The sequence below is a fragment of the Seriola dumerili genome, unplaced genomic scaffold (genome assembly GCF_002260705.1).
Source record: "Seriola dumerili isolate Sdu_G_001 unplaced genomic scaffold, Sdu_1.0 BDQW01000609.1, whole genome shotgun sequence".
NCBI lineage: Eukaryota > Metazoa > Chordata > Actinopteri > Carangiformes > Carangidae > Seriola > Seriola dumerili.
Genome location: NW_019174864.1, coordinates 884,380 through 1,022,198, shown reverse-complemented (window position 1 = coordinate 1,022,198; position 137,819 = coordinate 884,380). Strand labels below are relative to the sequence as shown.

At 40.8% G+C, this 137,819-nt stretch overlaps 2 protein-coding genes and 1 long non-coding RNA gene across 3 annotated transcripts; 2 read left to right on the top strand and 1 right to left on the bottom strand.

Moving 5' to 3' along the window:
• Positions 1-26,437: 26,437 nt before the first annotated feature.
• On the top strand, positions 26,438-107,196 carry LOC111236272 (syntaxin-binding protein 4-like). The gene is made up of 21 exons (XM_022764948.1): positions 26,438-26,484; positions 34,839-34,912; positions 42,430-42,525; positions 54,817-54,886; positions 54,995-55,069; positions 62,111-62,190; positions 65,318-65,441; positions 69,200-69,341; positions 81,777-81,883; positions 82,053-82,194; positions 82,986-83,058; positions 89,192-89,280; positions 91,965-92,061; positions 95,797-95,924; positions 98,278-98,370; positions 100,434-100,499; positions 100,616-100,810; positions 103,243-103,359; positions 105,796-105,845; positions 105,949-106,079; positions 107,138-107,196. Exons 1-21 carry the CDS (start codon positions 26,438-26,440, stop codon positions 107,194-107,196), a joined length of 2,055 nt encoding a protein of 684 aa, XP_022620669.1.
• Positions 107,197-109,143: 1,947 nt separating this feature from the next.
• On the top strand, positions 109,144-121,564 carry LOC111236282. The gene is made up of 3 exons (XR_002665717.1): positions 109,144-110,063; positions 118,740-118,743; positions 121,554-121,564. It is a non-coding gene; the product is annotated as an uncharacterized LOC111236282 (long non-coding RNA).
• On the bottom strand, positions 110,443-126,047 carry rrn3 (RRN3 homolog, RNA polymerase I transcription factor). Its single transcript, XM_022764954.1, has 17 exons — positions 125,725-126,047; positions 125,481-125,537; positions 124,802-124,891; positions 121,523-121,652; positions 121,262-121,321; positions 120,981-121,044; positions 119,983-120,052; positions 119,538-119,636; positions 118,400-118,489; positions 116,744-116,864; positions 116,467-116,597; positions 114,787-114,917; positions 114,495-114,682; positions 114,191-114,299; positions 113,198-113,350; positions 111,388-111,472; positions 110,443-111,076 (listed from the first exon to the last, which is right to left on the bottom strand). Exons 1-17 carry the CDS (start codon positions 125,833-125,835, stop codon positions 110,927-110,929), a joined length of 1,839 nt encoding a protein of 612 aa, XP_022620675.1. The 5' UTR covers positions 125,836-126,047; the 3' UTR covers positions 110,443-110,926.
• Positions 126,048-137,819: the final 11,772 nt, after the last annotated feature.

The window sequence follows — 137,819 nt, the reverse complement described above, 5'->3', positions numbered from 1 at the left end:
CCGAGAGAGAGAGAGTTAGCATTAGCACAACCACTAAAACGTGTCAGCCACTGCCAGCTACAAGCTAACAAACATAAACAAAAAGATGCTAACTACGCTAACCGTTCTGTACAGCTGCTAGTCTCTGTTTCTGGTCTCAACAGACTCCTCATCTGACTGAGGCTCAAACATGTGGCTGAGTCTCTCTGATGTTTCCTCCTCTAACCATCTTGATACTCTCTGCTCTTTCACCTGGAGCAAGCAGGTGGTGGGCGGGGCACAAAGGCTGATCCAGATTCCTCAATCAGGAAGTAAGAGTAGATGAGCTTCAGCCCCAGTTTTCTGCGTGAAAACCATGTGAAACAAAATATGAATCATAGCAGAGGATTTTTACAGAGTTTAGAACATGTCATGAGAGGAACATGAAAGGAACTTTAATTCAGCTAAAATGTTCATTAGTGAATTCATCAGAAAAGTCCTGTGCACTTTGCTTCTTGAACCTCTATTCCCATGAAAACATCTTGCTTAAATAATCTTGAATATGTTCATCCTTTCTCTGAAACACCTGAAACCTCACAGAGAGCACATTGTTTTACTTGGTGTCCTTGTGAGACTGACCACAGGCGGTGACAGCTGTGGCAGGTGTGACTGGATGCACTCTGACAGGTTATTTACTCAACTCCTGTCCTGTGGAATTCAGGCCTCTGGTGGCAACAAACATCACTTTGGTTCTGCTGTGACAGAGGAAAACAACATGCTCTCATTGAGTCACCTAACCTCAGCATCTCTCACCTCCTCATCTGTGACACACTGTTATGAAATTCCTCTCCTTTGTTCCTTTCCTGTTAATTCAAGGTCAGTAGTGAGTAAATGTAATAATATACTGTAGGGCTGCTCGATTATGGCAAAAATCATAATCACAAATTATTTAACATGATTCTTCATTGACTTTGGAAACACCACACATTTATTGATTTTTTTTTTAATTGTCTTTTTAACAGTGGACTTTCTTCAATTTTAAACACAATTCAATAGAAAAATAAATTAAAAAATACATTAAAAAAGTTAGCTAACTAGACAGACAGACAGACAGACAGACAGACAGATAGATAGATACTCAAGCCAGTATTTTGTGTGACACCCAGTCATAATCATAACTTCACAAAGCATTTTTTTGTTTGTTTTAGAAAGCCTAGTCTGCAAGCAATACAACACATCAACCCTTACAGCAGCTTGTTGACAATGAATCTGATATCAAGCACTGACAAAAAAGAAAAAAGAAATAAAAAAATATTTCAAAACAAAAAGCAACTATGCAGTTTTTCCGGTTATACATGATATTTCAGAGGACATGACATTGTAGACACACCTGTCACCTGTTCAGCACAGTGCTGTTCAGCCAGAAACACCACAGCTACCACTACTACTGTGCATGGGGATGAAAGAGTGAGCACAGTTTCAAATAAGTTTTAAAAACATGCAATCAGTGATCAAAGTGTCTCACACGGAGGCCAACCCAACCCAACCCACCAACCCAAGGATGAGACATGACAGATCTATTTTACACGGGTTCTCCTGTATTTAAAAAACCCACTTATACCTGATAATTTTGGTGGAAAAAGGATATAGGTTAAAGATATGAGTGTGGGATAGCAGCCAAACAGGACGTGCTCTTTCCAGACTATACAAGTATATAGAAAGTGCTCAAGATGTTGCGAAACAGAAAGCGGCACAATAATCATTTTATCTCGATTATCTGGTTTTCATAATCGTTGTTAATTGCCCAGCCCTACTATACTGTGAAAACTGCTATTTTATTTAAGAAATCCATCCCCTGCTGCTTTCACTGCTGCTGGACAAGTTGCACAAAGTGTCTTCTAACTGCATGTCTGCTTAAGTTTCCCACTTCTGATAAAGAATAGTTCACAGCCACTTCCCAAATCTTTGCTTTAGAAGCATTAGGGAATGTCTCCCACACCTTTGATGAGACAGTCCCAAACCAAACTTCTCCACCTAATGTGTGTGGACATGTTGAGGGAAACAGTCAGTTACAAGACCTCAGAACAGAGGAAGTTGGGAAAACTATCTGAGAAATCTGTTGGGTCAAACCTGATTCAAAACACACCTGTGCAAAAACTGTCTGATATGTGCATAACCAAATGTTCAGTTTTTTTTTTAAAGATACTTGGTCTGAAATGGACACAAAGATAATTACATGAATTACATGATCTAAAGTGTGGTCGACCCAATCATTTCAAAATGAAGACACCAACACTGGGAGCATGATACTCCTCCAGTTAATGAGTCACTGGAGTGGAGGAGAGCTGTGGTACATGTCAGTTTTCCCACACTTCACAGTTCATGATGTCAGTTCCCACTCTTCTTTTAGACTGAATGTAATCTGGACCTGGCTCAGCTCAGGTCCTGGGTCAGGTTTCCATAACTAGTAACCAACAACCCACATGCACTTCAGCTTGGACCTGGACTTGCCCTGAATGATCTAGTTTAAGGAGTCCACTCTTCCCACTGTGGCAAAGAGTAAACATGTTAACCTGTCCTACAAATTATTTTTTTATTGAATCTAAACAAAATATTGGATCGCTGAATGTGTAAATAATTACAGCTTCACTTCTTGACCTCTACCAGTGGTGCACACCTGGAAACACAGTCTCTCTATTTCCGATCCTCTTATCCTCTGTCACACTGGATTAGGATCAATGGTGAACTGTTATTTTTAGGTCTCTCATGATTCTCAGTGGGGTTCAAGTCTAGGCTGTGGCCCAGGCCACTCAGGGACATTTAGAAGCCAGTCCCAAAGCCACTTGGCTGGGTGTGTTTTAGATCACCGTGCTGAAAGGTGAAGCTTTGTTCCAGTTTTAAGTGGTGTACTTGGGAGTGCTTTTATTCTTCAGAAATGTCTCTGTGCTTGAATTCAGTCATTCGTTGATCCTGACCAGTGTTGCTGCTAGAAATAAACATATGTCATGATGCTTCAACTACTAAAACAGTACCATAAGTACTAAAGGATCAGTGGTATCTGGGGTCGGTTGGATGTTGCCTGGCCAAGAACATTTGAGATAAACTAAATCCAGATGTTGAACTTGAAGTGATTGCCATTCTTCTAACAGATCCTCCTGAGCTCTGTCAGACTGGATGTGAAGTGTCGCACTGTCGTCTTCAGGTCTCTCCACAGATCTTTTATGGGGTTTAGGTCTTTGAGTTTTGACTGGACAACTGAACAACAGTCAGAGACTTGTCCTGAAAACACTCTGCCGTTGTCTTGGCTTTTTGCTTTGGGTCATTGTCTCGCTAAAAGGTGAACCATTACCCCATTGCATGGACTCTGGTGTAGGTTTTCATCAAGGACCTCTGTATTGGCTACATTCATCCTTTCCTCAGTTCTGATCTGTCTCCCTGTCCCTGCTGCTGAGAAACACCCCCCATAGCCTGATGCTGGCACCACCATGCTTCACTGTAGGGACGGTGTTACCCAGGTGATGAGCAGTACCTGGTGGTCAGCAGATAGGGATGGGAATTGAGAACCGGTTCCAAATGGTTTGATCCATTGACATTATTTGCCTTTATGCTTAACAATTACCTTATTGATGTCTTCCACTTAGTTCCACATGCCGTGCAAAACAATGATGTCATGCTTTCATGAGAGGCAGTCAACGCGAATGACAACGAAGGAGTCGAGGAAGTGTGGCTTAATTTCACACATAATTACGCTAACAGCGCAACGTGCAAAGTCTGTGGCACTAAGATTTCAAGCAAGGGTGTAAAAGGTCATTTGACGTCTGCAGTGAAATTTTATCAGTCAGTGGTGGCCAGTGCACTTTTTTATGCTGCAGTCTGTTGGGGCAGCAGCATGTCTGACATGAACATAAGGAGACTGGATAAGCTGGTCAAAAAAACTGGGTCTGTGCTTGGCAGAAGTCTGGACTCACTCAGGACTGTTGTGGAAAGACGCATGCTATGTAAGATGGAGAAGATTGGACAATACCAACCATCCTCTCCACAACATTCTGGCAGGACAGAGAAGCAGTTACAGCTGCAGCAAATGTCTCACCTCACTGCGCTGCAGAACAGAGAGGTTCAGGAGATCCTTTGATCCCACTGCCATCAGGCTATACAACACCTCAGCCAAAGAAAGTGGACTAACCTAATTATTATTGTTTATTTATTATTAAATGTTTTTATCATTATTATTATTATTATTATTATTATTATTATTATTATTATCAACAATGAGCTAATGGAGACATGACTTTCCCCTAGGGGATAAATATAGTATCTATATGTCTATCCATCTATCTAAACACCAGCAACATGCTGAAACATTTGTCGATACAGCACAGCATTAGATATCGGTGTCATGTTTTTGACACTTTACGCTGCCGGTCAATGAGTGCTTTCCAGTCTCAGCAGAGCAGTGAAGGGACATATTAGTGATGTGTCGGTCGCGAACGAGCCGGCTCCCGTCTGAGAGCCTTGTATTCATTTACAATTTTTTGTAAATGAATACAAGGTAGACCTCAAAAGGCAGACAGCATCCCCTCATTGAGGGATTGAACAACTACAGAGCAGTTATCTATCTTGTTCAGTGTTCAAATAAAATTTGTGCTGCTGACACTGAAAACCTGTATAGACCTACTATTTTCCCACAGAAAATCCACAGGAAATGACAAGGGAATCGATGAAGAATCGGATTGATAAACAGAATCGATAATGGCATTGGCATTAATAAAATCTTATCAATTCTCATCCCTCAGCAGATATAGTGCTTAGAGTTCTTGGTCACCTCCCTGACCAAAGTTCTTCTTGTGTGGTTATTCAGTAAGAGTCCTGGTGGTTCCAGACTTCTTACATTTCACAGTTATTGAGGCCACCATTCTCCTGGGAACACTAAAAGCTTAAGAAATGGTTTTATAACGCTGCCATGATCAATGAAAAATTTTTTATTGCGGAGGTCAACAGAGAGTTCCTGACATGCAGTGTGAACTGTGGGACCTTGTTAACACTGGTGTGTGTCTTTCCATACTAGGTCCAATCAATTCAGTTTGCCACAGGTGGACTCTAATTGAGTTCTAGACATATTTCAAGGATAATTAAAGTAAACAGGAAGCAGCTGAGTCTGAACACGTGTGTAAATGAGAGATTTCAGTTTTTGGTGTTCAGATTCAGTTTTTAATTTTGCAAATTATTGAGATGATTATTGAGTGTAGCTTGATGGGCACAAATGACACTTGTATCCATATAAAATGAAATCTACAGCACAGTAAAGTGAAGGTGTTTGCATACTTTATGGAGCCAGGGTAAATGCTCATTTAACAGCATATTACCATAAAGGGAGCAGTGGGAATATGCTGCTGATACTGCAGTACCAGAGGATCTGTTACAGCAATCTGATTGGTCCATAAGTTAAAGATGGATGGAACTGTGAGTAGATGGATCACAGTACAGCTATGGGAAAGCACAACATCAGGTCAAACTGTATGATGGTCGATGAGTATCAAATCATGAAGGCAACAGAGGATGTTAGCAGTATCGGGGGTGTTTGAACATTCACGTCCTTCAACTTGAACAACCATAGAGGTTGTTTGTTCCAACCCTCTGATATGACCCATTGGAGTGTCTCTTGAAATAGTGCCCCTACGGTGACAGGTGTAACAGACCTTGGTTGTCATTGTTACAATAATAAACACATGGAGTCAGGTTTAGGCACAAAAACTTCTTGGTTAGGTTTAGGAAAGATTGTGGTTTGGGTTAAAAGAAGTACTTCCTTAAGATCAGACAATCTTTGTTGTTGTTTTTAAGTTTGGGTTTGGTACCTTCACATGGGAACCAAACACCAGTCTCCTATGTTTTATTGACCCATCCATCCACCCCAACCTTCTCCTAATAAAAAAGACGACCGATAGGCTTGTTTTGTACAGGTGGACCGTCTCAGCTTGTATGATTGATGGTTCTAGGAATGATGTGTAAGGTGCTCTGCAGAAGATGTTGATCACCTTCCAGACAAAGGCCAGTTCAGCTCAGTGATTGGACAGTCAGCTCATGGGAAGGTCCTTTGGGTTTCAAACCTCTTTCTGGTCTTTCACAGCAATAAAGTCCCAGGGAACCTTCAATGCTTTGCCACTTTTTTCATTTTCCTAGAGATATGCTTCAATACAGGTCTGTTACATATGGTGGCCCTGAGAGCTCAAGGCACTGCAACTTAAGAAGTGACCTGGGTTCAAGTCCAACTCGTGGCCCTTTGCTGCATATTATCCCCTTTCTCCCTCTCTCTCTCTCTCCCCCCTTTCTCCCTGGTGTCCCCTGGAAACAGCTGTGTTGTGAGTATTTGCAGCACGTGTTGTCAAATTGATGAAGAGGTTTTCTGAATTTGTTTGTGTTTTGAATGTTTGCATGTGTTTTCTGAAGTTGCAGTGTGGTGAGCTCTCAGAGTCACCGTCGTTTCAAAGTCCAGAGTCCGTTGGACATCATGGCTTGGTTTTTGCTCTGACATGGTGTTGTGAGCTGATAATCACACTGATGTAATTATCAGTCCACACAGTAATTTTTCTCTACGATCAAAGAAATATGTTGTGTGTTATTATTTCTGTAAGTCAATATACAACAACCTTTACAGCTTTGTCCATCCATCTCATCCAGACTAGTTGTGATAAATGTGGTTTTTCATTATCATTTTTAATGGAAAAATGCCAGCTAGCTAGCTAGTTATGTAATGACTCTTCCTGTGCCAATCAAAGCATTGGTCAATTGTTTCTCTAAACAAAACATCAGTGTCTTCACTTAGGGCTGGTTATCAAACTTTTCCTTATCATAAATAAATCACATCCATGTCAGTGAACCAATCAGCATGCAGCAGGCTTGGACAATGATCTAATAATGCTGTTTATTGGCTGTTTATTTACATGAAAACTGAGTGTGTAAAGAGACTGAGCTTAAAAATAAAACTAAAGTAAAACTAAAATTTGTAATGTAGCGTGTTTTGTAATTTTCTTTTTGTTAAAATGGATTTGATGAAACTGGTATCTCTGAGAATCTGTAATGAAGTCAAGGTATCGGTATCAGCACTGATATCAACCCAGTTCTAGTCTCCACACTGGAATAATATGGAGTTGTGTGGCCACCTCAAATACTTCCTCACTAACTGAATTTAAAATGCTTTTCATGCTCAGGCGTGTTTTTAGATCCACACTGAATGGAAATGTTTGACTATGTTCCTCAGCTCTGAACACCTGCATTCTCCTTCTGTAGTTGTCTCTTAAATGTAATAGACACTTAGAGAATCAGCTCCATTCTTCCGTGTCAGGTAAAATCAATGATCAGTAATGGGATTTCAATTCACCCACTATCGACTACTTTTGTTCCCATTCCCTGTGGTGATGATCGATTCTGTGGAAATGACTTCATTGGGTTTGATTTTCTCTCCACGGAGGACTTGGATCCTGGAGGAGAATGCTGACTGGTTTTGCCTCCAGGGAAGTCTTCTAGTTGCTGAATTCTCCATCTCAAACGATTGATGTTTCTTTACTTAGCTGACTGGTCTGTTGTGTCTGTTTAGACGTGTCAAAGGGGAAAGACACTATTCTGTTTCTTCTTTACAGGAGCAGATAAGCGGGCTGCTGTTGTGTGCCCTAACGGCTGTAATTAGCTGAAACAAGCTCAATGCCTTTCATGCAGCTGAAGGCTAATTAAGTGATGTCGAGATTTTTCTTCATCAGTGTTACCCTTATTCAAGAAAAAAAATCTCTCTCAACGTAGGCACAAGCTCTTCCTTACTCAGGCTACGTCCACATTCCTACTACATACTACTCAAATGAAAACGATCTCCGTTCAGACGAGTGTTTTAGCTCAGTATCAGAAATAATCTCCATCCAGAAAACACATACATACATGACTGTTCACGTACACTGGGCATGTGCGAGCCGGTGTAAACAGGGAGCAGATTGTCTACTCTGCCGTTTATTTGTTACAGTAAATCCTCTGAACGAGGAACAGCAAAGACAGTTGTAGCATTAAAAGAGAAAATGTAAGTGAACAACAGCTGCTAGCAAAGACAACAAGCTCAGTAACACTGTAATTCATTATTATGTTGTATTCACCACTGGTAGTCCAGGCTGATGAGAGCCAATCAGGAGAGACTGGGGGTTTTTATGTCATCGTTTATGACAACACAACCCCAGAATTTTCAAAATAAAATGCAACCCCAGAATTTTCAAAATGAAACCGATCCAGCAGCGTTTCCAAAAGTCTCAGTTTTCAGTGCTAGAAAACTACACAGTAGTGTGGGGGAGATGCGAAAATGTAGCAAAAGATATTGTTTTTAAAAAAAACGTAGTAGTGTGGACATAGCCTCACCAGTTGATCTGTGGCTTAATACAGTGTGCGGCTTAGGTCCACAGGTGCACAGTAATACAGTAGTTCAACATTTGAGAATATGTAGTTATAAAGTAAAGGCCTGTTTGACAGCAGAAAAAGTTTTGAAAATATTCAAAATAAAGCAAACACTTGAACTAATATTAAGTTTTTTCTTTTTTCTTTATCCTTGAGGTCTCTCATTCCTCCGCACCGGTATCAGTCAGAGCTGGAGACATATTGCTTTCAGGTTGTCTGTCCGTCCCATTCTCCATTGCTGTTTTTCTTGGTGCATTGTCACTGTGTGTATATCAGTGGAAGAGTGTGACACTATCTTGAATGATGCATCACCCACGTTTTTTGTGCATCCTCATCCACAGAACAAGCAAATTCATTGTTTCATAGTGCTGCTAGCAGGGCTGGACTGGGACATAAAATCGGCCCTGGCAATTTTGGCCCAGACCAGCCCCCTCTCATCCGGCTGAACACCACCCACCACACCTCCTTTGCAGTCCCCTTAAATATGCGTATTGTACTACAGCTGTTTTTTTTGTGCCATGGACAAGTGTACCAGTGCAAGTGTACCAGTATACTCACTTGCTGTTGACTGACTAGTGCCTGGTGATCAGAAAGGACCAGTGTACTCACTCACTCTTGACTGACTCCCTGGCAATCATGTGGCTGTGGAGTACACAATATGCATACTCAAGTAGAAGTACCAGGAACTGGCAAAGAAAAAGCTCTGCTAGAAGTATCAATCATGTCAAATTATTTGATGTGCAAAACCCTGTACAAATTAAACAGTATAATGGTAATGACCAAATAGTTGTTCATTCATGCAGTTATGCATGCATAGAGCTGTTCCATCCTACTTCCATCCTACCCTGTACTAGGTCAGTTAATTATAAGGCATACAACAGCTTATGCTATACTATTTGGCATTGATTGCCTGAGTGAGCATCAGCAGTAACGTTAGCTGATGATGATCTCTTTATGATACCATTATCTTATTATTATCATCCACTTTAATAGAATTAACATTACTCAGCATCATCATCAACATCTCAGCACACACAGCCTAACATTACTCCCTGAGTGTCCCTTTCTACCTGCGTGCTACCTTCTGCTCCCACTTCGACTATACTCTCCTCCTGCTCACTGTGTTCCTCGGCTTCCCTGTCACACTCCTGCATCTCCTCCTGCTCCTCTCTCTGCTCTGATGAAAGATGCCGTAGAAGTTCAGACTGTTGCAGCCCCTGAAGCAAACATATGTGGTATTTTGGCACACTCGGCGGCCCCTGCATGTAAATTCTTTATTTTTCATGCTTCTCCGCACCTCCCTTCCTCTGTTTTTGATGTTGCTGTCTGTCCATTTTGAGCGTCTCGCTCCTTCGTCCACAGGTGTGTCGCTCTGAGCGGCGTTTGACATGGGACACAGAGAGGACAGAGAGGGAGGGGTGGGGCCAGCACAGTAGGAGATGTGAATGGGCCAGTCTGGTGTCATAAGAAAAAATGAATCAATGGGCCACTGCCCCAGTTACATGGGCATTTGTTTGTGTATGTGTGTGTTTGTGTAGAGGGTGTTTTTTTTAAATATTAAAAATTGAAATCATATTGGCCCCAGGGTGAGTCGGCCCATCAGTCCAGCTCTGGCTGCTACTGATCAAGAACATCACAGTACCTTCATACTTACTTAAAAAAAAGAAATGTTGAACATTTTAAGACAAGTTTAAAAAATGTGACCAACTTTTCTCAAATATTCTGATTAACCATGAGTGTCGTTCAACAGCAGATGAGTCATTTAAAACTATATCTGAACATTGCACTGGATCACAGGTAGACCATACTGAACTGTGTGAGAGGACTTGATTGACTCTTGTTTGTGTCCACCTTGTGCAAACATACTTGGGCAACTACAGAGTCAATCTGTGTGTGCTTATCTGAAAAGGTTGTCTAAGCATTAAATCTCAATCCAACTCTTCAGTGTAGCTTCCCTGTTTATCACATCACTTGCCCCTCTGATCCGCTTATGTGGTAGTTTAAAAAACGTGCAGGTACTCACAGGAAATTAAATGGAGCAGACAGAATCTCTAATGCATGTTACCTTCTCATCCTGTATCTGTCCAGCTGGCTGTTTAATTTTTGTCATTATTACTTCTTCATTCTTCTAAACATCCTTTGGAGAGAAACTACGTCTTTTAGTTCTTAGAGTGTAAATATTTAAATATTATATAATCCCTTCCATTATTAGACGCAAAGCTTTCAACTACAAAGGAACCACGGTGTGGTTGGTTATCTTTTTCTTCAGTCAGTGCAATGTCTCTGTTGTCCTCTGATATCACAGATAACATATGGAATAATCCTTTTAGTAGAAGACTTAAATTCATACTAGAAAGGTCTAGAGAATATGAAATTCAAAACTGTTAATGTTAATACATGTTCTCATCCTTCCTGACATGAACGAATGAACACTGGCAGGGAGAGCACTGGTAAAGTCTGGTAGTCCCAGGTGAACCTCCTTTAATCAGCTGTGTAGCCACACAGCAGTGGTGCATTTTAATATTTGAAAGATGAAATATGCAAAAGCTAAAAGAGACTCCTTAGTACTTTTTTAAATTAATATTTTATAGAAGGGAGCAGCCTTTGATATGTTTTTATCCAGTTTTTTACACAGGTTTGATTATTATTTTTTTCTCCAGATCACAGAATAGCTATTTTAGGATGTCGTCATCATTATTATAGCAAACTGCAAGAAAAAATTTACAAGAATAAAGTCATAATATAATGAGAATAAATGAAGCTTTAAAATGAGGAACATGGAGCATCATGTGAAGTTCTACTTTAGCAGAGGTTTCACAAATAAGGAGAAATTTCATCTTTTGGCTCATCATCATCATCATCATCATCATCATCAGGAGATTGAAAAGATTGTGAAGAAACTGAATTAGACAGAAACAGCAGCTGCCAGAAGTTTACAATATGGCCTAACAGACCAAGTAAGGCTCTGTACTATCACTATGAGAATGATGAGATGTCTTCCCATCTATAGAGGGCAGCCTTGTAACTGGAAACCCTTGAATGTGATCACCCGACTCTTTAGTTTGTGTCTTCTCTTTGTATTGCTCTCCATCACACAGATACGTGTGTGTCTGTGTGTGTGGGTGCGTGCGAGTGGGATTGAGCAAGAGACGGAGAGAGAGGGAGCATGCGTGCGTGTGTCTCTGTGATTGAGTCCGGGCCTGTTTGATTTCTCCGTGTGGATTGGATAATCCCATAATCTGATAACGACCCACTGTGCAGATTTAGTGATTAAAGTTCTGAGGCAAATGGTCGTTGCCATGGCTGCCAAAAAGAAGAGAATAAATCTGTGTGTGTGTGTGTGTGTGTGTGTGTGTGTGTGTGTGTGTGTGTGATGAGAAATTGTGTGTGGTTGGGGGGAATGTCATGCTGCCAATGCTCAGAGTTGTGCATATGCCATTGTATTTAGAGTACACACACATCTGTGGTAAAGGGATATTATTAAGACATTTGTCATGAATTATTTCAGTGTTTATTGATCTAAGCTGGTTTGTTCAAAGACACTTAGACATGCCAGATTTAATCATTGCTTTAATGCAGAAAAACATCATCCTTCTCATTACGTTGTGTTAATCATTAAGATTTTCATTATATCAAACCTGGTTCTTGCTTACATTTATGGTCAACATGTTTTCAGGTAGTATTGTTCTGTACAAGGCTGTGGGAAGGGAGGGAGGGAGTGGGGGTGCAGCAGGAACTTGCATGTCCACAATTCAATAAAAAAAAACAAAAAAAAACGTTGATATAAATTCTTATATTCATTTTATGTCTAGCGACAGCTAGAGCAAGAAGCATTTTGTTTGGCACAAACATTCACTAGGACTCAAGGATGAACTGATTAAATTTTGGGGGTCATAGGTCAAAGGTCTAGGTCACAGTGACCCCACAAAATGTGGTTTTGGCCTTGTGAACGCAATATCGCTGTAACGCCTTGAGGGAATATCTTACAATCTGGTACAAACATTCAGCTAGACTCAAGGACAAACTGACTAGATTTTGGTGACTAAAAGTCAAAGATCAAGGTCACAGTGACCTCACAAAACATGATTTTGACCTTATGAGTGCAATATCTCGAGGACTCCTCAAGGGAATCCCTTCACATTTGGTACAAACCTTCACTTGGACTCAAGAATGAACTGATTAGATTTGGTGGTCAAAGGTCAAGGTCACGGTGACCTCAGAAAACACTTTTTAGCCATTACTCAAGACTTCACACAGCAATTGTGACAACATTTCACACAAATGGTTCATATTTTCTGTGATTCTGGATAAACAGGGATGTGACCTGAAACTATTCTGAGCGGAGGAGGGAGACAACCACGAGGAGGTCATTTTGGTCTAATATAATTTTAATTTCACTAAGTGGTTAATAGTGGATCCGAGGTTTCTTTGGCGTGCGACAGCACAAGAGAATGGGATGTCGACACATAGCCTCACATCCAACCTCTGATGACGAAATTTACATCACATGGACCTTCAACCCTGCTGCTGGGTTGATTTCCCTCTATGGCCCTACCGTTTGTCTGGTGTTCAGGCCCGACACTCATTGTATGTACAACTGTTACCATCATCCTCTGCAACTCGTATGTCAGCAGAAGGACTGAACTTTGTGCAGGGTGTCGCTTTGCTTATCAAAGAATCATCTAAAGGAAAGAAGCTGTTTCAATCACAATTTGGCTGTGAAGACATTATCATCAACATTTCAGGCTCGTGCTCGTGCTCATGCTCGTGACAAAGGGCAGTTTGTTTATCTTGTTTGAGTAAATTCTAAGGCTCTTGTCATACAGACACAGCTCCTCAATCAAAAATCTCCATCCAAAACTCTGCCATTATGTAACTGACTAGACTTTGCTACGAGCCGATTGGCTGTTGAAACAGATGACGTGCCTTCTATTCTAACAAATATACAATAAGCATTAGGCTCTATAAATGTCCCATCTAATGGGAATAAATCTGTAAGGGACAATTAGCTAAAAAGCACTATGTCTGAATCACAAAAGTCACTTCAATAGCTTCATGAAAGCAGCACTGTTATGTGTTTCATGTCTTGAAAGGCTACAGACGCCACGTTAAAATGACAATCGTCCCCAGTTCTCTTAAGTTTTAGATGATTTTGACATTGCTCATTAGGCGTCTGAGTTGGTTTTTGGTACGGTATGGCGGCTGCACACAACACTAGCATTTCTGTTAAAGGTTTCAATGAATCATTCTAGCCTTAAAAAGTGTGTGATTATCCTCTTCATCACTGTCCTCACAGAGATTTGTCATCAATTCTACATTCCCTTCAGCTCTACACACTTTCTTATCTCCTTTTAGCTTATTGTTTTGACTTTCCATCCCACAAACACCACTGTCATCAACCTTGTTTGCAGCAGCAGCAGACAGCCGATTTCAGTAAGAAACTGTCCACTTCACGCTCAGGACCAAACAACAGGCCGACTGAATTAGAGAAAAGCTGGTGAACACAGAGAAACATTTAACAACTAAAGGGCCTGAATTTTTTCTCAGTGTTTGGTGGAGACCAAAACAGTGCTAAAAGGAGAATGAATATTGGACTTAACATTTATCAAGTGGAAATAAGCACCATTTTAACTGAATGATAATGTTTCTCTGCAGCACCCAAGTGGCCAAAAAATCAAATAATGCAGCTTTAAATCTTTACTTTTCATTTGATTTGAATTGAATCACTTATTGTGTGCATCAGCCTCAAAATAAAAAGGCAGCCTGAAGCACACCACCAAAAAACTAAATGCTTGACCTCCACAGTGAAGTCAGTGAATATACGGCAACACTATGCAGCCTTTTTGGTTCAGGTCTAAAGCACCCTTCACTTCTTCAAAGCATCTTTGCAAGATGCTTTAAAGAACTGCTAAGCTTCTTGAGGTATTAGAGTTTAAAAAAATGCAGGATTTCATATATTATGTAATCCAGCGGCTGATCAAAGTAAACACAAGTCACCCAAATCAAATGCTCATTGAATGAATTTACATGGCTTACCCCAAATGTTGGATTGCCATTGGAAAACCACACAAACAAACCAGACTATTTAAACATGAATAGCAGATGTAGGAAAATGCTGATGAATGTAAGGCTTAAGGTCCTGAGCGAGCAGGTCACGTCCGTCTGAGAGTCTGTCAGCATGATGAAAGAACAACTAACTGCCCTGGATACAGCTGCAATTCTTTCTAGACAGTGAACATGAATGTGTTTTTGTTCTACTGTTCATGTTTAGATCGCGTGGGGTAGCAGTTTTCCCCTAATCACAGCTGCAGAAAACCCATGTGAAAGCTTTGTTACCTCCACCAAGAGGGTTGTGTTTTCACCTGTGTCTGTTTTTTAATGGACTTGCACTTATATAGTGCTTTTCTAGTCTTAATAACCACTCAAAGCGCTTTACAATACTTGCCACATTCACCCATTCATACATCACAATCACACACTGATGGAACAGCCATCAGAGGCAATCTGGGGTTCTTGCCCAAAGACATTTCGACACGCTGACTGGAGGAGTTGGGGATCAAACCACCAACCTTCTAATTAGTGGACAACCCGCTCTACCGATCTGCCCTGAGCCACAGCCGTCCCGTTTGTTGGTTGGTCGGTTTGTTTGTCAGAAGGATTAGGCAGATTTTCTATGACTTTGTACAATTATTATCTGGTATTATTATTCTCTGGATCAGGCATGTGTAGGATTGTTAGGCCTTGGCGCAGGTATGTGCCATTGCAGGATTTTTTTTATGCTCTGACAGATGTGTAGGATGCTTGGCCTTGGCGGAGATATGTGCTGTACTGAGTGCCATTCTTATTTAATCAATGACGATCTTAATAGCCCACGTCCTATTGCTGACAGTATTCCACAAAGCTGGATCAAGAAACAACAAAATGATTGGTGACCTATATTTAATGACGTTTGCTAGCTTTCTCCAATTATCTAGATTATTTGATTAACTTAACCATAATCTTTTCAAGTACCTGTAAATAATACATTGGATTAGAAGACAGTGGTTGGGATCATTCCCTAATATACCATATACAATAGCCTTATTGTATTGATTCATTATAACATGTTAAACACAACATATAATCCTAAACAAGCGTAATGGTGGGGTGTCTGCCATGTGTCAGAGATACAGAATGTTGACCAGGACTCTCCTTCACATGCTCTGGAGCTGTCCTTTTTGGAAATTTGTTGTAGCAAAAATTTCTGAAATCTCAAAATCTCTCGTTGATTTTGATCTTAAAATTTGGATAGTGGGTGATGTCAGCTCACATAATATGACTCATTGTGACAAGTATTATATCCCCTTCCCCTTCTGTGAGAGGATGCTGTCATGTATGTCACTTCTCATTCTGTGGCAAAACCTTGTTTTCTGTGCTAATCCGTTCCTATTTTCACTGCATATAGGAACTAGTCATCTTGTCTCTACACTTTCCCAGTCTGGTGGGACAGTTTGTAGATTGTCATATCTGGCTCTGTGTACTCACCTTCTCCGCCTGTCAGCTGTTTGCCCCACCAAACAGCTGCTAGCCTAGTCCTGCTAGCAAGTGATTCTTCGGCTCTACCATCCAATTGTGGATTTTACACTGTCACTCCAGTTCCCCTGTTTGGACATCTCCACACCACGACACTAGGAGTATCCACAACTTCTCTCCTGGTCCTGTCTCTCTGTTCTGGTTACACTGCTCGCTGCTGCTTCGGTCCAAGGCTGGGTGCCTCCACCACAGCTTGCAGCTCCAGCAGCTAGCCGGCGTTCCTCTGTTGCAAACATGGTGTTCCTAAAATACTCAACACCGCAACTCCTCAACTTCTTCTGCCACTTCACTCCAAACTGCATCGCTGTCTCCATCTACACTCCTGCTCGGTGACTTAAATATCCATGTAGACACTAGCTGCTCGTTTGCCACTGAATTCTTGTCACTGCTGGACTGTTTTAACGTCACACAGCATGTCAAAGGTCCCACTAACGTCAAAGGTCACATGCTGGATCTTCAGTGTTCCACCGGCACACTCTGGAGTGCCTGGACCTAGCTGTTTCTGAACACCATGCTGTCCTTTTCACTGTTCCTGTCCCCCTGCCTAGGCTGCACACAAAATGTACCATCACGTACAGGAACATCAAGACATTGAATGCACCAGCCCTGACCAACCTGATAGCCACTCATTTGGCCTCAGATCCCCCCAACACCTTGGTAGATGGGATAGTTGCTCACTACAATGCTGCCATATCCAGCAGCCTCGACTCCCTTGCCTCCCTCAAAACCTGGACTGTCTCTTATAAACACCCTACCCCCTGGTTCACCACTGAACTCCATACCGTGAAGACCACTGCAAACTGGAGAGGCTCTACAAGAGATCTAGCCTCACTGTCCACCTTCAGGCCTATAAAGACCATGTGAGGTCCTATAAAGCAGCTCTCTCCCAGGCCTAAACACACTACTACTCCACCCCGACTGGAAACCAGCAAAACCACCCCAGATTGCTGTTCTCCACCATAAACTGGCTACTTCACCCCCTAGAGCCCACCCCACACCCGTCAGGTGCCCCTGACCTCTGCAATAAGTTCCTGGACTTCTTCCAGTAAAAAGTTGACTCCATCCATCTGCAGCTTCTGGCACCTGCCCCCGTCCCTCCACACACACGTCAGCTTCAGGGCATTGCTCCCCACGCTGTTCGTCTACCCCAGTGCTCCTTCTCCTCCTTCTCCCTTGTGGATACTCCTCAGGTCACCAAGTTGGTCTCTAAGGCCAAAGCTTTCACCAGCTCTCTGGACCCCATGCCCACATCTTTGGTTAAGGCATGTATACCTGCTCTGTGCCCCTCAATGTTAGACATCATCACCTCCTCTTTGGAATCTAGTTTGGTACCCTCCAGCTTCAAAATGGCCTCAGTGACTCCCATCCTCAAGAAGCCAGGTCTGGACCCCAATGACCTCAACAGCTAGTGACCGATCTCCAACCAGCACGCCACAGCACAGAGACCGCTCTCATCAAAATTACTAATGACCCTCTCATTGTTGCTTACTCTGGCCAGCATCCTCATCCTGCTAGACCTCTCAGGAGCCTTTAACACACCATCCTCCTCACCCGCCTATCCGACTACCTTGGCCTCACCAGTTTAGCACTCTCCTGGTTTCAGTTTTACCTCACTAACCGAAAAGAGTTTGTCACCATTGGAGGCTCCAGCTCCACCCCTGCCCCAGTCAACCATGGTGGGCCTCAAGGCTCTGTGCTTGGACCCCTCCTCTTCCCCATCTACACCCCCCCCCCCCCCCCCCCCCCCCATGGTCAGATGTTCCACCACTGGGGTCTAAGCTTCCATTCATATGCTGATGACACACAGCTTTATCTCAGCACTTAACCTTCCACCCAGCTCCCCCACAGTCACCTGTTAACTGCCTGCATGAAATCAAAATCTAGATGTTATCTAACCTACTCAGACTCAACGGCAAAAAATCAGGGCTCATAGTTGTGGCTCCCCAGGCCCTGCTCTGGAAGGTTGGAGATCTACTTCTGGAGATCAAAGGCTGCTCCATCTCCCCATCCCTGGAAGTCCGCAACCTGGGTGTCATCCTAGACTCAACTGTACCATTCCAGGCACATATCAAGTCCATCACCGGATCTGCTTTCTTCCACCTCAAAAACATCTCTCGACTCCTGTCCATCACTCTCTGACTCTGTAGCCGAGACCCTCATCCACGCTTTTGTCACCAGCCATCTGGATTAATGCAACAGAGTCCTGTTCGGGGTTCCCAGCAAAGCCCTGGATAGGCTCCAGTATGTCCAGAACTCAGCTGCCATGGTTCTCACCCGCACCAAGCCCTCACAGCACATTATCCCCACCCTCATCCAACTTCACTGGCTTACGGTCAAATCCCGCGTCCAGTACAAAATCTTCTCCCTCACCTACAAATCCCTCCATGATCTCACCCCCAGGTACTTGTCTGACCTCCCTATACCCCATCCTGGAACCTACGGTCCTCGGACACGGGTCTGCTCTCCACCCCCCACACCAGCCTGCGATCTTTCAGTGAAAGAGCATTCAGTGTGGCAGCCCCCACCCTCTGGATCTCTCTCTCGGCAGAGATCTGCATAGCCTCATCTCTGGACATCTACAAATACTGCTGAAAACCTTGTTCACCAAGGCCTATGGCCTCTAGCTCACTCATCTCCTCCAATCATTGCCATCCTTTTTCTGTTTCATCTTGTTTTCATTTATATGTTTTATTTATTTACTTTTTGTTTTCTTACTCTGAAAGGCGCTAAAAAAATCTAAGTTATTATTATTATTATTATTATTATTATTATTATTATTGTTGTTGTTGTTATTGTTATTGTTATTATTATCCTACTTGCAAACACTGCAGTGCAAAAATGTATACATAAGAACTGGACATCTGAAAAATCCCCAGCCTGGAAACACTGGATCAATGAACATGTATCCTCTAGTACTCCAGAGAAAATACTGTGTTCGTTATTTTTTTGATATCTTACCACTGTAAGACCCTAATGATGGACTATAACACAAGGAGATTATTATTGTAACCATGATGATGAAAGTCCTCTAACCTCAACAAAGTACATATTTTGATCCAAACCATGATCTTCCCCTTAAACTAACCAGTTTGCTTTTGTTCCTAAACCTAACCAAACCTTTATTATAGCACTGTCACATCATAAAAGAGGTTAGTTATTGATTCTGTGACAGTGATTTTGAACTGCGTATGTGTTGCATATACAGGAAACACTTCTATGGGTCGCATCAGAGGGTACAGCCAGCCCCAGCACGATGTCAGGGTTTATGTGTCAATGAGCTGCTGTGGGACTTCACTGTTTTCTATCATTCATTCTGTCCTGTGTTCTTATTTCACTGAAGGATTGACATGGTGTGTAAGTGTTACATCACCAATATGATGAAAACTGAATGAAAGGATATGATGATTCTCAGACTTTCATTCCATATTTCAGGTTTCCATCCAATTTTCACAAATAATTTCCATGTTGGGGAACATCTAAGGACATTTTTACATACTGTATGCATCACCAAATGAGATGACAGCAGTGACAACAAGTTGGCTACCAGAGCAGTCAAGTGTTAGCCAAGCTTACATCTATTTTCTCAAAGCCTGTCTCTGGATTCAGTACAAGACTATGTTAGGTAAGAGGCTGGACAGGCTCCAGCTTCTTCTAATCTCAACAACTGGGTAAACATATCAAACCTTGGCCTGGCTCATCATAAATCACTTGCATGTAGGTGGAAACTTAAAATGGCTTCAGTAGCCTTGCTGTTTCACATGGGAATCGAGCACCTCCCTCCTTTGTCACATTCCTGTGTTTTGGAGATCCATCCATCCATCCATCCACCACCACTTCCTCCTGACTTTGTCTCTTTTTATACTACGTCTACACACTTTTCCCTTTCATCCTATCATAATTACTACGACCACTAGCTGTCGCCTAGCAACAAAACGTAACTATGAGTCATAATAACCTGCTGCACAGACAATCTATGGGCTTTTTCTTTATTCTTTCTTCTTTTCTTATTGTTGTCTGTCCATCCGTCATGATATCTTTGTAACACCTTGACAGAACTTCTTCAAATTTGACACAAATGTCCATGTTCATATTGTCTATGACTCTGGATGAACAAGGGTGTAACCTGAAACTAGTCTGAGTGGAGGAAGCAGACAACCACCAGGAGGTGATTCTAGTTTACAGAAGAAAAGTCTCCAGAAACATGAATGTTAATGTTGCCTACTGCATGTATAAAAGCAGTGGCTAACACTCTCAACATTATAACTCTGAAAGGGGATTTCAGTGTTGAGTTTAAAGGTTGATGTCCAGTACCTAAATGAAATTAAACAACCACAACCAAGAAATAAGCAAGCAAAACAATTAATGCAGCTTTCATGTCATGGATTAAATGGAGCTTCTAAAAATACAGAGCAAGTAAGAATATAGTGTAAAACATTAAATAATATAGTAGTAATATAACACTATAATGTGTGTCTACAGTATGCAGAATTGTATAATAATCTGTGCTTAGTGTTTGCAGTAATTGAGTAGCCCTCTTTTAAAGCCCTATATTTAGCACATTGTTGTGCCATATGGATTTGTGTGTATTATCCTTTCGCCATAAGCTTATCATCTCTTCATCAATTGGCACTCTTCACATGTGCTCGCTGCAGTGCATCATGACAGGGAATATGCAGAGCCACTGTTAACAGCGACAATCAGGCATCCAAGCTTTTCCACAAAAACAGAGACATGTTCCAAAGGTTGAAAGTGCCTCTAGGTTTTGCAAGGTATGTTCTCACCTGTTTCACAGTCAGTTCATGGGTGTTTCATGTGCCTTGATGCCAGGGATTATGAGTCCACACTGAGTTTACATCGGCTGGTATTCTAGTAAATTTTCACATGCATTACGCTTGGTAGTAAAAATATTGTTTGTACTAATTTAATATTGTTGTGCTTGCATCTACACATGTATCCAGATATATTGTATTTTGAATTAAAGCTACCAGTTGCTGATATTTTATGACAAGTTTCAGTAACCTTGAAATTCTTTATTTTTTAGTGTTTCTCACATTTACTAAAAACTGAGTGCAGCCTTTTTGTGTGAAGTTAGACTGATGAATAAGAATGTGTTTGTTTCCTGATTGGAAAAGCTTCTGAAGTAGCATCCACACATAAAACTGCACTTTAACAGCTATGTAAGGCTTTTACTAGCTGATATGTTTGTGTGTGTGTGTGTGTGCGTGCGTGCGTGCATTGGTGCGTGCGTGTGTGCTGGCCTGTGATGGGTTGGATGTGTCGGTGCTGCCTTTTGACCAGTGCTTGCTTGGAAAAGCTTGTGGTTCCCTATACAAATAAGTGACTATAGAAAGAAGGACATGCTTAAAATTAGGTGAAAAGGTAAGGTTAAAAGGTTACAGGTGAACAACAGAAACTGCCTGATATATGACATTACGGATTACAAGATTTCTCGAAACTGCTCCCATCCGTTTTGGCTTGTAACTCCTTGAAGCTTTATGATATATATATATATATATATATATATATATATATTTTTTTCTTCTCGTGTGTTTTTATTTGCGTGTTTGATCATAAGAAAATGTTTTTGTGGTTTTAAGAACCAAAAAACCATCTCAGTGTAGTTAACATCTCTGAGCCTCTCTTCTGATTGCTCTAGTGATTCTATAAAAAAATAGCAAATTTCAGGTAAACACTCAGAGAAACCAAATCCCTGCAACATTGGATGTGGGTCCTTTGTTGTGACATCACAAAGTTCCAGAAGTCCTGATGGCTGGTTTTAAATGGCACGTATTATACTCTGTTTCAACAAGTTTAAATAAGTCTCAGACGTCCCCAAAACATGTCTTTTAAAGTTTCTTGCTAGAAATCCACTCCAATCCTTTATTTCAGCACGCCTGAACCCCTCTGTTTCAGCCCTGTTCAGAACAGGCTGTTTCTGTGTCTGTAGCTCTAAATGCAAATGAGCTGTGCCTGACCACGCCCCTCTTTGGAAGGGGATGCGGCTTGGGCTTCTGGCACCATGCTCTAATGTTTACGGTGACCGTGACCGGCGATATGGCTGGCATCAGAAGCGCTTTGGTTCAACCATACGAATTTGTTCCAGAATCTAACCCAGAGGGAGAGGCTGCTGAAGAAGTTCAAACTGTACAACTGCAGCAGGACGTTTCTGAATGGTTGGTAACTAATTTTGTGTATTTTGACTTTACATTTTCAGTTTGTTGATGTGTGCTGGCACACAATTACTAACATGTAGCTAGGTAGCTAATGCTAACTGTTACTGTCTCGTCATTACTGGGAGCTCTTTTGGTAAATAAGCACTATTGTGAATTGTGTAATGTAGTTATCTGTCATGCCTCCTTAGATATACTTTTACAGTCTATGAAAATGTTTGTTGTATGTGGACTGCTACAGGTGTTCAATGTCAATACTAGACAGATATTTTAATAGATGCTGACAAAGTAAATCATTTTTATTTTGTTACTTTTTCTCCATGTTTTGAGCAGCGATGCTCATCATAACATCTTCCTTTATGTAGTAATTTATTGTGTATTACAATGAACTTACACCGCTGTAATTCAGCATAAACATGTCTGTCAGCAACATTAATCTTTAGTTAAAGACGAGGCTGTGTGCAGTGTTTTCTACACTACACTGTTCTCAAGCTCCACATTACATGCAACAAGTGAAATGTTATAAATTGCCTGTTATATGCGCTTGATATTTTGCCAAGCTTACTTCTTGTCTACCTCAGCTTGTCCACTGTCTTGTCAGTTTTTGAATTTCTTAAGCTTTATATTTTGGTGAATGTTATCATTTTCTCTTTTTTTTTGGATAGGTGCTCCTGTGGAAACTGTGCAACCATGCCCACAGAAGCTGAGAATATCTGCTGCTAGGAGACACCACAGGTAGCATTCTCACTAGATAAATTGGTGTAACTGTTCTTTGATTAGTAAAGTTTTTCTATCAGCAGATAGTGTGCATATAATATATGAATTCAGAGGAGACATTTCTTTAGAAACGATTAAGCATTTATTTACATCAAATGAGGCACTTATAATCAGTGATAATAAAAAAGCTGTAGGATTCACTGGGTCCATATGAAAAATTGTGAGACACAACATAGATATATTTGCAAGACTAAATGCCCTGTCCAGTTGTTTTAGTCGGTACAGGTATCTAGCCTATAGGAGCTTTACGGGCTGGTGCTGGGGCTTCCTTGGTCGCAGAATCTGGGTCGTCATTCCAGCCTGCGTGGTCGCAAGTGGTAGACTGCCCCATGATAGAACTGGGACACATAGCTGGATATGACCTCCTCCTTCTCAGGCCACTCGAACTGTGCAGTGAGGTCCTCTGGGATGGGGATGGCCAAAACAGCTTCCGCGTACGGTGCCGGGTCAACAAAGACTTTTTCAAATATGAGGTCCACCACATTCCCTGATATTGTTTACATTTTTAATCTTTTTGTTGTTTTTTACAAAACCATGACAACTACCTCATGACATTAGTCACTTTATCTAATTTATTATTTTTATAATGTTGATTTTTCTTTACTGTATTTTGTTGTTGGTGGAACTGTCATAACATTATACGTGCAATACTTAATACAATGTGTACAAAACATTTTTTGGTTGAAAAATAAAATAATATAACACTTATAGAATGTCGGCTCAGTCTTAACTGGTGTAGCTCTGCATTCTCCCTTCATAGCCTTTGGAAATTGGACCTTGAACAGTGGTTCACCTTCTTTTGTTTGGGCTTGTGGTCGGTCAGCATTTTCATTGTAGTACATGGCAGCCAGGTAGAGTCTGGAGGTACAGTAAAGAGAAAATCAAAGATGTTAATGTTGACAGAAACCTTAGCCTCCACACTCTCACAAGTTCTAAGTAACCACAGCTTCATTTACCTGCACAGCATTCCAAGAAATGGAAAGACAGTGGTGGGGGCTCAGTCTCGCGACATCCTTCAGAGTCCTTTGTTCGTCAGCACCTTCTCCAGCTTGTAGAAGGCAGGAGATGCTAAAAACAACAATATATTTTAAAATACAATACAGTAATAATTAATAATGACAGTTACTAAAAGTTCACTAGATGGGGTTACCTTTTTACAATATTTCTGATCACTAACTATAATAACAGGAGTCATGTGGTGAGGTTTTAGTCTGTTTATTAGTAACACACCTGCTGAAAGCCATTTATTTTTGTCCTTGTCTCGTGTAATGGATGTTGACACTGGGGGAAAAGAGGATCCTCATATGTATGAATGTCTTAGACATGGTTGAGGATCGAGGTCCACTCTGCCACTCACTCTGGCCCGGCCACAGTTTTTCATCTGGCTGATCTTCTCCAGTTTCTTTGAAATTCCTACAGTGCATACAAAATACATTTCTTTTAATTAAAAAAGCCTTCAATTGAGTGGTATCAAGTGCAGCATTTCAAAATCAGTAAGTATGAGGTACCGATAGTCTCACAGCTATACACTGTAACTGTAAGCACACCAAGCATCTTTCATATGTTACTCACACTATGTGCAATCATACAGGATACTGCTTTGTGCCTAATTAGCTACCATACTAGCAACACATGCAACAGGCTCTCGTGTACATACAGTAAGAACATAAAATGGTAAAACTTACAGCTCCCAAGTTTGAAGTTGGGTCTTGGACAGTCGGTGCTGATCCAAGCTTTATCTTCAGACTTGTAGCAAATCCTTCATTGTACTGGCCCTTGTTGAAAAAGCAGTCCGATGTGAAATGGTTAGCACACACATACAACACTTTAGGAGTTGAAGTGGGTACATTTCCATCAAAAATAAAATGAATCCACTGGGTCTTCAGATCCTCAGATGAAGGGGGGTAAAAAGGACTTCTGTGTTGGTTTGTACAGTCAATAACAGAGCAACTAGCGTGCTTCGCTCGTACCTTCGACATAGTTTTACTGGACCCATGATGCAGGGAATTAACGATAGCGGCTGCAAAACAGACTCAGAGGGCGGAACACACACCTAGCTCGGTGAATGACACCCACCTGGGGGAGGTGTTATTTCCCTACATGAAGACTTGGAGATTTCAGACATGAAATCTCCAATTGGCCTGTGCGAGCACACATTTTCTGAAAGGTGGAGCAAGCAAAAGACGGAGAGGATGGATTTTTCTTATGTTTGGGGGGTTTGTAGACAGGCCAGGGACACATATTACTGATAGAAAATCATGGTAAAGTGCATTTTGCATAATATGTGACCTTTAATGCTCAGTTTCTGAATACAGGCTGTGTGCATTTCTCTGTGGAGCGCTTTGATACTTTCACAGTATTAATATAGAACCTAGACCTGCTTTATAATCAAACAACACATGGACATCTACCTTTAGACTGTATGGACCTTTAAAATAAAGCAAAGTCTACTGGTGAGGCCTCATCACTGCATTCTGTATGTTTATAGATTTATATTTGTTTTTCTTTTGAGGCCTGAAGACGTCAATAAATTAAAAGAAAAAAAATCAGACTGGAGATCTGAAAAATAAAGATAGTTTTGTCTGAGAAAAATTTAGCACCATAAATAATCATCAGTGTTTACCTCTATGGGAAGTGTTCTATCTTTTTTTAAAAAAATTATAGAATAATAATATTGATTCATTTATCAAAAATAATCAATATTGTTTGACAGAACAATAAATCACAAGTTGTAGCCTGAACTGGCAGCAATAAAACAGATGCTCACGGACTTGAATGACAAATGACAATTCTACGTAATGGATGACAACTGAGGATTAAATTGCTGTTTCTAAATGGAGAGTGGGGCACTTATGCATTAATGTGTTTAAAGGCATCTAAGCCCCTCCTGCTGTTTCAATTCTCTTTGGCACAATAAGCAGTTGTAGCAGTGCTGTGGCAGAGGAAATATTTCATCCCAAATGTTTCCTTTTGTGTAGCCTATAGATGCATTTATCCTCAATGACTGTGTTGTTATTTTTAAACGCTTTAGATGATAATACTAAAAGATTTAAGTTTAGATAAAATGGTATGCAACAATGTCAAATAAACCCAGGCAGATACATTTTTTCAAGCTTGTAAAATATTGCACACACTTAATGTAACTGAATGATAAGAACAATAATCTTGTAAGATGAAAAGGTTTTGCTGCTCATGCAACTTCAGCGCTTGTTTGCAGCAAAAAATACACACTTGTGGTGCAGCAGCAGAGACAGGTGTCAGGTGGCGTCTGAAACGTGATGATGATGATAAACCTGTTACTATCAGTTACAGTCTCGCTGCTTTCTGCGCCTTTTTTTAAATGTTTCGGCGGCTGTGGTTATATAAGAGATTAACCGTGCGGTTGAAGGTGGAGATGTTTGGAGCGGACAGCGCGCTTCATTGGAATTAGAGGCTGACTGTAGACAGACCATCATGTGGCTGAGGGCTGAGGGCTGAAGGCTGGGGAAGCTCCGACCGACCGACCGTCCGAACGGAGAAGCGGGCTCCATGTCAAGATGCCAACCTTCTCAGTCATGTATAAAGGAGCTGTCATCATTAGCAGGTAATAAAACAGACGGAGAACTGCCGGGTAAAGGTGTGTGTGTGGTGAGACCCGGGTCGACGCTGCTGTCTGGATACTTGTTGTGTTGTGTGTTGTGGCGGAGGTGGCCTGATGATCTGATGTTCACGGCTTCTGTTTGTAGAAGAACAGGTGAAATGGAAAGGTGACTGCACGCGGTAAAAACGGGGGAATTGAAGAAGGGCTCGCGCGCCAAACTGTTTCGGTGAAGCGGGAAACACGGTGCTGCAGGTCATGCCTTTTCTCAATGGAAGTGCTTTGTCGGAATGTGTTTGTGTGTGTGAGGAGGAACTAATTATTTATCAACACAAAGACTGTGTGTTTGTGTGTATGTTCGTGCATGTGCGTGTGCGTGCGTGTGTGTGTGTGTTATAGTGGAGACCCATTCACCGGCAGAACAGACCCGCTCCATCTGTCGTCTCGCGCAAGGAGAGCTGGTAGTCTTTGGTTTTTACATTCATTTCCATCCTGTGGATGATCTGTGACTCATTTGTAATTTAAAAACGAAAAAAATATAACTTAACCCTGTTATTGATTGTATGTTCACTTTCATGTGCTTGGCTTTTTTTTTCTTTTTTTTTGGCCTCTTCCTGTCTGTCCACGGATCTACGGTCTCTGCCAGATGGGAAATGAAAAAATGAATTTGCCAAAATCAAAACTGTTTTTTTTTTTTTTAAATATATTTCCTGGCTTTTTTTGGAAACAAAAAACGAACAGACCATCTTATTTAGAATTAAAAATCAAATACAAGCATATGAATTAGGTTTTTGATTTCAAACTAAATGATGATAAAAAGATTTGCCAAAAACGGAACATTTTGATTTGCTTTTTTTTTTTTTTTTTTATTCTGACACCAAAAATGTTTTTTTCCGTTTTGGATTATAAAACTAATTGCAGATTTAGATGTTTTTGGTTTTTGAATTACAAATGAATTAGAGATTACCTTGTCTCTCCTGCTGTTGTCAGTTCAGTTTACTGTCTTAAACTGATGGAAAATACTGCTGTTTCCTCTCAGTGGAGACAGTGTGAGGCTTCTGAACAGGTCAGAACATGGGCTGGTTTCACAGACAGCTCAGCTCCATTTACCCCAGAAGAAAATGCTTGTCTTTTTGAAGAAATCTGTAGTTACAAGGACGTTTTACTTTGGAAATTCAGTGAAGAGTGAAACAATTAAGAAAAAACTGATTTGCAAAAAGAAATCTCTTCACTCTCTAAAAACTCTTGTTTTTTTGTGATTGCTCTCTCCATAACAATGTTATCACCACACATTATGAGCCATGTTTTCCTGTTTTTTTGTTGTTGGGTGCTACTGGTCAGCACAGGTGTTACTGATTGTTACCATGGTAACATTGGTTTTAGGCCTGAGTTAGCCTGGAGGTAACGTGTCTAATATTTTTGGCTTAAAATGAGTCAGTCTTTATTTTTTGTCAGTCCGACTAACATCAGACTAAAGATATAATACAAATACTAAATGCCAAATGCTTTTACTCACTGAAAATGAAGTCTTCTTAATTATTTTGACCTCATGACCCTGCATCACTCAACACATTGAATGTTGAAATGATGCCTGGGAACAGGATGAGTTTACCTCATGGTGTCTGTATTTAATGGCCAACTTTTCCCATTGGAGGCATCTGGAGTCTTGACATGACAATATTCTTGGTCAACATAGCAACATAGTGGTGGGCACCTGAAACTCAGGATTTTTGCCAGAACACAAAGGTTTAATAAAGAAAATTAAGGAGGAAGCCTTGGCTCATGTTTGTGTTTACAGCTCTGGTGCCAAATCCTCCTGATTAAAGGGAGTGGATATACAGGATCATCCCATCAGACAGGACTAGAACCACTGGATGAGGGTCAAAGAGTCTCTGTTTTAACTAAAGAAAATACTATTTCTCATTAAAATGCAGCCCCTAACAGTTGTGAGAATCAACAATATTAGATTTTAACAGTTTTACTCGGTCATCAGGTGCCTGCTTCTTTGAAATATAGAAAAACACAAGATGAACTCAGGGGATTTAGACTCCTGACGTTGGAGAGCTGCTATGTTGTTTGTACCTCGTGCTCTGCAAGACGACAGCTGTAACAGAGGAGAGAGGTGATACATGTTTCTAATTTTTCATTGGCAGCAGGTGTCGATATTAATGGACTGTAATAAGGAGAAGAAGATGACAACAGTGTGTGTGTGTGTGTGAGAGAGAGAGAGAGAGAAAGCTTGTTTACAATTAAAATTTTTGATTGTATCTTTAATTAAGATTCACATATACTGGGGGACTATCAAGATTTAACATGCATATATATCAAAGACTAGCTAGAAAGTGAAGAAAAATAATGCTTGACTCTTCTCTCTGTCTTCACATTTTGCTGCTTTAATTCACAAGGACAATGTTTTCATTCGAATTTCATTGCGTCCTCAATTTGCCTCATTGTTTCAGTGACAGGAGGGAATGTCAGCTTGCTGCTGGTGAACCCTCTGCAAATGAAATATTGATAACCCGTCTTGTCATTCGGGCGGCAAGCAAACAGGGACCTGTTAGTGTCATTGCAGGGAAGAGATTGTTCCAGATTCCCAAAATGCACACAACAGTCTCTTAAATTTACTAACTAATTGTTGCTAATAATAATTAGCTATTACCTGTAAGTCTGCGCTGCTTCCTCTTGTTAATCTCCAGTATACATTATATATTGTAGTGCACCATCTGAGCAAATGTTCTTTAATTGCTACTTGAGCCAATGTCTGATGGATTAGGAAAACTGGGCAAAACCAGAGAGGTTGGTTCTTGTGCAGTACTGTTACATAAGACTACAATAATTTCTGCCAACTTCATCTACTGGAGATTACTGTACAGTGTGTGAACTCTGACCAAGATGCTTTTTTTTTTTTTTTCATATTGTCTCATTTAAAGGTGTTTGTGTATGTAAAGCAATTTATTGACATTTTCAGGCCTAATAAAAATAGGATGATGAATCTATAAACATACAGAATGCACTGATGAAGCCTCACTAGTAGACTTTGCTTTATTTTAAAGGTCTTATATATCTATATATCTATATCTATAGATATATAGATATATATCTATAGATAACCTGCCAACTGGACCCACCATCCAGCCTTGCAGGATTTGGATCCTCTAAGTGTTTACCTGAAATCTCCTACATTTTTATATTGGACCACTCACAAAAAAGTCAGGAGAGCGTTCAAATCTAAATATCTTAAAATGTGCAAATCAGTAAAAGATCATTTCCAAGTAAGTGGTTAGTTGCATCTGTGAAAAGTGTAAAGAAGGTAAATGGACATATCAATCAATCAGAGTTTAGTCCTGGAGGGATGTGACTTGAGTCAGTGTCGGATGGGTCTGAAGACTACAAGTTTGAAACAAGAATCACCTCCTTGTGGTTGTCTGCTTCCTTCACTCAGACTACTTCAGGTTACATCCCTGTTTATCCAGTGTCATATGAAATATGAGCTATTTGTGTGAAATTATATTGAAACTGTATTTTGTGAGGTCACCATGACCTTGACCTTTGACCACTAAGATCTAATCAGTTCATCCTTGAGTCCTAGTGGATGTTTGTGCCAAATTGTGCCCAGTTTTGTGCCAAGGCGTTATGGAGATACCATGTCAATGCCAACACAAATAGTTCCGCAACTGGACAAGTACTTGACTGTTGCTAAGCAACACAAAAATATTTTCCTGATATGCACAGTGCACACTAGCTTGCTACTTTGTCTACATCTACCTCAGGTGTGTGCCGAAGTATTCTTCCCTTCCCTTCATCCTCTTCTGATGACCAAATATCATCAACGACCATTAATGTAACGCTGATTAATGGTCAATCAAACACGTGAAGCAGAGTGATACATGTCGTTAAAAGTCCCAGTGCTGTTATACTCTATATCCGCACTCATGGAATGACTCGTCCAATCAAACTACTCGGTCAGAACTAACTATAAGTTGTAGTAACACTGCATAGAAGCAATGTTTAATTTATTAATTCATTTATTTTTATTTACCTTGTGCACATGGTGTTGTCTGTGCTGTGTGTTAAATGTGTGTGTACATGACCTATGGCTCTCTTTACTGCAAACCAAATTTACCTACAGGTACAAATAAAGCAATCTAACCTTACTTAATCTATTTGGCAGGGTTGGGGCACCTGTTAGCCAAAAAGCTTTGTAGTCTCATCCATCTCCGCTGGCGTGGTCATGTCAGATAAACAAATGACAAATGCTGTTTAATTCTTTTTTATTAGAGGAGCATCTTCATTATATCTTTGTACAGAACTATGATATAGCTCTCTTGCTCTTTGTTGCTAATTGTATAGCAGGTTGTTTTGCTTTCTTCTTTTCAACTTGAATACTGTGATTTGGTCTTGTGATGTTGTTCTGTTCACCTATTATCTGGAAGCTTTGCAGGAGATAGCTGCAAAGTTGGGTTTTTTTTCATATTTTCTCTGTTTGGGGTCAATGGAGGCAGAGGGGTATTAGTATGACCAACTTAAAAAACTCTGAAAATCCTCTGCTATGATTCATATTTTGTTTAACATGATTTTCCAACATAAAAAGTGTTGGAAACAACTCAAACAAATACAAAACTGGGTATGAAGCCCATCTACTCTTATGTCCTGATTGAGAAATCTGGATCAGGCTTTGAGCCCCGCCCACCTCCTGCTTGCTCCAGGTGAAAGAGCAGAGAGTAGCAAGATGGTTAGAGGAGGAAACATCAGAGAGACTCAGCCACATGTTTGAGCCTCAGTCAGACTCAGACTCAGATGAGGATCCTGTTGAGACCAGAACCAGAGACTAGCAGATGGATCAGAACGGTTAGTGAAGTTAACATCTGTTATTTTAAGTTGTCACAAACTGACTCAGTGAATGTGACAATAACAAAGTTATACTAAAAAACAAACAATTTATTACTAAACTAAAAAATGAGACAAATAACCAATGAGGTGTGGAAATCAGCAAGATTAGCCATGAAAGCAGTGCATGGATGAGTGCTACATGTGCTGTGGAGGTGTTGTATGTGCAAAAGCAAAAAGCAAAAGATGATATCAACAGATCAGATGGAAGGGGCCCAGCTTTTATAGTCTGGAAGACCCAGGTGAACAGCATCAGCTGACGACCCTCCCATGTCATCAAAGTTCCTGCCAATGTGGGCAAGGACAACCTCCAAAACAATGGGAGGGACGCCACAATGTTGTTTGTTAGCTTGTAGCTGACAGTGGCTAACACAGTGTTAGTGGTTGTGCTAATGCTAAATCTCACTCTCTGTACTGACAAGGTTTCAGGTTATTTAGCCCCGCCTCCCATCCCCACAAGTTGACAGGATTGGTTCCCTAGGTTTGGGATGTATGAAACCTTTGATGTCTGAATCTGTTTTTGGTTAGTATAATACAGTGTCAGAGGCTAAATCCTTCAAAACGATCAGACAGTTGAATCAACATGTTGGGTCTGAGCTCGGCCTCATGAGGTGAAAATATTAATGTTAAAAATATTGATACTAAATAATAACAATAATGAATAATGAATTAAAGTCTTCAGGGGCACCAACCTAAACTAATAAGCAAAATAGCCAATATTGGTTCAGTCTCAAATTATTACTATTAATCTGGAACTCTTATTAATAATTTACTTAATAACTATAATCAAATTACAATATCAACAGTAAGTAAAGTTAAGGAATTCTACTGAGTAAAGGTGTGTGTGTTTGTGTGTGTGTGGAAGGGTCGGGGGGGGGGGGGCGGGGGGGGGGGGTGGGGGGGGGGGGGGGGGGGGTCTACGGGGACAGAAAAAGGCAAAATGGCTGATTCAAAATGTCTTGCTGGCAAGGCAGACTAAACAAGATGGTGATAAACAAGAAACTACTCAAAATGGCCGCTGAGACCACCTGGTGTGTGGGGGAGGGAAGGTGTGAGTTTCTTTGTCAGCCTAGCTCATGTAATCTAAAGGTACCAGGTTAGAGGGAGGAGGTTAGCTTCATGCAGGTTCTAGAACTGAGACGTACCACAGGTATGTGTGTGAACATACAAGTACCCGATTAACTGTATGACTGACCACAACCTAAGCAAACATAACCACAAAACATTAACCAACATGTACATGTACAAAGGTTTAGACTTCGGCTGCTTAGCTGTGCTGTGCTACGCTGTGTTAGTTAGTTAGGCCCAGTCAGTTAACGTCACCCAGTCCTTGGATCAAAAACAAAGAGGTCCTTTCCAGTGTTGTTGTTAAGTCCAGTGGGTTGAGAGGCTTCCTGGTGGAGTAAAGTCCTGTCTGGCTGTGTTGCTTTGCTGTTATCTCCTTTGCTCTCCTCACAGAGTTAGCTGTTCCATGCTAACTCTGCTGTGGCTCCTGTCCCAACAAACACGTCTTTTTTTTTTTAAAGTATATTTTTTGGGCTTTTTATGCCTTTATTTGATAGTACAGTAGAGAAACAGGAAATGGGGAGGCAGAGAGAGGGGGAATGACATGCAGCAAAGGCCGTCCGACGCAGGACTTGAACCGGGGCCAACTGCAGCGAGGACTGTAGCCTCTACACATGGGGTCCCTGCTTAGAACCGCTACGCCACACGACACCCCACAAACATGTCTTTGAATCATTTTCAACACAAACTGAAAATTATCACCTTCATGCAGGACTTTTGGATCAGATTGCTTTACTTTTAGCCAGGTGTTCCTGATAAACTGATATACATATTTTTGCAATCGTTCTGTACCATACATTAGTGAATATGAGTAAAACACCAAAGACAGTATGTGAACAAAAGCTTTATTTGCCTTTATTGGTGCACCATATTTATAATAAGTAAGAAATAAGCTGTGTCTCAATTCTGTGATTCACGCTTCAGAGGACATTGTCCTCAAAGGTGTGGCCCTTTGTGGCCACTGTGGACCGCGGAGGCCAAATTGAAATGAGATGTTCTGGTCTATGGGGGATTTTTGCTTTGCGTCACCAGCTGTACCTAGCAACCTTGACAATATGTATTATTTACAAGAACTTTTTTTAAGGCCCTTGGTTTTCACAGTTGTACTCTTCTGTGCTGTTTTAACAGAGCTGAAACCCAAAGGGTAATCTTCACCATATGAATCTTGGGATAGGTTGGCCATGAAGGATCACGAGACGGGCACATTTCTCAGCCGCATCTGAAGGACACAGCTACAGTGTGTCTATTCCATAGACTGGATTAACTTTTATATAAAAATATTGTTTGTATAATATATTTTACAGTTATAGGTCACATTTCACACACACTCTGCATCACTATGAGGTAAATAAAACTAAGAATAATACAAAACATTCCAGCAGAGATGCTGCGTCTCCAGATTTGGCTCAGGTAGATCTGATGATGAGCGTGTTAGATATGAGACATGTCAGCAGGAAGATTGGCATTGCCTCTGCTGTTGACACTGTTTTAACTATATATGGTTGTTTTTATTATTATTGTTGTGGATGGTGACTGTTGTCTGAGGTGGCAGCTGCACACACAGACCAGCACTGAAATTCCTTTTCAACACGGCTACAAACTGAATATTTTTCCTCAATTCAGAGCTCAGTGCTGAGTAGCTCCTGTGTTAAAAATGTATATGGAAGAGTCACATGTTGTGAATCTTTCTTCTTCAGATGTACATCCAGAGGTGTGTACAACATTTCCAGTTCCCAGGAAATGATTGCAGACATGTCAACAGAACAGTAGTCTCACCAGAGAGATTTACTGTATTTGTCCAGGGATTACACCATTTACTCTACACGGGCGAAACAGAAACTGTCAAGAGGATTGTATCTTGTCACTTATTATGTTGTGTTATCTGTGTTTTGAACCAATCTTTGCCAGTTGCACAAAAATAAATGAATAAAGACCAAATATATTAAAAACTGAAATGCTGCACATCTACTACCCCCAGACTTTCACTGTCAGCTGTTTACACAAAAAGAGGAAACAAACCTGCTTCAGCATATTTCTGTACCGGACATGACACAGTGATGAATGTGAAAATACCATTCAGTCACATGTTTTCATCCAGTCACTGATTTGTACAAGGAAATGTCAGCAGCGGACACGAAGGCACACTGCCTGTTTTCAATGGCTGACAATGCTCTGTTAAGTGCCATCAATCCCCAACCTGCAGGAGAAACTGTGTGAGACCGACACAAGGCTCAATATTCATCATCAGGTCAAACTCCAGTGAAGTGAGCAGTGTGTAGCTTAACAACCAAAGAGCCCAGTCTGAAAAAAACAAGAAAAGCACATTTATCTCTCAAGATTAAGTTTGTGTTGTACTTATTTTTTGTCTTTGTCTCTCCCTCTCTTCTTCATCCCTCCATCTCTAACAGGACACTAATGGGTCCATATGGAGTAGACCGAGCTGTTCATTCCATGGAGTTTACAGACTGTGAGAATGGCCTGGGTAAGTCACTTCTTTCTCCTCAGCGACCGAGAATAGAGGGTAAACATGTAGAAACTTTTGTTCCTGAAAGTACTGTGTCCTCTCTGTCCCTTTCACTATCTGTGGTCTATACATGCCTGTACAGGTCATGGTTATCAGGGGCTGGGGTACATGCAGCATTCATTAGGTGAAAGAAAGTGTACTCTCATACACTGTCAATAAAGATGGAGGTAGCCTCTGTGACGTCACCCACAGATTTCTGAAGTGCAGTTTTGAAGTGAGTGAGCTGCTCACCGTCGCCATCATGGCAGTGTCTGACTCCACCTCTAAATCCAAGCTAACCCAAAAATAGTCAAAGAGGAGGGGCGTGTGTTGAGCTGAGACCTCGGTACATGCCGGCTTGTGGCAAGCATACGGTCATCCACCTGTCACTCAAAGAGGCCACGCCCTCAATTATACAGGACTTAATAGTCTTAATAAAATGTAAACATGTGAGTTATATAAACAGTTGTCATGAAGGACGAAATTAGCTCTAGAGACCAAACCTGTTTTTGGACCCAGCTGTAAACATGTTCAAACATCTGCTGTAAAGTTGGACATTTTAACATGGGAGTCTATAGGGATTGACCCTAGTGGTCATTAGAGGAACTGCAGCTGGGTATGCGTGGGTACTCCCTGAACCAGTTGCTAGTCTATAAGCTAAAGACTAGTTCATTGTTGCTGTGAGTGTCTGTGCAGATGTCCACTCAGGGATCTGCGTAGACCCTTGTCCCCAAAACCTGTGACTATGCAGACTTATTTTCTCTAAGCAGTCGCACAAAGGATTTTCTTTTTTTGACTTTTTCTTGCTGTTCAGCTAAAATCAACAAACAAAGAAGCTAAGGAGTAGTATGTACAGAGGCGTGTGCGCTGTCCAGGTGCAAGTCTGCAGCTCTTGGCATCCACATCCGTACTGAAGTATGATCAAAGCTGAACATACACATAGACAAAACTTACTCCAACTCCCCTGCATGCATTTGGACTGTGGATGAAAACTGGAGCACCCAGAGGATACTCTCACAGATGCAGGGAGAACAAGTAAATGCCACACAGAAGATAAAACACTGAACTCACCGAACAGATTGTATGACAAAATGCTGGCCTGTTTGTCATCCTCACTTTAAAAGTGGTCTGTAGTGGTTTCAGACAGTGGGAGAAGCTAGTTAGATACTGCATATCTATAATAGCTTTATAGAAATATTGATTAACAATAATACATTTTGGCCACTTGAGAGAAGCAGAACAAGCTGTTGTGAAGTTGTTACAGTGATCGTGTTAGCAATCCGTTGAAACACAGACACAGCAGAGTTATCATTGATGTCCAATAGTGACGCTCCTTTTATCTCTGTTGTTGGTCTCCACCAGCTCTGGCTCTTTAGCAGCTGAATGCTGCTCTGTGCTCACCAGCTGGTCCCTGTGTCTGCCTACTGTCTGCTGCTGAAGTGTACGCTGGGTTTATCTGATCTGCCTGCAGAGATGCTAATGAGACCTCTGAGACTAAATCATCAAAATAAAACTGTGGGCCTTAAAACCAAAACAATGAAAGATGCTAAACAGCTCTGTGACACCACAAGTGACACCTTTAACATTACACAGCCAAATGATCCATTGTTATTGCAAAAATATTATTTAGTGCAGCTTGCGTAACTCGGTTTACTCCAGACCACATCCAATGCTGATCCTATAAATTATATGCTTTTATTCTGAAGGGCAGAGGCATGTAACAGAGGTGTTATTCCTGCTAGAGCAAAGAATCTAAAGAGGTGTAGTTACTTTCCTATTGTCAGCTATTAATCAGTCTTGAAAGTAAATTTCTGTCCACATTTACAATTCCACATACCACTGTGGACAAATATATCATTGTTTGAAAAGATGATTCCTCGTAACCGAATGATGGAAATGTGTACAGATCAGACCAACAAGTCAACACTTCAGTTTGGCTGGTTTATTTGTGCACAAAGGACAGATCTAATGTAGGGTACACCAAGTCTCTCACTGAAACACCCAGAACAACATACAATATTCTAACATCTGTTAACCTTGAGACCTTTACATCTGTGTTTTACTTTTATTGCTTATTTCCTCCTAAAAGGGGGTGCATTACTAAATCTCTGACCTCTGGATGTAGATAAACCTATAAACAACAATATAACCATAAAATCCAGATATGTAATGGATCCCTTGACATCCAGCTCACCCAAAAGGTCAGCAGCTTACCTGACGTTCACATTCTTAACATCCTTATACCAAAGTTGCCAACATGCAAAAACAAATTCAGCCTTACATTGTTGTTCCAGGATATTCTTTGCTTTCTTCCTGGTATTGTAACTTACCAATTTACTGAGTAAGTTTGTTCTACCACTTGTTGGATATAAGGGCTGTGGCATCATGGCATATCCTTTCTAGGTAAAAATTAACTATTTTAAGTGATTCAGCAAAACAGTTCATTTATATTATTGCCCAGTTAAATAAACATAATGCATAGCCTTACAACATCATCCTCCACTATCTGGCAGCTGAGTGTGATCTGAATAGCTGAAATAATGTAAGTCCTACTTTTAAAGGGATTTTCTCTGCAGAGTAGGTATCCTTACTGTGTTTTTGCCCGGGAGGGGAAGTAGGTCATGTGGCAAAGCCCTAACCCACTTAACTCAGCTGGGTTAAGAATGCAGGAGCTGCTGTTGTTTTTATCCTTACTTCACTCCCACACCACCGCTCTGGTGAAGCTTGTGCCTACGCAAGAACAAAATGCTCATATGTATGAATGTTATTACAGTCAAACTGTAAAATATCCTGCTGAAGTGGATGTGCTGTGTCTTTTATAATCCTAAAACTCTGCTCAGAACTAATCTGTAGCTTCTTGTGAATATATCCTGAATGATGTTAAAATAACTGATGTACATGAGCTGAATAATTTCATAGATGTTTTTGCCCCTGATTCAGAGGCACATTAAACAATGAATTGAAAGCTGACACATACTAATAAACAAGTGTCTGAAAATACAGACACCCTCTATATACGGACATCAGCAAAAGTCTTCACTATAATTAAACCCACATTTCATAGATTTAGAACATAAACAGAATCATTTTATAGATGTAGTGTATTATACTGTCAATGGACAGTATATTTAACACATTTAAATACATTCCTGCTGAAAAATGTGTTGTGTGCTGTGAGTTATAGTGACTGCCATTATTTTTGAATGACATTATAATCATAAGACCAATGTACTGTATACAAGTGCATCATCATAATGAACGTGATAACTGTAGCACTGAGCACATTGACATTAGAATGGGATCTATACTAACTGCAACGACAGAATAAACTGTAAAATGATGAAATAACTGTGATAAAATGACAGAAAATGACAGAAATAACTGTAAATATAATGTAGGTCAACTCGGCCCTACAGATATTAATACATTATGTAACTTAAAGATACATCTATTATTTTGAAATGAGTTTTTCCTGACAGGTGCTGTGGTCCAGTGTAAAAGAGTGTGACTGGACCTTCAGAACTTGATAGTGGTACTTTGTCTGCAGGCTTAGAAACCACATCTGCATCACAGATACAAGAACGCCTGAGGTGTGATGATAAAGACTGAGTGTAATGTCATAAAGACAGCAGTGAAGGGTAGAGCAGGTGAGGAGCGGGCTGGAGGACAGGTTGAAGGTGTGTGTGTGTGTGTGTGTGTGTGTGTGTGTGTGTGAGTGTGTGTGTTTACTAAAAGCAGCACACAGGTGAGAAACAAATCAGCTTATTGTCGTCCAACTTGAGCACGTTCAAGTGTACACACTGTTCTGATACATAAAGCCTAAGCATAAGACCCCCATCTGTACAGCTGAAGCCTCCACAGCATGAGGGGGAGCATATACACTGTAACACTCCTGCTATCCTACACTGAGGACAGCACATGCTAATCTCTTTGTTAATGCAGCTGAGAGCTGCACCACCTCAGCACATAGGCAGGATAAAGTTTTCATAGAGAAACTTTAAAATCGTCTCCGTCACAGTTAATTGTGTGGACATGTTGAATCTGTAGAGTGTGTTTTAAAGAAGCAGTTTCGGTCCTCAGGTGTCCAGATATGACTCTGTGTTGTTCAGTAAACATGGTAGGACGGGTTTGTCCTTCTCATTCTCATAAATGTGATGCATCTATAACTGAAAAATACCATAATTAGTCAATAATCAATAATCAATATTTCAATGTTCACTTTTTTGCTGATGACACAATTGTATATGCTCCCGGCTCCACCCCAGCCAAGGCCCTGACTTGTCTTCAGTCTGCTTTTGATGACTTCCAACTGATTAGTCTTAAATATACATGGTTTTCTCCACCTCCACCACTGATTTTGACCATCCTGCCATTAAAACTTTAAATGTCACTCATATTACTCTCACTGATTAATACAATATACTGAGCATTTTGGCTTGACAAAAGACTGTCATTCAAGGTTCATATTCAACACTTCACTCAAAAATTCAAAATCAAACTTGGCTCCTTGTATAGAAATAAAGGATGTCTGTCTTCCTCCAGCTGTACTATTGTGCATCCTATGCATGTAACTATAGCTATGCACCATTTAAATGGAATGAACTGCAACATTTCCCTTGGAGACTTTTACTGCTATTGTAAATGTTTTTGCTAATTCTCAGTTTCTTGTATTGTGTAGTTGTGTTCTCTTTGTTGTTGATTGTCTCTTGTGACCACTTCTTGTTCTTTGGATTTTAATGTCATTGAGACTGCCTGATTAAATAAAAAATACACTAATTATGATAAAAAACCAGCATTATAACTTTTATTAAATTCAAAATCTCCACTACATATATTATATGAGTCTGGACAAACATGGATGTAAACTGCAACATGACTGGTTGGTGGAGGCAAACAACCATGAGGTGGTGATTCTAGTTTATCATGTTCTTCTATCATCTGGGGTATTAAACCATTTTTAGATAAGACTGCTGTTTTTCATCACTTTGAATTTTACCATCTTTGCAAGGTCTGGTGGAACATTTAATCTTTGGGTGACGAAAATGGCCTTGATACATGGAAATGATTTGGAAAACAGAATGTGAAGCTGAAGAAGAGGGAGAGAGGCTTGTCTTTAATATTAGCTGCTGCTGCTGCTTGTGCATTAGAATGATGTTTTTCTTATCTGATGATAGGCGCAGGGAGGAGAACGCTTTGAGGATGAACAAAAGAACAAGACACTGTTTTCCTCAGAGAAGAGTCAGAAGGGAGGAAGGGCTGAGATGAGGAACTTTATAACCCCGTTCTTCCAACAGGCAATAATTAACATGCGCCCCTTCGCTCCAGACCCAATTAGTGTTACCATTTTGTCTCTGTGGTTACAGCAGCCTTAAGCTAAAGAAGTCTGATCTAATAGTTAAATAAGGTCGAGTGTAGCTGCTTCAGTGATTTCACTGTACAGTACAGTGAGGGAAGGTGAATGTGGAGGACCTTGGAGATGCAGAGGCTCTCTGGTTTGTTCAGTGTGAGGAGGGACATTTCAGAATGAATAGAAACATTTTGTCCAGTGGTGAATCTGATCATTTATACCCAAAGTCCATCAGCAATATGGTGCAGTTGCCACCTAGATTTTTATTGACAGTTTGGAAGACAAAACTGGAATTCTTTTGGTCGGTCCCCAAGATAAAAGAGATCTACTGTCTCTAAACTTGGGCATCTGGCCCCTGTAGTCAAATCAGAGGTAACATGCCTGGGCATTATTTTAGACTGAATTCAATTTTACTTCAAACATAAAGAAGGTGACCATTTAAGAAATATTGCTAAAGTACAGCCGTTCCTAATCCATAAAGATGCTGAAAAAAACGTATTCATGCTTTTATTTAAAGCATATTAGATTATTGCAGTGATCCTTTTACTGCTCTTCAGTAGAAAGACTGCAGTTTATTCAGAGCTGTGCTGCTGGACTTTTAACTAAAACAAAGAAGACAGCTCATATTACCATGGCTTGGCTTCACTCCACTGGCTCCCAGTATCTTTTAGAAGAGATGTTAAGGTCCCTTTACTTTTTTTTTAAAGCTCTTCATGGTTTGGGACCAGCTCACACTGCAGATTCTATGTGGTTTTATAATCCTTCATGAGCACACAGACCTTTTACTGCAGGGCTTTTAAAGAAAACAGGCAGTGCAGCTTTTTTTAAACTTTGCTCCAAAACTCTGGAAAACCTGCCAAGAGCTATAAGAGATGCTCTGTGAACATTTTTAAACCACAGCTGAACCTTGTTTAACTTTGCTTTTAGTTCAGTCTCTCATATTTTACTATTCTTACTGTTTTCTGTTTTTATTTTCATTTACATATTTATCATCTACTGTCTTTATATTGTCTAATTGAATTCTCCCTCACTTTATTGTACTATCAGATTTTTTATTGTAAAACACTTTGAGCTACATCTCTTGTATGAAAAGTGCTCTATATATAAAGTTTATTATAATTATTACTATGCTGAAACTTCTGATGCACAGTGATGAATCTCCCTCATGTGAGCACTGTACTTTACGGTTTACTGTATTATTAGTAGTATATTATTCTAATAAATACAGCACATCCCTGTGAAGTGATTTCTGTGATATCTGTAACCAAGAAGAAACCTAACATGACGTGGAGCAGAAGTTCAGGGAAGTTGAATCAAACCAAAATATTGTTAATTTATTTTTCTATGAGAAGATCAAAGTCGTCACCCTGATACTAATGACCTGGGAGCAGTCATTTCAATCATTTAGATATCAGGTGTGACAGGAAGTGAGAGAGGTGCAGTGTAACTACATCCTGTGGCTGTGACGACCACAAACACCTTCTGACATTTCCAACAGTACAGCTGTAAATAGAATTAGTGTCAGGACTCCTGTTCATACTGTAGTTAAACACGTAGGTGAAACACTGTGTCAACAGAAAATCTAGCACTTCTTTCACTTGAACCAGTAGCTTTTGCTTTGAGTTATTAGCTACCTGAGCTACAGAATTGAAGTGAGGTTTTTTTCAGACTTGGCTTTAGAGCAAAATGCAGGCTACTAATAATAATCTACCGCATACAGTAAATAAACATTTTGACCATGGAAGTATTTTTAATCCCATTCATACAAATCTAGTCTTTTAACTTGAACTCTTTTAACTTTAACCACCTTGTTCTGGTGAATGACAATGACTGCAGAGCTGACCCCCCCGCACCCACCAAAAAAAAAGTCCTCCCCTGTCAGCATTACACAGATATGGTGGCAGCTGCCGACAGAAGACCTTCCCCTCTCTTTGCTGAGATCACAATATTCAAAATCCCATCTGTACCAAGTAATTATTATTCATTTATGTACAATGATTAGCATTTGTTCCATTTGGAGTTAACCAGCTACTGTGTGAAACTGTAACACAGACATGTAGCAGTGTGATGGTAGCTTCACTGAGCTCTGAGTTAATGTTATCATCATGTTTTCAACCCGTTCAGAAAGTGATTTTTCTCTTCCCAACAGGAATCAAAGTGATCGGAGGAGTGAAGGAGCTAACTGGAGAGGAGTTTGGAGTCTACGTCAAACGCATTTTACCAGGAGGCCTTGCTTCAAGTGATGGTAAGTGCTGTGCCCTCTGAGGGTACATTCTCTTCTCACAGTGTCCCAGGATTCATTTTATTACTTCAAATTCAAATTTTACTGTTTTACTATCCAAAGAAGAAAATTCATTTGGTCAGAGTGAAAACACAGAGGCAGTAGAACAACAGAGAAGGTACTGAAGAAAAGAGAGGTGTCCATCATCACCTCAGAGCACTGTGTCCCAGGAGTTATCCCTCACCAACTGCTAACTTAACCGTCCTCCCCAGATGAAGATAACCGTCTGACCCGCTCAAGGTGAAATGTCTGACAATAAAACTAGAGACAAATTACTATGCTGCTGCTGCTGGTGAACAATAAAAAACAGATTGTTGAAATCTTGATCTTCTGTTGCAATATTCTGGTGGAGGGAGTGAGTTTGGATCATTTAAGATGTGGCGTATTGTTATTGTACTATCATTCTCATTTAGAAAAATAGAAATGAATTATTTAAATTATTTTTATGAAGCTGCCCTACCAAAGTATCTTTGATTCCTGTGATCATTCTCGCTGTTGTTACAGTGAAGATGATGTTGATGATGATGACGATTATTAATTAATTCAAATTCAGGCTAGGTGGTGAAGCAGGTGAGGGTCTATAGAGACCTGGACATTGACACAGACAGAACTATGTCCTTGTCTCAGCATAGAGACTGTGTACAGGAAGGTCCAGCAGCAGAGGAAACATGTGAGGAAAAACTCTTTTTAACATTACAGTCAACAAGTCAATGAATTAGTGCTCACGTTCAACATCTTGGTACAACTACGTATATTTACATATATATCCTACACAACCTGATGTCATGAGCTCAGCAAAAAGATTGAAATGAAGTATAAAAAATCACTTGGAAAACTGATGAGAGTATTTCCTTAAACAGATATAACAGTCTACTCAGGTAAGTATTATTGGCTGCTTGAGTCATATTAGACTGGACTGCAGCTGTTAAACATTAAAAGTCAGGAAAAATAGGCAGGAGGGAACTGTGGGAAACAGAGAGGTAAAATCATGTGAAAAGTGACAGGATGATCTCAGCAGAAATCTTCAGTAATGCAAAGTTTTAATGAATAACTCTTTTCATGTAATCCGTCAGCAGTAATATACCAGGATAGCAGCTGTTTGTATCAATTTCTATTCCCTCCTTCCGTTCTTTACAGAAATGTAATCCAACATGATTTCAGCTGCTGCTTCTCTTTCATTTTACCCGTTTTGGTTTTTGGTTCTTAAAACCACAAATATATCTTCTTATGGATCAACACTTCAAATAAAACACAGAAGAAGAGGAAAATATGAAGCTTTGAATATCCTTCCATGTGTATTTTGAATGAGAACATCTTGAGTAGCGATGGGTATCGAGAACCGGTTCCAGTTGAGAACCGGTTCCAACTGGTTCAATCCATCGACATCATTTGCCTTCATGCTTAACGATTCCCTTATTGATGCCTTCAACTTCCTTTTTTTTTTCTTTATTGAATAGTGTATAGTTACAAAATGTATCAACATGACCCATATAATGAACAAAGACAAACAGGCATCACAACAATACAACTTGCAAACACATAAAAAAAAAACAAAAAAGTAAATAAAACAAACAAAAAACACAAAAATTTTAAGGACGACACATAGTAATCAAATTTCTTTGTAGAACTCTTTTAAAGCACTTACTGTATCAGCACATTTCTTATCATTATAATTTGGATACACTCAGAGTATTTCTTAATTTCCATCCTGAAGGGCTCAAACGATGGGCAAGACCTTGAGAACTTGGCCGCATGAATGTGAAACTTCTCTAGAAAGATCATTAAGTTAACAACTCACTGCACCTTCTTTATTTTATTAACATAATATAATAATAATATAGCTTTGGCATCTAATCTTATAGAATAGTTGGTTTGAGTGTCAAAATAATCTTCCATTTTCCTCCAGAATCCTGACGTGTCCTGACATTCAAAGAATAGATTATTTGACTCGTCTTCCCCCTTACAAATCTCACATTTTTTATCAATATTAACACATCTTGAAACATATTTGTTAGTGGGGGAGTATGTATAATTTTGTATTGAACTTCTTTTAGTTTATTTGGAATAACATATTTGTAAGGTAGAAGCCATACTTTGTCCCACTGAATATTGGAGAAATTTTCCTCCTGGAGAAATTTTCCTTTTGCTATAAAAGTAATTTCAGTCAATTTAAAGTCAACTAGTACTTCCCAGTTTCAGCAGAGCAGTGAAGGGCCGTATTAGTGATGTGTCCATTGCGAACAAGCCGGCTCTTTCAAGTGAACGTGAAGTGATGTTTTGGTTTTTTTTCTTCTTTTTTTGTCAATTAATACAAGGCAGACAGCAGCCCCTCATCGAGGGATTGAACAACTACAGAGCACTTATCTATATTGTTCAGTGTTCAGAGACTCATAATAAAATTTGTCTCGTGTTGACTAAACCTGTATAGGCCTACTTTTTTCCAGACAGAAAATCCACAGGAAGCGATAAGGGAATCGATAAAGAATCGCATCGATAAGCAAAATTGATAATGGCATTGGTATCAATAAAATCTTATCATTTCCCATCCCTAATCTTGAGGATGACTTAAATGAAACAATAACAAGCAGAAGAGAAGTTAACGATATACACAGTGGACAGTGTCAGAGCGCCGGCCGCTGCAGTGGCAGAAAAATATTTCTGGGGCTTCTCTCATGTGACCATGAAAACATGACTACAAAACACACAGCGTTGTCGTGGCCTACTTTCTCTGTGCCGTAGATGATGGATATGTTGCACTCTTAAATAGACAGGACTCCATCTCTGTTTGGCAACTGTGTTCTCCCCGGTGCTGTTTTTTTTCTAATAGTCTTTTAAGAAGCAACTGGAGCTCGCATCACAACGTCACAAGAACGAAACACGGCACACCTTGGCACCCACTGATGACATAAAGTGTTGCGAATACTGTGATACCCTGAAATCGAGCAAAACAATAATCAGAATAGAATGAGTGTGAGTGTGAATAAGTGGATAAATACATAAATAATAAATAAGTAAAGAAATAAATAAAATGGGAAAATAGGGGAAATAATACAAAGATAAATAAATACAGAGGCAAATTAAAACTGAAACATCACTTTATGTCATATTTTATTACTTAATTAATGTATATATTTATTTTAACATTATTTTTGGCACATTTAATGGCATATTAATTTATTAATTGAGTCATTTATTTACTTTTGATTTTCGTAGTTTCAGTCCTCCATACAGAACACAACAGATTCTTGACTTCAAAGTCCCTTGATCTTCCATTATATCACTTTCTCATTTAGCTGCCTGTATAAGGATCAAAGAGCTTTGCCGTCTCTTTCCTGTGTTCACCTGCTCCTGACTCATCACAGTGAATCTATTGCAGTATGAACAGTAGAGCAAAATATCTGCTGCAGACTGAAAACTCATCACCACTCACTGACTGGGATAAATTCCCAATGACTGCACGTAAAATAGCTGCAATATTCAGCTATTAATCTACACCAACATCACTTGAACACTTTCTCATAACGGGAAATAGCGTGGGATCATGGGAGTTGTTGTCTTCACCACCATTAACATAAAATTCTCCCTGTTTGGATTCCTTCAGTGTCAGTGGTTCAGGAAATCAAACAGACCCAGTGATTCTAACCGTTAAAAACACTGAATAAAACAGTTTGACATTAAAAGTCAGTGTTTGAGCGACGCTGTACGGAGGACAGAGACTCAGGGAAGAGCTGGAGCTGAGATTGATGCTAACCTTTGTTCTGATTGTTTCTCTGATAACTTATGAACCAGACGTTCAGCAGGTTTTTACCAGCAGCTGAATTCTCCACAGAGGTGTCCTCCTCTCCATAACAAACACACCAGGGGATTAAAACCAGTAGAAACACTGAATAAACCAGTTTGACTTTAAAAATCAGAGATTCAGCGCCGCTCTTCAGTGACACAGGACAGGACGTCTCCAGCAGCTGGGAGCTGAGCTGTCTAACATTTCCTCAGCTTGTTTCTCTGATAACTTCAGATCCTGAATGAATCCGTCCTGGGCCACATTGAAGAACCGCATACTCCATTGACGTCTTGTGTCTCAGTCTGATTAGTCCCAAAACAGTTTATAATGAATGGAAAATATTTTGCTATTTCAAATGGATAAAACCTGATTTCATTATAAGACCTGTGTGCAACCCCTCCATGCCCCTCTCGCTCTCGCTCTCGCTCTCTCTCTCTCGCCCACTCTCTCTCCCTCTCTCTCTCACTCACACACACACACACACACAAGCAGATTGACGATGGACCTGTCTACAGATTGGCTAAAAACAACAACACATACCTGCTTATTTGTATATAAAGCAGGGAAGTGAGATCCAATCAAAAGTGGTCACTGGAGACATATTTTAAAGCAGGTGTGATTGGACGTTTTTGTTATCAGATCACTGAAGATGCATGTTAATACCAGGTCTGAACCAGGCCTATTATTTTTTCTACCTCATTCAAATCAATGAGGGGAGGCTAAATAACAGAAACACCAGCAGCAGCACAGAGAACATCCTCCACAAAGGTGAATCAACACCTCTCTGTGACACCTCACAGTGTCAATAAAAACTCAACCTTACAACTGAAAACTGAGTGTATATTGTGAACATATAAACTGATATTGAAAGATCAACACTTAAAGGTGCTATATGTTAGAATTGCCAATGTTAGAATTAACTCTTTGAGTTCAGCATCAAACTTCATCCCTTTACTCACCAAAAGCTGTGTGTGTATTGTTGTTTCAACTAAACCAGACTCTTGTAGCCATGAACTAGCTTACCTTACAGCTAACAGCTAAAAAATTAGCACTGAGAACTAGCATGAAAAATATCTTTATAGACTCCATAAACATGATTTAAGTTTGAAGAGTTTAACTACAGAGCAGACAGCACTGATACAAAAATATATGAAGTAAAAAAACTTGTTCCCTCTAAAACAGTCTGTGTCTGTCACAGGGAGCTACTTCCTCACATGAGGAATAAGGACTAAACTGAGCAGGTATAGACTGAATCAGATGATTCCTAACTTGCTCCTGATTGGAGAAATTGGAAGGATGGTAAAAAAAGAAACACACAGAGATGTGAGTGAGTAAACCATGGAGTTCCAAAATCCAGCTGCAGAGTAGTTTCTATTAATCTGACAGCAGCAGAAAACAATGAAAGCACAAAAATAACTAAAACAATGAAACAAATTAAAGGCTAATGTAGCGTTAACACCATAATTTAGAATTTGCTCTTGCTGAAAGGGGGCACCAATGAATGAATGAATGACTTCATTGATAAATTTATCAATCTCATATCGGAAGCCATGACTTCTTGATTCAATGGATCTCCAGTCTCGACGTCAAAAGAACACAACAGGACAACAACTGGGTGTAAATAAAGGAGTTTATTAACTAAACTACTGTCTACAGAGTAAATGCAAGGTGTAATAATCATAAAGATGAAAATAATAATGAAATGAGCTGTTTGATGATTTGGCAATGGCAGGAGAGGATATGTTATGGCTATACACTATGGCTATACAGCTAATGATGCTACAACTATGATGAGATTTGATGATTAAATATTGATATATTTTGACATCAACCCAGTCATGAGCAGAGTGTTAAGACCGACCTACTGCGAGTTGCGCTGTAGCTGAAGACCCTCGGCTGGAACCCAGGTGGCTGTGGTTGCCTTGGTAACCCTGGAGATGCGCAATCTAGGCGGGTTCTCCTGGAGGCCGTGTCCCGTTGATTTCTGGTCGGCGTCTCTGCAGGCGGTCTTGCAGATGTGTTATCTGCCAGCATCTCTTGCGGGTTGATGCGAAATAAACTCTAAGGCACTTTTTTGACTTGGTCTTGACTTGGCTTATAAAATTAAAAGATTGTGCGTATAGACAAAAAGAATGTTTCTTGAAGCATGTGGCAAAGAAAGAATGGACGCGGACAAAATGATAAAGTGCAAAACCCGTCTTCTCCTGTGTTTCCACTTGGAGAAGAGAGTAATTTTCCACTGAACTTTTGAATAGTTTAATTCTATAGTTTCCCTATAAACTCACACATCCGTCTTCCACCATGATCATAAAACATTAACTGAAACAACATATAAACCTAATGGCACTAATAATGACAGACAGGAGTAATACAAGTGTGGATTTCATATTACATCCTTCAAACCTGGAATTAATCATGATACAAGTGGTTAACTGATCAAACTAAAGCTAAAAGCTAATAGTCTATAAATGTGGATTACACAGCAGTTCTTTGACTGTAATAATAATAATATGGACATGCTGGATGTCATGTAGTGTGTGTTACCTCGTGTGAAGGATGCTGACAGTATGGTCACATGAAGGACATTGTCTTAAAATCTACATGTTACATTTCAAACATTCTATGGGATAGAAGTTTGGGATTAAACTATTGCATAGGAACATCTCATGAGTTACAGAACAGCTAGATATTTAATTTTACATTCTTCCTCAGATCTGTGTCTGTGAAGAGAGTTCTGCTGGTCGATTCACCTGAATGTGGGTTGTAGTTTATGACTCTTATCTATGTGTGTGTGTGTGTGTGTGTGTGTGTGTGTGTGTGTGTGTATTCATGCATTGTACAGAGAGGCCAGGATTCACACTTTAGTGTTAATCAGTCCTTTTGTTGTTACTTGTCTTATATAAAAAACAATCAAATATCATTAGACAGAGTCTTATTGTTACAAACTGGAGATTTTGCCTATATTCTCCAGTTGTCTGGTGTCCATTGGTTGATCCTCTGGAGCTGACCCTTTGACCTTTGGTCTGGTTCTGTGTCTCTCTGACATGCTAAAAGATGGACTGTTTTTGGGAGAGGGGTCCTTTGTCTCTGTTTCCTATCAATTTGATATTTGATGGTGGGAAGAGTCGCAAAGTGTCAATTTTGGGTCCATAACTCTGCATGTCCTTATAATGAACTTCTCTAATGGCTCGTGACTGATGCCAGGCCAGGAATGTCCGCTACACTATGGTGGGTGTGTTACAATAGAACGATTGCATTTTGTTCCTGTATGTTCCTCTGGGGTCCATTAAATGTTACTTGTGATTCAGCTCAGTGTCGAGAAGAGCTTGTGTTCTCCTGCTCCTCAGCAGATCATCACAGCTGATTTTACGGACAGTGACTGAAACAGAGGTCAGAGTCTCTGTTGATGGAACTGCCTGCTTCAGTTGTGCGTACATGTTCATTTCTCACAATTAATGTGAGTTCAGATTTAATCCCGTGAAATTCAGATTTTGCTCAGTAACACTTAGTTGATGAGTTGTTAATAAGTATAGTTCCTCTAATGACTCTGACACAGCACTGTGAGGGAGATAATGACGAGTTACTGGAGACTGGGAGATACTGTATTAATGAATCATGAGGTAATAATCAGTTCATAAATATCACAAATTTCTTCATGAGTCGTTCCTCATTAACTCTGAACCCCCCGCTGAGCAACACACAGCACTGATTTGTGCACTCTACAGTTAAGTGATCCTGCCTACTGAGTAACTACCAGTAGTTCCTCATTACTGACTTGTTTCCATAGTAACAATACACTATTTTGTGTACCACACTGTTAAGTGTTATTAGCTCAGTAGTTTTTCCAACTGGTGAGCACGAGAGAAATGATCTACTTGATGACACCTGCTCCACAGTCTGCAGTCTGTCAGTAGCTGCAGACTGTGGAGTGAGATATTGTTTTCAGGTTGTCCGTACGTCCCATCCTCATGGACATGATATCTCAGTAACGCTTTGACAGAACTTCTTCAAATTTGGTACAAATGTTCGCCTGGACTCAAACTCGAATTTGGTGGTCAAAGGTCAAAGGTCAAGGTCAGTGTGACCTCACAAAACACTTGCCATTACTCAAGACTTCACAGCAATTATGACAAAATTTCACACAAATGTTTAATATTTCCTCTGACTCTGGATAAACAGGGATGTAACCCGAAACTAGTCTGAGTGGAGGAGGCATACAACCACCAGGAGGTGATTCTAGTTTTTCAGTGAAAATGCAAAAGTTACCATTCCAACTGAAATGACTGACTTGCATCGCGATATCTGCCAAAATAATCACAATAGGATTTTTGCATATCATTCAGCCCTATTACACCAAGATGAAGGGAGTTACCACAGGCCAGAAAGTCTATTTTTATTTTATTTATAGTAAAATACCAGCAGCTGTGGGCTTTTTTTGCAACTGTAAATTTCATAGTTGAGAACTTTTGTTCGTTTACTGTAAACTACTATTAAAAAAACAGATATAATATAAACCTATTTACGGTAAACCACTGTAAAAACAGATTAACTGTAAACCTTATTACAGTCTGTCTCATTGATATGGACACATGCTGATCTCAACAGCAGCTTTGTGAGTTTAGTGGACAAGTAATTTGGTCATTTTGATCTGTTTTTCAGAGAATGTAAAAAAGAAAAAACAGTTTCTTAAAGCTGATAATTGACAGTGGGCTTTGTTGTTATTTCCTGTAATCAGTCCAGATGGACTCAACATGGACCAAGTCTCAAGATGCATTCTCACCAGTTCAGCTTGAGGACTCACATGTCGTCCATCAGGTGTTCACCTTCTTCGGACACAAAGCAGAAGTGAGAGCATGATCATAAACTCACAGGCTTCTTTTGTTAAACTGAGCTCCAATGAACTTCACATAGAAGAACGCAGCACTCTGGAGTGTAGTTCTGCAGGTCACTTTGATAATCAAGTTTTTTCTCCTCTTCTTGGTCTCCTCTGTCCACCACAGGATTACAGTCACTCCACAGGAAAGGTGGACGCAAACATGCATTTGTTTTCCTGAAAGTGGATCCTGAGAACCATCAGTTGAATATCTGCAATGAGCAGCCACTTATTCGATTTACATTGATTAACTGGAAGCTTTATAATGCATCAGATCAACCTGAAGCTCAGGGAGATGACACAGATCCTATCACACCGTCTACTTCTACATAAATATCTCTCTCTCTAATATGACTAAAGAAACTTTCCCAGGACTCATGTAAGACACACCTGGCTCAGAAGCAGTACATGAAACTGCTTCATTTGAAACAATAAATGAATCCCTGATGGGTACTCTCCTATTTCCACCAGAGGAGCAGGGATGGCAGTTCTCAAAGCTCCACGACACACTGGTCTGAATCCAGTTTACTGAGGTCATAATCACCTGCTGATTCAACAACACACCCATAATCTAAGATTGATATGAATCTGCTCTGCTTCCACAAACTCACGACATTCTCCAGAAGATGCCAAATGATTTTTTGATAACAAACCTACACTTTCCCCTGCAAGACAGCACTATGATGTCCAAGTCTTTGGCATTTCAAGCACAGCAGAGGTGGTCTTTGATAATTCTTCACTTGCAGGGTTTCCCACACATAGACTTTACTTGGGAGAGCCGCCCAAGTTTATCTGCGCCCTTTTTTTGACATTTCATTTGTATGTTTTTTAATCGGTCAGAATGACACTCTCCGTGATGCATTAATTATTCTGTACTCACTCCCCTGTACCGCTTCGTTCTGCTAACGTGCAAAGACAAATAGAGAGAAAGAGGGAGATGCATGGTATTATGTTAGAAGACATGGACATGGTGGATATTGAACCAACAAGTCAGTGCTCACTTCCAGTGGCTGGTCAGTGAAGCTGCTGCAGGTAATGAGACAGCTGAGGGAGAGGCAGGAGTAGCAGGTCACAGTGTGGCAAAAGCAATATGTCACTGAAGAATATTAAATAAATGCAAATGTTGTTTTAACATTCACACGTGTTTGTTGTTGATCACTACATCAATGACCCACCACTCTGTGGGAAACTCTGACTTGATAAGATAAACAACCAATAAATACTCTTTCTGGGAGTACCTCACCAACAATCGTTTAACACAGGCATGTCCAAAGTCCGGCCCGTGGGCCGATCGTGGCCCGCTGACTGATTTTAAACGGCTTGCCTCTCAAAATATACAATATGTGGCCTGCCACACAGTATTGATTAATGAATCAAGTTCACAATGCATTTTTTCCCATTCACCTGGAGCCAATGTTTTCACAAACAGACTGTAAACAGGCAACAGTGATTTGCCGCTAGGTAGCAGTCATGGCCTCAGCAAAGAAGCGTAAAGCCGACGACGAGGGCCGCTGCTTTCAGGAGCGGTGGAAAGTTGAAAACTTTTTCACTGAAAGTCAAAACTGTTGAGTTTGTCTCATTTGCCAAGAGACCGTCGCTGTTATGAAAGAGTTCAATGTGAAGGGACATTACGAGACTAGGCACAAGTCATACCAGCGACTGTCCTGCAGGGAGCAGGTGGAGAAAGTGAAACATGCTACCTAGCCTCCCAGCAGTGGCTTTTCACAGCGCATGGTCCCCACTTAGTTTCACATTATGAAATCTGGCCCCCATTCAAAATACTTTGGACACTCCTGGCTTATCTTTTATTTTTCCTTTAATTCCCTCTCTGACATGTCACCATAAACGCCATAAGAGACACCTTCAACCATGATCTTTCACTCTAAATTCCTAAACTTTTCCTATTCTCTTGACTTTTCCTAGTTGCACACCACCAGGATTTATCCATTTCTGGAAATTTGTGCATCCAGTCCTTCACCAACTGATTGAAGTGATTCAGCTACTTTCAAAGGGTTTACTGCTACCCTGCTGCAACCTGATCCTTGATTTTATACACAATTTTAAAATCAGTTGCAGCTTTCATGACCTTATTTCCAGTTTTCTGTACTGCTGTATCTTCCCTGTCATCCTCTCTCTGGATCTATCTCCAGCTCTCTGCCCTCCTCATATTAACCCTCCATCCCCACTTGTGGCCAAAGCCATGCACCAGCGAAGAAAAAAGACCAGAAGATCAAAGGAGGAAAAGAAAAAAGAGGCTCTCCACTGAGAAGTTTGAGACTTGAAACTCCTTACACACACTAGAGATTCTAAATCAAGCTGATTTCAAGAGTGACCCACTGGTTACCACTGGTTACCACTGGTTACTGGTTAAGTCCACAGTCTTTAATCCAACATCAAAAGTCGATTAATTCATTCTAACCAATGCAACAATGCTCAGCAAACATTCTAACAAGAGTTTCTGCCCTGACCTTACGTTAGCTGCTGTAACTGTAATCCATCATTTAGATAGAATTATATTGTAAATTTTAGGATAGATAACTAGATTGTGGTATTTTCCCTATAATTTTACCAAAATTTTATATTTCCACAGTAAAATTGTGTTTTTATTCCTCCACGACAGCGACAGTCAGAGCCAGAGGCATATTGTTTTCAGGTTGTTTGTCCGTCTGTCCCAATGTCATGGACACAATGTCTCAGTAACACCTTGATGGAACTTTTTCAAATTTGGCACAAACATTCACTCAAGGACAAATTGACTAGATTTAGTTGGTGAAAAGTCAAAGGTCAAGGTCAGTGTGATCACAAAACACTTTTTAGCCATTACCCAAGATTTCACAGCAATTATGACATTTCACACAAATGGTTCATATTTGATATGACTCTGGATAAACAGGGAGTGGAGACAATATGTAGTTTCTACATATTATGACAGTAGAAATTGATGTTATACTGTTCCTTGATTTAGGGTATTTCAATATATCTACTATATATATCTATTATACAGTGATACACTATTTTGAATTTTATGGTGATCTGGTGCTTGTTGTTTTATATTAGTGTTTATAAATTGTGTGTATATATTGTTGTTTGATATTATGTTCAGTACTTTCCTGTATGTATTTTATGCTTGAGTTTTACGTTTTTTTAAAGGCATTGGAAATTAGCTTTGTCTTAAACATGCTGTGGTATGTGGCATTGGTTAATGTGTAGTTGTCCCTATACAAACATACAGTATGAGAGCTGTCAGAAACCATGGCCTTACCTAAGAGAGCAAACACTATGGAGTGATGTTTGTGGAGAAGAGCCTGGTGATATACTTTTCACACAGATAATATGTACATCATAGACTTTCAATACTGTAGAAGTGTAAACCAGTTAACAATTTACATACAAACTACAATAAAATGGTTCCAGAGGATGCTGGTGTTTCCTGATGTCACTGTGTCTTTCTACACCTGATGATACCTGATGACTTTGTCTCCAGTGCATAGCTTTAAGCACTACAGTGACAGAAAATGGAAATGGTTTCCCATTATTGTTTTACCAGTTCTTCCTGTACACTGTGGAGCTGATCATGTGACCTTTATTTGACCTCTGATAGGAAACCTGTTGCCAGGGGACCAGATCCTGGAGGTGAACGGGGACAGTCTAGTAGGAGTCACAAGTGAAAGGTGAAAATCTTGTAAAATCACATTTATCTCAGTTTTGTTTGAAGCCTATGATTGAGTGAGGTGATGCTCCAACAACAATGTGAATGTGTTTTTGTGTTTGTTTCACAGAGCTGTGGATATCCTGAGAGCAGCCTCTGCAACCAATCACATGCGCCTTCTCATAGCCAGAGATGAGGAAGCAAAGTAAGCAGATGTCTATGTCTACATAGAAACAAACACCAATGCTAACTCTTGCCTCTATCTCGTCTTTATATTTTACTGAAGTTAGCATGGTAACAACTAGCCCCGTTCCGTCTCCTCACTTTCTGATAGCGACTCACTGTGTCCAGTCTGTCCTCAAGACGTAGCTGCTCAGAGGACGTATTATAACCTCTTATCTTGTAAACTTAATGATGGCTGCAGCTCCTGTCAGGAGACAATCACCACCACCCGCTCCCAGCAAGAAACTATGTTCAGCAGCAGAGCTGCAAAACTTACAAATAGCTTTAAGTCACACCCTTCATGCACGTCATCATTTATTCAATAAGTCTGTTTTCATTGATACATCAATCATCAACCTCAGACAGGCCTAAAAGCTTTTCTGTGGTTTTTCAGCTTTGTGTTGAATATCTGTTGTTTCTACTCAGTTTCTTTATGTGCAAACTGAGAATGCATAAAAAAATAGCTGGATGACACACTTAGGAACTATTCTTTCACAACATTATGTTACAAGATGCCGTTCTGTTTCTACCTGTCCGTTATCATCATGACATCTGAGGTCCAGCTACATCTTGACCAAACATAACAAGCTCATAATCAGCTATTTGTTTTTGAGTTCATTGTGAAACCAGAGAGGATGAACACATCAGTGAGGGTTAGAGCATCATGTCAGTCACCTGAACTTGATTTCCCCCCATGACACAGTTAAGGTGCAGGAAAACATCACTGTCTAATGAATGATGTACATGTCAGTCCATATGACTAAGAGCCTAATTTGTAATCAGTCAGTGTGAATACAAAACAGACCAGGACTAACAGGAAACAAGGCTGTTTTTTCTCTTCATTGTCATGGGGCCATAGATTTTACAACGGGCAGCTTTTAGGAGAGATTTATTCAGGACAAAAGCAATATACTGGAAATGTAGAATGATGAAGAGCTGACTGAGAGGTTTGATTCTGTAGGAGAGATGTATGTGAACTTGTTGAAGATGAGCTGTCACAATGCAGCCTTGTCACCCATGTTGCAGCTGTTAATTGCACTTTGTTTTCACACAAACAGCTCCTTTAAAACATTGACAGACATGATTGACGTTCACAAGTCCACAGTCTGTCATTTTAGACCTAAAATTGTCTTCAGATTTAAGCTGAATATCTGAACATATACTGTATGAGCTTTGTGTGGTGGTCTGTGTTTCAGCACCATGGACAGCATCATGGGCTGAAGGGGGCAGAAACAGAGACAGACTCTATCCATGGTGCTGACACTGACAGATCACTGACCAAGACATACATAAACCTGTTCTAGGACTTTATTCCATTAACCCTTTGCCTTTATATCCTCACCTCATGATAACTGTAAATACGACAGAGGCAAAGAAAAAGAAAATTAGACTGAGTAAATAAACAATAAACATTCCAACAAACAAACAAACTCACAACTTAGTCAGAAATTTACACAAAATCAGAAATTATACAGATAGCAAAGATTGTTAACAACATATCATCAGCAGCACACTGCTAGGCAATAGCAAAGAGAGTCTATAACAAACGATGATGCATTACAAGCAGCGCCAATGTTAAGAAATGGTATACACTTCCTGTTTCCTGGGTGGGTGTGGTCGTGATTGATTGTTCGTGAAAACATAACAACAACACAATACAACACTTGATACACTTTGAATTTGCACCTGATTTTACTGCTGATCAACCCAGCACAAGATCATATCAGTCTCATACTCTCTGTTTTCCCTCCAAAAACACTTCAAAAATAATAACAATAATAGTGTTATAAAGAAAAGTTTGAACTTTGAATACATGGTTTTACCTTTAGGTCGCTCTAAACTTCTGCAGCAGTGAAGCCAGAACCAACAGAGAGAAGAGATCTGTGCTGTGAGATCTCAGAGTTTGTTGCTGAGACAGAGACAGGTCTCCAATAAAGTTCATTTTCTCCTGATTTGTCTGAAAAATGTCATTTTAATGTCAGAATGTCCTGAAGATTTGTGGCTTGTGAAAAATTGATCCAATATTTATTTCAGTGATTATGAGGCTAAAGAATCATAATCTTCTCCCATTGGAGTGAAGAGACTCAGACCTGCTGCTGGTCTCCCAAAGGGGCAGGAGGTGGAGAAACCCACCTGACACAGATACAGAAAATTACTGTAGATGCACTATCTCCTTTTTCAAATGTCTCTGGCAATAGCCATAGACATGTGGCCACATGATCGTGCATCGCTAAGACAGGGCGTGGTTAAGATGAGGCTGAAGCTTGGTTGGAGCAACCGATGTAAAGTCTATTCTAAAGACTGGTCTTTACAAAGACTGATTTAGAAGTTAGGACCAGGCTTAGTAAAGGACCAGTTGGTGAAACTGGACCCTGCAGGCTGCCAGACCTTCAATAATGAATCCAGTTTTCTGATGAAGTGCAAAGTGCTTCCAAAACCAGAGTAAATTAGTGCTCAAATACTGGCCTCAGTGATGGCAGACACTGGAGAATCAGTGTTCAGCTTTCTAATCGTACCACAACCAGTCTGGGTAGAAACCAGGTCAGTGCCAGCTGTCAGCATCACAGGCCTTGCCTCCCCTGTAAATCCACTTCAGACAAAATGAACCTGTAACAGTAAGTTGACAAAGGTGGTGGTGGATCTGCATATTTAAATGAGCAGGACTGTTGCACATGAACGTCTTCCGCCTGTAAATCCTCAGTGAGGAGGCTCTGACGCAGTCAGGATTTACACCTCAGCTGTTATCGAGAAAGCATGTCAGACGCTAGAAGTCAGTACTGGTGACTAATGTGAACAGGATGGATTAACTGGGCAGATCCCAGTATGAACATGTAGAACTGTGGATCACAGTGTTAACAGTGACGTCTTTACATTAATGAAGGTTAAAAAATGTGTAGTGTAATTTCAAGGTGATTATTACTGTCATTTAGTGATGGATTCTCCCAAAATGGTGTCACTGGTGAGGTAGCCTAAGCCCCACCACACACCACCCCACCCCCTCCTTGTCATTGTGTTGCATGCAGTGGAGTGACAGCAGACTCAGGAAGGGGAAAGAGCTTAACCTAGGGCAGCGCTCCTGACGAGATGAGCCATGTGTGTTAATCTGTGCTCCGTGCTTTAACTACCCGGCAGCCCAGAGCAGAGGAGCTGGAGGGGGGAAATGGATGGCAGGAAGGAGGAGGGGGGGCGGGGGCTGAGGGGGTGGGGGGATTATGCCTGTCTGTCTGTAAAAACAAGTCAAAACTAGTTAAAACTAGCTTAGCACTCACTACATGCTCACCAGCTGTAAGAGCCTTGGAGAATATTATAACGGAATGAAATCACCAACTTTTTCAGCTGGGTGAACACACTGATAGTAAACAACAACAACATTCATGACTGCAAACAACAAAAATGAATCTTCATGTAGTTACTTAAATGTTTCTATTGGTGTCAGTCACAGACTCATTCAGTATTCAGTGTTTTTGATACAACTGTACAGAAACTAGACAATTCTAGACACTTCCTTTTATCATTATTTAGTTTGAAACCAAAAAACAAATTCACATGGTTTCGTTTAATTTTTAATTCTAACCCAAAAAAGAAAAACAAAAAATCAGGTGGTCTGTTCATTTTTTGTTTCCAAAAAAAGCCAGAAAATATAATTCCAAACAAACATTTTTTTAAATAAAATTTTCTCGAACAAAAAACAAATAGACCATGTGATTTCGTTTTGGTTTATTTGATAAATCAAATAAAACCATATCAATTTGGTTTTTGGTTTCAAACTAAATAATGATAATAGGATTTGCCAAATACCAAAAACTGACCATATTTGATTGGACACCAAAAACGTTTTGGTTTTAAAACAAATAACAGATTTATGTTTTTGTTTTTTTAAATTAAATTTTTAAATTAAAAATGAATTACAGATTATCTGATGACACCCAGACTGGAAAGTGGCACCTCAGATTTATATAAATATCAGCATCACAATTTATTGATCATAATTGGAGCCAGCAGACATTTCATGACCACATCTAAGCTGAGAGCTTGTGTTACAATTTTTGAGGAGATTTGTAATTAGTAAGCAAGTCATTTTAATAAAAATGATTTATGATACTGAAAATGTCCCATTGCATACTCAGAAATAAGACACAGATGTAATTAATTATAATATTCTATACTTGTGAAATACAGTCACAAAGTGTTTATAAGAGCAGCTGTGGAGTAGAGATGTATACCTGTCTCAGACTGACCCAGAATGCAACATGCTATGATGCATGTGTCCCCTGCTGCCTACAAAATCAGCGCAGCCAACTGCAGCCAGCTTGGTGAACCCTTGTATTATTATAGAAGACACCAAAGAGACTGCTGTGATGGTGGCTGGAGGAATGAGTCGTCAGCATCATGACCAGAAGAATGAGTGTTACAGTTCAGATGATGAAGACTGCCTCATTCTTATGATTATCATTTCACACTGAGATGAATGGGCTGGCCCTGCTGGTGGCACCTTTGACCCAATCATCTGTTGCTACTGGTTATGAAACAGGTGCAGCCTGAGGGCGTCTTTTTGTGCTGTCCAAGAATAATTTGTGTCCTTATTTACTTTGGAGCCAATGTGAGCGCTTATCATAATCTGCTTAGAAACACCACATTCAAATCACCATCCACAGGGGATCATATCACACTGTGGTGTCGTGGATGATAATGCTGTAGCAGGAAAAACAGGAAGCAGATACACTGTCTCAACACAGTGGATACTGATGCTCTGAGGTGAAATTTGTCAATATGATTATTCACAGGGTGCTGGTCAGTCACCTGTGTGGATACTGATGAACATTCATGAATCACATTTACCTTATTTTTTGTGCTTAACTTAACAGCAGTTTGTAGTATAAAAGCATAAGTTTTTCAGTTCTGATTACAATACAGTTATTGGATCCCTTGAAGAAAAAAATCTATCAACAAAACCGATTAAGATTAGATGTAAAACAAGACAAAAATGAAAGTCATATAAAACAAATTATGAACAGCATAAAAGACAAACAAGAAGTTACAGTATGTACAAAGCTGAAGCGTGACAAGAGGAAATAACAATACTATCATCAGTTTCCATGACAACAACAAAGACAGCCGCCTTTCACATGCAGTTGTGGCCTACTGATTAAAGGTGTGACATAATAAACAGATCGTAAATACTTGACAATATTAAACACAGTCACTCTTCTTTGCATTTCCTGTAATAAGTAAAAACAGAAACATCTGGTCAGCTGATCCGCCTACACACTGACAAGTTTTCATTGTTATGATCAAACACCTGGAAATGGTCTGATATATCTACAGTTAATCAATAGATTTTTATCAATAGATTTTATTGGTAGGTGTAAAACTCAAGACTAACTGGGGCTCAGACACTAAACCAGTTTGTGACTACATCTCTCCATCTGTCCATGACGTCAGACTCCAGAATGAGTGAATCAGACACCAGGTCGTAGACCCACCCCACAAACAGGAAGCAAAACAAACAAACAACCATCACAAAAACAAGATACAAATAAAAAACCAGAGCAATGAAGTCAACACACGAACCTGATATTCACAGTCTTTACAGAGTAAAGTGAGAGACAGTCATTTATCCTTGTTATGGATTAAAAAGGTTCAACTTTTCACAGGAGCCACTTCTGTCGGGCAAAGTGAGGAAGTAATGTCAGCAGTCTGCTGTTTAGTGGATGGACTGAGTTTTGAGTACGTGAAGAGGAGGCAGCATAGAAAGAATGACCAGAGGTCTGTACCACGGAGCAGGATTTGAGGCTATCGAGGTAACTTCCGGTTTGACTCTGGGTTTTTAGTCCTATGACGGTAGTTCACTTGTTACTGAGGTAAATCACCATGGTAACTCCTAACCTGCTCCGGCGCAGCTTAACTTCAGAGGATCAGATCAAAACCTGTCAACAGCCAAACAACTGACCAATCAAATCACTGGAAAAACTGAGCCATTATTCCTACAGGATCCTGACAGGGACAAAAGAGTTTACAATAAAGTGATAAATAATAATGAGCAGTAGAAATAAAATATAAAAAAATCAGTGGAATAGTTTTCCTGTTTGAGTCTTTCCATGTGTCCACTCTGGTTTTAAAACAAAGCTTCTAAAAAAAATGCATAGTTTATCACGCTAAATAAATAGCCTGTATAATAACTATTATAGCTTCATTTTAATTCAACAAATATTCTTTAAACCAACAGGATTCCTGACAGTATCAATGCTTTTACTCTCTTCTTCATCACTGCAGCTCAGAGCAACATGAGGAGACTCTGTGACCACAGCTGGAAATAAAAACTAAACCTCTGATGTCTTTGATTTGAACAATGATCCACACACTGTTAATTATTTCCATGATTATAATTATGATTTATAATTTTTGAACATTTCAGTCGTTCTGACTCATCAGACATCAACTACTTCTCTCTTTTCTTTCTCTCCTCTCTGCAGCAGAAACCGTCTGACATTAACTTTAACTGTTTTATCTGCTTCACATGTTCATAACAGTTTGTTCATCATCAGACTGAAGAGGAAATAATAAATAATAAATGCTCAAATGTAATGATAATTCATGCACTTATTTACTGACTTTAATAGAAATTATATTTAGACAGTGAAACAATATTTTATTTGTATTTTTTATTCCAGTCATGATCACATTGTTCATATTTCACATTGTTGAATATTGAATATTGTTGAGTATCAGTGTTTCTTCTCATATCATATTAAGAACTTCATTCATGGTTCTGACGATGCTGCTTATAATTAATAACTCCGCCTCTTTCACATGAACGCGCTCGTAGCTGAACAGGTGAACCCAGGGATAACTGAGCCAGTTGATAACCTGCTTCGTACTACAGGTTATCAGGACGGTCAATGTTAGGTTCAGCTGAGCCAGATAACTAAAAGTTATCCTGGGTATGATGAACTTGCTTCGTAGAACAGGCCTCAGGTTACTGCAGCAATCATCTGAACAATTCTCTTTTTCTTTCTTTGAACAGGAGAGAGTTCGCTGAGCTGCTGGAGAAATATGGATCCAACGGCAGCACAGGATCAACACGCAACTCTCCCATCCAGCAAGGTAGGCCAACCCCTGCTCAGGCCTGTGTGCAGCGCATTACACACTCAGGTTTATTTCCACAAGTACTAACTGTAGTTTAATGTGGGCAGACTCTCATGATCACGCTCCTTTAAACAGTGTATTGCAAATTCTCTGAAGAAAAAGGTGGACTACTCTTCCAGGACGGACAGACATGAAAGACTTATCATGGCCAATATGGTAAAGTCACAGTATGATCATGACAAAATTACAGCTTGTAACCATGTATGAATGATCTGGAGGACGTCAAATAACTTCCTACTGCTGCCAAACGACCTTCCTCTCGTTGACAGAGGACTAAGCCTGCAGGGTAATGGAGTAAGTCGGCCTTTAAAAATGGCTTATGACAGTGCACTTGTCCATTACACAATTACGAACATCTGTTTGAGTTGGGAAGGAGGCAGCCAGCTGGTTCACATTTGTGAAAACAGGGTTTCAACACATGAGCAGTCTTGTGTGCTCTGAGCAGTGGATGGTGTTGATACATCAAAGTCCAAGTCCAGGATCAGGAAACATGGATTTAAGGCCTTCCCACTGATGCAAAGCTATCATATGTTCACACCATATGTCTCACACATAAAGACCAGGAGACATGATGTACTGTTTGTATGATGTGTGTGTACATGTGCCAGGAGCTGTACACACTCAGAAGCAGGCTGAATTCTGAACTGATTCAACCATCATCATCACCTCTGATGAAGAACACAGGCGACACTACAAGCTTCACTATGTGACAACACGTGGAAAAAAACAGATTATACTGTAGCTTTAAGCTACTGAAGAATGAGCCGTTTTAAAAAGGACTAGTGCAAAATATGCCAGTGGTTGAATGTAACTAAATACATTTACTCAAGTACTTCAGTACAGATTTGAGGTGTTTGTACTTGAGTTTTATGTATCTTTATACCTCCACTACTCCAGCTGAGGGGTGAATATTGTACTTTTTACTGCTCTGCGTTTCTCCGCCAGCTTTAGTTTTTATAATTGTTCACGTACTTCCTGTCTACTGAGAACTATGTATCTCCAAATTTAGTGACTTTGAATTTAAATGTTTCTGATGAGATGAAGGACTCAGTAAACTTTTTAAAACCCTCTTGGTTCAGATGGAAAGTGCATCGTCTCAAAGCTGTCTGTTTTTCTGAGCTCATGTTAAGTTGACCTTTTAGAGATACTTGGTTCTCACCAGCCAGAGACGCTACAAACACACAATGATCTTATAGAATATGATGCATGTTGTCACTTAAACCCAAGATTATATAAAGTAGTAAAAATGAGTTCAGCCTTAAATATCTAATTCAGAAAGCATGCAACAAAAACACACAAACCTCCAAAACAAATGCAACAGAAAACAGCGCTGCATATTGAGACAACACAACAGAAGAGCTCCAGGCCTCCACCTGTAGACTGTATATAAGCTAATGCTAATGCTTGCTACATTGCTCTTTTATAATATTGTAAAAACTACAAATGTAAAAAAGAGCACAAACCTTTTTATCTCCTTTTATCAACTTTTTATGTCGCCTATTTTTTCTTTCCTCATGTTCTCTTGTTTGGTCAAAGGTCAAAGGTCCAGTCGTAGGTCTGGTCTCTCTGGTCGAAGCTCATGCTTATGGTCAAGTTGTTCCACTTAGCACTCCCCCTAGAGGCCTGGAGCTGTTCCGTTGTGTTGTCTGAATATGCAGCGCTTTCTTCTGTTGTAATTGTTTTGGGGGTTTGTGTGTTTTTGTTGTTGCATCGTTTCTGTATTTGCAGCATGTTTGTTTGTTCATGTTTTTGTTCTGTCTTCCTGCAGCTCGTTTTTTCATTTGCAGCACATTTGCGTTCATGTGTTTGTTTTGTATTTTCATATTAGGTGTTTTTGAATCTGTATCTTTTCTGAATTTGCAGCTCGTTTCTCCTTATGGAAGTGTTTTGAGCGTGTTTTCTCTTGCCAGCCACAATATCACTGAGAGGGAGAGAAATAGAGAGAGAGAAAAAAATCCCAGTTGGTTATGTATTGGTTAGGTATTGATGTTTTTTTCTTTAGGGCCTTGGCAGAAAACAGGTAGGGTGGGGTAGGAGGTTGGGGTGGGGGAGTCTCCACCATCCACAGTTGGGAAAGGCATGCAGTACTGGGGAGGTGGAAGGTGGAAGGTGTTTTTATTAGTTATAGTCCAGTAATACAGGGGTGCAGCACAGGTAGATGGGACGTGTTTTGTATTGTTGTCATGCTCCAGAGCCTTGAGAGGAAGCTGACAACACTGAGCACTTGATACTTTAACTACACTTTGCTGATAACACTTGAGTACGGTTTTGAATATATACCAAAGGTGTTTTCTCAAGTCCCATGAACTGGACCTGATATTAAACATTACAGAGTCATGGTGCACTCACATAATGAGTGTTCACTCAGAAGCAGGATCTATGTGCAGCACCTCTTTTCAGCCTTTTCAACTAACTCACTATATGAAGGAATCCATGACATCTCTGTACACTGCTGAACTGCACCCTGCACCCTGCACCACCACCCCCATCCCCCACTATGAAACTTACCTTTGATTCTAAGGACAGGACAGAAGCAGTGGATAAAAAAAAGTCTGGAGAATATGTGTGCAGCTCTGCAGTTGGTTCGGTCAGCATGTTGGGTATTATTCAGCACTTACAGTCACTCAGGCTTAAACGTTTGACAGGACGATGCATGTTTTTCAGTGGAGAGACGCAGTGCTGCTGGAGCTGCAGGGAACTGATGAGAGCCCTCATCAAATAACAGCATCATTGGGGGTGTCCGAGGTCATCTCTTTTTTTGGGTTGAATCAGGAGCCACTCTTCTTCTGCGATTGTGTCAGTTCTCAGTGATATGTCTGTTCTTTTCCACCTGCTTAATTTATGTTCCACTGCCCTATTCGTCTTTTCATCAGCATATACAAATTCATAGTGACAGTCAGCAGCAGCATGCCAATAAAGAATCAACATAAGGCACTGGAGGATGGTGTACAGCAGTGGAATATAAGTAACATATCATTGTCTTGTGACACAACACTAAAACAAGAAGCTGTACCATCAGTCACTTCAGTTAAACATCTTTACTAATCTCTGTTTTGTGTTTCATGTTCTGTTGTGACAATCCAAGGTGGTCGCTACCTGGACAGCACATCATCCGGCTCCTCGTCTCGCTCCCAGAGTCCTCTGTTGCTGAGCCCAGCAGGATCTCAGAACATGTACAACAACAGTGGGCCCATGCTGCGCTCCCTCAGGTAAGAGTTAATACATTAACCATCACACTGCTCTATTGTTGTTGTGAGACAAGTCATGACCAGCAAATACTCACACAAATCACAGATTTACAAACTGATGTTTAGATTTGCATCTTTATTTCTCCTGCCAGCTGAGCAGCTGAGACATCACATTTCACATAATCCAAACCCAGACCCTGTGCACAGCTGGAGCAGGATGTGTGCTCACAGGATATGAAGCGCATCAACAATCAAAGTTGTAAAATGGAAACATTCATTTCAACAGCAGCAGTGAAAGCTGAGGTCAATCAGGCCATTATAAAATGTCTGGTGAATGTTTTTACCCACGCTGGGGTTCTCTCCCTTCCCACACTCCTGTGGTACTTTGTGGTGCCTCCAGTGGCCAGTCCACACTTTGAGATCTTCTGCCAAGTTTGACTGTGTTTTGTACTGTGAAATGAAATTTCACCATTCTCAATACCAAATTTGATACCACAACAAAAACACACACCTCCCTATAATCAGTGTACAGCAGCCGTTTAAACTTGCTTATAGACCCATGGCATGAAAAAATGTATTTAAAAGTCACTGTTATATTCTGACAGACTGACTGACTGTAGCTGCTAATGTTGTGACGACCCAGCTCACATTATGAGCTGTAGCCACGTAAGCTAATGTTAGCCTAAACAATGTAACACTATCCTCTGTGAACGTTGTGTGTGGAACGTTGCTACTAAACATCATCATCCAGGGCTGGCAAATGAAGCCAACACGGAAGAACCAAAACCTGCAGTTCCTAAAAATGACCACTAGAGTCGGGCTCCATCAGTGAGTCAATCCCCATAGACTCCAATGTTAAAATGTCCAACTTTACAGCAGAAATAAACATGTTTACAGCCTGGTACAAAAACAGATTTTGTCTCTAGAGCTAATTTCCTTCTTCATGACAACTGTTTATATAACTCACCTGTTTACATTTTATTAAGACTTAAAGTTATGGAGAATTGAGGTTGTGGTCTCTTTGAGTAACAAGTGGGTGAGTGTATACTTGCCACAAACCATCATGCACCAAAGTCTCAGCTCCACACACCCCTCCTCTTTGCCCATTTTTGGATTAGCTGGGAGTTAGGGTTGGAGTCAGACACTGCCAAGATGGCTACGGTGGCGCAGCTCACTCTGAGCTTCAAAACCGCTCTTCAGAAACCTGTGGGTGACATCACAGAGGCTACGTCCATCTTTACTTACAGTCTATGGCAGATGTCAGCTATCACAATTCACACACAGTAACAGGAACATTCAGGACATGAACATGTTGACAACATGTTGTTGATATAAAGTGAACAACTGAGACTCACTTAGACATCAGATCTGTTCAGAGTTCAGGATGTCTGAGCTGTTTCCTCCTCTGACACCATTCACATACTGACTGTTGGTCATCTACAACTTAACTAACAATCCATGTCAAATACTAAATATTTCCAGACAACATCAACATCTACGGTTCTATCAGTATTTATGATACTGTAGAAAAACAAGTACCGTCAGAATTTCAGAATTTTCTTCGACTTGGTAACAAAGTGTCGGTTCTTGTGACATCCCTACACTGTGTACCCCCTACCTACTCAGAGGAAGTCAACAGTGCAGCACTAATACTGCCCCCATGACCTAGTTATGAGTTAAGTGGGACAAATACAGTGTAAAAATGAACCTGTCTTTGCTGCTCGGTAGCAAAACATGAAACTGAAACAGTTTGTTGAAGATGTCTTTGGTGTTTCCACTCTCCAGCCTCTGATTATTTAGTAACCAATGTACATGCTAATACAGATACATCTACGATAAGCTAATATTATCCAAAGTATCACTTAAATTCTTCTTGGTTGTAATGCCATGAAGGCATGATAAAGGTTGTTCTCAGTGGTTGTGTGTCTCTGTGTTCTCATTGGTTGTGTATCTTTGTTTTCAGTGGTTGTGTGTCTATATTTTCAGTGGCTGTGTGTGACAGTTTCCCCTGCCACTGTTGACACACCACACCAGCTCCCCACACTACCATACAACTCACATGCCACATGTTAGCCAGGTAGCTTGCTACTGCTAGTTGGTGGGTGCACACACTAAACTACATTTAACACCTTAGCAAGTTCCCTGTGCTATTTTTCTTTCCTATAATACAAACACACGTTTTGAGTTGCACACACGCACGCACACACACACAGACACCCTTTTTAGTTCATTTTTTTTTATTGTTTAAAGGTTGAAGGCCATTGTTGAAAATTAATTTTGTTTCTAAGTCTTACCACAGCACTTCCTGGTTCCGGGCAGTGTCAAAGGACCTGAGCATGGCGTCGAGCTGGCTTTTGTAGTGCCTGAGGGAATTAGGAGCATGCTCAGTCCATCCCACTGCACCGTGCCAGTTGATGGGGATGTTGGATGTGGTTGTTTCTGTGTCCCTAGTTTGGGATATTGGGTGAATTCTGTGAAGATGCCTGTAATGTGTGTGTTGAAAAATGTAAATATATTATTGTACAGGTTTCTGAGATGAGAAACGGCCTGTGGCCCCCAATTGATTACTTATTTAATTCCATTAGAAGATGGTATGGTCCAGGGGGAGGGGCCTATTCTATAAAATGGAGGGAGGTCTGCACTGCCGGGGGGCAGTTAGAGGAGAGCTGTGCAGCTGTGCAGACTGATTGAGGGCTGCATTTTCATGTTGTTTTGGGATTGTCTGGGAAAAGGACAATAAAATCTTTAATTTTTTTTGCACTGAACTGACTTTGTCATGCTTCCTGTCATCGACATTTACGATTAAAGTACAGTTTTCCAGTCAGCCTTTCGCCAACCTACCCTCACTCAGGCCAGAGTGTGACACTGTGTATCTCTGTGTTCTCAGTGGTTGTGTGTCTGTATTCTCAGTGGTTGTGTGTCTCTGTTCTCAGTGGTTGTGTGTCTCTGCTCTCAGTGGTTGTGTGTCTCTGTGTTCTCAGTGGTTGTGTGTCTCTGTGTTCTCGGTGGTTGTGTGTCTCTGTTCTCAGTGGTTGTGTGTCTCTGCTCTCAGTGGTTGTGTGTCTCTGTGTTCTCAGTGGTTGTGTGTCTCTGTGTTCTCGGTGGTTGTGTGTCTCTGTTCTCAGTGGTTGTGTGTCTCTGCTCTCAGTGGTTGTGTGTCTCTGTGTTCTCAGTGGTTGTGTGTCTCTGTGTTCTCGGTGGTTGTGTGTCTCTGTTCTCAGTGGTTGTGTGTCTCTGCTCTCAGTGGTTGTGTGTCTCTGTGTTCTCAGTGGTTGTGTGTCTCTGTGTTCTCGGTGGTTGTGTGTCTCTGTTCTCAGTGGTTGTGTGTCTCTGTGTTCTCGGTGGTTGTGTGTCTCTGTTCTCAGTGGTTGTGTGTCTCTGTGTTTTCAGTGGTTGTGTGTCTGTGTTCTCAGTGGTTGTGTATCTCTGTGTTCTCTGTGGTTGTGTGTGTCTGTGTTCTCAGTGGTTGTGTCTGTGTTTTCAGTGGTTGTGTGTCTCTGTGTTCTCAGTGGTTGTGTGTCTCTGTGTTCTCGGTGGTTGTGTGTCTCTGTTCTCAGTGGTTGTGTGTCTCTGTGTTTTCAGTGGTTGCGTGTCTGTGTTCTCAGTGGTTATGTATCTCTGTGTTCTCTGTGGTTGAGTGTGTCTGTGTTTTCAGTGGTTGTGTGTCTGTGTTTTCAGTGGTTGTGTATCTCTGTGTTCTCTGTGGTTGTGTGTGTCTGTGTTCTCAGCGGCTGTGTGCCTCTGTCTTCTCAGTGGTTGTGTATCTCTTGTGTTGTCAGTCATCCAGGTGAAGGAGTGATCCAGCTCCTCTCAGTGGCGCGCTCCAGCAGTTTCGGCATCACCATTGGAGGAGGCTCCAACAAGCCGGATGGCCCCGCAGTCTTCATCCAGGAGGTGCTGTCTGGAGGAGACTGTCACCGGGTGAGAAGCTTCAAACACACACAGTAAAATGAAAACTGCAGATACTGAATGAGATGAGGGGTGAAATGAAGGGAAGAAATGTTTCCTTGAACCACAGCACAATGCGTTAATTGTGTAAATATGTAAACAATGAATAAATGAAGGCAGGTCTGAAAATATCAACATTAATCATGGATGATATTTGGGGATGATTTTAGGGGTTTTTACAAAATCAGGAGTTTATTTGTCAAGCTGCAGTTATTGAGCTTTGTCCTCTGGAGGAAGAAAAGCATCTTCACAATCATCACTGACATATATAGATTATCTATGTTAACATGTTGGTAAACAGTTGACCACACATTCTCATGGACTATCACTGATGGGTTCTCATAACGTCTGACCCTACATTGTGTTGGTAATGTCTCCATTGTAACAGCCACATTTCTGACTGAAGCTGTATTTCAGGAATAAAACATGATTTATTAAAACTGATTTCAAATCAGATGTCAGATGTCTTCAGTCACAGTATGATGACAACAGCACATTGAGCTCAGTGTGCTCACTGTGGCCCCGGAGGCCTGACTGAAGGAGCTCGAGGTACCTGGATGAAACATAACTGAGATGGATGCAGTGCAGCAGTGAAGGACTGCAAACACAATGGAGGGAGGCAGAAGAGAGAGAGGGATGAAGAAGGGAATAAAAAAGTGCATACACTGCACTCTCACTGATCCTGTTTCTGTGTGTAGTTGTCTAACATGGACACATACTGGTCACACATACTGTATGTCCAGACAGAGGACCTCATGTGTCTCATACTGATAGTGTTAATTTCCAGTTTTAGTCTCAGTCTTTAAATGGAAATGTGTAACAAGAGCTGAAAGGAACATTAAGAAAGTTACATCAACTCAAGGTAATGTGAACTTTAACAAGGGTAATGTCATCACTGCAACTGAAACTGAAAGTAACGTTAACTGAACGTTGCGTTAACGTTAGCTTACCATTTGCTTGCCTTCATTTCTTACTTTATTCCAGCTGTTTGGTTGCTGCTGTTTGTTCAGATTGCAGCTGAATTTAATTAATACATTTGTGACAGGTGACATTAGTACAGTGGCCCTGAGAGCTCAACGCAAAAAAACATCTTCATCAATTTGACAACACGTGCTGCAATTACTCACAACACAACAGAAGTGGCTGGGACTTGTTCATTGCCCAATTGTGACTTTTGAGTTAGGGTTAAGTTAAAAGCAAGCAACAGTGAGAGGTGTCAAATTGATGAAGATGTTTTCTGAAGTTGCTTGTTTGTGTTTTGTCTGTTTGCATGTGTTTTCTTAATTTGCAGTGCTTTGAGCTCTCCAGGCCACCATACATTAGCTCCCGTCACTGACTGAGACATAATGAAGTGCAACATGCTGCTGGTTAGTTCAGCAGCTCAAGCACCAAAAGGACCTTCTGAAAAAGTATGTTTGGGGAACAGATTATGCATTTTTACCAGTTAGTTAGTTCACATGTCCATAATCTTTCATGCTATTTTATCTTATTGTCTTATTTTTATTTATTGGCAAAAGTCATAGTATGTTTCCTCACAATGTTAGTTTTCAAGTTTTTTTTTATTAGTTTTTGTCTTGTTTTATTTGTGGAAAAACATTTGTCAAGAAACATTTTTTACGATCACATGTTTTGTGTGAATGGGTGAATGTGGTTTGTAGTGTATATCACACTGGGAGGACTCGTGGGGAGCAGCAGTTCAGCAGTTCAATAGTAAAGGCAGGAGCCAGGCCATGAAGTACTTCAAATTTACCACTTGTTAACCAGTGAGGACAGAACAGGGCTGATGTGATTATGTGCTGGTGAATGACAGACCAGTGGGAACTTTCTGACGTCTTTTGCTCTTCCAGCAAAGAAGAATTTTAACACTGGTGCAAATTCTTCTCCGTGCAATTCAATTTTTAATTGTCTTAGTTCCATCTTTGCATCAAAGAAAAAGAGCCAGTTCTCTTTGTCATCAACACTTTCACTGAATGAAAAATGTGATGTTGATAAAGGTGGCAATCTGGAACTATAGCCATTCCTCATCTTTTTAGCAAAACTCAAAAATCTGAAAGCAACAAACGGAAAGTAGTTCAGTTTTGTTCAAAGGCTGATCTGCAGTCAGCTTAAACAGCACTAGACACATTCAGTAGAAGCGATGCCCACAGCTGCTGGAGTAAAGCTGCAGAATCATCATCTAAGAGTGTGTGCATTTATGATAAATCCTCTCTACAGTAGGCCAGATCAGTAGTGCAGTGATCTCACATATACATTTGTGTATATGCAAATACAACTGCATGTCATCAAGCTAATACTGCACCAGGGTCTTTACTCTATCCTAACATGCCTCTGCTTGATGCAGGTTTTCTGAAACTGTGCTGCAGTTTACAACCTTGTCGTATTATTGTGCAGTAAATTGTGATACTGTCACGTTTAAGGGAAAAACTGAATCCAAATGCAAACATCGAAAAAGGGGGTTGGAGGAAAAAGCTATTTAAATAACAAAAAGTGACTTACTTACAGAACTCAATCCAAAATCCTGGTAAAACCCAGGAGCAAAACTGAAACACTAGTGAAACTAATTGGGAAAAAAATAGAAGCAAAACACGAGCAAAATACAGACATAACATTGGCGGGAAACAGGACGAAGACAAGAAGTAAAATAACCACAAGGCACACAAGGGAAGTATTTTCAAAATATAACAGGAAAGCAACCAAAAGTCCAAACATAAAGAGTCCATCAGGGCAGACCATGATAGAAACTGTGTAAAAGTCAGGGAGGACAATGATTGTTATGTAGGTCTGCACAATGAATAGAAATATAATCGAAATCACAATATGGCCAAGGGCAATATCCAATTAACAGAAGCTGTAATTTTCTTGATAAAGCTAAAATGTGTCACATGTTGTTCATTGTTAGCACCATAAGTGTTGTGGTGCTACAGAGACACCCCATCATCATATTCTCCAGACATAAAGGAAACATGTTTGTTTGGTACAAGACTCAACAAAAATCATATCATCATCATTTTTATTTTGTTTTCAGTTCAAATTAAATGAAAAAATGATAATTCCAACTGAAATTGCAATCACAATATGATTTTTTTTGCAAATCGTGCAGCTCTAATTGTCATCATGTATAATTGTCCATGGTAATGGTGATAATGATCTTTAGGAGGAGAAAGCTGGATTTTGATAAACAGGTTTTATTTTGGGAAACATTTTCCTCCGATGAAAGTTTCCCAGTTGAGGGATCCTCCAAAGGATGAAACTAATAATATGATAATACTATAAGAAATAATATCAGCATCACAATACAGCACATTTCTGCTCTCTGCCAAACAGCCCTCCTTGTTTCCCTTAAACACAGAATATGTACTGAGCGTCTCTGTTATCTGTGGAGTCACCTTGACTGCCTGGAGGAAATTACCATAAAGTGACAAATACAGTCCTGTCAGCTCATTAAACTGTATAATATTTAGGAATTTATGCTGGATTAGAGAATATTAAACACTGCCTGAATATTTGGTGGCATTTGTGTTGCTTTGGTGTCAGAGAAATCCCAGAGTCCCCAAACAGACAAACTACACCAAGTGTGAAGGTCAGCCGTCAAGCTAGGACTCTTCCAGGGGCATCACCCTGCTGCTGCTCCACTAGCCCCTCCCCCCACCCCCACCCCCTCCTGCATAATGTTAGATACGTACATGCTACAAGAGCAGTAGTCCCTGCCTCTCACTCATTTATAGTTTATTGAGTAATTACTTAATTAGCACAGTGGTCTTTATCACACAACTCAAATCCACACTCCCGCATTTGGTGTTCTAGTGAGTATTTACTACTAGTACTACTAAACCACAGTGGGTGTGTTTTCATGCTGATGAAGGAACATCCCAGTGATGTGTTTAATAGTTTCTGGACAACAATGGAGATCTATTGCAAAGAGGAATACCATATGCAAATTCAGTTTATTGTTATTGTTTTATTCTTTTTGTGACATTTGTTCACAGAATGAAAAATATACATCATCAGCAGATGTATATTTTAATCACTGTTTCATTTCACATCCAGTTGCTTGTTCTCAGAGTGGCTGCTAGCCTGGTACTGAAGGAACTAACTGAGGAATGCACAGGTGAGGGTTGAGAAAAACAGTAAATGTTGAATATATATATATATATATACAGGAAGCTGCTGGTAAACATGATGGACGAGCTCTGCAGCCTCACCGAGTGTCAGAGGGAACATTCAGCCATTTATGCTGAAAAAACCAGGCAACAAGTCATACTGCAGTCATACTGGATACTGCAGCCTCATATCCTCACTGGAGGCCTGTACGATGCTCTGTATGGTGAGGGAGACGTGGTAAACGTGAGGGCTGCATCAGGACGTTACGCTGGCTGTGCCATGCAGCTGCTGTCAGAGTAGATCAGGCTGAAACACAGTTCACTGTTAGAGGATAATTGTGGTTTATTGCAGTCTTTTTTTGGTATTGTTTTGGCTACAGTCATTCTAGTTCATGCAGAGCACTGAAGTGTAGCAAGCATTTGCTGATCAGCATTGTTTCATTCATGCTTCACCAGCACCACGACAGTCAGAGCTGGGGGCGTCATGTCTTCATGTTCTACGTCTGTCCCATTCCAAGGGAATAGAAAATGTACTATTATCATTATTATTATTATTATTAATATTATTATTATTAGTAGTAGTAGTTGTTGCACTGCTCAAACAAATTAAGGGAACACAATATAATCATCACAGTATAACACCAAGTCAGTTAAACTTCAGGGATCTCAATCTGTCCATTTAGGAAGCACAAGTGATTGTGAATCAGTTTCACCTGCTTTGGTGCAAATGAAAGTGACAACAGGTGCAATGGAGAGGCCAAACCAAGACATCCCCCAAAAAGGAAATGGTTTTACATGTGGTGGCCACAGACAATTGCTCTCTCCTGATCCTTCCTGACTGATTCTTCTCTAGTTCTGTGTTTTGCTAGTGTCCTTGTCACTACTGGTAGCATGAGGCAGTACCTGCAGCCCAATCAGGTTGCACAGGTAGTCCAGCTCCTCCAGGATGGCACATCCATACATGCGGTCACAAGACGGTTTGCTGTGTCTCCCAGCAAAGTCTCAAGAGGATGGAGGAGATACCAGGAGACCGGTCATTACACAAGGAGAGCTGGACAGGGCCGAAGAAGGGCATCAACCCAGCAGCAGGACTTGTACCTGCTCCTCTGTGTGAGGAGGAACAGGAGGAGCACTGCCAGAGCTCTACAACATGACCTCCAGCAGGCTACTGGTGTGCATGTTTCTGACCAAACTGTCAGAAACAGACTCCATGAGGGTGGCATGAGGGTCTGATGTCCTCTAGTGGGACCTGTGCTCACAGCGCAGCACCCTGTAGTTTGATTTGCCATAGATCACCAGAATTGGCAGGTCTGCCATTGGCACCCTGTTCTCTTCACAGATGAGAGCGGGTTCACACTGAGCACATGTGACAGGCGTGAAAGAGTCTGGAGACGCTGTGGTGTTATGCTGCCTGTAACATCATCCAGCATGACCGATTTGGTGGTGGATCAGTGATGGTCTGGGGAGGCATAGACCTCCATGTCACAGCCAGCGGTACCCTGACTGCTGTTAGGTACTGGGATGAAATCCTCAGAGCGATTGTCAGACCTTATGCTGGTGCAGTGGCCCTGGGTTCCTCCTGGTGCAGGACAATGCCTGGCTTCATGTGGCCAGTGTGTAGGCAGTTCCTGGATGACGAAGGCATTGATGCCATTGATTGACCCTCACGTTCCCCTGACCTAAATCCAATTGAGCACCTATAGCACATCGGACATCATGTATCGGTGCATCCGATGCTGCCATGTACCACCACAGACTGTCCCTGACCTGGATGCCCTGATCCAGGTCAGGGAGGAGATCCCCCAGGACACCATCTGCCGACTCATCAGGAGCATGCCCAGATGTTGTTGGGAGTTTATAAAAGCACGTGGGGGCCATACACACTACTGAGTCACATTATGAGTTGCCGTGATGAAATTCACGCAAGTTGGATCAGCCTGTGATTCCAATTTCTTACTTTGATTTTCAGTGTGATTGTGAATCCAGCCCTCAGTGGGTTGATGATTTTGGTTTCCATTGACGGTTGTTACGTCATTTTGTTGTGAAGATTTTCAACTTGAATAATTCATTCATCAAGATCCAATGTGTGATTTAAGTGTTCCCTTAATTTTTTTGAGCAGTGTATTTTCCTGCTGTGACATCTTTCAGAGACAAACACTATTAACATACCTGTAACCTGTCCAGCACCGTGCTGTTCAACCAGTGATAATTCAAATTTAAACAGTAATACTAACCGTTTGGCGTGAAACCGGTACCAGTTTCATCTGTAGGTGGGAAAAGGTCAAAGGTCAAGGTCACAGTGACTTCATGTTCTTGGGAATGACTCCACAGTAGTGACTCATTCATATGCGTAAGTAAAAAGAAAAAAATTCAATAACTCTTAGGTTATGAGGATTGGACGTCAGATGAATAAATTGTGATAAGTAGAGAAATAATGAAGCACAGACATTTGCTCGTGTCCAAATGAATGAGGCCACTTTGGAGTCATTCAATGAGAAGCTTAGGCCTGTGCTCAAAATGTTTAAAATTATTCAATTTCTTAACTGTGGTCGAAGCTGAAATGTTTATGTTGTGAGCATTAACCTGCACAAACGAGTTGAAAACATTTTATTCATGTTCTGATCACATGGGGCTCTATGGAGGTGCAATGTTTGCACAAGTTTAAGTGGTATTCCCTACAGATGACAGCTGACTGTCTGTTTAATTAGATTTCCAACCTGAGTGAGGGAAGGGAAATCTACAGGTGTTACAGCAGGAATAGGCTGTGTAATGGAACTAAGAATTTAGCTGGACTTGTAACAATCACTTCATGTGACGTTTACTTTGATGAACTCAGCTCTGGAGGTCATATTATATTTCTCCTGCCTTTGCCAGAGATGTTAGCTGAGTAAAGACTTTCAATTAGGAGATGTTGTCACCGTACAGTGCTTCTCCCGAGTGAACTGGCTGCTGCTTCACACACACTTGTGGACAGCCTGTGTTAAATGATGACATGCTTGTATTTGTCATGTCTCTGCACTGGTGACAGCCGGCAGGAGGCATTATGTTTTCCTGCTGTCAGTCTGTCAGTCCGTCTGTCCCATTCTCATGACTCAACATTCACCTGGACTCAAAACATCTTTTTGGCCATAACTCACAAATTCATTCACTAATTATGAAGCAATTTAGTTCAAATGTCTATAAAGATTAAATGAAGTGGTGACATTTTATATATAAAAGGTCAAACGTCAACCACATCATAATGTTCTGCACAAACAACTCTGGCCAATATTCAACACTAACTTAAGAGGGAGATATTGTGACCATATTTCTTGGTGGAGGGGTACATCCACAAGCTGGTGATTCTAGTTTGTGGCTATGTGGGCAGGGTCTCTTCCTTTCACTCTAGCCCCAGTCAGTTGCACACAGTGTAGAAAGTGTAAATTGTGGTGGCCACTTTTCATTATGAATAATGAACCATGTGAAATTTAAAACTTCAACAGTAGCAAAATACATATTAGAGAAACACGGAGGAGCGTGTGCCAGTCTCCCCCATACAGAAATGTCATATATGACGTATATGTCCCTATATCAAGCCAGATGTCGCCATATACAGTATTTCACCTATAAGAGAATATATTATAATCTCATATATACATCCTCTGGATATATGAAGATATAGGTCTATAACGTATATGAAATGCCCATAGTAAAATGACATTGGTAAAACATGTTGCAACCACATTTGTTAATGATATACAGTATATTCAATTTATATATGCAAATTTTTAAAAACAACATACAAATTCTCTCTGTTTATATCAGTTTTTTCTGTCTTTCTCTATACATGTCTATATTTGATATTTACATATATAATATCAACATATACTGGCAGGCTTTGGGATGGATATATATCTATGTAACATATATCTACAGTATAAACATACATAAATAAACGTACATATTTGTATGGGCTCGACATATACGTCAGTATATGAAATAGTTCCAGATTCTAACAGGTTCAATATGTAATTTTTTTACAAATAATGTACATGTATTTCATATATGGGAATTCAAAATATGTACATAGATTAAAGTTGTGTATGGGACAGGCTGTGATGGTTGTTTACAGTATACAGTGTTATCATAGCCAATAGAAATGATGGAAGTAAGCCTTTACATGGATGAACACTTTCTGTCCCTACAGTTGGTTTCAGGGGGGCTGCAGTAAGTAGTTTAAAATAACAGTGCTGGTGTGATGGCCCAAGATATATGTAGATAGTAGCAGAGCAGAAATATGTGTTGAATCCTGTGTAGAGTCAAAGAGGCACTGACTGTCTCAGAAGTCAGTCGTGCTCTCACATATTGAAGAGGAATAAAAATGATGATCCTATAGAAAGAGACGCTCCAACAGTCGTACACAGCCCTCTCTTCCTTCTCCCCAATCCCATCCTCCTCGCTTCTCTGTCCGCCCACTCACTGTCAACTGTGGCAACAAGACAGGGAGGGAGAGGAGGAGAGTGAAGGGGAGAGACGAAGAAAAGAGGAATCTGCTCTTGAGTTTGTGTGCTTGGAGGAAGCTGTCTCTAAGTACCGGTAGATGTCCTGCAAGGTTTTACATCATTTGCATTCAAGAGGCACCCTCAGGGCTGAGAACATATCCCATGATCCCTGTGGAGAGGTCTGTGTGCTGTTGTACCTTTTGGTGCATGTTTAGATTCTCTCTCTCTTCACAATGACAAATTAAATTAGACAGGCTCTATCAGACATATGAACAGTCTTATAGTCTTCGTTCAAACAAGATTTTTGTCCTTATGACTGCCTCAGCATTATTTGCTTGGAGAGAGAAGCTGACATCTCTTTAGACACAGGGCCTGTAACAGAAGCCTACAATAAAAGTCAGGATATGTTCCTATGAAAGATGAAGAACCAGCTTGATATTAATGTTGATCTGTTGGGTTATATACTCCGATTGATTGGTTACCTTTGCTGATGATACTCATTTCAGTACATTTCACCCCAGAATAATAATCCTCAGGCTTTGACCTCAATTATAACCTGTTTATATCCCCTAACCCACTATCACAGAAGTCAACATTAACTTCACTTCTCTGTCAACACTGAAGTGAAGTTAATGTTTGATTCTGATTTCAGTTTCAAACATCACCAAAACAGCCTTCTTCCATTTGACAACATCACAAAGTTGGACATTTCTTGAACCAGGACAATGCCGAAAAATGTATTAACTCCTTACCCATACACAAACGTTATACATGTATATATATTAAATTTCCATATTTGAAATATGTGTATATATAAAATAAAAACATATATATAAAATGTATTAAACCAATTAGAAATTACAACAATTTCATACATTGACATATACTGTATGTCTAGCACATACAAATATATATGTTTCTATATGTATGTTTATATTGGTAGACATATGTTACATAAATATATATCCATCCCAAAGCCTATATATACATTATATGTGTTGATATTATATAGGGTTCAAAAGTCTGTGACCACTTTCCCAGAATAGGAGGATAAGCATGTTTAAAATTAATAAGAAATTAAATTTTTTTTAAAAACATATATAAGCATATATAATTTTATATGTAAGTTGTTTTAATAAACTGACATATAAATCAAATATTTATTGTTATTGTTAACATATCTGGTTGTAACCTATTATACTATATAAAAAATAATCGTAGACATTTTTTTCATATGTACATACAAATTTTACTGTGGGTATTTCATATATGTTATAAACTTATATCTTCATTTATCCAGAGGATGTATGTATGTGATGATAATATATCCCCTTATAGTCAACATATAGGGCAACATCACTCAATGATATAGGGACATATACGTCATATATTACATTTCTGTATGAGTTATTTCAAACTAATTAGACTAATGTAATATATTAGACAGACCTTCTGCAGCTGATTCAGTGCTCCATGACAAGATTGTTAAGTGAGATTTAAAAAAAAGAAAACCCTGAGTATCTTTTGGAGTTGATTGTAAAATTCTCCGAATTATAAGCCGTACACAGACAGAGACCCCGTCTGTATGGCTGATTTACCATTATGTTAGACCCACAGAACAGCTGCTGAATGCAGTGCAGCAGTTAGCAGCTAAAGAGCCAGATATTTCCCTCAGGAGCTAGAAGAGAGGGAACTGATCTGGTGACACAAACACAACTTTATGAGGTGATAATACGTCATTATTGTGTTTTCAGTTTGTTGCAATGGTGCCAAATAACCCCCTTTCACTTAAGTAAAATATTGAATTAATGATTTTACTTTTAATGGAATATATTTATTGCTGCCTTTACTCCAGTTTCATATGTTGTGTTTTGCAACTGTTAACTGGCTAAAGAAATGATTCAAAGCTCCATATTTTCTTCTTCTCCTGTGTTTTATTTGACGTGTTGATCCATAAGAAGATGTATTTTTGGTTTTAAGAACCAAAAACCATCTCAATGTAGTTTTACATCTCCACTATCAGGCTTCTCTCTGGAGCTCTAGTAACAACAGGTCAGTGAGCCAATCAGAAGAGAGGACGCGCTGAGCCTCTCCTCTGATTGGCTGACTGTTTTCTGAGTGATTTAATTAAAATATAGCAGATTTCAGATAAACACTGGTTTTAAGGCTCAGTTTCTGAAAACAGGCTGTGTGCATTTCTCTGTGGACTGAGGCTTTGATACTTTCACAGTATTAATATAGAACCTAGACCTGCTTTATAATCACACAACACATGGACATCTACCTTTAGACTATATGGGGCTTTAATGCTAAATTTAAAAAAAAACTAACTAAATTAAATATTCACACAAACTCTTATTCACATAGTAAAAACAGTTGCATTTATGAGATTATGACTAAAAATAAAATGGTTGTAAATTTCATAGCCATCTCTCAACATGTTGTATTAATCCAGCATAGTACTGGAAGATTGTCTCAGGGATGGAGCTGCAGCAGACATGTAGATTTCATTTGGCCCATTTGTTTCTCACTGACTTACACACTCAAAATCCCCAATAACAGATGGTGACTGGTACAGAGTAGTAAGACTACATGCAACTGTGTTAGAGACAGGGCACAGTAAAGTAGAGCTACATGTCCATACTGTCATTAAGTCTCTTTAACTCACTCCACACTGTGCACTAATGTCTGGCTCTATAACACTGACCCTCTCTGTTTCTTCTGCTTATAGAAGCAGTTTGTCCATTTCACCTAAATCCTGACTATTAATCCTCTGTGTGATATGGGAAGCAGGCTAGCATTCATGCTCTGTGATTCTGTATGAGATGAGTCAGCAGGAGGATTATACAGCCATGCATGTATCAGAACTATAGCAGCTTTAAGGTGACAAACCCCATTTCAAATGTGCAGGAGAGATTTGTGTATAAATGAGCGAGGAGTATGATCCTCAGTGGCTCCATTTACCTGTCAATATCATCAGTGGACGACAGCCTGGGTCACCATGTGATCCTAAGATTTTGTTTATGTTTTCAAATCAGCTGTACAATAACTGATCACTGTTTCCTCCTTTACTTTAACATAAATGTTGTCCTTTCTACACCTGATTGGACAAATGTAGCATTTGCTGAGATGTCATTGGTAAAGCCAGAGGCGAACCATCAGGAGACGCAAAGAAATACTTTGTGCCCCCAGGCACATTTTGCAATGACAACTATAAACCCCCTTAAACCTCCCATGCAGATACTAAACAGTGCACTGATGTTGCCCCAAACCCCCCTAAGTGGGGGCCCTTGATGATTGTACTGTAGCTAGCATTTAGTGATCTGCATGTGAGGCATTTAGGGGACATCTGTAAATTGTAGTTTTCTGCAGATAGTCTGCACTTCACCAAAATGAGTTTAAACCACTCTAAAGAGTGACAGTTCTGAGTAACACCATTAGTTATGGGATGGAAAACAATGGAGCTGGTGTTGATATTGTTACTGAATGTTGAATCCACATCTCTGGCAGAGATGTGGATTCAACATTCAGTAACAAGGATTGGGTTTGTTGTAGTCGTGCTTGTGATGATGTGATGATACCACATTTACTTGACCAGCCACAATCAGCAGCACTACAACATGATTGTACCGGGATCTTGGACCTTTGGAAACCCATGTAGAACATGTGACAATGGCTGTATTTCACATCTGGAAAAGAGTTGATAGTGTCTATACTTGGACAGGTCCTGTGGTCCATATGTTCATAATAAAGAATATTTAGAAATATTTAACCTGTGTGGTTTTTCAGCTCATCATGACTAAAGCCTCTGGCTCCTTGTTGTGCAGGACGGACGTCTGAGGCCTGGAGATCAGCTCATTGCCATTAACAAAGAGTCGTTGATAGGTGTGACCCACGAGGAGGCCAAGAGCATGCTGAACAAAGTCAAGTTCAGGTGGGTGCTGCAGGGATTAGATATGAATTGCTCATAGAGTAACTCAAAGTGAATCTCTGTAGAAACAGTGAGTACAGTCAGCTACTGTTCCACAATCTTTCCTCTTCCCTCTGTACCTGTAAAGATCACTGTGTACATGCTCATGTCTTTGTATGTATTGTGTCTCCAGCCAAGACAGCACAGTGGAGATCGCCTTCATCCCAGGTAAAGGACTTTTTCCAAGCAGCACGTCCCTCCACAACGGAGTCCAGCGAGCTGCGGGGAACAGCTACAACTCTGGACGTTTAAAAGTCCACATCAGATCACCTGAGGTCAGCTCGCCAATACACAAGTACTGGACATTCTGTCACTTGATTCAGTGATTTCATAGCAATTTATTGCAACAACAAGTGTGGGAAAGCAGAAGTAGAAGCATTTCTGACTGAATCAAAAATAATCAGGCTTCTGTTTCCATAACACATCTTAGACTCATGTATCAGCTCAGTACAGAAGCCTAATGCAGTCACATTTTCTAGAATCATTTTTGTGGAAAAAAATTCTGTTTTTCTGAATTAATGATCATTATTTTTTATCTCAGAAAAGCAAGAGCAGATGTTTTTTTGGTGGCAGAGCTGAACAGAGCTGAATCTATAGAGGACTTTTTCTTAGTTAATACACTCGAATAATAATTCTATTACTGACTTACATACTGACTTACTTTTATTTAAGTTTAAGATGATCAGTGAATAAACTGAGAAACTTTCATTTCATTTATTTAATGTAATTTACTTACATTTTATTTTATTTAACTGTTTATTCATCTTGTGTTTAAATGCATTAATAAGCCCAAATTTTTTGATTAAATTTAATTAATAATTAATCATTGATAGACAAAATAAGAAAATAGAGTTATTGATTTGCAAAACTGATTGAAAAAGTTTTTTATATTATTTCCAATACATTAGTAGATTGTGATCAGTTCAAAATTTTATCATTCACTTCTCTTGGAACATCACTGCATTATTGCCCAGCAAATCATTAATATCTATCATTTCTTGGTTGTCATCATGTCATCATTACATGTTTTTTCACTTTCTTTTTTCAAATGTATTTGTGTGTGCAGATTTGTACAGAGGAGCCGGCTCCAGTGTCCTCCCCTTCTCCTGACATCTGCCCACCAGATATTCAGATTTCAGGTACAACACCTCACTACACCACTACACGCACACACACACGCACGCACGCACGCATACGCGCACACACACGCACACACACACACACACTTTACTTTGATTTCAAATCAAAATCCTCCCTCTGCTTCTGCTGCTCAGAGCTGTGTGGGGCAGATTGAGCTGTTGATTCACAGTGAGATTGGTAGTACTTACAATCATGTCACATTTTACTTTAAAGGAAAGGTCTGGCAGTATTCTTTTACTTTTCTTCTTGTCATTGATTCCCACACCAATCCCAATGTGGGTAGGGAAATAAATAAGGCATGTGTCGATGTGTGAAACAGTGCTACTCCTCTTCAAGCAACATCACAACCTTAATATATATTGGTGATTCAAAATGAAGAGAAATGTTACAACAGTAAAATATTGTTTATAACATACACTATGATAGTACAGCAGTAATAGGGAGTGTATGTTCAATTATCCAGTATTTTTATATCGCAGTATTATGAATCTTTCCTCTGGTGCTGTCCTTGGTGCCTCAGTATATCTAATGTTATCTAAAATTGTGTCCATCTTATCTTTTCCTACTGAAGATCCTTTCTCCATCCAGCTCCAAATTGTCATCAGTGTGGTTCTTGTCAGAAGATTTTCACTTGTTCACGTAGTATTTGTAGTGGTGTGAGCTGTGGAGCTCAGGGGTAATGGAACATCAGTAAGAGTCCTTTGTTCCTGTAGTTTGGGTGTCACCTCTCCCCAGGATCACTGCAGATTTAAATTAATTTGAATCAAGTTTATTTATAAAGCACAAGGAAAACAATCAGAGTGCTGTACAATAATATGCAACGAGAAACACACAACATAATAACAGCTATAAAATGTGAAGTCTTAATTATCCCATAGTCAGTTTGAAAATAAAACAGAGGGGATAAAAGTGAAATATAAAAACCTTAGGGACACTCAAAAGCCAAAGAAAAGATGCAAGTTTTAAGTTTAGACTTAAAAATGTCCACAGAGGAGGAACACTTCATTTGAAGAGGTAAATTGTTCCAAAGTTTTGGGGCAGATACTGCAAAAGCCCAATCACTCTTTCCCCTTAGCCTGGACCAGGGGACAGCCAGGAGCAGCTGGTCCAAACATCTGAGGGGTCTGGGGTTGGAAAGGAGGCAGAGGAGCTTAGAGATGGATTCAGGTGCCTAAAGCTAAAGTGTTGACTTATATCCTTCAAATTATTGACAGAGAGGAATGGTTCGAGTTTGGCGATGTTTCTTAGATGGAAATAGCAACCTTTCACAACAGTGTTGATTTGTTTGTCAAATGTTAGGGCTGAATCAAACATGACACCAAGATCTTTGGCCTGAGCAAGAAGGTGAGGGGCCTGGGGTCCTAAGAGATGTGCTACACTCCTGGTGGAGTCAGGGGGACCAAACAAGACCACTTTAGTCTTTCTAACATTTTATTGAAGACAGTTATTTGCCATACAATCTTTCACATCCTGGAGGCAGTCGAGGAAAGAGCTAACTGAGTTAGTAATAGCATTATCACCAGGTTGTAAGGGGAGGTATAGCTGAGGGGTTGTCAGCGTAGAAATGATAGGAGATGTTATATTTTTGGCAGATGGAACCCGAGGGGAGCAAGTATGAGGAAAACACAATAGGCCTTAAAATGGAGCCTTGAGGTACTCCACATGTGATGGGGCAGATAAGGAGAAGAAATTTCCAGATTTGATAGAAAAAGATATATCTGTCAGGTATGAGGCAAACCACTGCAAGCCCTGCCCTGTTGCTCAAGATGGTTCAAGAGGATAGTATTGTCCACTATATCAAAGGTGGAGCTAAGGTCTAGCAGGATTTATAAGGTGAAATTATTTAAAGCTGAGGTATCAAGGTTAGGTTTTTTGATACAGGGATGAACTGCATGTTTAAAGCAAGAGGGAACAGAGCCAATGGATAGGATAAGATTGTGGGACCTACAGTGTCAAACACTTCCTTCAACAGGTGAGTGGGAATAATGTCCAGGGGGCAAATAGCTGGCTTTGTATGTAGAACTATGTCTTTAATATGAGCAAGGGACACAGGCTCAAAGTTTCTTTGGACAGCAGAGCAAGGAGGGAGGACATTGGGAGAAGGTGGAATATGAGATTGGATGTTTTCAAGTGTATGTTCAAGTTTATGTCTCTCTGTGTTTCTTTGTCAGAGGCTTTGGGATGCTGCTGGTTGTAAGACACTGTGAGACACTGTGAGAGGCTGTGAGAGGCTGTGAGACACTGTGAGAGGGTGTGAGACACTGTGAGAGGTTGTGAGAGGCTGTGAGACACTGCGAGAGGGTGTGAGACACTGTGAGAGGTTGTGAGAGGCTGTGAGACACTGTGAGAGGGTGTGAGACGCTGTGAGAGGTTGTTAGAGGCTGTGAGACACTGTGAGAGGGTGTGAGACGCTGTGAGACGCTGTGAGAGGCTGTAAGACACTGTGAGAAGACATATATGATGACCTTCACATCATTGACAGAGAGGAATGGTTTGAGTTTGGCGATGTTTCTTAAATGGAAATAGCAACCTTTCACAATAGTGTTGATTTGTTTGTCAAATGTTAGGGCTGAATCAAACATGACACCGAGATTTTTGGCCTGAGCAAGAAGGTGAGCAAGTATGAGGAAAATAAAAGGAAGAGATTTAACAGGGTGCTCATGATGTCTGTGGAAAGCTCTGCTCTAAAGACTGAAGTCAGGGAACAAAAATCTCCTGTTTGGAGGTTACATCACAGATTACTGTACATAAAAGACTACTAGACAGGTGGGTATGTTCTGTACACCTGTATACATGCACCACTACATTCGTTCATTCATTTTACATACATACATACATTCATTCATTTTGACTCTATTCCACAACCACTGTCATGCTGCCTGGATGACTTACTACAGTCCCTAACAGATGCACTGTTTCCCCCTGTCTGAGTAATGTCTGTTATACACTACAGTGACCACCTGGACACTACTGAACCTTTATTAATGAATATCTCTTTTTTAAGATTTATATAATATATAGAGAAAATATATAATGATACATGTTCATTGTCACTGCTCTTTGGTAAACACAACCTTCCTTCACCATGTCTGTCATGTGTTTAACAAAGCAGCACTGCCATTAAATAACCTTTAAAGGACTATTAAACACCTGCCAAATCAGAGCTGAGATTTTCAGTGATTTGTCCCAGAAGTACCTCAAATCAGACGTACGAGATAAACCCGGCTGATCAAGAATGAAAAACGGGGAACATTTGCTCCCTTACAGAGATTGGGGATTAGGTAGAGAGGAGAGGATAGGATTTAAATGAAACCACAGCACAGTAGGGGACCTACGAGTGCACAGGAATTTGAGGGATCATGACAAAGTCCTGTCTTAATAACAGTGGCTATAGTACGTCATTGTTTTCAGAAACTGAGTCTGTGTTGGAGAGAGAGAAGACAGAATTAAGAAGCAAGAAAAATGTATAAGGGAGTAGAAAACTGTTTTAAAGCTGGACCAGAATATGAGTTCACTTGGACGGTTCTCAGTTTTCAGTTTTGGGATTCAGATTTTCCTCTATTCTATTATTGTCAGCACATTTGCTCTATTTATACTTTTGCCTGATTACACTGACCCCAGACGCTCCACTATTTCACTCGCCCTGTCACATGCACTGTGATCTATTAACACTAGTTGAAAAGTCAACTGCCTAAAGTTTCACAGTGTACCTCGCCTTGTATCTCGTGAGCATGGAGGCGTGCGTGGCTGTCACCTGACACTTTATAATTCATTGGCGGGAATACTGCTCCTTCCTACTGGAAACTTTCAAGAGTATACTGCTCTATCTAACAATTACACATGTTTAGTAAAAGAAAAGGTATTAATGAATAAGAAACCGAATAATGTGAACCAGACCAGCAGCTCAGATGTTAAGGGTGTCTGTGGGCCCCGGCTCAGAGACAGTCCCAATCCTATTGGCCTGGATTATCACAGCTAACGTTATTTCCTAGGTGCTGTGACCACTTAGCTCCCCTCCAGGCTCCTATTGGTTTAGCCAGGTGGTGTCTGTGACAGATGTCAGCAGTTTGTGGTGAGGTGAGCAGACACACAGAATGACAGGACATCAGTTCTGATTGTTTCCAAAATTCAGTTGGAGCTCATGTGGAGGCAAGGAAGCAGTCAGCTGTTATATTTAAACCGAGTCAGTTTAAATACAACTCTACATACAGCTGCTCCTAGTCTCTCTCCATCACTTCTCTCTCCTCAGTTTCCCTCCTCTCAACTTTATATAATTATAATATTGTAAGGTCCTGACCTGACTCTGTATAGAGCATTGAGAAAATGTGTGTTATGGTTTGGTTCTATATAAATAAAACTGAATTGAATCTTAAGTTGAGAGAAAAAAAAAGACAACAAAAAGACATTTCTCAGAAAAAGTCCTCGGTTCTTGGTCTTCAGCCTTCACCTCCTCCACCCACTGATGACATGGGCCATACACACAAATGCTTTCACACCTGACTCGTGAAGCCATGACAAAAGCTGGAGACAGTTTTCAGCAGTTAAACAAAGTCATTTATGAGGTGAGATGATTTAAACACATAAGAAAAGCACAGGAACACATGGAGCGTGGGGGGCCCAGTGGAATCAGGAGTGTTGGATGTGCATGAGAGCGGAGACGGTGTGTGAGTGTGAGGAAAGAACTGAACGGGAGCTAAAGCAGCAGCAGCAGGAGCACTGGGCCCAGCGCTCCCAGTTGGCCCCGCCCACCAGGCATCTGAACCACAGGCAGACAAAAACCAGATCAGCAGATTGGGCAGGGGTCGTCACAACGCTCATGTCCTTGAGTCAGCTGACCACACTGACAACATGACCTCCCGTCCTGCTGGCCCCCGGCCTGATGCCTAGCAGGGGGACAGGTCGTCAGAGGCGTTCAATCCTGTTAGGGAGATCAACTCACCTGTGACAATATGTGTAAAAGCTGTTAGCACGCACCTGTTATCACCTGACACTAAACTGACTCACTTCCGCTTACAGCAGCAGCAGATCATAAAACAGTCTCACATCAAGGTTCATTTAGTTGCTGTTCTGGAGCTTTTGAGCATCATCACATCATCATCATCATCATCATCATCATCTTCATCCACAACAGCTTCTGAATGAATGTTGAGAGCCAAAAAGATTCAGAGGCAACACCATGCTCAGTGTGTGTGTGTGTGTGTGTGTGTGTGTGTAAAACCTCTGAGGTAACTCCTCACATTTTATTTTGACATTCACATATGTATTGTACAGCCACGAATGTTTGGTTCACATAAAGAAATAACATATCTGACTCTTGTTTTGTTTCCCTACTTCAAGTGCAGATATAGAAACACACCTACTGTATACACTGTCTATACTAGTATAACAACAGAGTATGGGGACTGGTATCTGGGTTTAAAGCACAGCTGTTGTCATGACAGCAGGTCTGTCAATCATCACCACCGGGCAGGGGGAGCGGGGGTGGTTGGGTAGGGTAAATCCTTTGGGTAACAGCAACAGGGGGTGTGCAGACACACACACTCACAGACACACACTCAGAGGTCGCCATCACCACAGCAAGCAGACATGCAAATCTGGGGCATTCAAAGTCATCAAATTAATATTAGGCCTGGGCTGTCTGCCCCCCTCCCCCCTCACACTGTTTTCCCTCACTCTCATCTATATAATCATCCACCTTTCTCCCCCACTCCTCTCTTTTTAATCATCTGCTTTTCATCTTCCCCTCCCACCCCCCACCCCCATCCCACACTCACACACACCTCCCCTATCACCACAGCTACCCACTTCCACCAAATCCACAGAGAATGTCTGTCCATCCACTCTGATAATACAGATTATCCAATGAAATTTCTCCTTCTGTTGTTTACTAGGTGTACTGTTGCCTCACATACACTCGCCTCACTCTGTTGAAGGCCTATAGCTCCTGGTGCCATACCTCACACAGACACTGTACTGTAAATATATATTTACATGTATGTTTTGTGTATAGACTGTTTTTCCTCCTGCTCATTTTCCCCTTTCTCTTTGAGAATAATCAACCATATTTTTTCCTCTTTTCTCCTCCCTCCACCCTCCTTGCTCCTTTTCTTGTTTCTTTGTGACTTTCTCCAGGTTCATCCAGCCAGAGGTCGCCAACGGAGGCCAAACCGAAGATAACACTGGACCCTTATATACGCCTCAAATCAGACAAGTTAGACTTGGTGAGTCCTGTCTGCTGGTCAGACAAGCTGTTTCAGAGCCATGCTGCTAAATACATTCCTCCTGGCACGTGATGTTGAGCGTGTTTTGAGCAGTTTATTCAAGCTGTGAGGTGTTGTTCCTGCTTTAGGTTGAATTACCCAGACAAGCACATTAATCCTCCTCTGCTCGTCCACCTCTCTCTCTCTCTCTCTCTCTCTCTCTCTCTCTCTCTGCCTCCTCTCTGTCTCTCTGCTTCATCTTTAACCTCTTGATGCACATTCACTAACAGGTCCTTTATGTTTGACTGATGAAGGCTCCAAAGTGTCAGTGAGGGCTAATGTGTTAAGAATAATTTTTACAATTTTCATGCTGCATAACGTAAGGTGAGAGCAATAACCATCACGTTTATGCTTGAACATATGACTGCACTGATGGGAATCATTGCTAACAAATAATCTATTACCAGACTAAGGCCTTGAGTTTCTCAGCAGTAATAGATGGATATCACCATAGAGGTTTTCATCTAGATGCATGAGTATATAGAGTAAAAATTATTTTAGTTTGTTATCCCAAGATAACAAGATGTTATCAGGAGGGAATTATTTTATAAGCTGCTATAATTATGTATGCACCTATTAATGGGAAAATGACATCAGCTGTCGTACAATCCTAAAACAGTTTTATGTTCAATTTAATTCTAAAACTTACAAACAAGATGGCAGATGGAATGAACAATAGACTGATGGCTTAGCTAAAATCAGACCCTTACCAGTAGTGGGGCTAAAACTGTGAAGGCTATGGGGGTCATTTGATGTAAAAAGGTTTATCCTCTGGAGACAAGAAATGTAAATGTGCATAGTGAGTTTAAAGTCAATCTGTTTGGTGTGATGGCAGCACATCATCCCCTGGCTACCATAAATGTCCATACCAGTGAGTATGTGGATGAACAGCTTTCCTCCTGAACATATTCCCTCACTGATAATGATGATGATGGTGGAGAGCTCAGTCTGATACAGGTGTTCAGCTGGGTTGCGATCTGACCACAGTGAGCCTCCTGTCCTGTTGCTTTTGTTCTGTATCAACACTCATTTATTTAGGTTTGTGAAAGCTTTGATTAACTCGGTTTCAGCTGTTTCACAGCTGTAGCACTTTTGCGCTCCATCCCTGAGCTCTCTCTTCATCTAATTATTGATCTCTCTCTGCTCGCCCTATCACACTTGCAGTATTCATTAGTTATTTTTTTATTATTTATTTTTACCCTATCAGCACATTCTCCCTCTGCTCCTCCTCTCACCCCTGCCGTCCAGCTTCCCATCCCTCTGCTCTCTCTTTCCCTCTGCCTTGTTCTTTGGCTGCCCGTCTCTGCCCTCTGGACGGTTTTGTTTCCACTATTCAGCTCTGATTTTAATATTGTCCGGATCCTCCTCAGCCATAGGTTGACCCTAATCTACCAATTCATTAACAGGATTAGAGAGACAGGGAGTTTAAATGTTGAATACAGGCACAGTTCTCTCTTGGCTTCTTTACAAATGCAAAATAGAGAGAGAGAGAGAGAGGGAGGTGGATTATGGATATTTTTAGCTTTGAGAGATACTGTAATAGGTGAGTAAATGTCACAAAGGACAAAATGACAATGAAAGAGAAACAAACACTGCTGAACAGAAGTGTTGAGCAGGATACAGTATTTGGTTGTTGGCTCACATTGAGAAAGAAGGCATTTCTGCATATTATTGAATATGATCCTTGTTTAAAGTTCAGACAACAGCTGTGAGGAGGACTGAATGTTGTAGTGTATAGAGGTTCAGTCTTTTGTCACTGCTATAAAGATTGAAGGTGTCTGTAAGTTCCACTGTCACTGTGAATTTGCATATTTAGCTAAATATTTAGTTTCTCCAAAAATTTGATTTAATATTTAGATTTAAAATTAATATTTAAATGTAGATACAACATCTAGATTTAAATTTAACATTGTTACACCCCAACCTTGGGTGGGCCTAAGGGATACACAACAGTCCACCAGTGACCCAAATGAGTCTCACAAGAAACCTCTAACACAACAAAGTCCATAGAGTTTATTTAACATAAATATACAAAAAAAACAGAACACTAAATTAAGACACAACAACGAAAACAACAACCAACTAAAATCATCCTCCTCCACTCAGACTAGTTTCAGGTAACATCCCTGTTTATCCAGAGTCATAGAAAATACTGTGTGAACCATTTGTGTGAAATTTTGTCATAATTGCTGTGAAGTCTTGAGTAATGGCTAAAAAGGGTTTTGTGAGGTCACCGTCAAAGGGCCAAGGTCAAGGTGACCTCACAAAACACTTTTTAGCCATTACTCAAGGATTTAACTGAATTTTTTTACACTAAATTAAAATGAAAATGAAAATGTCGCTGACACACACTCACAGTGTGTGACAAATCCTCCCCCCACAAAGGTTTTGTTGAAACTGATTCACAGAGGTGTCGATTCAACACTCATTTTAAAGGATGTAGTTGTAGCTGCTGTTGATTTGTATTGTTACACTAATCCAACCTATGTATATCAATAGCTCTCAGTAGGCCATGTACTGCAGTTTGATGACAGTACATATATGTACAGTAGTTCTTCTTCTTCAAGTGATTCCAGTGGCTCATGGTAAAAATATCTCTATGTCTCTGTGCCTTTATTTCCTTTGTCTCTGTCTGTCTCTCTCAGGCCTTGTCTTTCCTCGGGTTGGACATCACAGAAGAGAAGAGGAAGAAGTTGAGACAGAATCTGACCACAGACCCACAGGGCACCGTGGCCTATGGAGGTGAAGCAGACTTGCAAACACACACATACACACACACACACACACACACACAAACACACACACACACACACTGAAACAAGTCACACACCTATCGGGTTGACTCCACAGCAAGGTAAAAGATCTGTGTTGAAATCCTGTCAAATCACATGCTCTGTGTGATGGCTGCATGTCACTGACTGGTTGTGTCACTTGTATACGGTGTCAGATTTTGTAACCATGAAGCAGCTGTGTCTGTTTGTGCAGCAATACTGCAGGCAACAGTTCATAAATGTTATGCATATAAAAGCTGTAAAAATATAAATCTTGGAAGTTTAATAAATGGTTTATATTTCATTCATATCATATCATAAATGTTTCCTATCATAATTTCTCGTTTTTCCATATCTACATATAGGAATGCAAGTGATGTATTGATCAAATAACTGCTAAAATTCACATTTGGACTTTTCACTCAGAAGTCCAGATGGTTTAGTCATTTCAGTTAGATGCAGATAAACTTTTGAAACAAGAAAGTCAACGCCATGTTGTGTAGGTTGCTATTCTGAAATGCAGACAGAAGAATCTCACAGTGTTTGAGCCAGATGAGCCCTTAATAACCAGAGGCATTGGTATGTGTAACCATATACAGGTCATTAGAGAGCTGATATTTAATATTCTGAATGTTGCTGAGCTTCAGAAAATTGCAACATTTCACCACCTCCTGAACTGAAGTGTTTTTCTGTGACTCAGTAAAGATCCCAGAGTCTCCTCCTGCTGCTGTGAACCCTGCATTGTCTTGTCTAAATGCACCACACATAAAGTCTGACCCCACTGCTTCTTTGAACTCAGTCTACTCTGTCCTTAATCCTTCAGTTCTATTCCTTTAAATATTAGGCACAGACTAGAGCTAGAGGTGAGTGTGGAGAGAATGAAGGCAGTGTAGAACAAAGCTTCCTTTGGGTCTTGGAATGTACGTCTTTCACCTTACTTGGGTTGTAAGATTTTTGGCTGGACCACAACAGCAGGGCCAGTGCTATAATTGACTGACTGACTGACTGATTCACTGACTGACCGACTAGCTGAATGACCGACTGACCAACTGACTCATGATATTTCAACACTGGTCCACAGAGTGCTGAGCCGCAGTCTACTGAGCCACTCTGGTTGCCTGGCTCTTGCATTTGGTGTCTCTTGCATTTGGCATCTTCACATCTTGCCAACTTCACTAAAGCACCTTGCATTCAGTAGAGTTGTAGTGAAACCTGAGCCTCATCACCGTGTTACCGTATATCACAGAGGGAAAAAAAGAATAGAGCAATTGAACCGGACAAACTTGGTGTTGTTTGAAAGGCCTCATTAAAAAATAGGTTCCTTCAAAATGTCATGCCCTTAGTTGCTTCAAACTGAGCCATTACACAGACAGACACTTGCATTAGAAGTACCACAATTAAAAAACTATGGGTCTTTTTGAATGATCCTCTGGCAAGAGATATTCTTGATACCACTAAAGTCCTATCTGTTGAATTAGCTGTTTTATGTCAGTAGTTGATTGCACAATATAGGGTTTGGCCCTAGCCAGATGTACTAGAACAAATACACATCTGCAATGAAAAATCTGCTGAATCTCATAATTATTTGTTTTTGATTCCCAAATCGTATTCAAAGCCAGCAAAACTGTGGAGAGCAATGAATTCTCCAAGTCTTCCCTCCCACTTCCTCCTCTGGTCACAGCTGATGTCAAGTAAATTTTATTTGTATAGTGACAATTCACAACATTAGTGGTCTCAAGGCACTTTCCAAATAGAGCAGGTTTAGACCTCTCTTTATAATAATATTTACAGAGACCCAACAATTCCCACCAAGAGCAAGCACTAGGCAACAGTGGCAAGGAAAGACTTCCTTTTAAGAGGCAGAAACCTCGAGCAGAACCGAACTCAGGGTGGGCGGCCATCTGCCTCAATCAGGTATCCAACAGCAGACCATACAGAGATCTGTGCATCTGCTAATGATGTGTTTGGTGGAACTTACACAGGACCCCCTCTGCCCACTGTTGATCAGAACCTAACTAATGCCAAGCTTATTTTACTCCTACAGCTGCTCTCTTCTGGTGATGTGACCGATGCATTACTATAAATTTATAGAGTTTGGTGGACCAAGATTGCTTGTTGCTCCAACTGTAGCTACATAACATATATTTCTAACCTTTACGTTTTAACAATAATAATAATAATGATAATGATTTATTTAAATTTATCTAAATTAATTTAAATTAATTATAAAGGCAGCAAAAAATGGAATCAATAAAATCAATTAAAACAATCAGGTGTATAAAAAGCAAAACAGAGTCATTTTAAGAGAAATAAAACAATTCAAGGGAAAGTAAAACCAGCAAAAGCTCTTTGATAAAAGTATATTTTAAGAAGAGTCTTAAAGGAGGTTACGGACTCAGCCGAACTTATATCCATATCATTCCAGAACCTCAGGGCCCTCACTGCAAACACTCTATCCCCTTTAGTTTTCAAAAAGTAATCAATAAAATCTTAAAATCTATTCTCAAACTTACTGGGAGCCAGTGTAAGGAGGCTGAAACAAGAGTGATGTGGTCACATGTCTTTGTTCTGGTTAAAAGCCTAGCAGCAGAGTTTTGTACAATCTGGAGATGATCAATAGATTTCTGGGTGAGGTGTGTAAATTAATTTCTGTGTCTTTCAAAGTTAAAAAAGATTTTATTTTGGAAATGTTTCTAAGATGGTAAAAAGATGATTGTGATGAGTGGTGGCCTGATATCATCTGACAGCGATCCAGCAGATTTTAACAAGGGCTGGGATTTATAGTAAATAATCAGCCTACATCATTCCTTTCAGCACATTCTATTCTAAGCATCCACCAATCAGGTTTCAGAGAAAAGCACAGTACTGTTAATGCCGCCTCTTTAAAATTACATCATCTCAACTTTGGAAAATAAGAAACACTGTTCAACTTTTTTTATTCATCTATCAAAGGTATTTGATACCATTGATCATGCACTGAAACCATTTGTCAGTCCTTTCTTTCTAAAATGAAAAATGAGTTTCCTCATGGACAGACAGTAATGAATGTCTGTATGATAAATCTTTGGTGTCCCACAAGGCTCAATCCTGGGACCTCTTCTGTCCACTCTCTACACTGATGACATTACAGAAGAATTTCTGTAACTACGTGGAATCTAAATCTTTATGCTGATGATACTGTATTTTAGATGCTGCACACACTGCTGTTAATTCCCTGCAGTGAACCAATGATTAGTTCTTAACACAGATCAAATAAATTCATCCTCATTTGTATCCTTAGGGCAGTTAAAGTTTTGGATTTTATCTCATTTCACCTCCATTTTTTCTCGTTTAAATTGATTAATTCGTTTTAAATTTGAATTGCTTTATTTATTCTTCAAGTTTAACTATTTTACTCATTTGTGTTTTTATTATTTTTACTTATTTATCCTGGTTTTATCTAACTTATTTTTTTACTTTACAATGTTCTTAATCATCTTAGACTTCACATTAACTTTGATATAGTTATTAAAACTCTCCAGTTGTTTCAGCAGTGTAGATGAGGTGTAAGGAAAAAGACTATGCATTGTTGCATAAACTGAAAGTAGAGGAGAGCAAAGTTAACACAGTTGTGTATTCTGTGTCTGTGTGTTTCCTGGTTGCCATGGTTACTCTGGTTTTCCCACAGTAAACATTTTTCTTTCTGTATCTCTCTGTTGACTCTCAGACTTTGTAGAGGCGACCCGGAGTGTCTTCCAGGAGAACCTCGAGGAGCTGGGTTTAGGGTCAGGTCCCTTCATGTTCTCCTATCATGAAGCAGCCAGTCTGATGGACACATCGGCCTTCCACTCACCTGTAAGCTGCAGCCACACCCTCTCATAGCCTCTCACAGCCTCTCACACCCTCTCACAGCCTCTCACACCCTCTCACAGCCTCTCACAGCCTCTCACACCCTCTCACATCTTCTCACAGCCTCTAGCAGTGTCTCACAGCATCTCACGCCCTCTCATGCCCCCTCTCATGCCCCCTCTCACGCCCTCTCACATCTTCTCACGTCTTCTCACACCCTCTCGCAGCATCTCACACCCTCTCACACCCTCTCACAGCCTCTTACACCCTCTCGCACCCTCTTGCACCTTTTCACACCCTCTCACACCCTTTCACAGCATCTTACACCCTCTTACAGCCCCTCACAGCCCCTCACACCCTCTCGCACCCGTTCACAGCATCTTACACCCTCTTACAGCCCCTCACAGCCCCTCACACCCTCTCTCACCCTCTCACAGCCTTGTATACCCTCTCACACCCTCTCACAGCCTTGTACACCCTCTCACAGCCTCTTACAGCCTTTCACAGCCCCTCACACCCTCTCACAGCCTCTGGCAGCCCCTCACACCCTCTCACACTCTCTCACAGCCTCCCACAGCCTCTTACACCCTCTCACACCCTCTTGCACCCTCTCACACCCTCACATCCTCTCACAGCATCTTATACTCTCTTACAGCCCCTCACAGCCCCTCACACCCTCTCACACCCTCTCACACCCTCTCGCAGCATCTCACAGCATCTCACACCCTCTCACAGCCTCTTACACCCTCTCACAGGCTCTCACAACCTCTCACAGCCTCTCACAGCCTCTTACACCCTCTCACAGCCTCTCACAGCCTCTCACAGCCTCTCACAGCCTCTTACACCCTCTCACAGCCTCTCACAGCCTCTCACAACCTCTCACAACCTCTCACAGTGTCTCACAGTCTCTCACAGTGTCTCACAGCCTCTCACAGCGTCTCACACCCTCTCACACACTCTCACACCCTCTCACAACCTCTCACAGTGTCTCACAGCCTCTCACAGTGTCTCACAGCATCTCACAACCTCTCACAGTGTCTCACAGCCTCTCACAGCCTCTCACAGTGTCTCACAGTGTCTTACAACCAGCAGCATCCCAAAGCCTCTGACAAAGAAACACAGAGAGACATAAACTTGAACATACACTTGAAAACATCCAATCTCATATTCCACCTTCTCCCAATGTCCTCCCTCCTTGCTCTGCTGTCCAAAGAAACTTTGAGCCTGTGTCCCTTGCTCATATTAAAGACATAGTTCTAAATACAAAGCCAACTATTGCCCCCTGGACATTATTCCCACTCGCCTGTTGAAGGAAGTGTTTGACACTGTAGGTCCCACAATCTTATCCTATCCATTGGCTCTGTTCCCTCTTGCTTTAAACATGCAGTTCATCCCTGTATCAAAAAACCTAACCTTGATACCTCAGCTTTAAATAATTTTGCCTTATAAATCCTGCTAGACCTTAGCTCCACCTTTGATACAGTGGACAATACTATCCTCTTGAACCATCTTGAGCAACAGGGCAGGGCTTGCAGTGGTTTGCCTCATACCTGACAGATAGATCTTTTTCTGTCAAATCTGGAAACCTCTTCTGCCCCCATCACATGTGGAGTACCTCAAGGCTCCATTTTAGGGCCTATTTTATTTTCCTCATACTTGCTCCCCTCAGCTATACCTCTCCTTACAACCTGGTGACAATGCTATTACTAACTCAGTTAGCTCTTTCCTCGACTGCCTCCAGGATGTGAAAGATTGTATGGCAAATAACTGTCTTCAATAAAATGTTAGGAAGACTAAAGTGGTCTTGTTTGGTCCCGCCGACTCCACCAGGAGTGTAGCACATCTCTTAGGACCCCTGGCCCCTCACCTTCTTGCTCAGGCCAAAAATCTCAGTGTCATGTTTGATTCAGCCCTAACATTTGACAAACAAATCAACACTATTGTGAAAGGTTGCTATTTCCATCTAAGAAACATCGCCAAATTGAAACTGTTCCTCTCTGTCAATAATTTGAAGGATATAAATCAACATTTTAGTTTCCTCCCGGTTGGATTACTGCAGCAGCCTCTATCTGGGCGTCACCCGGTCCACCCTGTCTCAACTACAGGCAGTGCAGAACGCTGCAGTCAGACTGTTTTGTTTTGTTTGCAGTAGCTGCCACAAAACTTTGGAACAATTTACCTCTTCAAATGAAATGTTCCTCCTCTGTGGACATTTTTAAGACTAAACTTAAAACCTGCTTCTTTTCTTTGGCTTTTGAGTGTCCCTAAGGTTTTTGTCTTTGTGTGTGTGTGTGTGTGTGTGTGTGTGTGTGTGTGTGTGTGTGTGTGTGTGTGTGTGTGTGTGTGTGTGTGTGTGCAGACATATGAATCAGAATGCAGCTACAGCAGTGAGGAGATGGAGCAGTTTCAGACAGAGGTGAAGCAACTGCAGACCCAGATGAAGCAGCTCAAGGTGAACACACACACACACACACACACACACACACACACATATACAAAGTGATGTAGATGGATGAAGCTCATGTGACATTCAAACAGACACAACTGTATCAAACATTTGTAATTTACTATTAGTCACAGATTGTGTGCCATGTCTCTGATAGAAAGACAGGAAGGAGTGGATGGAGCACGCAGGACAAAAGCTAGTACTGAGTGCGTTTGATGCGATGTGGAAACCATCATCTGATGCTGAGATGTCGCAAAACGTTGTTGACTCTCCTCTTTCTTTTTTGTTAACACAACATGAGGTGAAGAATCCTCTCAGCTCCACAGTGTGTTTGGCTGCTGTGAGCAGATACTTCAGTAGGTGTGTGTCAGGGACTGAACTGATAGACCAGAGAGACACAGGTAGTTCTTTGAAAAATAATGTCCATTTTTTTTCTGGTCGGCTTCTCTGCAAGGCGGTCGTGGTCAGATGTGTTATCTGCTGATGTCTCTTGCAGGTTGATGCAAAACAAACTCTAATGCTCTTCACTTTGGCTGGATAACTTTAGAGGAGACTGGCGTTGACCAGTTGATAATATTTAAAAAGCTACAAAATTACTCTGAGGCACATCTGTTGTTTTTGTTCAGTTGGTCTTGACTTGGCTTATAAAATTAAAAGATTGCGCGTGTAGACAAAAAGAATGTTACTTGGAGCACGTGGCAAAGAAAGAATAAAGGATGTGGACAAAGCGATCAAGTTCAAAAATGGCTAAGAGCCATGGCAAAGACTTTGGAGCTATGCTACAGAGCCATTGAGCTGGGCTTTGAGCTGATGACTTAGAGGAATGTGTGAATTGATCACGACTGTTTTATCCCCTGGGGGCTGGCGCATGTTTCAGGGTTGTCACTCATCTTCTCCTGTGTTTCCACTTGGAGAATAGAGTAATTTTCCACTGAACTTTTGAATAGTTTAATTCTAGAGTTTACTTATAAACTCACACATCCGTCTTCCACCATGACCATAAAACATTAAATGAAACAACATATAAACCTAATGGCACTAATAATGACAGACAGGAGTAATACAAGTGTAGATTTCATATTACATCCTTCAAACCTGGAATTAATCATGATACAAGTGGTTAACTGATCAAACTAAAGCTAAAAGCTAATAGTCTATAAATGTGGATTACACAGCAGTTCTTTGACTGTAATAATAATATGGACATTCTGGATGTCATGTAGTGTGTGTTACCTGTGTGAAGGATGCTGACAGTATGGTCACATGAAGGACATTGTCTTAAAATCTACATGTTACATTTCAAACATTCTATGGGATAGAAGTTTGGGATTGAACTATTGCATAGGAACATCTCATGAGTTACAGAACAGCTAGATATTTAATTTTACATTCTTCCTCAGATCTGTGTCTGTGAAGAGAGTTCTGCTGGTCACTACCCAGGATTGGAATGTGGGTTGTAGTTTATGACTCTTATCTAGAGAAGGACAGAGGAAGGGAGGTTGGTGTGTGTGTGTGTGTGTGTGTGTGTGTGTGTGTGTGTTCATGCATGGCACAGAGAGGCTGTAACTCTGCATTTCCTTACAATGAAATTCTTTGATGGCTTGTGACTGATGCCAGGCCAGGTATGTACGCTACTTGCTAATAAAACTGTGTATGTTATATCAACCAAAACCTGTGTGGAATCATTGATCTGTAAGTTTCATGCTAAGAAAGGAAGACTCTTAAACTAAGTCGATAAAAAGAGTTCCCACTATGCCTTGGTTCAGTGTGAGGTTGCTGGTGCATCCATCACAGTGTGTTTGCAGTCCACAGTGTGAGTCGTAGATTCAGAACTGCAGAATGGCTGAGACTATGGAAGTGAAGGGAAAGCCCAGGCTCAGTTGGAAGACAGTGCACACTCGCCTCGTTGACCAAATGAAATACATCACTTTGAAGAGGGCTGAGGGAAATTTCTCTGTTATGTAGTCTGGTTCTTCCCAGCCAGTCCCAGTTAGGAGGGCTCAGACCCACTGGCCTGGTGATGGAGCTGTGAAATCCTCCTGGGCTTCATCTGCTGCCTCTCTTGGCAGGTGATGCTGAAGGACATGGAGCACAGCAAGAAAACCCTGGAGGAGGAGCTGCAGAAGACGTCAGAGGTGAGAGACGAGCCAGGACAGTGTCCACAGTGAGACTCTCAGCATGACTTTAGATGTTGGAACCAGTGAGACTTATTATTTTAATGATTTACTACAGAGCATTCTGTTGTCCTCAGAAAGCGTGTTTGACTGTGGAGGAAAACACCCGTCTGAAGAGTCGCCTGCAGGCAGCTGAGGCTGAGGCAGTGCAGCGGCAGACCAGCAGCGCTGAGCAGGACTACGAGGAGGTGATCCAGCTGCTGGAGGCTGAGATCAGAGACCTGAAGAACCAGCTGGCCAGCAAAAGGCAAGCACGAGTGGAAGCCACCAAGGTGGGTTTCAAACAGGTAATTAACTGTTTTAACCGTAAAAATTTTGTTATTTTATTTTCGACTTCTACTCTGAGGTTTCAGTTGCTTTGTAGATTCCAATTTTACATCAACAAATAACATATAATATATACATATAATCAACAACATATGAAGTAGTCTAACTTTGCATCAACCAGCTGCAACATTAAAGGCGGATTTCATGTTAATGCATCACTTATGATTATCCAATAGTATAATAGATAATAATATAAAACATTTTGCTAATAATACTTTTAGTACTTTTACTTAACAGAATTTTTAAAGGTAAAACGGTAAACAGCTGCTCTGTTGTTTCTACATGTGGCTCTGCTTTGGTAAAGGAAGGTCCAGTGTTTCCTCTGCTAAAGGAGATAATATAGGAAGCACTGAAGCGCCTTTCCTTATCATTTAGAGAAGAGAAGCTCTGAACATGATGCTGGTCAGATACTTCAGCTCATTTCACCTAGTTTGAACCTTCATAAGAAAAAAACACTTTTCAACCACAGCCTTGGACTCAAGATGAACTGATTAGATTTTGGTGGCTAAAGGTGGTGGTGGAAATCCAAAAATAAAGAGCTGACAAAATGATCACGTTGCCTTTGTGTATTTTAATAAAAAGCTTTGCAAAAAGTCATTATACAGTCACAACAGAGTGTAATTGCAGACTGATGTCGAACAAAGAGTGTACATGCACTTTATAGATGTGCATGTGATGTCATATTTTGTTTGACTCTGGATAAACAGGGATGTAACCTGAAAGTAGTCTGATTGGAGGAGGTAGACAACCACCAGGAGGTGATTCTAGTTTCTTATCCAGATTAGACATCCAGGTAAAGATCAGTATGTTAATACCAGGTGGAAGTTGAGCTGGTTCCAGTACCTATAGATACCCGCGCTGTAGGTTTTCATTCATCGTTCATTCGTCTGAATGTATGTTTCTGTTGGATGATATCACATCAATCGTCGGTGAAGCAGCTGTGTGTAGTTTGTAGCTTGCCACAGTTTGTACAGACTCAGACCCAGAACCAAGAGCTGACTGTGTGATTCCTTCTTCTGTCTTCCCTCCACCCTCCTCTGTCACGTGCCGGAGGCCTGCAGCTGGCTGCCTGCGTTTGTAGCCTCATCTCTGTAAAACGCATCGAGCCACATTTCCAACAGCCTGAGCCTCCGAGCTTCTCCTCTGTTCTCACCAGCTGCTTTGATGAAGAGGAGGCTTTATATTTGTTTCCTATGGCTCTGAGCTTACTGCCTCTCTACCTGTGGCTTTTCATCTCAGGTGGTAAATCCTCTGCTGCACACTGGCACAGAGCCTCACAGGAATCAGCTGTGAGACAAAGCAGTGCCCAGAGATGAAGAAGATAAGAGAATAATGGAAATGAGGATAGAGGTCTGAAAGCTCTTCACCAAAAAAATGACAGCTACTGCAACACATGGTCACATGGTCAGATGAGTTTAAATATGTCATCTGATCAACCACTACCTTCCTCCTTCTTCCCTCTTCTCTTTTATTCATTTCCTCCTTCCTTCATTTGTTCTCTTTCTCCAGACAGAGCAGATTCTGTGGAAATTCAAAAAAATCAAGTTGAAATATTGTAAAAAACATTTTTATGCTCAGATGGAAAGGTTAGTGCAACAATAAAACCAAAATGTGAATAAATGATGCAAGAGATGTTTAAGTTCCAAACATCTCTTAAACATGGAGCGATGATGAAGAGACTGGACCTTCCTCACATTAATATATGAAACAAACATGTTTTCCATCGAGCTTTGACTGGAGATCCGTTGTTAATCACCTCTTCTTCTTCAGTGGTTTAATGGTATCTTGTTCATCTAATATTCACACAACAGTAGCTGATGAGGATGTATGTCAATTTTCAAAACTTTCCACTATATTTGAAAACTTGAATAATAAAGATGCACCTGAGGCCTGTTTATGAACCTGAGTCTCCTTTCCACCACACCTCAACACATAGAATTAGTTTTGACTTCAGAGTTTCATCAGTATTGGTATCAGTATAGATAATGTATTGGTATTGTATCAGTATTGGTATAAGTATTGATATTGTATCAGTATCAGTATTGGTATTGTATCAGTATTGATATTGTATCAGTACTTGAAAATGCATGGGTGTTGATATCAGCAGAGACACAGTCTCCTTCCACTAAACATCTCTGCTTTACTCTGTGTTGTTACAGAGCAACTGTTCCACTGTACAGATACACTGGATATTGTATTTACAGACCTTTAGTTGGTTCACATGTCTCACAGTTACAGTGAAAACCATGTGTTCTCTAATGAGAACATGTCTTCTTCTTAAGCAAAATAAACCATTGGAGCTGAAACATGCTACAAGTGCACACACACACACACACACACATATTATTGAGTGGGCATGTCTGTGTGTGTTCGTCAGGAGGACGTGCTGGAGCTGAACAGGAGGCTGACGACCTTCGACTGTCAGCTGAGGAAGTCTGAGCTGAGCAGGAAACACCTGGAGCTCTCCAACAAGAAACTGCTGGGCTTCGCTCAGGTAACACCGGATTTATACTTTATATTGTATTATAATGTATTATACTTCATAAACTTTACACATTTTTATATACACTGCTCAAAAAAATTAGGGGAAAACTTAAATGACAAATCAGATCTTGATGAACGAATTGCTCAAGTTGAAAATCTTTACTGATGTACATTTTATACTTTGTTGAGAACAAAATGACATAACACTGGTCAATGGAAACCAAAATCATCAACCCACTGAGGGCAGGATTCACAAGCACACCCAAAATCAAAGTAAGAAACTGAAATCACAGGCTGATCCAACTTGCGTGAATTTCATCACGGCAACTCAGGTCAAGGGAACGTGAGGGCCAGTCAATGGCATCAATGCCTTCATCATCATGGAACTGCCTACACACTCTGGCCACATGAGGCCGGGCGTTGTCCTGCACCAGGAGGAACCCAGGGCCCACTGCACCAGCATGAGGTCTGACAATCGCTCTGAGGATTTCATCCTGGTACCTAACAGCAGTCAGGGTACTGTTGGCTATGACATGGAGGTCTATGCGACCCTCCAAGGGTCTGCCTCCCCAGACCATCACTGATCCACCACCAAACCGATCATGCTGGATGATGTTACAGGCAGCATAACGTTCACCACGGCGTCTCCAGACTCTTTCACGCCTGTCACATCTGCTCAGTGTGAACCCGCTCTCATCTGTGTAGTTCTGGTGATCTCTGGCGAATCAAACTACAGGGTGCTGCGCTGTGAGCACAGGTCCCACTAGAGGACATCAGACCCTCATGCCACCCTCATGGAGTCTGTTTCTGACAGTTTGCTCAGAAACATGCACACCAGTAGCCTGCTGGAGGTCATGTTGTAGAGCTCTGGCAGTGCTCCTCCTGTTCCTCCTCACACAGAGGAGCAGGTACAAGTCCTGCTGCTGGGTTGATGCCCTTCTTCGGCCCTGTCCAGCTCTCCTTGTGTAATGACCGGTCTCCTGGTATCTCCTCCATCCTCTTGAGACTTTGCTGGGAGACACAGCAAACCTTCTTGTGACCGCACGTATGGATGTGCCATCCTGGAGGAGCTGGACTACCTGTGCAACCTGATTGGGCTGCAGGTACCGCCTCATGCTACCAGTAGTGACAAAGACACTAGCAAAACACAGAACTAGAGAAGAATCAGTCAGGAAGGATCAGGAGAGAGCAATTGTCTGTGGCCACCACATGTAAAACCATTTCCTTTTTGGGGGATGTCTTGGTTTGGCCTCTCCATTGCACCTGTTGTCACTTTCATTTGCACCAAAGCAGGTGAAACTGATTCACAATCACTTGTGCTTCCTAAATGGACAGATTGAGATCCCTGAAGTTTAACTGACTTGGTGTTATACTGTGATGATTATATTGTGTTCCCTTAATTTGTTTGAGCAGTGTATAAATATATACACATTTGTAATATCATTTAGAATCACTGAGGAATTACTCCATTTCACAGAGCAGATCAGTAGAATTACATCACCTCCTGCAGGTGTCTGGAGAAATGGTTCAGATTTAAGATTTGCTTTTTTTCTGGCCTGTAGCAAAACATCTGTCAGCAGCTTGTTTGGGAGAAAAGTGTTGTATTTGTAATGATTCCTACTGGCTGCCAGTGGAGTTTGATTAAATTAATTAATGACTTCAATATGTCTGTAAGACTGTTAATAAATGGGAATTTACTCCTTGGCGATCAGCATGTGTCCTGTCAGTGCAGACTGCGACACTGCGTCTCATTCTGTGGACTCAGCAGCAACATCTATGGCAGCTCTAAATACTTCATGGAGATATGGAGCCAGTCTGCCAGATCCAAAATGTCAGCTGACTGAAGACAGTACAACAATGCACCCATAGACAGAGTGTTTTGGACCTGATCCTACTTCTCTTTTTATTTATTTTGTGAAGCAAGATAAAGAAACACAACACGGCACAACACAACAGCAAATACAACTACAGAGAACAACTGACAGATTTTTGTTATTGCTATAGGTTTAGATATATGACTGATACATATATTATTGAGGAGGAGAGAGAAATAGAGGCAGAAAACAGGTACTTGGTGGTAGATGGCAGGGTGGGGTGAGAAGCGTGCAGCACTAGGGAGGTGGAAGCTGTTTGGTCACTTTGTTGGTCTAATGATGTAGGTGGGGAGATGGGATTGGTTTGGTTGGATTTAGTTTAGAGTTGTTGTTGTTGTTGTTGTTGTTGTAGAGAAATACAGGGCTGCTCCTTACAGTGGTCATGCTCCAGACCCTTGGGAGGAGGCTGACCACCAGATCCTACTGGGTTCATCTTTCTTTCCCCTCTCAGCTCCGTCTGAAAACACTTCATCACCCCCTCTCTCTGTGACCTGATGTCTGCACTGGTTCACTGACTGATAAAAGCTTTGTCACAGAATCATGTCAAACTGACACAATATTTCTCTCTTTAGAACGTCCACAAAGTGCTGACGACACCAAGCCTGTTTGGAGGAGAGGGCGGGTAAGAGACCCCTGAACATCACATTATCAGCCCCACAGCTCTGGAGTCAGAGTGCTGTTTTAATCCCTCCTCCTGCGTGTTTGTGTGTGTGTGTGTGTGTCAGGAGCAACAGGTCGTCTCCAGCCACTGACAGCCCTGACACCCCGACACCACTTCCTGATCCTGCTTTCCAGCTGGCTGTGGAGGCCAAGGAGCTGGTAGAGGGAGTCTGCAGCGTCGCCGCTGATGGCAAAGGTACAGAGCTCAGACTGGAACACACCAGAGCAGGCTGACAGAGACTGGACCAGAGTACTCTGCACTACAGCTAGTCCATCATCATTTATCTGCAACAACTGTGGGAACTGATCAACTGTTTAATTCATTTTCCAAGTAAAAACATCAGCTTCTCAAATGTAAATATTTGCTTAAACTGGATATAGACGGGTTGTGGACTTAAGTCAGACAAGCAAGAGCTCAGGTTGGGCAGGTCTGGGAAAATGTGAAGGACATTTTCACCATTTCCTCACATTTATAATAATAATGATAATCATAATAATCATAATAATACATAGACAGAAACAAATACATATTATGTATTTACATAAATGTATATATATCATACATGCAGACACACACAGATGCATACATATATACTATAGATGGTACACTCTCTTTAACACAAGTATGCATTTCATAGACCAAATGATTAACTGACGAATATGAATTGTAATCAGACAATTAATTGATAATGGAAATAATTGAGTAGAGTAGCTCTGAATTTCAGTGGGGTTCAGAGGTTTGTAAGTAAGAAATATGTGTGTGTTTGCAGCCACACATAAACACACACACACAATTCATAATATATAACTAAATTAGTGCAATATATAAAAAAAAAATAGTATTGCAGTAGCTTCATGTAGCAGTGGGTTTTTTTTCTTTCTTTTTTTCAGATGTTTGGTCCAGATCAATAATTAATTATCAGCAGCATATCACACATTTGTATTCTCATGAGTGCCATGTGTCAGACAGACAATTTGAACCTTCGTGAGAGACAAAGACTTTTCGACCGCAGCCTAAGTCGTATAATTTATTCTTTGCCGCTTGTTCAGTTTTTTTTTCTATTGTTGTCAAGTTGAGTTTAGTGGCCACAGGAGAAAACATCTGCAAGAAAAACAAATAAATGGTAATCCACATGACATAGTGGTGAGAGCATATATGACATCACACAGGCAGAACAGAAACAATAGATGCATGGTGTTGATTCGAAATGATGATTATTGCTCTTATATACTCAGTGTCTTTCTGATCTGCAGCATCAGAGAGTGCGTCAGAGGCAGCGTCAGTCCCAGATGTCAGCCCTTATCAGATGTGAGCAGCAAAGAGCCAGAGGGGACAGCGGGAGGCCGGGGTAGTGCTGAAGAGGCTGAACCCACCACTGACCATACCACAGTCAACAGCACAGACACAACGCCATCCAACACAACTTCTGGAAATAATGACATCGCTTCAATAAATCCAATAAACCCTCAGCTCACACCGACCCACTGAACACAACACAGCCAACGTTTTGATGCCAAAGCTTCCTTGCACACATCAGACCAGTGTGGACCGTCTCTGTGGAGGGTTCAGCAGTGGGATGTGTTGAACTCAGCCGTGACCTGGAGACGATAAACCACATGTACACAAGTCTCTATGAGAAGTCTCTGCCAAATGAAACGTCTGCTGGAATCCTCTCTGTGTTGGTCTGAGAGCAGGTGGTGTAGGAGGAGCTGCATGACTGAGTCCTCCACACACACACCCACCCACACACCCCCCCCACACACACACACCCCCACACACACCCATACAACCCATCACAAACTTCACACACCCACACCCACACACCCACACTCTCCACACACCCACATTTCTATTTTTTATTTTTTGTCTTTCGATTTTCCTTCACTACACACACACACAACACTACACACAAACATGTTCACACACAACATTCATTTCACACACACACACACACACACACACACACACAGCTTTACACCTTGTTAATATTCCTCCCTGACTTCTTTTCTAACCACACACATAGATTCACTCCATGGATTTGCATGTAGAGGAGGACTTGTTTGCTTGGAGAGGACAAACCTTAGCTGGTCTGTCATAATAACTAGCCGCCATCTGTCTCCTCACACACCGTCGCTCTGCCACAGAGCTAACGAGCCGTTAATAAAAAAAAAAACAACAGTGTCCCTTTTCCCATCATGCTATCTCTCCTCGTGCCCTTACTCATTATTCAAAGGCAAAGAATGAAGTTTTGAAAGATACTGGACTCGAGCAGCTTCATGTCACTGCATGGTTCATGTTGATGAGTGGCTTTAACGTTGCTGTAGCTCCAGCTATGTAAACTTGTGTTTGTTAGTCACAGAGTCTAGACAGACATCCGTCATAGGCTACATTGATTTTATTTCTACAGACAGATGCAAATGCTTTTAAAGACTCTGACATGTCCTGTAGTTCAACCAGACGACTGCATCTTTGGTGTGGCCTCACGTTATTTCTGTTACTGTTTTATATTAAAGGAATAACTGATGACTGAACCTGATGTTGTGTTTATTCAGTTTGCCAACATGTTATTTCCACTGGAGGACAGTTTTATAAAATGTGAGGACATGATAAGCTTTATGGAGGACCAGGGATGTCATAGGAAAAGTAATATAGCATTTCCCTAATTTCATATTTTAATAGGCACTAATATAGGAATTATAAAAAAATGAACTATTAAAACCCACTGGTTAACTCTTCAACCAATCAGAGCTTGTTTCATCCCATGGCCAATAGGGATTGTTTAGCCTGGTTTTTACCAGCACTGAAGGTCCAGTGTCATGGAAAGGCTAACAGGAGAAGCTAAATAACTAAGTTAATTGATTAGCTGATAGGAAAAGGAAAAGCAGCTGGAAAAAGGAAATGGAAATGCCTTTTCAAATAGTTTTTCAAATTCTATTTTAATTCATGAATTAATCAATTGATTTGTAAATGGTTTGTTTAATCAGAGTTTGATGCCGTTTTTGTAAATTCATTTTTAAATCTGATGAATCAGATTTATTGATGGATTAATAGTTCATTTATAAATTATTTTTACAATTCTTATATCTAATGCCTATTAAAATATGAATTTAAGGAAATCCTTTAACTTTTCCTGTGACATCCCTGGTCCTCCAAGAGGCCTGGGCGATATCCAGAATTTAATATCTCCACATGGTTGAGCCCAAATATCATGCCCATATTTGATGTTTCAGGTATAAGCAATGCTGCTAGTAAACGGCAGTTCAGTTTTATTTGTCACAAGCCAAGGTACAAAGTATAGTAAGCAAAGCAGTGACATGAGTGTCGGAGTCTGCAGAAGGGCAGACTATACAAAACTGCAAAAAAAATAAAAATAAATAATATATATATATATATATATATAATTTTATATTATGAAAAATATTGCAGATGGTGGGAAATATCGTGATATAAAACCAGTCACTGTGCTGTTCACACTACAAACAGATAAGTGTACTGATGACGAGACGCCACTGTGGGGCAGTGGCGGCACAAAAACAGCACAGAGGGTATTTTACACAGCCCACAGGGAAGGATGTGGGGGAGAAAAGAAACATGAATTAACTTTAATCTGCAGAAACAAAGAAATAATCAACTAAAATGAATAAACAAGTGCAAATAACTAACTAAAAGACAATTCTGAGAACGATACATCCAATTCCTTTGAGGACGTGTTCACATCTATTCAAGTCTATGTTAAAACAATATTCATATGTCCATATGACACTGAGAACACTGTTGGTCTCTTCACTGTTAAAAGAGATTCCAGTGTGAGTGATGAAGTCCTCGTGTGAAAACGTTATTCAGCTTAAGCTTCAGCAGTTTATAAAACTTTTCTCTTGGTTACTGTTGCTCCACATCAGAGATGAAGATGATCTGTTGAGTCTGGCTCAGACTCTCATGGCGCATGTGGACATGTGAGTGGCGGGATTTTTACAACAGACTTGAAAAACTATCCTTTAATATTTATTTAAGATTTTGTGACTGCATTTCCCACCAGCACCATCTCCACATCCTCTCTCTTTCTTTCTTATATATTTTGCACATTTCTGCTGCAATCTTCTCATGTGGCACCATCTCCCTCTCCACTCCCATGAGACTCATTTAATGACATTAATAATATCATTAGTGGCACGCACGCACGTACACACACACACACACACACAGCGGTACTCCATGCAGACTTTGCAGACTTGTAGATGTCTTGGATCATAGAAACACTTCTGTTGCTTACATCAGGTCATGGTAAAATAAGTTTCATAAATTACTTAATACAATTGCTTCTAACAGTATTTTACTGCCCACACTACTTCATTTTCAAACCAAAACGATCTCTGTCCACACACATATACGACCATTCATGTACAGTGAGCATGTGCGAGCTGGTATAAACAGGAAGTAGATTGTCTGCAGTTGATTAGTTACAGTAAATCCTTTGAACGAGGAACAGCAAAGACAGTTGTAGCATTAAAAGAGAGAATGTAAGTGAACAACAGCTGCTAGCAAAGACAACAAGGTCAGTAACACTGTAACTCATTATCATGTTGTAGTACCCACTGGTAGTCCAGGCTGATGAGAACCAATCAGGAGAGACTGTGGGTGTCTACATCGTTTATGAAGGTCTCCGTTTCTGTCCATCCAGACTACAACACAACCCCAGAGTTTTCAAAATAAAACAGGTCCAGCAGAGTTTCCAGAAGTCTCTGTTTTGGGGGCCTGACAGTAGTGTGGACGGCAGGAGTAAATGTAGGAAAAGAGATGTGTTTTAAAATGAAAATGTAGTAGTGTGGACGTAGCCTATAACAATGTCTCAAGCTCAATTTAATTTAAGTTTCACCCATAGAAAACAGCAGAAGCCAAAGCCTCTCTATAACTGTCTGTATATCTCTACATGTAGAGTTCATCCCTCCTCAGAGCTGTTGCTTGAAACAGTTTCTATCGTTTTACTGAAATCAGTGATGTGAAAAAGTCAGGGTCATCAGAACACGATGGTTCATGATGAGGGCTTAGAACGCTTTCTGGAAGCCGAAGGGGGGCGAACCCACGCTGCTCGGGCTGCGGAGGTTTGAGTCGTAGGAGCTGGGAGTCATTCCCACAATGCCCTCAGTCTTGAGTGTCTCCCCACACAGGAAGTCATCCTCATCCTCCTTCGAGCCCTGAGGGACACAGAGTGAACAACCTCAGCCAACACTGAACAGGAAGTACACAACAGACCACACTGAGACCAGGGGACCAGTCTTCATCTGCTCATTTCTCTCCCATCACACATTTCCATTTCATATTTTCAGCTATTTTTAAATTTCACTTCATGTTCTAACTTTACACTGAATCGATCAGTAGAGGTCTCAATCACTGACCGCACAGAAAAGGGACTTAAAGGGACACTTTTTAAAAAGTTCCCTAATTTGACATCAGAGCCGTGGTGAACTGCTGGAGTTCTCCTCTGTTCACCTTTGTGTCTTCTCACCTGTTGGCCTGTTTTGGCAGGAAGCAGCTCCGTGTCTGCCAGTTCCTCCCAGACCTGGTAGAGAGGCTCAATCAGCTGACCAGACCTGTGTGTACACATTAAGATGAGGCCGCGACAACAGAACAGGCAAGAGTTTCAAATATTCCCTCAGAGAGATTCAGGTACAGGCAACTTCAACCTGCTGCCACTTTTATCAACAACTTCAATTCTTTGAGTGACTGCACAGTAATGCTCAAAATGTAAATATACCATTTTAACTAATAAGGCATTTAAATCTGCATCAAAAATGTTTGTTTACTGTGTCGATCTTGTGCCTGACGGATGCAGGCGAGCACCAGCCACCCTTTCACATATGTTTTGGTTTTGTCTAAATCTAAATAGTTTCTGGCAGTTAATATTTAAAACCCTCTCAGATGTTTTGGAGGTATCCATAGAACCTTTTGCTATTACTGCAGTATCTCAAGTATCTCCACAAAACATACATCCTAGTCGTCAGGCAGAAAATATGATAGCTTTAGTGTCTCTTGCTTGACGACTTACACTGCTTAAATGGAAGGATACACTTCCTCCAGTTTTGGGTTTATAGATCAAAGATCTTATACACTATTTGACACTGGAGAGAATTCTCTCGACTATAAGAGAGTGAGCTCAGTAATTCCATGTTACAGTGGCTTGCAAAAGTATTCATACCCCTTGAACTTTTCCACATTTTGTCACGTTACAAGCACAAATGTAAATGTATTTTATTGGGATTTTATGTGATAGACCAACACAAAGTGGCGCATAATTGTGAAGCGAAAGGAAAATGACACATGCTTTTCAAATTTTTTTTTACAAATAAAAAACTGAAAAGTGTGGCGGTGGCAACTTTTTTAAACTTATGGACACTACTGACACTGCAGTTTTGTAAAACTAACCCCATATTATATATTTTTATTTATAACTCTTTAACTTGTTATTTATTTTATTAATCTCAGTTTTTTTCCATTTATTAAATTGTTTATTTCATTTCTATTTTTTTGCTTGGGTTAGGAAATCAACTCAAAATATGGTACAGTAACACTATAGAGGGGACACACCGTCTTTGTTTAACTGTATCAGTGATTTATTACATTCTGTATGACTTTAAATACCCATAAGAAGACCTTGAATAAAAGAAAATGTATGTTTACTGTGTTTAAAGTGTCAGTCTGGAAAGATTTCAGTCCTGGTTGATTTGGTGACACCTGCAGTTTCTGGTGGTAACAGCAAATGTTGTTTAATACGTCAGGTCCCAGGATTCTGGAGGCAGCAAAACAAACTGTTGTCATTTTAACGAAGACGTCAGGCAATAATTGACCCGTCCGTCATTCTGTGAACAACCGTGTCCTGATTTGATGCTGCACAGGGCCTGAGTGTGAGCAGCAGGGCGGCTTACCTGGCTGAGAATTGGTTTGCATTAGCAGCAACTCAATGAAGCAGTTTGTCTGGGAAGGTTGCCACAGACATTGACTGCATAATACTGCAAATATATAAATACTGCCACACTTTCATTGTGTTACCTCCTACAGTGAAATATAGCGACTTAACAGACATTTATCTAAATGAAAACCATCCAGACTGCAACTTTAAAGCAGGAACACACTGATCAATAAATCAGTGTGAGTGATTCCTACAGTTCTGTTCTTTATACTGTTTAAAGTGAAAAGTTCATCAAACCCGTGCAGCATGTGTAGGCAGCACGACACATTGATATCATCTAACAAGCAGCAATCAGAGTTTTGAAAATGATGATGGAGTCACTACAAAGAATAATGAGAGCCACACTGACCTCTTGAGCAGGTAGGGGTCAAAGGGGAAGAAGCTGTCCAGAGGGTTGGTGTTGGTGGTCACACGGTCTCCTCCTGCTGAACTGCGGACCACCGGCAGCACGTGGCGGTTGTTCCTCTCTATGATGGTGTAGCAGAACACCACCTGATACTTCCTGCAACACAAACACACCTGCTGTTGTGGATGATGAGGAGGGAAAGCACCTGCAGCATTTCCATTACTGAGCTGTCATTTACTTCACACCATATTTTATCTGATGACTCAACACTGGCCTCTATCAACCACTGTTCTAAGTTCAACAGCTCAGAGAGTGTGTCATATTTTTGTCGTGACACGTGTTTGCAGGAGAGTTCATGTGGGAGTACCAGGGTTATACAAGGCAGTAACGAGTGCCGTTAGTGTCAGGGTAAAATTAGTCTTGATCGGGAAAATAACATCTAATGTAAAAAAAAAACTGAGGCCTCTGTTTTGTGTTTTATGGAGAGTGTTCTGAAGTACCATTGTACTTTTAGTATTTCCATTTGTTACTACTACTCCACTACATTTAAAGCTTAACTGTATATAAAAACATGATACCTCTCTCTCTCTCTCTCTCTCTCTCTCTCACATATCTCCAAAAAATCAAGACCAGAGAAAAGTCTACCAACCACTGGACTACACTGGCAAACTGTATATAAAGTACCAGCTACAACAGCAAACTGTGGTTGAAGCATTAATGTATCACTATTAACAGTTTAAGAATGTCATAGAGCAGGGGTCGCTTCTGATAACAGAACAGATATAAACTAAACTTTTCAACAAACAGGAAATATGTTGTTCAGTTTGAGTGATTTGATACGATATGTGAATAAATTTAACCAGTGATGTGTGACACGAGGAGCTCTCGGCCCCTTTGATTTAGTCAAAATAGCACTCAGAGGAAAAAGTCACTGGGACATTTGACCTTTACTTTGATACTTAAAGAGCAGTTAGAGCAGTGTCCGGGTGTGTGTACCTGGTGATGGCAGCAAACATGTTGGTGACGGATGGCAGGCAGACTTTGAGAGGGTTCAGCTGACACATCACCACCCGCTCCAGGTTCAGACTCTGCAGGTACTCCAGACCTGACACACACATACACATGCACGCACACACACACAAACACAAACACACACACAAACACAAACACAAACACACACAGCTGATGTTACCACAGTTGTTACAAAAATAAATGTGATGATGTTGTTATTTGATGTTTGTCATGTTGGGCTGTTGGCATGAAATGGTATGGATGAACAGTTCAGAGGTGTGTGTTGTACCTTTCTTCATGTTGCCCTCCAGCATGGCTCTGTGCCTGAAGATGAGAGTGTAGAAGACGGCCTGGCAGGCTGAGTAGAAGGGCCCATGCAAGCTAATGTCACAGCAGGCCTGTCTGCCGCTGCTGTCCTGACTGTCAATGTAGCGATGGATCCAGGAGAGCAGCAGGTCCAGACATGCCCGCACAGTGCTGTAGGTTGGGGGGAGTGGGTGAGTGGTACAACAGCTCATGGACATTTGGACTAGACAAATGTGTTTCAGCTGGCTTTGTGCAGAAACTACGGGTGAACTCACGACACAGGGATGAACTTGGCTCGGGCCAGGAAGCTTCCCATGTATCCAGCAGCAGCCTGGCGGAGGACAGCGGGCTGAGAGGGGTTCTGCAGGATCTTCCACAGGTGATCCAGGAAGGCCTCTACCAGGGCCTGAGGACAGACAACAAGAGATACAAAGGAATACAAAAATGTTTCATCTAACAGGAAGGAAATACAGAACTTCACAGGAGGTGAAAGAACTAAAAATCATCTGTTTTCTTAAATGCACAGGAAAAGCAGCAGAGGTGATTTAGAATTAGACACTTTCCACTTGGGTGAATGAAACACACAGTCCAGTTTGTGAGTACTTAGAGACACATTTGGTATTTTTGTATTGCATGGCTCTAGAACAATTTGGATTTGAAATTTTAGAAAGATAACTGTTAATGCTTTCTGTGAGTTTTAAATGGCATCATGTGACTGGTTGTAGAAAAAAAAGGGCGCACTGTCATGAAACTAAAAATCATGCCTGTTTCTGCAGAGCAACATTATCATTCATCTGGATGTGTGTGTGTGTGTGTGTCCACCTGTTGACTGGATGTCCAATATTCATCATCTTTTTATATTATGTTTATCACTTAACACAGCTGCTGCTGCTGCTGCTGCTGGAGATCAGGCTGACCAGTTCACCACTAAACCAAACAGTGAGCTAAAAGAGCTGAAAAAAATCTTCACACACATTCGATCTCAAAACGCAAACCTGGGACTGCCCTGTCATCAGAGACTATTGGATAAAGATACAAGGCCCTACAGGATTTACGGTGGTTCCCAGTCTTTACCACCTCATGACCCACTTGAAAATCTCAAAAAGTTTTGGCGGCTCACATCCGACCCCCAAATAAGACATTCTCAGAACATTTTTTATTTAAACGATAACGATTGAGATGAGCATTTACTGAACATAATGTTGGTGACTGGTAAAAAGAATCTTATCAGGAAATGGTTTTCACAGGAGAGCCCAACTCTAAATGTGTGAATGGAAATTACAATGGACATTTTTAAAATGGAGAAATGGAGAAACTTTGTCAAGCATAAATTGGAACAATGTATCACATATTGGAAAGAATGGATTAACTATGTAACACCCTATAGGTCTGATTTTATTTTCACAAATCAATAATATTCTCAGAGAACAGACTACTCCCTGCCTGTTCATGGTTCTTTTTCATTGTATTTTTTTTTTCATTTCTATAGACATTTACTTTGTTAAGAAGTATTCTGAGATCTGAGACGAACACAAGTATATACAAATATCTGTTTGATACTGAATGTCAAGTTCTGAGCTGGTGACAATTCCCTGTGAGTTTGATATTGTCCACATTAAAAATCATCATTTGATCCATTGTTAATATGATAATAGTGACTGGTGCAGCTCTGAGTGTGTCGGACAGTGATCCAGAACACACACACACACACAGGCGGACACGCGCGTACGTACACGTACACACACGTACACACACACACGTACACACACACGTACACACACACGTACACACACACGTACACACACACGTACACACACACTCACACACACACACACACACACACACACACACACACACACAACACACACACAGCTGAAGCTGAAGACAAGATTGATTGAGGGCTTGAAGTCACGTGCTGCTGTTTCCTGTCATTACATAGACACAGTGTTACTGACCACTCTGAAGCTGCAGAGGTAAAACAGTGTGTACTGGACGTGACAGGACGCATGTGTCGGCAGTATGAGTTTGTCAAACACACTCAACAAATCTCTGTACAGTTCCTTAGTCTGGTCCACATGAAAAGAGCCTAAGAGAGGAAGACAAAGCAGTGAAGACTATCACACACTTTACAGCCAAATACATTCACCTCTCAATGACACAAACACATCCAAGCACAAGTTTTACTGGTCAGTCTCATGTTGAGAAATGTGCAAAAATCTGTCATTCATGTACCGCTGACATGGCAGACGTCCTTGATGTAGGCTATCATCACAGCCATGAGGACGTCCAGCCTCTCAGCCACTGGATGAGCCATCACAGTCCTGGAGGGTTGATCTGCTGCCACGTCCTCGTCCTGAGACACACACACAGAAGCAGTGTGAAGGAAACTGAACGAACTCACTAACAGTAACACAAATACAGCAGCCTTTTCACATCCTGCTCACAGAGTTTCCCTTAATCGTGATATATTCAGATTATTTACTCTCTTGAAGGTTTATGCACATTTCGTCTATTTTGGTTTATGTTTGAACATGCTGCATTCATGCTATGTTATTTATTGAAATACAATTTGTTATAATATTATTATTATATTATTATAGATTCTCTAACGATTCCAGTTCCTTTTACCACAAACACTTCAACTGATCTCACTCACTCAAATACTGTTACAACTTATTTCCCGTCTATATTTTCAGTTCAGCTTCATGTTAGAACAAATTTTTTTTAACTGCAAATTTTCAGCAATGAGCACATTTACATTTTCTCCAGAAATGTTATTTCTAGTTATTTAGTTTATTTATTACCACATATTTTATTCTGTTACATCTACTTGATGCTTTCCTGTGGTGTAAATAGCTGATGCTTTAGATGCTTGATGCCAGACTATTTATTTTCTCTGTGATAAACCTGAATCTGAATATCATTGGCTGCTGTTTCAAAGTACAATCACTGAACATTTCAAACTAAGAACCTTCAGGGTGTGGATGGGTACTGAACCCCGGTATTAAACGGGCTACATTTCTCGATAGAAGCTGTCTCTGTGTCTGCAAACTTAGTTTTTCTCACTCGATGTTATTTCTGTACAGAAGACTTGAGGATAAGTTTTCCTGTCTATTTGAGCAGCATTCATGAAGAATATGATGGACATCATGCTTACATGTCCTACAGTTATCAGTTACACCTGAGCATGCAATACTGTTCAACAACGCTGTTAAAGGGCTCTCACCACTTAAATCTGCTGCTTTCCTCGATAGAAGCTGTCTCTGTGTCTGCAAACTTAGTTTTTCTCACTCGATGTTATTTCTGTACAGAAGACCATAGTATTGATAAGCTCCAACGTTATTGGTTCTGCTCTCGGTACTGGAGAAATTAAGAAAATAATAGAAAATTTCCTATTTATTATTACGAGATAAAAGTTCTCTCTTGTGCATTTTATCTCACCAACTCTGTTTCTGATTAAGACTTTGTCTATGATGCATTTTGACTGTTCCTGACTCAGAAGAGAGACCTCTCTGCACAGTGAAAATACTGTCAAAGAAAAAGTCCTTCAGTAAATCATTGTGTATTACATTTGTTTTACATTTCTATCATTCCAATATCAGTCTATAATAGTGATTTGTTCAAAACAATGTTGTTGAAGGTTGCTACTCTAGAATGTTAGTTGAGTACATATGAGGAAGATATTAGTTTAGAGTTAGTTAACAGTTTAAATTAGTTTTTTTTTTCTTTTACAAAATAGCAAAAAGTACCAATAAGAGAACTGTTAAAGGACTGGACCAATAAGAGAACCGTTAAAGCATCAGATTGATAAGCAGTACTGGTAAAATTAGTAGCACTGTTAAAATGTTAACGATACCCATCCCTACTCCAGAGGAAACAGTTTGTTACCATGTGGAAGAGACCCTCCTCAGTCTGCTCCTCTTGGCTCTGCCCTGTGTTCTCCTCTGCCTCCTCAATGTCTGACCGGGATGCACTCACCTGAAACACACCACACACACTGTCACAGACCGGAGGAGACACACACACCTCTCTATTCTCCAGTGGAGGTCATCATATATGTGAACCAATAATGTGCAAAATCAATTGGAACAGAACATGAAAAACTTATGTGTGAACTTAAGGTCTGCACATCTGTGCTGAGAACAGGGATATGACTCTTACACTTCTGCTACAATGTCACAACCTTCACTTCCTGAATTATCTGGCTCGCATTGTGCTCAGATCTTAGGCAGGTGGAAACACAATCTTTGACACCTTCAGCTGATTGGCCACCACTTAAATTACTCATGTGCAGGTTTTATGCTGGGGAACAGAGATCTGGGGCCAGTTGCACAAAGCACCTTAAGTTTTTAAGCTAAGTTTGACACTTAAGGTTGAACTTATCCTTAGCTGAGAGTTACTTAAGGATGTTGCACAGAATCTCTTCAAAGGTTTCCTCAGTTACAGTTTTTCTCAATCGCTTTGATGCAGTTCTCACATCAGAAACATCATTCTCACCTCTCTTAATGCAGTTCTCAGAACAGTTCATCATTTCCTCACACACATTAGCATTTCTCATTGTATTTGTACAAGCTTCCTTTGTATCCACACATAGAATTCCTGTCAGCCATAGCAATGGAGTCGCACTCTCAGCTTAGGAGTTTTCACTTTTCCTAACTAAAAGTTGGTCTCAGCAGCTTTGTGAAGAGGATTTAGGAGAAAACTTCAGAAATTTTTCGCACAAGTGTTTCGCTGCTTCCAGCTGCTTTGCTCGGCCTGTGTCGTTGTTGTTGACTTCTGTGATGTCGCTGTAAATTTCATTGTGTTGCTGGTTCTTGAAACATCTCGCTTCAGCTCTGTAGCGAAAATTAGGCAGCTGGCTAACACCGGCACACCGGCTGGCTAACACCGGCACATCTACAGTAATGTTGATTGATGTGCATTGTTCATAAACAAATTCATTATTTCACAGTTCAATATAAAACTGTGACTTTCCCCTTCTTACTCCATAAAGCACTGGATCAGCTGTGTTGTGTTTAACACTCACGTCCAGTTTGAGCATCTTTCCAACGATCACCTCCAGGACGTCTCGGCGGATGGACGGGATGTACACTGTCACCCTGAGGAGGTTGTGGACGTAACACTCCTGTAGAGATCAACAAGCTGTCAATCACCACAACACCACGATGCTCATCAGTGTGTCAGCAGACACTGTGTTTACCACAATGAGTTCAGACAGAAAACAATGTTCATGCAAGTATAATGTTAATGTGAAAAATGTGAAAAGTGAGAGTTGTCATTTTACCACTTCCACAGCCTGATCTGTGTTGTATTGATTATTGAATATGAATGGATTATTGCCAACATCAGATGAAACTAATCAGATTCCTGCTGCCTCTCCACAGGCTAACAAATCACTGAGGTCACCATGTTTTCTAGCTGATGAGGTGACAATGGTCATATGATCTGCAACATCATCAGTCATCTCTTACCAGGGTTCTGGAGGATTTCTGTATGAAGGGGAAGTTCTCCTGCAGAATGGGCATCAGAAAGCGACTCGTGCTGAAAGAAGACGGCAAATCCTTACAGGACAATACACAGAAATGACAAATACAACTTTAAAGCAATGTTTGTGAAGATCTGATGAAGATCACAGGACAAGGTTTGGACTATGTGAGAACATGGTGAGACGGTCACAGAGGTGAGACTGAACATGGCAGCGCCCTGCTGCTGGACGCCGAGAACAATTGTGGATTTAACAGACTCAGCCTTTCATCACAATTGAAAAATATCAGCCATTTGAATGTTGAGCAACTAAGCAGAGTGTCCTCCAATCAACAAACAGAAAACGTTCCATTCCTCAGGAATTACATCGAAAACTGTTACAGGTTCTTACTAGTCTGGACCACAGTCAGGATGAAATCCAGACCCTCACAAACTACAACACGATCCGCCAATACGCCAAAACGCTGATCACTCACATGTACAATGTAATAAAAGACAACAGGTTAATGAAAGAAATTATACTTGATATTCAATGTAGACGCATGAGCGATAATTTAATTCTCTCAGTGAATCGCTGAGAATCAACAGGAGAACCCAAAAAACACCATCTGAGAATTCATGCACTGAAACTTCCACCTGATGTGGAACAGGAGATAATGTTTCACCAGGTCCATCGTATCACAGCAAAGAAGGAAGGAAGCACCCCCGTCCCTTCATAGCAAAATCTGACCATTACAAACAAAAGGGCCCGATCAAAAGGAAGGGGGAAGAACTCCTTTGGATTCAATGAGCAGAGAAATAAATGAAGGAAAATTTAAAGAATTTAATTATGAAACTATAACGAGCCTAGTTTACATCAACAGACAACTGTTCTGCAACAGCTCCATCACTCCTTGGCTGATATGATATCCAATATGAACAATACAATCCTCCTCATATGATCTCCCACAGAGAGAAAGTGGCAGAACGACACCAGGTGACTTACGATGGGACGTATCTGGTGATGAGCTGCAGCGCCTGGTGACTCTGATCGAAGTTTCTAGGGAGGTCTGAACAGACAGAAGGAACAGTGGAGAGTTCATTCATTTGTATTTAGTATCAGGATGTAAGCTGCTCTCTAACACTGCCCTGCTTCACATTCACTCACTGCTCTCCCCTCTTACCCTGCCCAGACTTCAGCAGACAGACAGACAGCAGGTTTCTGATGTTTGAAACAGCCACTTAATAGAAGCCAAGTGCATTAGAAATAAGAAAGACGGCACTTACTCTCATCTTCATCATCTGAATCAGAGATATCCACCCCTCCTTCACAGATGGTCACTCTCTCTGAAAACAAACATACACAGCCATGTAACATAAGGCGAATGTTCACTCTTTGCATTTCAATGGAAACACACACCACACATGCAATGATCAGAATGTGACTGGTGATAAGATAAACAACATCACCTCACAGCTTCGACGCCACTGTGAGCCCTTGAATTGTGAATGTAATTCATGAAACACAGTCTTGTCAAGCGAACATACTGGGAGTGAAGTGGGAGACCACCATCTTGAGGCAGGCACACAGGTAGACAGTCTGCGCTGACACCAGGTTACTGAGGAAGGCCATGTACTCCTCCACCACAGCCTGGCTCCGACCCACCCATGGAAGCCTCTAGAAAACACAAACAGTGTCAGCGTGTAAACACAACCAGATTATTAGTTTGACCTCGATTTTTGACAGTGATTCCAAAGTCTGTATGGTACATTCATATCTGTTTTTGGGCTATTTAAAGCTCTGACGGAGAATGGAAGAATGACTGAGGGAAGACCTCTGAGTGGAGAAAGTGGGTTGCATAAGATAAAACTTTGACTGCATGTTTAATGGCTGACTGTTCATATATGGGTTGGAGAGACTGATGTTCTTCATAAAAGGAGGACATTTAGGCCATTCTTCCTTATAGACCATATTCACATGGCGGCCATTTTCCTCTGATGTCACGCTGAGGGTGGGAAACCTCTTTAAGCCACTTTAATATCCCTGAGTAAATCCTGTGGGAGAAATGCGAAATGGTCAAAAAATGTATTTACCTCCACTTTCATTTGACCAAATTGATAAATGGGCAGATGAATTTGCGAGGATCCACAAAAGGATTCAAAAGAAAGGAAACAGAAACTGGATTGAATCTTACATCCACTATGTTGAAGGTAAGAGCAGCCCACACTGGAAACACTGGAAGTTAATGTTATGTGAGCAAATGTGAAGTTTGAGATGAACATAAACGTCAGTGTTAGCGTTACTAAAGTGGTCAGGTGTCAAATCAGTTCACTGGCTTGTGCAAATGTTTAACATGAACTAATTTTATATAGTTTCATCATCAATCTGCATCAATGTAAAATGAATGAGCAGACTCTACTAGGTTGTTAGAGGTATCACAATATGAGGTTATTTAAAATGACAGAGTCAAGAGGCAAGTGACATATCACAGGCAGTTCAGTTTAGATTAGAGAAGTCGAGGACAGAAGTACCACCACTGTCAGGGCAAAGGCATGAAAGGAGCCGTCATACATGGTATCCATTGTCTTGTCAGTTGCTGATGGATCGGGAAGCGGAGACATGACAAAGATTTGTCAGATTTTCGACACTTATATGAGTTACAACCTGGTACACAACAGTACCACATTGTCCTTTCAGTGACAAAATTTGAGCTTCCCACCCTGAGTGTGACATCAGAGGAATATGGCCGCCGTGTGAATATGGTCTACAGAGCTGTTTCAGTCAGACAGATTCTCTGGATGTCTGGTGTGAGCGGTTCGCTGAGTTCAGTCCACTGCATCTCTACTGGATTCAGGTCTGGGCTCTGACTGGCCCGCTCCAGAAGGTGGATTTACTCTGATGTTCAGGGTCATTGTCCTGCTGCATCAGCAGCTTCTCCTCCGCTTCAGCAGGTGGAGAGACACCCTGACATGATCCTGGAAGAGACCGTCATGAACTTGGGAATTCATTTTCCCCCTCAATGATTTGGAGCTGTATGTTATTAGTTAAAACAGAATGTGTTTGTTCATTATTGTAATTTAGAATCTGATCGTATTTTAAGACAAATTTAATTCAACAGGGTTCACTTTAGTTTCTTTGTTTCAGTGTTTCAGCAGATATAACCAAATGATGCTGGTCTCTTAACAGTGTCATTAGGAGTGTGCAACGTGGATATAATCCTCTACCATGGTACATGTAATTTACACACATGTAACATGATACAGTACATTTTCTGGAAACTCAACTAGGAAATTTTATTAAAAATGGGGAAATCTGGTCAATTTACGAACTGACAAAATAAGACAAGATTACTTTCATTATTGGTTAATCTGCTGATCATTTCCTCAACTCATTAACTTATTATTGTTTTTGTCTATAAAATGTCTTCACATAGTGAAAATGTTGGTAGTTTCCCACAGCCCAAGGAGCATTCTCAGATGTCCTGTTCTGTGTGAGCAATAGTTTTCAGGTTACTGTGATGGATGACAGAGGAAAGCATCAGATCCTCTCTTTGACGTTTAAAATGTAAATGGGATGAATTTTGCATCATCACAACAGTTGGTAATATTTTTCTGTTGATCAATTAATCATTGCAGCTGTAAAAAAAAAACCCAAAAAACATTAAAATGTACCTTTTAAAATCTAGTTTCATGGCGCCCACAGTATTACAGTTTTTCTCAATCGCTTTGATGCAGTTCTCACATCAGAAACATCATTCTCACCTCTCTTAATGCAGTTCTCAGAACAGTTCATCATTTCCTCACACACATTAGCATTTCTCATTGTATTTGTACAAGCTTCCTTTGTATCCACACATAGTTCACTACTAAAGACGTTTTCTCATTGTGTTGATGCATTTCTCATCTGACTCTGACAACTCATGAAAACAGTTTGTTCCTCCGTCAGATAGAATGACAGACCTCTCACTCACTTTGATACTGTCCTGCAGCATCAGGGTTTTCAATCAGATCACTTTAAACTTTCTTCAAATATGTATGAGAGAGCAAGGCCAGTCTCACACACATGCGCGCGGCACACACACACACACACACACACACACACACACACACACACACACACACACACACACACACTGTGTGTGGTGTGAATTTACTGTACTATAACTAATGCTATGTTCTAAGTTTGATTCATATTTCTCTTTGTCTATTTTCAGATGAATAGTTCCATGTTTATCATTTTGCTTTCCTCAGTTACAGCAGTTCTGTGAATTTAGTGATACAGTTTTTTCAACTGCTTTCACACATTTTCTAAACAAGATCTCATTTTTTCAAAACCCTTAACCCTTTTGCACTGGTGATTGAGTGTTAGGAGAAATTCATAACTATTTTGAGAACCGCATTAAGAGTTGTGAGAATGAGAGTGATTGAGGAAAAACTGCAATTTGACCCTGACATGCCCCTTATTTTGCACACTGGTCTTGCAGTATACCACTATAATATCAATCTGCTGATATTTTGTTGTTTATACGACTAATCCTCTGGTCTATAAAATATCAGAAAACAGTTTCACAGTTTCCTGGAGGCCAAGCTGATGTCTTCATGTTGCTTGTTTTGTCTGACCAGTCATAAACCTACAGACATTCGTATCACTACAATGTAAAGCAAAGGAAAGCAGTTCATTGTTATATTTAAGAAGCTGGAACCCAGAAACTTTTTGTTTGAAATGTGACTTCAGTCAATAGATTCTGATCAATCGACTAATCGTTTACCCCCCGACCACCACCACTACACCCAGACATATATACCCCCACACCGCTCTACACTCACCAAGATAGTGTAGATGAGCTGCTCATGATCTTTGTTCAGCTGGGTCACACAACTCCGAAACTCTTGCAGCCAGTTGATGATCTGAGCATCCTGTGGAGAGCCAAACACAGCCACTGTTACATCAGTGATCCCAGGTCTGATGCTCTGCAGTAAGAACAATAACAGAGCTATTTGTGCTTTATTCCAACAACACGTAGTCTCTCTACCCTATGTTATTTTCATTGGAGTAAATTTATTTCTAATATTTGTTGGAAAAAGGTTTGGATGCTGCCGCACAGATTCCTGATTAATAGCTAAACAAAAGAGGTTTCCTTTAAATTATTAAACTGAACTGAACTTTATTCTACAAGTCATTACCAGACAACATTTGTAAAAACAATGGACCCTAGTTGTATTTTTTGCAACCTTGCAAAGTGAGACTATTACACATTTATTTATTTAATAATGCTAGCTTAGACTATAATGTTTTCATTTAACATTATACCTTAAATATACCCCTTTGCAATTCAATTTCATACACTTTTTATTTTTTTATCTTTTTAATTTCCTTGTATATTTCTTTACACATCTACCAATTGGGATTAACTATTTACCTGACTATGCTCATGCTTGTTCATGCATATAATGTTCCTATACATTTTCAATAAATAAAAATAAAACCACTGATGCTCTGCTCTACCTTTATCTCAGGATCAGCCAGCTGATGTTTCAGCAGTTCATAATCACTGGAGTCTCCCTTCAAACGAGAAGAGAAACAGCGAATCAGACACAGAAAGCTGCTGAGCTCTTCACCTTTACCTTCTTAATACAGCAACAAACAGCTTTTATTCGTGCAAGTGTTCAGATGCTGAAAATGACCGAGCAGCACCTGAATTCAACTATGTCACATGGTAAAAACAGACTGACACGACGTCAGAACTCACCTGTTTATGTTTCGCTAACGTTTCCGCAACACTGCCCCCAAACCTGACTGTCTTCACGGGAGGGCTGTTCAAAAAGTCCCGGCCGTCTACATCCATGATGACTGTCCTCATGCAAAACAATAAAGCTTGTTGTGGCTAAGCTAACGTTAGCTATCCTTCCACTAAAACTTCCAGATGAACTGGAAACGACGAGCTGGTTTCATTGTTCTATCTAACAGTTCAGTGATATTTATATGGTCGATAATATAATAGTTTTTGATGGTAAATTCTCAAATACGCTGTAAACAACCAAGCACATGTGTGAACTTTCTCCACAAGAGGAAGAAAGCTGTGTATTTACGGAAGTGAAGACAGAACCCTGGTGTCGCATTCAAAGTGTTCCCAGCGACTCGACTCACAGGATTATGGATTCCGCTTGGCTTTAAGACAAATACATAGATATTGATCCCAGATTAAGTTGTAGGCTTCTAGGCTTCGTAACTATAACTATAATTAAGGTTAAGTCACTCATAGTTGCATAGTTTCCAATGGGAGGTGATCACGTGCTTGATTGTCCCAGAGAGGAAGGATCTCCTGAGTGTTGAGCAGCTCTGAGTAGACCGTGATTATTGTGCTGCCCAGTGGGCGGCTGACATTGTCATGTCAAGTCAATTTTATTCGTATAGAGCCAGTCTGGTAGGCTTTATAAGCATGCACTTGGTGACAGTGGAAAGAAAAACGTCCTTTTAAAAGTTCCACATAGACTTATAACAATAATAGTAATAATATTACAATAAAACTACAATTAAGCATCAAAGTGAATCAGAAAAACTGTAAATTGGACCAACAGAAAATTGACCCAGTTCTCTTTATGGTCCACTTCAGCTCTGAGCTTCAGTAATCATTCTGTTCCCACTATAGTTCCTCTGGAGCTCTCAGACCTGCTGCTTTGACCTACTGCTTTGGATTATCCCAGTTATTCATTTGCCTCCTTTAGTAATAATGGTACATGTAATAAATGGAGTTCATTTGTTGTAATGGTGGTGAGGCTCAGTGTATTGGAAGCGCTCCACCAATTCCCTGCAGTTCCCGAGCAGCCGGGAAACCAGGGCAGCTAGATGACTGCCCTTAACAAGAGCTGTAGCCCTAAGTTTACAGTTGGCATCCATACACATTCCAGCCATATATCAGGTTTATACTTTGTCTTGTTTGATAAAAAGTCTCTAAATCTAGCAACAAATGTGCCAATTTCGTAACACTGAGGCCAAAAATAGAAACACCATCCTGCTGAAAGTCTAAGAGCTGGTCAAGACAACACAGCTGTCTTATAACCTTTTTCATGTGTGGCATCAGCCTACAGTTTACGTTATAGCCTGCTATATGCATAAGTATACTGTATATGCTATATGATGGTTGCAGCAGGAACACAGCCACAGCAAAACCATATATCGACGACATTTTGAATGTTTGTCAGTACGGTTTGTGTTGTCATTAGCTGTAAAGATCCAATTGTCCAAACAAGGCCAGTACATCTGGTTCGTTTGCTACATAAAATGACCTCAGTTTGGTAGATAGCTATGACAAGCTTATTGAGCTAGTCACATACAGCTACAGTATTTTAACTGGTCTGAACCCAGTATCAACAAACACCTAACTTAGCAAACATATTAAGATTGTCAGTTACATTATACAATTAACTACCTTCATAAGCTATCACTACAAAGCCAACGCTAGCATTAACAGGTGTTCACTGACCAGTTTAGAGGAAAAGTTGCGAGTTCAGCATGAAATCCTGGTGGACTGCTGAATCATTCAAAAAACCCATAAAGTTTTTACCTGCCCTGTCTGTCTCTTTACTGGCGTTCTCTGTGTGCCTGTCATTCATTCATTGAGAGCGTGCTTCATGCATCTAACTCTCCACAAGCTGTCTCCAGTGGTGAATATTAACGGCAATGGTAACTCTTGTTTTGCTTCTATTTTCATCCCTTCTTTTCTTCACTGCTAAACATGTTTTCTTGCCCAGAGCAGGTGGAGGTGATGGAAATAATGGTCACTCGCCAAGAGTTTCAGCCAGCATTGCGTTTACAGTTCAATTCAGAACTGTGGATTGACTCCCTATCACATCTTGAGATACAAAGTAGTATAAAAAAAAAAGGTGACAGTCTGGGGGTAGCTGGTAGCATGCTAACTTCAGTAGATCTACATATAGCCCCTTTAAACAAACCAAATCTCAACCTATACAGGTGGCAGAATATTTCATAGGAAAGATGTTTGTATGGAGGCTGTGATGACAGGGGCATCACATCAGAACATGCCAAAAAAGGATAGTTCTGTTTTCAGTGTTGAAGTGACTGACTGAATTTGCATGTTTCAACACGTGAACAAGGTTTTGATTGTTTTAGAGGCTTTTGCACTGGTGATTTAGTGTTGGGAGAAATGCATTGGGTGTTTTGAGAGCTGCATTAACAGTTGTGAAAATGATGTTTCTGATGAGTGAACTGCATCAAAGCGATCAAGAGACTAAAAGTTTATTTTCCAAACCAGTTTTTATAAATATTTCATAATGTTAAAAATAAAATACTTAAGATAATATAACTTTGGTAAATAGTTTCCCATACTCCCTTGCTCTAACATATAAAACACATAATATGTACTTTGATCAATTACACTGTAATTTCCAGGTTGGATTATAAAGTTTTACTAATTGTTAATTGTAATGATGGCAGCAGCTTACTTCAGTGGATGAAGCTGTGTGATTGAATGTCTCTTACTGCATTGCATCTTGGGAATTGTAGTTGACTTTTCTGCTTCAGTTTTAATGTCCACAGATTTCTTGTATCTTTGACCAGATATTTTCTACACAGTAATGCATTCACAACTGTCTTTTGATGTCTCTTTATTACTGTCATCCAGAAAAGGCTCTGTACAACAACCATGAGAACTTTAGACCTCATGTGGGAATGTGTGTGGACTCCCAAAAAAATTGCTGTCCTGATCACCAGCAGAAAGTCCTGGGGCACATTAGCATATTGTCACAACTGTCAGGGTAGTCAGGGTTTGAGGGGTAAAGCTGGACCCAAATGCAGCCAACACATGGGAGATGGTGCAGACAGGTTTATTAAACTAACACAAGCAAAGGGAACCACAGGGGATGACAACAGGTAACATGAACAGAACGAACCAATTACAAAATAAAACAGGAAATGCGAAAAGTCCAAACAAAAACAAAAAGGTATCTGCCATAGCAAACCATGACAGTAACCGCCCCCCCCTCCCCTTTAAGGGTCGGATTCCAGACAACCCTTAAACAAAAACACTAACTTGGGCGGGAGGAGGGGTGCCGGAGGAGGGATCCAGGGGCCAGTGGACAGCATCTTCTGATGCTCAGGGGCAAAACAGGGCAACTCAGGTGGACGGCTCGGAGGCCTTATGGACAGGCTGGGCAGTTCAGTGGGGCGACTCAGAGGTCGGGCAAACGGACGGAGCCGTTCTGGAGGCCGACAGCAAAGACCGGGTCTCAGGAGGTTGAGGCGGAGGCCAGCATGGCAGGCGGAGCCCCTCTGGAGGGCGAGCAGGAGCCGACTGGGTACCAGGGGCAGGAGTCAGCTGGGCTGCCGACAGAACACGGGGAGCAGGTATCAGCCGGACCACTGACTGGGAACCAGAATCGGGAGTTAGCGGGACCGCCGACAGGACAGGAGGAACAGGACTCGGCTGGACCGCCAACAGGAAGCGATGAGCAGGGATCGGCCGGACCACTGACTGGGAACCAGAACCAGGAGCCAGCTGGACTGCCGACAGGACAGGAGGGGCAGGATTCGGCCGGACCGCCGACAGGGAACCGGGTGTCGGCCGGACCACTGACTAGGAGCCAGAATCAGGAGTCAGCTGGGCCGCCGACAGGACACAAGGAACAGGATTCGGCTGGAAGCTGGGGACCTTGGACTGTGGCTTGGGCCGGAGGCGAGGAACCTGGGGCTGGGGCCGAGGCCGAGGCCGGGCCTCCCCTTGGCAACAGGAGCCATGATTACCTCGCCTTCTGTGGCCTCCCCGAAACCCTGTGAAAATAGCCAGACGAGTTCCCATGAAAGGGGACTCATCAGGGTCGTCCAGGTCCGAGTCAGAGAGGGGGTCAGCCAGCGTGCAAAGGGGCATGCAGACCGACGAAGGTGCTTGCTGAGAGGATGGAGGCACCCTTAAGAAAAGCCATGAGGCTGGCGTAGACCGCTGATGGGTCCATTTCTAAGGTCGGTTCGTACTGTCACAACTGGCCTCCCCTTGGCAACGGGAGCCATGATTACCTCGCCTTCTATGACCTCCCCGAAACCCCGTGAAAATAGCCAGACGAGTTCCCATGAAAGGGGACTCATCAGGGTCGTCCAGGTCCGAGTCAGAGAGGGGGTCAGCCAGCGTGCAAAGGGGCCTGCAGACCAACGAAGGTGCTTGTTGAGAGGATGGAGGCACCCTCAAAAAAGCCATGAGGCTGGCGTAGACCGCTGGGTCCATTTCTAAGGTCGGTTCGTACTGTCACAACTGTCAGGGTAGTCAGGGTTTGAGGGGTAAAGCTGGACCCAAATGCAGCCAACACATGGGAGACGGTGCAGACAGGTTTATTAAACTAACACAAGCACAGGGAACCACAGGGGATGACAACAGGTAACATGAACAGAACAATGACAAACCAGACTTGAACAGCTTGAGGGGAACCCATGGATGAATAGATCGAGGAAAATCCAGAAATCAACAGGCATGAACAGGCTAAGGGTAAACCCCGAGACAACAGACCCAGACAAAGGGGAGCACAAAGACTATATAGACAAAGGAGGCAAGGGTGATTGCACACAGATGAAACACATTAGGGCGGGGCAGACAATCCCCACACAGACACAGGACCAAGACAGGAAGCAAAAACACTGACACAAAAGGAAACCAATTACAAAATAAAAAAAAAAAGTCCAAACAAAACTAACAAAAGGTGTCTGCCATAGCAAACCATGACACATATTTTGTTTTCTAACAGTTGGATATACAATTGTCTTATAGCTGTGAAGAACTATATTTCTTCATCTAGCAAAAGGTTAATTTTTGTTAAATTAATGTGACAGACACACATGATGATGAGATGTTTTGGAATATTTCATTCATTCGTGTGATTTTATCGCAAGAAATTTAAAAATCAGTTCAATACCGAGAGAGATGTGTGAGCAAATAGTTTTCAGGTTACTGTGATGGATGACAGAGTGAAAGCATCAGATCTCTCTTTGACGTTTAAAATGTAAATGGGATGAATTTGCATGCATCACAACAGTTTGGTAAATATTTTTCTGTTGATCAATTTAATCATTTAGCAGCTGTAAAAAAAAAACCAAAAAAATTAAAATTGCTACCTTTCTAAAATCTGTTTTCATGGCCCCAAGTATTACAGTTTTTCTTCAATCGCTTTGATTGCAGTTCTCAGAAACATCAGAAAACATCATTCTCACCTCTCTAATGCAGTTCTCAGCAACGTTTCATCATTTCCTCACACAATAGCATTTTCTCATTGTATTTTGTAAAGCTTCCTTTGTTGTATCCACAATCTAGTTCACTACTAAAGACGTTTTTCTCAAATTGTGTTGATGCATTTCTCATCTGACTCTGACCAACTCATGAAAATGTTTGTTCCTCCGTCAGATAGAAATGACACGCCTCTCACTCACTTTGATTACTGTCCTCAGCCATGCAGGGGTTTCAATCAGATATTTAAACTTTCTTCAAATATGTATGAGAGAGCAAGGCCAGTCTCACACACATGCGCGCGGCACACACACACACACACACACACCACACACACACACACACACACACACACACACACACACCTGTGATGTGGTGTGAATTTACTGTACTATAACTAATGCTATGTTTAAGTTTGATTCATATTTCTCTTTGTCTATTTTCAGATGAATAGTTCCATGTTTCATCATTTTGCTTTCCTCAGTTACAGCATTTCTGTTGAATTTAGTGATACAGTTTTTTCAACTGCTTTCAACACATTTTCTAAACAAGATCTCATTTTTTTCAAAAACCCTTAACCTTTTGCACTGGTGATTGAGTGTTAGGAGAAATTCATAACTTATTTTGAGAACCGCATTAAGAGTTGTGAGAATGAGAGTGATTGAGGAAAAAAACTGCAATTTGAACCCTGACATGCCCTTATTTTGCACACTGTCTTGCAGTAATACCACTTGATACATATCAATCTGCTCGATATTTGTTGTTTATAACGACTAATCCTCTGGTCTATAAAAATATCAGAAACATTTCACAGTTTCCTGGAGGCCAAGCTGATGTCTTCATGTTGCTTGTTTGTCTGACCAGTCATAAACCTACAGACTTCGTATCACTACAATGTAAAGCAAAGGAAAGCAGTTCATTGTTATATTTGAGAAGCTGGAAACCCAGAAACTTTTTGTTTGAAATGTGACTTCAGTCAATAGATTCTGATCAATCGACTAATCGTTTACCCCCGACCACCACACTACACCAGCATATATACCCCACACCGCTCTACACTCACCAAGATAGTGTAGATGAGCTGCTCATGTCTTTGTTCAGCTGGGTCACACACTCCGAAATCTTGCAGCCAGTTGAATGATCTGAGCAATACCTGTGGAGAGAGCCAACACAGCCAATGTTACATTCAAGTATCCCAGGTCTGATGCCTCTGCAGTAAGAACAAATGACAGAGCTATTTGTGCTTTATTCCAACAACACGTAGTCTCTTACCCTATGTTTTTTTTCATTGGAGTAAATTTATTTCTAATTTTGTTGGAAAAAGGTTTGGATGCTGCCGCACAGATTCCTGATTAATAGCTAAACAAAAGAGGTTTCCTTTAAATTATTAAACTGAACTGAACTTTATTCTACAAGTCTTACCAGACAACATTTGTAAAAACAATGGACCCTAGTTGTATTTTTGCAACCTTGCAAAGTGAGACTATTACACATTTATTTATTAAATAATGCTAGCTTAGACTATAATGTTTTCATTTAACATTATCCTTAAATATACCCTTTGCAATTCAATTTCATACACTGTTTTATTTTTTATCTTTTTTAATTTCCTTGTATATTTCTTTACACATCTACCAATTGGGATTACTATTTACCTGACTATGTTCATGCTTGTTCATGTATATAATGTTCCTATACATTTTATAAATAAAAATAAAAAACCACTGATGCTCTGCTCTACCTTATCTCAGATCAGCAGCTGACTGTTTCAGCAGTTCATAATCACTGGAGTCTCCCTTCAAACGAGAAGAGAAACAGCGAATCAGACACAGAAAGCTGCTGACTCTTCACCTTTACCTTCTTAATACAGCAACAAACAGCTTTTATTCGTGCAAGTGTTCAGATGCTGAAAATGACCGAGCAGCACCTGAATTCAACTATGTCACATTGGTAAAAAACAGACTGACAACGATCAGAAACTCACCTGTTTATGTTTCGCTAACGTTTCCGCAACAACTGCCCCAAACTGACTGTCTTCACGGGAGGGCTTGTTCAAAAAAGTCCCGGCCGTCTACATCCATGAATGATGTCCTTCATGCAAAACAATAAAGCTTGTTGTGGCTAAGCTAACGTTAGCTATTCCTTCCACTAAAACTTCCAGATGAACTGGAAACGACGAGCTGGTTTCATTGTTCTATCTAACAGTTTCAGGATATTTATATGGTCGATAATATAATAGTTTTTGATGGTAAATTCTCAAATACGCTGTAAACAACCAAGCAATGTGTGAACTTTCTCCAACAAGAGGAAGAAAGCTGTGTATTTACGGAAGTGAAGACAGAACCCTGGTGTCGCATTAAAGTGTTCCCAGCGACTCGACTCACAGGATTATGGATTCCGCTTGGCTTTAAGACAAATACATAGATAACCCAGATTAAGTTGTAGGTTCTATGGCTTCGTAACTATAACTATAATTAAGGTTAAGTCACTCATAGTTGCATAGTTTCCAATGGGAGGTGATCACGTGCTTGATTGTCCCAGAGGGAAGGAATCTCCTGAGTGTTGAGCAGCTCTGAGTAGACCGTGATTATTGTGCGCCCAGTGGGCGGCTGACATTGTCATGTCAAGTCAATTTTATTCGGTATAGAGCCAGTCTGGTAGGCTTATAAGCATGCACTTGGTGACAGTGGAAAGAAAAACGTCCTTTTAAAAGTTCCACATAGACTTTATAACAATAATAGTAATATATTAACAATAAACTACAATTAAGCATCAAAGTGAATCAGAAAAACTGTAAATTGGACCAACAGAAAATTGACCCAGTTCTCTTTTGGTCCACTTCAGCTCTGAGCTTCAGTAATCATTCTGTTCCCCTATAGTTCCTCTGGAGCTCTCAGAACCTGCTGCTTTGACCTACTGCTTTGGATTATCCCAGTTATTCATTTGCCTCCTTTAGTAATAATGGTACAATGTAATAAATGAGTTCATTTTGTTGTAATGGTGGTGAGGCTCAGTGTATTGGAAGCGCTCCACCAATTCCCTGCAGTTCCCGAGCAGCCGGGAAAACCAGGGCAGCTAGATGACTGCCCTTACAAGAGCTGTAGCCCTAAGTTTACAGTTGGCATCCATACACATTCCAGCCATATATCAGTTTATACTTTGTCTTGTTTGATAAAAAGTCTCTAAATCTAGCAACAAATGTGCCAAATTTCGTAACACTGAGCAAAAATAGAAACACCATCCTGCCTGAAAGTCTAAGAGATGGTCAAGACAACACAGCTGTCTTATAACCTTTTTCATGTGTGGATCAGCTACAGTTTACGTTATAGCCTGCTATATGCATAAGTATACTGTATATGCTATATGATGGTTGCAAGCAAGAACACAGCCACAGCAAAACATATATCGACGACATTTTGAATGTTTGTCAGTACGGTTTGTGTTGTCATTAGCTGTAAAGATCCAATTGTCCAAACAAGGCCAGTACATCTGGTTCAGTTTGCTACATAAAATGACCTCAGTTTGGTAGATAGCTATGACAAGCTTATTGAGCTAGTCACAATACAGCTACAGTAATTTTAACTGGTCTGAACCAGTATCAACAAACACCTAACTTAGCAAACATATTAAGATTGTCAGTTACATTATACAATTAACTACCTTCAATAAGCTATCACTACAAAGCCAACGCTAGCTTAACAGGTGTTCACTGACCAGTTTAGAGGAAAAGTTGCGAGTTCAGCATGAAATCCTGGTGGACTGCTCAACACTGGCATAAAGTTTTACCTGCCATGTCTGTCTCTTTACTGGCGTTCTCTGTGTGCCTGTCATTCATTCATTGAGAGCGTGCTTCATGCATCTAACTCTCCACAAGCTGTCTCCCAGTGGTGAATATTAACGGCAATGGTAACTCTTGTTTTGCTTCTATTTTCATCCCTTCTTTTCTTCACTGGCTAAACATGTTTTCTTGCCCAGAGCAGGTGAGGTGATGGAAATAATGGTCACTCGCCAAGAGTTTCAGGCAGCATTGCGTTTTACAGTTCAATTCAGAACTGTGGATTGACTCCCTATCAAATCTTGAGATACAAAGTAGTTATAAAAAAAAAGGTGACAGTCTGGGGGTAGCTGGTAGCATGCTAACTTCAGTAGATCTACATATAGCCCCTTTAAACAAACCAAATCTCAACCTATACAGGTGGCAGAATATTTCATAGGAAAGATGTTTGTATGGAGGCGTTGATGACAGGGGCATCAATCAGAACATGCCAAAAAAGGATAGTTCTGTTTTCAGTGTTGAAGTGACTGACTGAATTTGCATGTTTCAACACGTGAACAAGGTTTGATTGTTTTAGAGGCTTTTGCACTGGTGATTTAGTGTTGGGAGAAATGCATTGGGTGTTTGAGAGCTGCATTAACAGTTGTGAAAATGATGTTTCTGATGAGTGAACTGCATCAAGCGATAGAGACTAAAAGTTTATTTTCAAACCAGTTTTTATAAATATTTCATAATGTTAAAAATAAAATACTTAAGATAATAATAACTTTGGTAAATAGTTTCCCATACTCCCTTGCTCTAACATATAAAAACACATAATATGTACTTTGATCATTAACACTGTAATTTCCAGTTGGATTATAAAGTTTACTATTGTTATTGTAATGATGGCAGCAGCTTACTTCAGTGGATGAAGCTGTGTGATTGAATTCTCTTACTGCATTGCATCTTGGGAATTGTAGTTTGACTTTTCTGCTTCAGTTTTAATGTCCACAGATTTTCTTGTATCTTTGACCAGATATTTTCTACACTAATGCATTCACACTCTGTCTTTTGATGTCTCTTTATTACTGTCATCCAGAAAAGGCTCTGTACTACAACACCAGAGAATTTAGACCTCATGTGGGAATGTGTGTGGACTCCCAAAAAAAAAAAAAAAAAAAAAATAGCTGTCCTGATCACCAGCAGAAAGTCCTGGGGCAACATAGCATATTGTCACAAACTGTCAGGGTAGTCAGGGTTTGAGGGGTAAGCTGGACCCAAATGCAGCCAACACATGGGAGATGGTGCAGACAGGTTTATTAAACAACACAAGCAAGGGAACCACAGGGGATGACAACAGGTAACATGAACAGAACGAACCAATTACAAAATAAAACAGGAATGCGAAAAGTCCAAACAAAACAAAAAGGTTCTGCCATAGCAAACCATGAAGTAACCCCCCCCCCCTTTAAGGTCGATTCCAGACAACCCTTAAACAAAAACACTACTTGGCGGGAGGAGGGTGCCGGGGAGGATCCAGGGGCCAGTGGACAGCATCTTCTGATGCTCAGGGGCAAAACAGGGCAACTCAGGTGGATGGCTCGAGGCCTTATGGACAGGCTGGGCAGTTCAGTGGGGCGACTCCAGAGGTCGGGCAAACGGACGGAGCCGTTCTGGAGGCTGACAGCAAAGACGGTCTCTCAGGAGTTGAGGCCAGGCCAGCATGGCAGCGGAGCCTCTGGAGGGCGAGCAGAGAGCCGAACTTGAGGTAGAGCGGAGAATGGCGCACCCCTCTGGAGGGTGACAGGAGCCGACTGGTACCAGGGGCAGAGTCAGCTGGGCTGCCGACAGAAAACGGGGAGCAGGTATCAGCCGGACCACACTGACTGGGAACCAGAATCGGGAGTTAGCGGGACCGCCGACAAGGAACAGGAGGAGCAGAATTCGGCTGGACCACCGACTGGAACCAGAATCAGGAGCAGCTGGACTGCCGACAGGAAACAATGGCAGGATTCGCCGGACCGCCGACAGGAACCGGGTGTTGGCCGGACCACTGAAACTGGCCAGAATCAGGAGTCAGCTGGGCCGCCGACAGGACACAAGGAAACAGGATTCGGCTGGAAGCTGGGGACCTTGGACTGTGCTTGGGCCGGAGCGAGGACCTGGGGCTGGGCCGAGGCCGGGCCTCCCCTTGGCAACGGGAGCCATGATTACCTCGCTTTCTTGACTCCCCGAAACCCGTGAAAATAGCCAGACGAGTTCCCATGAAAGGGGACTCATCAGGGTCGTCCAGGTCTCGATAGAGAGGGGGTCAGCCAGCGTGCAAAGGGGACTGCAGACCAACGAAGGTGCTTGTTGAGAGGATGGAGGCACCCTCAAAAAAGCCATGAGGCTGGCGTAGACCGCTGATAGGTCCATTTCTAAGGTCGGTTCGTACTGTCAACAACTGTCAGGGTAGTCAGGGTTTGAGGGGTAAAGCTGGACCCAAATGCAGCAACAATGGGAGACGGTGCAGACAGGTTTATTAAACTAACACAAGCAAAGGGAACCACAGGGGATGACAACAGGTAACATGAACAGGTAAATGAACAGAACAATGACAAACCAGACTTGAACAGCTTGAGGGGAAACAATGGATGAATAGATCGAGGAAAATCCAGAAATCAACGGCATGAAACGGCTAAGGGTAAACCCGAGACAACAGACCCAGACAAAGGGAGAGCAAAAGACTATATAGACAAAGGAGGCAAGGGTGATTGCACACAGGTGAAACAACATTAGGAGCGGGGCAGACAATCCCCACACAGACACAGGACCAAGACAGGAAGCAAACACTGACACACAAGGAAACCAATTACAAAAT

Excerpts from the sequence above, each read along its gene's own strand:
- rrn3 (XM_022764954.1), bottom strand. The coding sequence starts at position 125,835 with ATGAGGACAGTCATCATGGATGTAGACGGCCGGGACTTTTTGAACAGC. Across the intron at positions 119,637-119,982 it reads AGAAATCCTCCAGAACCCTG|GAGTGTTACGTCCACAACCT; the intron begins GTAAGAGATGAC and ends TGATCTCTACAG. Across the intron at positions 114,918-116,466 it reads ACCTCTGCAGCTTCAGAGTG|GCCCTGGTAGAGGCCTTCCT; the intron begins GTCAGTAACACT and ends GTCTGTCCTCAG.
- LOC111236272 (XM_022764948.1), top strand. The coding sequence starts at position 26,438 with ATGCCAACCTTCTCAGTCATGTATAAAGGAGCTGTCATCATTAGCAG. Across the intron at positions 55,070-62,110 it reads GCCAGAGATGAGGAAGCAAA|GAGAGAGTTCGCTGAGCTGC; the intron begins GTAAGCAGATGT and ends TTCTTTGAACAG. Across the intron at positions 69,342-81,776 it reads CTGGAGGAGACTGTCACCGG|GACGGACGTCTGAGGCCTGG; the intron begins GTGAGAAGCTTC and ends CTTGTTGTGCAG.